The 144179-nt window shown below is 45.4% G+C and overlaps 1 protein-coding gene across 1 annotated transcript; it reads left to right on the top strand.

Annotated features, from left to right (window-relative positions):
- Positions 1–77765: 77765 nt before the first annotated feature.
- pdia4 (protein disulfide isomerase family A, member 4) lies at positions 77766–134032 on the top strand. The gene is made up of 10 exons (XM_085988081.1): positions 77766–78034; positions 92706–92874; positions 103911–104116; positions 115126–115264; positions 115582–115787; positions 117881–118039; positions 121850–122001; positions 122531–122687; positions 128114–128347; positions 133324–134032. Exons 1-10 carry the CDS (start codon positions 77953–77955, stop codon positions 133737–133739), a joined length of 1920 nt encoding a protein of 639 aa, XP_085844207.1. The 5' UTR covers positions 77766–77952; the 3' UTR covers positions 133740–134032.
- Positions 134033–144179: the final 10147 nt, after the last annotated feature.

The raw sequence follows: 144179 nt of genomic DNA, 5'->3' as shown, positions 1-144179 counted from the left end.
AGCCCCCGACCTGCACTTACCTAGCGCGCCTGCCATTGTGCTGTGGGCCCGCGTGGGATTACGATCCTGGACCTCCTCCAGCTGCCGGCGCTCAGTGCTTGCGTATCCCAGGGGCGCAGTTAGTTCGAAGCATCCCCTGGGATCACGTGGGCTATGGAGAGCCAATCGTAGCAGGGATCGGCCCCAAAACCTAACTAAAACTTCAAATAAATTTTTTTTAAAACATCACATTTTTAATATAACTATAAATTACATAAAATAACTATTTTAAACAATCATTTAAATTTTTGAAAAAATTTATTACCGTTTTTAACAGGGCTAAAAATAAACTTACCTTTCTTTAAAGTATTTAAAAATAATAAACCTGTGGAAAAAAGTTTTAATTTTAATTAATTCACCACTTACCTTGTTAAAAGCAGGCCTTGCGACTGCTTTTTAAAAGCGTAGCTGCTGGAGACTTACCCTCCCAGAGAAAGCTGCAAAAAAAACGGAAGTTCCAGGTGTACACGCTGCCTCTCCGGCGCACGCGTTCGACCTGTGAACCCCTTCCTTCAAGGGAATGGAAGTTCCGGTTTCCAGCGCATGCGCAGTGCATGCACGAAACCGGCACTTTCGATGGCCCTATGCGTGAGTACCCAGCGCGTACTCACCCGTGGAGACCCGAATTTCTGGCCCATTAATAAACTTGCAGAATGGGCATATAATTGGCAAATTAAATTCAACACAGATAAATGTGAGGTATTACATTTTGGTAAGAAAAATAGGGAGGTCACATGTTACTTGGAAAATAAGAATCTAAATGGGGTAGAGAAGCAAAGGGATCTCGGAGTACAACTACACAAATCACTAAAAGTATTGACACAGGTTAACAAGGCTATAAAAAAAAGCAAACCAAGCACTAGGGTTTATTTCTAGAGGGATAGAATTGAAAAGTAGTGAACTTATGCTAAACTTGTATCGAACCTTGGTTAGACCACACTTGGAGTACTGCATACAATTCTGGTCGCCATATTATAAAAAGGTACTGGAGAGGGTGCAGAAAAGATTTACAAGGATGGTACCAGAAATGCGAGTGTATAACTATCAAGAAAGGATGAACAGGCTGGGTCTCTTTTCTCTGAGGCTGAGGGGTGACCTAATAGAGGTCTTTAAAATCATGAAAGATTTTGAGTAGACACAGAGAGAGTGTTTCCACTTGTGGGGAAGAACAAAACTAGAGGCCATCAATATAAGATAGTCACCAAGAAATTAAATAGGGAATTCAGAAGAAACTTCTTTACCCAGAGAGTGGTGAGAATGTGGAACTCGCTACCACAGGGAGTGGTTGAAGCGAATAGTATAGATGCATTTAAGGGGCAGTTAGATAAGCATTTTTTTTAAATTTGTTTATGGGATGTGGGCGTCGCTGGCAAGGCCAGCATTGATTGCCCATCCCTAATTGCCCTTGAGAAGGTGATGGTGAGCCGCTTTCTTGAACCGCTGCAGTCTGCGTGGTGAAGGTACTCCCACAGTGCTGTTAGGAAGGGAGTTCCAGGTTTTTGGCCCAGCGACGATGAAGGATCGGCGATATATTTCTAAGTCAGGATGGTGTGTGACTTGGAGGGGAACTTGGAGGTGGTGGTGTTCCCATGCGCCTGCTGCCCTTGTCCTTCTAGGTGGAAAAGGTCACGGGTTTGGGAGGTGTTGCCAAAGAAGCCTTGGCGAGTTGCTGCAGTGCATCTTGTAGATGGTACACATGGCAGCCACGGTACACCGGTGGTGGAGGGAATGAATGTTTAAGGTGGTGGATGGGGTGCCAATCAAGCGGGCTGCTTTGTCCTGGATTGTGTCGAGCTTCTTGAGTGTTGTTGGAGCTGCACTCATCCAGGCAAGTGGAGAGTATTCCATCACACTCCTTACTTGTGCCATGTAGATGATGGAAAGGCTTTGGGGAGTCAGGAGGTGAGACACTCACCGCCGAATACCTAGGCTCTGACCGGTTCTTGTTGCCATAGAATTTATATGGCTGGTCCAGCTAAGTTTCTGGTCAATGGTGACCCCCAGGATGTTGATGGTGGGGGATTCGGTGATGGTAATACCATTGAATGTCAAGGGGAGGTGGTTAGACTCTCGCTTGTTGGAGATAGTTATTGCCTGGCACTTCTGTGGCACGAATGTTACCTGCCACTTATCAGCCCAAGCCTAAACGTTGTCCAGGTCTTGTTGCATGCGGGCATGGACTGCTTCATTATTTGAGGAGTTGTGAATGGTGCTGAACACTGTGCAGTCATCAGCGAACATCCCCATTTCTGACCTTATGTTGGAGTGAAGGTCATTGATGAAGCAGCTGAAGATGGCTGGGCCTAGGACACTGTCCTGAGGAACTCCTGCAGCGATGTCCTGGGGCTGTGATGATTGACCTTCAATCACCAGAACCATCTTCCTTTGTGCTAGGTAGGAATCCAGCCAGTGGAGCGTTTTCCCCCCAATTCCCATTGACTTCAGTTTTACTAGGGCTCCTTGATGCCATACTCTGTCCAATGCTGCCTTGATGTCAAGGGCAGTCACTCTCACCTCACCTCTGGAATTCAGCTCCTTTGTCCATGTTTGGACCAAGGCTGTAATGAAGTTGGGAGCCGAGTGGTCTTGGCGGATCCCAAACTGGGCATCTGTGAGCAGGTTATTGGTGATTAAGTGCCGCTTGATAGCACTGTCGATGACACATTCCATTGCTTTGCTGATAATTGAGAGTAGACTGATATGGTTGGATTTGTCCTGCTTTTTTGGACAGGGCATACCTGGGCAGTTTTCCACATTGTCGGATAGATGCCAGTGTTGTAGCTGTACTGGAACAGCTTGGCTAGAGGCGTGGCTAGTTCTGAGTGAGAAGGGAATAGAGGGTAATGCTGATAGAGTTAGATGAGGAAAGACGGGAGGAGGCTCGAGTGGAGCATAAATGCCGGCATGGACTGGTTGGGCCGAACGGCCTGTTTCTGTGCTGTATATTCTTGTAATTTAGAACTCGTTTACAGTCATTTAAAACGTAGTATAGTCGTAACATTGGTTTCCTAATCAGTTAATATCTGGTTTATGAATAGTACGAAAGAGGACAGGGAGAGGCGAGGAGGGGAAATTGGAGAGGGGGGAGAAGAAGAAAAAGAGGGGAGGTTGATGGAGAGAATAAAGGAGGGGGAGAGGGGAGGGGGAGAGGAGAACGGAGGTGAGAGGAGCAGTGAGAAGGGGAGAGGGGATAAGAACATAAGAAATGGGAGCAGGAGTAGACCACTTGGCCCTTCAATAAGATCATGGCTGATCTTCTACCTCAACTCCACCTTCCTGCATTATCCCCATATCCCTTGATTCCCTTAATATCCAAAAATCTATCGATCTCTGTCTTGAATATACTCAACGACTGAGCATCCACAGCCCTCTGGGGTAGAGAATTCTAAAGATTCACAACCCTTTGGTGAAGAAATTTCTCCTCATCTCAGTCCTAAATGGCCGATCCTTTATTCTCAGACTGTGACCCCTAATTCTAGACTCCCCAGCCAAGGGAAACATCCTCTCAGTATCTACCCTGTCAAGCCCTGTAAGAATTTTATATGTTTCAATGAGATCACCTCTCATTCTTCTAAACTCTAGGAAATATCGGCCTAGTCTCCTCAATCTCTCCTCATAGGACAATCCCCCCATCCCAGGAATCAGTCTGGTGAACCTTTGTTGCACTCCCTCTAAGGCAAGTATCTACTTCCTTAGGTAAGGAGACCAAGACTGAACACAGTACTTCAGGTGTGGTCTCACCAAGACCCTATATAATTGCAGTAAGACTTCTTTACTCTTACACTCCAATCCGTCAGCTGTGGCTCAGTTGGTAGCACTCTCTCCTCTGAGTCAGAAGGTTGTGGGTTCAAGTCCTACTCCAGGGACTTGAGCACAAAAATCTAGGCTGACACTGCAGTGCTGAGGGAGTGCTGCACTCTCAGAGGTGCTGCCTTTCAGATGAGACATTAAACCGAGGCCCCGTCTGCTCTCTCAGGTGGATGTAAAAGATCCCATGGCACTATTTTGAAGGAGAGCAGGGGAGTTATCCTTGGTGTCCCGGCTAATATTTATCCCTCAATCAACATAACAAAAACAGATTATCTGGTCATTATCACATTGCTGTTTGTAGGAGCTTGCTGTGCGCAAATTGGCTGCCGCGCTTCCTACATTACGACAGTGATTACACTCCAAAGGTACTTCATTGGCTGTAAAGCACTTTGAGACGTCCGGTGGTCATGAAAGGCGCTATATAAATGCAAGTCTTTCTTTTCTTTCTTTTACAATAAAGACTAACTTACCATTTGCTTTCCTATTTGCTTGTTGTACCTGCATGTTAACTTTCAGTGATGCATGTACAAGGACACCCAGGTCCCTCTGCCTACCAACATTTCCAAACTCTCACCATTTAAAAAATATTCTGCATTTCGATTTTTCCTACCAAAGTGGATAGCTTCACATTTCTCCACATTATATTCCATCTGCCATGTTCTTGCCCGCTCACTTAACCTGTCTATATCCCTTTGCAGCCTCTTTGAGTCTTCCTCACAACTTACTTTCCTACCTAGCTTTATATCGTCAGCAAACTTGGATACATTACACTTGGTCCCCTCATCTAAGTCATTGATATAGATTGTAAATATATCACGGTTGAGCAAAGTGAGAAAAGGGGAGCAGAGGGTAGGGGAAAGGGGATAAAAGGAGGAAAGGATATGCAAATGGGGATTGGGAGGGTTAAGGCAGACAAGATGAGGGAGGAGGGAAAGTGGGGGAACAGTGGGAGGAGGAAGTGGGGTGGAGGAGAGTAGTGGGAAACATCTGCCAAAGGAGGTAGCTGGCCAAAAAACACTGTTAGCTGATGGGTAAGGTGAAGCAAACCCAAGAAGGTCAGTGGAGGGAGTGGGTGTGAGTTGCCAGTCTTGAAATATGCCATAGCAGATTACTGGCCAGAAAATAACTTTAGTGGAGGGGTCAAGAGATGTCCTTCAGTGCACTGGAGATACATCATAAGGCCACCGGTCCATTCAGACAAGGTGGTCAAGAGAGAGAAATGGCAGGGAAAATGAGCTGGGGCAGTCAGTTCAAATTGCAATGGGGAATTCGGCACATGTTGCACATTTATACGGTACCCCATATTATGAATCTTGAGCTTTTATTGGGACAATACAAAAATGCAAACTCAAGATAAAAAACAATAGAAATGGAGATGTATTTATAAAATCATTCCTTTTCAGTACACCTAATTCTTTTTCTTGGAAAGTGGGATCATATATTGCTGCTCTATTTCTTCTTTTGTCAATTTAAACTGCAGCTAAATTATTAATACCTGTAATTCTTTTGAAAAACAGAGAACCTGACAACTATGCTATTTACTTTTTCAGAGAGTGTTTAAGATCAGTCAACTACCTTGAGCTAGGGAGGGGAAAATGTAGCCAAATTTTACTAATCATTTTTCAGTTACCTCTATTTGAAAGTTTGTGTCTGTTGACAACATGAGAATAACAACCCTCAGTTTTAACTCCACAGTGTGCGTGTAACATCATGGACAGGTTCCCCGCCCGGAAGCCAGCCTGATTGACAGGTTGGATTCCAGTCAGGATGGGAACGCTGGACAAGAGGCCACAACCCCACGTAGGTACAAGCCTCGATCCGGGGGTCCACTCCTGGGGGGTCCGATTCCTCGGATTTGGGGGGGGGGGGTCCAATCCCCGACCCCAAGGGTCGAAGGGCCGTATGGCCTACTCCTGCTCCTGTTCCTAATTCTTAGAATTCTAATTCTTAAAGGGGGGTCAGATCCCTGACATCGGGGTGGGGAGTGGGGGGGATTTGTATGGGGGTAGGGTGAGGGTGGGGGAGCTTGACAGGCCAGGGGGAAGCACTCGTGCTCCTCCCAGCCCACAAAGATTGCTCCCCAAGGCTGTCCTCAATCTTGCTGCAGCTTTTTTTTAGCACTTTAACCTCCCACCCGACCCCAACCCACCCATTTTTGGGGGTTAAGGTTCCCCCACTGTGCACAACCTGGAGATTTTCCTGGTCTGTGCAGCTGCATGCCACATATGTTTACTCACTGAGCTATTATAAGAGTACTAACTGATCAATTTTTATTAATTTTATTTAGAAAGGAAATCCATTATGTTCCAAAATAAACAATTAAACACTGAAGCATGAGTTCTGAACTGTGGGTTGCTGAGCAATTTGTAAGCAACATATTTCCATAAAGTGCCAGTAGAATTTTTAATAATTATAGCATCATTTCCCACAACAATGTTTAATTTAGAACAATGAGCACATTTTATCCAAGAGAAATGCATTTATATTAATAATGGATTGATTTTTTTTGTTAGTGTAGCAACTCTTCAAGCAACAGGAAGCTCTATTGTGTTACTCAGAATTACTTGTTATATTTAAATTGCAGGTCACCCCAGAGAGAATATTCAATTGTTATTGATACCATTCCTGTTCCTTTGATTCATTCAATGAAAAACTATTCATGCAGTTTCTGGTATTTGGATATTTTTCCCTCAAAGAATATTTAAAATACAATAAATAGCTGTGAATCCTTCTGTGTGTTAGACTTTACAGCATGTATGCCACAGTTAACAGAGCTACCTCAGCCTCACTGAGGAGGCTGTGCTTCACTAAGGAAGCAATAGATGAAATGTGTATTAGACCTAATGCACACGCAAGTGTTTGTGTAATGTTTAGTAATTTAATGCATTAGTTGCAGGTCACCCCAGAGAGAATATTCAATTGTTATTGATACCATTCCTGTTCCTTTGATTCATTCAATGAAAAACTATTCATGCAGTTTCTGGTATTTGGATATTTTTCCCTCAAAGAATATTTAAAATACAATAAATAGCTGTGAATCCTTCTGTGTGTTAGACTTTACAGCATGTATGCCACAGTCAACAGAGCTACCTCAGCCTCACTGAGGAGGCTGTGCTTCATGGCACTTGAAGTGTAATGATGCACTTGAAATAAAGAAAGACTTGCATTTCTATAGCGCCTTTCACGACCTCAGAACGACCAAAAGTGCTTTACAGCCAAGGAAGTACTTTGGAATTGTAGTCACTGTTATAATGTAGGAAATGTGCACAGCAAGCTCCCACTAACAGCGATGTGATAATGACCAGATAATCTGGTTCGTGATGTTTGTTGAGGGATAAATATTGCCATGCTCTTCTTCGACATAGTGCCATGGGATCTTTTACATCCACCTGAGAGGGCAGACGGGGCCTCGGTTTAATGTCTCACCTGAAAGCCGGCACCTCTGACAGTGCAGCATCCTTCAGTACTGCACAGGAGTGTCAGGATCGATTTTTGTGGTCAAGTCTCTGGATTGGGACTTGAATCCACAATTTCTGATTCAGAGGTGAGAGTGCTACAAACTGAACCATGGTTGACACTTGTGCATTTTTGCCATGCTCCTAAAATTCCTCTATAGGGTAATCCAGATTAATGATCAGCATTATTTTTTATTGGCTTGTTAAAGACAATGAGCAAATTTGTCCATACTTGCCTTCCAACCTGCATTTTGTTAATGATATTCACTATTAAGGTGATGATAAGAATTAGCAGAGGTCCAGGACAGAACTGAGCAAAAGACATTTATGGTGAACTGAAGTGTTTTGGTTCAGACAGCAGGATGAATGCATCAGTAAGTCCATTTTGCTGGACATGTTGGAGTAGGAGAAGAGGGACAATCATTACAGGGGGTCCATGGTCACCCAGCGGCGGCGGTCCTGGGTGAAGCGGCGGAGCGCCTACAAAAGCGGCGGCAAACCAGGTAGGCCCCCCAGCGGCGGCAGACCAGGTAGGCCCCACAGTGGCGGCAGACCAGGTAGGCCCCACAGCGGCGGCAGACCAGGTAGGCCCCACAGTGGCGGCAGACAAGGTAGGCTTACCAATCTCAGAGCAGGAGAGAGAGAAGTAAAAAGTAATCGAAGTGTGACAACACCAGAAAGCAGGTAAGTGATTGGTTGGTGAGTATTTCTCTCTTTCTCCTTTTTTCCAAACTTAAACTCTGTGGTTTATAGTTTCTAAGCTCTCTGTGGTGTAGCGGGGACTGTTGGTAAACAAGGGCCCTTGAGAATATCATTTAATTATAGTGTAATTGGTGGTATTGATTTGATTTAATTTAATTTAAATTAATTAAAGGGTAAGTCTTGGCAGGAGAGCTCGGCCCACTGGTATGCTCCTCCTGTGCTATGTGGTGAATCAGGGACACTTCCTGTGTCCCTGACGACCATGTGTGCAGGAAGTGTATCCAGCTGCGAATGGATACATACTGGAGCATTCGCAATGCTGAGGACATCGTGGATATCACGTTTAATCAGTTGGTCACACCGCAGGTAAAGGTTCCACAGGCAGAAAGGGAATGGGTGATCACCAGGCAGAGTAGTAGGCACAGGCAGGTAGTGCAGGAGTCCCCTGTGGTCATCCCCTCTCAAACAGATATACCACTTTGGATACTGTTGAGGGGGATGGTTTATCAGGGGAAGTCAGCAGCAGCCAACTTTCTGGCACCAGGGGTGGTTCTGCTGCACAGGACAGGAGGAAAAAGAGGGGTAGAGCTATAGTAATAGGGGATTCTATTGTAAGGGGAATAGATAGGCGTTTCTGCGGCCGCAAACGAGACTCCAGGATGGTGTGTTGCCTCCCTGGTGCAAGGGTCAAGGGTGTCTCAGAGCGGCTGCAGAACATTTTGGAAGGGGAGGGTGAACAGCCAGTTGTCGTGGTGCATATAGGTTCCAACGATATAGGTAAAAAATGGGATGAGGTCCTAAAAGCTGAATATAGGGAGTTAGGAGGTAAATTAAAAAATAGGACCTCAAAGGTAGTAATCTCAGGATTGCTACCAGTGCCATGTGCTAGTCAGAGTAGAAATAGAAGGATATTTCAGATGAATACGTGACTAGAGGAATGGTGCCATGGAAGGAGTTCAGCGAAGATTCACCAGGCTGATACCTGGGATGGCAGGAATGACGTATGAGGAGAGATTGGGACGATTGACTTGTACTCGCTGGAGTTTAGAAGAATGAGAGGTGATCTCATTGAAACTTATAAAATTCTGACAGGACTGGACAGACTAGATGCAGTAAGGATGTTCCCGATGATCAGGAAGTCCAGAACCAGGGGTCACAGTCTAAGGATAAGGGGTAGGCCATTTAGGACAGAAATGAGGAGGAATTTCTTCACCCAGAGAGTGGTGAACCTGTGGAATTCTCTACCACAGAAGGCAGCAGAAGCCAAATCATTAAATATATTCAAGAAGTAGTTGGATATATTTCTTAAGGCTAAAGGGATCCAGGAGTATGGGGAGAAAGCAGGGACCGGGTACTGAAATTGGATGATCAGCCATGATCGCATTGAATGGCGGAGCAGGCTCGAGGGGCCGAATGGCCTACTCCTGCTCCTATCTTCTATGTTTCTATGTTTCTATGTGCAAGGGGGAGGGATTCAATTTACTGGGACATTGGAACCGGTTCTAGGGGAGGTGGGACGAGTACAAACGAGAAGGTTTGCACCTGGGCACGACCGGGACCGATATCCTAGGGGGAGTGTTTGCTAGTGCTCTGGGGGAGGGTTTAAACTAAAATGGCAGGGGGTTGGGAACCTGAGCAGGGAGACAGAGGAAAGGGAAACAAGAATAGAAGCAAAAGACAGGAAGGAGAGAAACAAAGGTGGCAGTCAGAGAAATTAAGGGTTTAAATCAACCATGGCCACAGTAAATAATAATTCTAAAAGGTCTGAGCGTTAAATAAACAAGCCTGAAGGCTTTGTGTCTTAATGCGAGGAGCATTCGTAATAAGGTGGATGAATTAGCTGCGCAAATAGAGGTAAACGAATATGATATGATTGGGATTATGGAAACATGGCTCCAGGGTGGCCAAGGCTGGGAACTCAACATCCAGGGGTATTCAATATTTAGGAAAGATAGGCAAAAAGGAAAAGGAGGCGGGGTAGCATTGCTGGTTAAAGAGGGGATTAACACAATTGTAAGGAAGGATATTAGCTCTGATGATGTGGAATCTGCATAGGTAGAACTGAGAAATACCAAGGGGCAGAAAACGTTAGTGGGAGTGGTATATAGACCTCCAAACAGTAATGCGGAGGTTGGGGATGGCATTATAAGGAAAATTAGAGAAGCGTGCAATAAGGGCACAGCAGTTATCATGGGTGATTTTAATCTACATATAGATTGGGCTAACCAAATTAGTAACAATACTGTGGGGGAGGAATTCCTGGAGTGTATACGGGATGGTTTCCTGGACCAATATGTCAAGGAACCAACTAGAGATCAGGCCATCTTAGACTGGGTATTATGTAATGAGAAAGGATTAATTAGCAATCTTGTTGTGCGAGGCCCCTTGGGTCGGAGTGATCATAATATGATAGAATTCTTCATTAAGATGGAGAGTGAAGTAGTTGACTCAGAGACTAGGGTCCTAAATTTAAATAAAGGAGACTACGATGGTATGAGGCGCGAGTTGGGTAGGATTGATTGGGGAATGTCACTCAAAGGGTTGACGGTGGATAGGCAATGGCAAACATTCAAAGATCGCATGGATGAACTACAGAATTTGTTCATCCCAATTTGGCATAAAAATAAAACAAAAAAGGTTACTCAACCGTGGCTAACAAAGGAAATTAGGGATAGCATAAGATCCAAGGAGAGGACATATAAATTGGCCAGAAAAAGCAGTAAACCTGAGGATTGGGAGCAGTTTAGATTTCAACAAAGGAGGACAAAGGGATTAATTAAGAGGGGGGAAATAGAGTTTGAGAGTAAGCTTGCAGGGAACATAAAAACTGACTGTAAAAGCTTTTATAGATATGTGAAGAGAAAAGGATTGGTGAAGTCAAGCGTAGGTCCCTTGCAGTCAGAATCAGGTGAATTTATAATGGGGAACAAAGAAATGGCAGACAAATTAAATACATACTTTGGTTCTGTCTTCAAAAAGGAGGACACAAATAAACTCCCAGAGAGGCCCGACCAGTTTGGGGGAGAGCAGCAGCGGAAGAGGAGCCCGGCTTAAAAACCGTCCCGAAGGCAGAGGCCCGACCAGTTCGGGGGAGAGCAGCAGCGGAGAAGGAGCCCGGCTTAAAAGCCGGCGCGAAGGCAGAGGCCCGACCAGTTCGGGGGAGAGCAGCAGCGGAGGAGGAGCCCGGCTTAAAAACCGGCGCGAAGGCAGAGGCCCGACCAGTTCGGGGGAGAGCAGCAGCGGAGGAGGAGCCCGGCTTAAAAACCGGCGCGAAGGCAGAGGCCCGACCAGTTCGGGGGAGAGCAGCAGCGGAGGAGGAGCCCAGCTTAAAAACCGGCGCGAAGGCAGAGGCCCAACCAGTTCGGGGGGGAGCAGCAGCGGAGGAGGAGCCCGGCTTAAAATCTGGCGCGAAGGCAGAGGCCCAACCAGTTCGGGGGGGAGCAGCAGCGGAGGAGGAGCCCGGCTTAAAAACCGGCGCGAAGGCAGAGGCCCGACCAAATCAACAGCAGAGGAGAGAGGTAAAAAGTAATCAGTGTGTGACGTCACCAGGGAGCAGGTAAGTGATTGGTTGGTGAGTATTTCTCTCTTTTCAATACAAGCTTGACTTCTGTGGTGTTAAATTTCTAGGGTCTCTGGTGTAGTGGGGACAGTTGGTAAATAAAGCGCCCTAGAGTATACCTGTAACTGGGGTATTGAATAAATTTTTTAATTAATTAAAGGAGTAAGTCATGGCAGGAGAGCTCAGACCCATGTTCTGCTCCTCTTGCTCCATGTGGGAAATCAGGGACGCTGCCAGTGTCCCTGACGACCGTGTGTGCGGGAAATGCATCCAGCTGCAGCTACTTGCAGACCGCATTGCGGCGCTCGAGCTGCGGGTGGATGAATTTTGGAGCATGCGCGATGCTGAGAGGCTCGTGGATAGAACGTTTAGCGAGTTGTTCACGCCTCAGGGTAGGGCAGCACAGGGGGTGACCATCAGGCGGAGCAACAAAGGCAGGCAGGTAGTGCAGGGAACCCCTGCGGACATCCCCCTTTCAAACAAGTATACCGCTTTGGATACTGTTGAGGGGGATGACTCACCAGGGGAAGGCAGCAGCAGCCAACTTCCTGGCACTGGGGGTGCTCCTGCTGCCCAGGAAGGGGGGAAAAAGAGTGGGAGAGCAATAGTGGTAGGGGATTCTATAGTAAGGGGAACAGATAGGCGTTTCTGTGGCCGTAGACGTGAATCCAGGATGGTTTGTTGCCTCCCTGGTGCCAGGGTCAAGGATGTCACTGAGCGGCTGCAGGGCATTCTGGAGGGGGAGGGTGAACAGCCAGTGGTCATGGTCCACATTGGTACCAACGACATAGGTAAAAAGAGGGATGAGGTCCTGCATCAAGAATTTAGGGAGCTAGGTAACAGATTAAAGAGCAGGACCTCAAAGGTTGTAATCTCTGGATTACTCCCAGTGCCACGTGCTAGTAAGTATAGGAATGGGAGGATAGAGCAGATGAATGCGTGGCTAAAGAGTTGGTGTAGGGGGGAGGGTTTTACTTTCCTGGATCACTGGGCCTGCTTCTGGGAAAGGTGGGACTTGTACAAGTCGGACGGGTTGCACCTGAACCAGAGCGGGACAAATATCCTTGCGGGGAGGTTTGCTAGCACTGTTGGGGGGGGTTTAAACTAACTTGGCAGGGGGATGGGATACAGAGGGGAGCTGAAATAGGGGGGGGTGTGCTGCCAATTATAGAGAAAAAAACAAGTCAGCTTGGTAGACAGGGCAAATATATAAGGGCAAGGCTGGATGGCATCTTTTTTAATGCAAGGAGTCTTGCAAATAAGGTGGATGAACTGAAGGTGTTGATAAACACATGGGAGTATGATATTGTTGCTATCGCGGAGATATGGTTGAGGGAAGGGCAAGACTGGCAGCTCAATATTCCGGGGTACAGAATCTTCAGGCGAGACAGAGGGGGAGGTATAAGAGGAGGGGGTGTCGCAATATTAATTAAGGAGTCAATTACTGCAGTAAGGAGGGATGATATATTAGCAGGGTCCTCTAATGAGGCCATATGGGTGGAGCTTAAAAACAAAAAGGGGGCAAGCACTTTGCTGGGAGTGTACTATAGGCCTCCAAACAGTCAGGGGGAGATAGAGGAACAGATATGTAGGCAAATCTCAGAGAAATGTGCAAATAATAGGGTAATAATAATGGGGGATTTCAACTTCCCCAATATTAACTGGGATAGTCAGAGTGTGAAAGGCTCAGAGGGTGTAGAATTCTTAAAGTGCATCCAGGAGAGCTTTTTGAGCCAGCATGTAGAAAGTCCTACAAGAGAGGGGGCGGTACTGGACCTAATTCTAGGGAATGTGGCCGGCCAAGTGGAAAAAGTGCTAGTAGGTGAGCACTTTGGTGATAGTGACCATAATATGGTAAGATTTAAGGTGGTCATGGAAAAGGACAGGGATGGGCCGGAAATAAAGGTTCTAAATTGGGGGAAGGCCGATTTTAATAGGATAAGGCAGGATCTGGCCAAAATGGACTGGGATCAGCTACTTGTAGGAAAATCCGCATCGGAGCAATGGGAGGCTTTCAGAAGGGAGATTGAGATCATACAATGGCAACATGTTCCCGTAAAGGTCAAGGGTGGTTCCAAAAACCACAGGGAACCTTGGATGTCAGGGGATATACGAGAATGGATTAGGAAAAAAAGGAGGGCTTTTGGTAGATACAAAAGGCTAAAGACGGAGGAAGCCCTAGAGGAGTACAAAAAGTGCAGGGGGATACTTAAAAAAGAAATTAAGAGATCAAGGAGGGGCCATGAAATAACACTGGCGAGCAAAATAAAGGAAAATCCGAAGATGTTTTATAAGTATATTAAGGGTAAGAGGATAACTAGGGAAAAAATAGGGCCCATTAGGGACAAAAGTGGCAATCTGTGTGTGGAGCCGGAAGATGTAGGAGGGGTTCTAAATGAATTTTTTGCATCTGTTTTCACTATGGAGAAGGATGATGTAGACATAGAAATAGGGCGGGGGGACTGTGATATGCTCGAACATATTAACATCGAGAGGGAGGAGGTATTGGCGGTTTTAGCTGGCCTAAAAATGGATAAATCCCCAGGCCCGGATGAAATGTATCCCAGGCTGCTGTGTGAGGCAAAGGAGGAGATTGCGGGGGCTCTAACACATATATTCAGGACCTCTCTGGCCACAGGGGATGTGCCAGAGGACTGGAGAACCGCTAATGTAGTACCATTATTCAAGAAGGGTAGTAGGGAAAAACCGGGGAACTACAGGCCAGTGAGCCTAACATCAGTGGTAGGAAAATTATTGGAAAAAATCCTGAGGGACAAAATTTGTCTCCACTTGGAGAGGCAAGGATTAATCAGGGATAGTCAACATGGCTTTGTCAAGGGAAGATCATGTCTGACTAATTTGATTGAATTTTTTGAGGGGGTGACTAGGTGTGTGGATGAGGGTAACGCAGTGGGTGTGGTATACATGGATTTCAGTAAGGCCTTCGATAAAGTCCCGCACAGGAGACTGGTCAAGAAGGTAAGAGCCCATGGAATCCAGGGTGCCTTGGCACATTGGATACAAAACTGGCTTAGTGGCAGAAGGCAGAGGGTGATGGTCGAAGGTTGTTTTTATGACTGGAAGCCTGTGGCCAGTGGGGTACCACAGGGATCGGTGCTGGGTCCCTTGCTGTTTGTGGTCTACATTAATGACTTGGATAAGAATGTAAAGGGTATGATCAGTAAGTTCGCGGATGATACAAAAATTGGTAGGGTGGTAAATAGCGAGGAGGGTAGCCTCAGTCTGCAGGACGATATAGATGGGTTGGTCAGATGGGCGGAACAGTGGCAAATGGAATTTAACCCGGAAAAGTGCGAGGTGATGCACTTTGGGGGGACTAACAAGGCAAAGGAATACACAATGAATGGAAAGACCCTAGGCAAGACGGAGGGTCAGAGGGATCTGGGTGTGCAAGTACACAGATCCCTGAAGGCGGCGGAACAGGTGGATAAGGTGGTAAAAAAGGCATATGGGATACTTGCCTTCATTAGCTGAGGCATTGAATATAAGAGCAAGGAGGTTATGATGGAGCTGTATAAAACACTGGTTAGGCCACAGCTGGAATACTGTGTGCAGTTCTGGTCGCCACACTACAGGAAGGATGTGATCGCGTTAGAGAGGGTGCAGAGGAGGTTCACCAGGATGTTACCAGGGCTGGAGCGCTTCAGCTATGAAGAGAGACTGGGCAAATTGGGTTTGTTTTCCTTGGAGCAGAGGAGGCTGAGGGGGGACATGATTGAGGTGTACAAAATTATGAGGGGCATAGATAGGATGGATGCTGAGGAGCTTTTTCCCTTAGTAGAGGGGTCAATAACTAGGGGGCATAGATTCAAGGTAAAGGGCGGGAGGTTTAGAGGGGATTTGAGAAAGAACTTTTTCACCCAGAGGGTGGTTGGAGTCTGGAATTCACTGCCTGAAAGGGTTGTGGAGGCAGAAACCCTCACAACATTTAAGAAGCATTTGGATGTGCACTTGAAATGCCATAGCATACAAGGCTACGGGCCAAATGCTGGAATATGGGATTAGATTAGACAGGGCTTGATGGCTGGCGCGGACACGATGGGCCGAAGGGCCTCTATCCGTGCTGTATTACTCTATGACTCTATGACCCTATGAGATGCCAGGGAACATAGGGTCTAATGAGAGGGAGGAACTGAAAGAAATCAGTATTTGTTGGGAAATAGTGTTAGGGAAATTGACGGGATTGAAGGCCGATAAATCCCCAGGGCCTGATAATCTACATCCTAGGGTACTTAAAGAAGTGGCCCTAGAAATAGTAGATGCATTGCTGGTCATCTTCCAAAATTCAATAGACTCTGGAACAGTACCCATGGATTGGAGGGTAGCTAATGTTACCCCACTATTCAAAAAAAGGTGGTAGAGAGAAAACGGGGAATTATAGACTGGTAAGCCTGACATCGGTAGTGGGGAAAATGCTAGTGTCCATTATAAAAGATGTAATAGCAGAGCACTTGGAAAACAGTGACAGGATCGGACAAAGTCAACATGGATTTACAAAAGGTAAATCGTGCTTGACTAATCTACTGGAATTTTTTGAGGATGTAACTGGTAAAATAGATAAGGGAGAACCAGTGGATGTGGTGTATTTGGACTTTCAGAAGGCTTTCGATAAGGTCCCGCATAAGAGATTAGCGTGTAAAGTTAAGGCACATGGAATTGGGGGCAAGGTATTGACTTGGATAGAGAACTGGTTGGCAGACAGAAAGCAAAGAGTTGGAATAAACGGGTCTTTTTCCGAGTGGCAGGCAGTGACTAGTGGGGTACCGCAGGGATCGGTCCTTGGACCCCAGCTATTCACAATATATATTAATGATCTAGATGGGGGAACTAGATGTAATGGCTCAGAAATTCGGGTCTCTACGGGTGAGTACGCATGGGGTACTCACCCGTAAGCCCAATGGAAGTGCCGGTTTCTGCATGCACTGCGCATGCGCGGGAAACCGGCACTTCCGTTCCTCTGAATGAAGAGGTTCAGAGGTCAAACGCGTGCGTGGGAGAGGCTGCGCGTGCGTATCGAACTTCGTTTTTTTTTGCAGGTTTTCCCGCGAGGGTAAGCCTGCAGAAGTTAGAAATGTAAAAAGCAGGCGTAAGGCCTGCTTTTTACAAGGTAAGTGGTGAATTAATTAAAATTAAAACATTTTTTCCACAGGTTTATTATTTTTAAATACTTTAAAGCAAGGTAAGTTTATTTTTAGCCCCGTTAGAAAATAAAATTATTTTTTTCAAAAATGTAAATTATTGTTTAAAATAGTTATTTCATGTAATTTATATTTTATTTAAAAAAGTGATGTTTTTTTAAAATTTATTTGAAGGTTTAGTGCTTTTTTGGGGCCGTAGTATTTATAAGTCTTGACAGCACTTCCTGTCAGACTTATGAATGGAGCATTCCCTGCTCCGATTGGCTCCCCATGGCCCACGTGATCCCAGGGGACGCAAAGAACTAACTGCGCCCCTGGGATGCGCAAGCACTGCGCGCCGGCAGCTGGACCAGGCCCCGGATCGGAATTCCACGGGGGCCCAGAGCTCAACGGCCGGTGCGCAAGGTAAGTGCAGATTGGGGGCTTACCCGCGGGAAGCCCCTGACCCGAATTTCGGGGCCAGTATCTCCAAGTTTGCAGACGACACAAAGCTGGGTGGGCGTGTGTGCTGTGAGGAGGGTGCCAAGAAACTCCAGTATGATTTCGGCAGGTTGGGTGATTGGGCAGAAGCATGGCAGATGCAATATAACGTGGATAAATGCGAGGTTATCCACTTTGGTGTCAAAAACAGGAAGGCAGATTATTATCTGAATGGCAATAGATTGGGAGAAGGGGAAGTGCAACGAGACCTGGGTGTTCTTGTGCACCAGTCGCTGAAGGTAAGCATGCAGGTGCAGCAGGCGGTTAAGAAGGCAAATGGTATGTTGGCCTTCGTATCGAGAGGGTTCGAGTACAGGAACAAGGATGTCTTGCTGCAGTTGTACAGGGCCTTGGTGAGACCACGTCTTGAGTATTGTGTGCAGTTTTGTTCGCCTTATCTGAGGAAGGATGTTCTTGCCATGGAAGGAGTGTAGCGAAGATTCACCAGGCTGATACCTGGAATGGCAGGAATGACGTATGAGGAGAGATTGGGTCGATTGGGCTTATACTCGCTGGAGTTTAGAAGAATGAGAGGGGATCTCATTGAAACTTATAAAATTCTAACAGGACTAGACAGACTAGTTACAGGAAGGATGTTCCCGATGGTCGGGGAGTCCAGAACCAGGGGTCACAGTCTAAGGATAAGGGGTAAGCCATTTAGGACAGAGATGAGGAGGAATTTTTTCACCCAGAGAGTGGTGAACCTGTGGAATTCTCTACCACAGAAGGCAGTAGAGACCAATTTATTAAATATATTCAAGAAGGAGTTGGATATATTTCTTAAGGCTAAAGGGATCAAGGGATATGGAGAGAAGGCAGGGATTGGGTACTGAATTTGGATGATCAGCCATGATCTCATTGAATGGCGGGGCAGGCTCAAGGGGCCGAATGGCCTACTCCTGCTCCTATCTTCTATGTTTCTATATGTTTCTATAGGAGAAGCACTACCAGTACCTGCTGCCACTGCAGGCAAGATGTCTACTGCAGGCAGCAGATACCTCAGCAGGGAATTGTGCCATCTCCTGAAAAATGGCCTACTATCAAGAAGCAACAGCAGCATTGTACTGCCAGAAGCAGTAAAACTCACAACAGCAACTATTTTAGTCTTCTTAGTGTCAGCTTGGCTCAGCTGGTTGTAGTCTCGCCTCCAAATCAGTAGTTGTAGGTTCAAGCCCCACCTAGAGCTCGAACACATAATCTGACACTTCAGTGCAATATATTGTCAGAGGTGCTGTCCTTCGGTTGAGACTTTAAACCCGGGATCCATCTGCTGGTTCATCCCAGGATACTTTTCAAAGAAGAACAGAGGATTCTTCTAGTGTCCTGGCCAACATTCCTTGCTCAACCAACCAATGGTACCAAAAACAGATTAACTGGTCATTACTGTTTGTGAGACCTTGTGCACAAAATGGATACTTGTTCACCTATATAATAATGGCTACACTTCAATGAAGCACTTTGGACAGCTGAGATGCTATGTAAATGCATTCCGTTCTAACTAATGGCAGAAGATTTGGCAAAGATCATCCAGTTTGAGATTCAGTACTGCAATACCTAAGTCAAAGGTTAGGTGGTACTTTAATGGTATTGGGTTTTGTTGCTCCATTTAAAGCTATATGCATGACCTATTGTAAAGAACTTTACCTGCAGAATGTTTGAGTCCCTTTGTGTTTGTCAGTTAAATGTGTGGTTAATTATAGTCAGTCTTTCTCATTGTATCGTTCTAGGTTTTTCAACTTTTAGTACTAGTTCTCAATTCTGTGTTTCAACTGCAGCAGGCCACTGGTTTAATTTGGTTAAGTATACCAAGAAGCAAGTTTTTCAGACATCAATAGCTATCTACATATATAACAGCCTCCAAATATGCAGGCTATGTTTTCTAATAATCATCCTCATTGCTAACCTTGGTGTAAGTCAAAAATCTTCTTCCCAATCGCCCTGAAGCTTCTGTGGATACACGATCCTGTTTGCAGAGAGATTCTCCACACCTGCTTGATCCTCTGGTTATCAGTGAGTTGCTCCACTACTCAATACAGAGCAATTCTCCTTCCCCTCACAATATTGAGTATGGCCAGCAAATCTTCATCAATAAATGGTGGTTTCCACTGACTGTTTTGTCCCTGTATTACTCCCAGATACACTGGCCACATGCACACTATTTGAATTGGTTATACTGGTTGATTTCCTGTTTGGTTAGTTAAGCCGTATTCTTAATGGTGCTTTAGGATCAGTGACTCAGTTGTGTATTGCCTATAGTACATCTTTTAACTTTCAAAAAGCACACTGAGTAAAGTTATGAATTCCTGTGAGTGCACTTAGAAAATGTGAAAAAATAGCTTCTTGTTAAAGCACTAAGTGTAATATCAGTATCCTGCACAGCAGTTAAAGGGACTCTTATTCATGCTCAAGATGCTCCATACACTTCAAACATAAGAGATCTCAGCATTCCCAAATTCAGGCACTACTCAGTAGATCAGCTCCATGGGAATAATGGCTGAAACTTGGCCTCCCAACATCTAGTTAAACATGGAACAATAAATATTCCCTGCCAAGTCCTCTCTAAAGGCTGCACCCATAGACGCCATAAAGTAGGGTGACCATATTTCCTAAACCAAATCCGGGGACACACAGGGTGGGAGCACAGCAAAGTAGCCAGGACAGAAAATGTAGGTTGTGCATCGTAGCGAGGCAAAACTTTTTGTTATTTTGATGCAAAGTGAATCTGCAATAACGTGGCTGCTGTTCGCAGCATCTGCCCGGCACTCAACCATACCATCCAAGGACGCCTCTGGTCCAGCTCTCGGGACATCCACACAGCCCAGTTCCAGCCATCGCTCATTAGTCGGATTACCAGCGGCCCCTATTACTCGGACATTTTGGCTCCGGGGCCGATTTCTCTTCAACCGAATTTCACAGGGCTATCCGGGGATTTGGTGGGGCGGCTATCCGGGATTTGGTGGGGCGGGCAGTGGGTGGAGGAGCAGAGCATGCATACTGCATATAGAGTGCAATCTCTGTCTCACTGAATCCATCCCTTCTACTGGTTGAAAACAGAAGACTGACATCCCTCCCACCAATTGGAACCCGCCCCGTTGCACAGTCCCGCCCACTTTATTGACCGACTGCAGAGCAGCTCGTGGTCACGTGGCTCCTGATTTGAACATGTGCGTATTCACGGACAAGTTTCCTGAACCGGGGACTCTTCCAGGGACGTTGTTTCCCCGGGGACACAGTCCCTCTTCCGGGGACTGTCCCCAGAAAATGGGGACGTATGGTCACCCTACCTTAAAGTCATGAAGGGTCTGGAAATATCAAATAATGCAATGACCCAATCAGGATGGAGAGATGCACTAATTTCACTATTATTATGGATATATTAGCCCTACCCTCACTTTCGTACAATGGGGATCCCCCCCCCCCCCGCCCCCTATGAGAAATGAGAGTGGATTCAACATGGCACACATGCTTTTAGATTAGCACCTCCCTGAGGATCAGATCAACAACTATTCAATAAATGTAATCTTGCAGTGTGACATATCCCACTACTTCCAAATCAGGCATTACCTCTGTTGTGTATTTTGAATGTGTATTAGAATTGTCCCACATGGGATACCGTAGTGGTGATTTGCAATGCACTATGGGAAATGTAGTGCATTGAGTGAAGAAGCACATTGTAAATAAAATGGCCGTTAACTAAACTCTCCACCCCGGAGTCCTTCTTAATTGTTATATAGGTAAGGGTATAAAACCCCTTGAGACACAACAAAACTGGCGACGAGGACGACAGACTTGCGCATCACTTTGCACTGGAATCGGCGATGTTTAAAGTAAGAAGTTCCTGTCTTTTCTTAATGGCGCGCCCGCAGTTTAGTGCTGATGTAATCACCTCGTAAAGGTGGCGGTTCCTGTGTTACACAAATAAGAAGGGGGAGAGTAACAATACAGTGAAATGAAGTGGAGGAAAAGGACTGTAAAAATAAAATAAAAAAGTGGAGGAAAAGGACTGTAAAGAAAAAAAAAATAACAAAATGGTTATGCTAACCGGAGCGTTTGGACCATTTGATGAAACGGCGGAGCAATGGAGTGCGTATACAGAGCGTTTCGGATTTTTCGTGGCTGCAAATGTCATTAAAGATGACATGAAAGTGGCGACGTTCCTCAATGTGATCGGAGCAAAAACATTTGGCTTGTTACGGAGTTTGATGCACCTGGATAAGCCCGGCGCTAAGACATATGATCAGATTGTGGAAGTTTTGGAAACACATTTCGCACCCAAGCCGCTGCTGATTGCCGAGAGGTTCAGGTTTCACAAACGAAACCAAGGGGAGGGTGAGTCCATAGCCGAATATGTTGCAGTGCTAAAGAAGCTAACTGAGCATTGTGAGTTTGGTGAAACTCTAAATGACACTGTCCGTGATAGGTTTGTGTGTGGATTAAGATGTGAAGCAACACAGAAGCGCTTGCTCATGACTGACAAACTGACGCTTAAATCAGCAGTGGAGCTCGCTGTGTCTATGGAGTTAGCAGCTAAAGATGCACAGCTGTTGGGGGCTGCAACAAGAGTGCACAGGGTAGCAGCTACACCGGATAAGCATGCAAGGGGCACCAGAGAGTGTTACAGATGTGGAAGGTCAGGTCATCAGCCATCTGACTGCTGGTGTAAAGACCTGACCTGTCGGAAATGTGAAAAGAAAGGACACATTGAACGTGGGTGTAAAGGGCAAAGCAAACAATCCTACACAGAGACACACAAAAACAAACAAGGAAGCACATTCAACTGGCGTTCTAAAAAGAAAAACCTACACATGGTGAAACAAGAACAGGAAGACAGTGACACAGACTCTGATGGGGAGCTGAATCTCCATGTGTTAACGGTGAATGGAGGCTCATCAGGCTATGGAGTCACTCCACTACTAAAGGGAATACCGGTCAAAATGGAGCTGGATACGGGGGCCGCTGTCTCCTTGATTTCAGAGAAGCTATTCAAAGAAAAACTGAACCACCTATCACTGACGCCGGCTAAGCTCATCTTAAAGACCTACACTGGGGAAACAGTCCCAATGCTGGGTAAGACGGAGGTCAAGGTGGAGCTTAATGGACAAACCGTGATGCTGCCAGTTTACGTGGTCAAGGGTGACTAGCCATCCCTGATGGGCAGGCCATGGTTGGAGAAAATTCATCTGGATTGGAAAAAAGTGAATGCGGTGTCAGTCGAAGAGGCGGGGCTAGCGGCAGTGTTGACAAAGCATGCGGCTGTCTTTGACGGAGAATTGGGGAGCATGAAGGGGATTACGGTCAAACTCAAGGTGAAGCCTGACAGCCAGCCACGATTCCTGAAGGCCAGGAACGTTCCCTATGCCCTCAGACCAAAGGTGGAAGCTGACCTGGAGCGTCTGGTCAAGATAGGGGTCCTGGTGCCAGTTTCGCACAGTGAGTGGGCCACGCCCGTGGTACCAGTGATGAAGAGTGACGGCGCGGTTCGCTTAAGTGGAGATTTCAAAGTAACAGTGAATCCTGTGCTCTCAGCTGAACAGTACCCCCTCCCCATCATTGAAGATCTTTTCGCGGGTCTAGCAGGCGGTCAAAAGTTTAGCAAGATTGATCTATGCCAAGCCTACTTGCAGATGCATGTAGAAGAGGACTCACAGAAGTACCTCACCATCATCACCCACAAGGGCCTCTACAGGTACTGCCGCCTACCCTTTGGTATAACGTCAGCACCAGCATTGTTTCAGCGGGCTATGGACCAGATCTTAAGCGGCATTCCAGGGGTACAGTGTTATCTCGACGATATCCTTGTCACAGGAAAGGATGACAACGAGCATCTGCAGAACCTGATGAAGACACTGGGAAAACTTGAAGAATATGGCTTACGCGTTCGCAAGGACAAATGCGAATTTTTCAAGCCATCAGTGGAGTACCTAGGCCATGTCATCGACGCGGACGGCCTACACACAGCACCGTCGAAAGTGAAAGCCATTGCCAACGCTCCTGCACCTACAAATGTCGGCCAGCTGCGGTCATTCTTAGGTCTCCTGAACTATTACGGAAAGTTTATTCCACAGCTAGCATCACTGTTGAAGCCATTACATGAGTTGCTGTGTCAGGGCAAGGCCTGGGCGTGGAAGAAGGAGTGCGAAGCTGCATTCAAGAAAGCCAAAGCAGCTTTGACTGACCCCAGAGTGTTGACGCACTTTGACCCGTCGTTGCAGATTCAGCTGGCCTGTGACGCGTCGCCTTATGGCATCGGCGCGGTCGTGTCCCACATCTTTCCCTCAAGCGAAGAGAAGCCGATTGCATTCGCGTCAAGGTCCCTGAGCAAGGCGGAGGTGAAATACCCGCAGATCGAAAAAGAGGCTTTGGGCATCATCTTTGGAATCAAAAAGTTCCATCACTACTTGTTCGGAAGGAAATTCACCTTGCTGACGGATCATCGTCCTCTGACATCGATCTTTGGTCCACACACAGGAATACCCTCCCTGGCAGCGTGCAGGATGCAGCGCTGGGCGCTGATGTTAAGCGCTCACAATTACAACATCAAATACCGGAGGTCAGCAGCACATGGCAATGCGGACGGATTGTCAAGACTTCCGCTGCCTGTGCCCTCTGAAGGCTGTGAGCAGAAGATTTTCTACTTTGACTTGGTGAGCAATGCCCCTGTCATGGCCCGGCAGGTCAAGAAAGAGACCAGAGTGGACCCTACGCTATCCAAGGTGCTGGATCGGGTGATGCGAGGAGACGGATCACGAGTGTCAGACGCACCACCTGAGCTCCTACCTTACCTGTCAAGAGGGAAGGAGTTGTCGGTCACGTCAGGATGCCTCCTTTGGGACATGCGAGTGATCATACCACCAAAGCTGTGGAAACATGTCCTCAACGAGCTGCACTCAGGACATTGTGGTATTGTCCGGATGATGGAGCTGGCACGAAGCTACGGTCCGGTCTGGATCATGAAATTGAAGTTGAAGCGAAATCATGCCCATCATGCGAGACAACCAGGGATACGCCAAGAGCAGCGCCACTGCATCCATGGGAATGGCCGGCGACACCGTGGCAACGGATCCATCTGGACTTCGCGGGACCAGTGGAAGGAGCGATGTTCCTGGTCACGGTGGACTCCCATTCCAAATGGCCGGAGGTTGCAGTAATGTCCACTACCACTACGGAGAAAACCATCGAGACTCTGAGAGAGATGTTAGGGCGATTTGGTCTGCCGGAGCAGATCGTAACCGACAATGGAACACAGTTCACATCCCAGGAGATGGAGGAGTTCCTCAAGAGCAATGGAATCCAGCACATGTTCTCTGCGCCTTATCATCCATCCACGAATGGATTGGCGGAGAGATTTGTCAGAGCGCTGAAACGCGCGTTGAAAGCGGCAAGAAGTGATGCTCCTCTAAAGCAGCGCCTGAATGCTTTCTTGCTGAAATACCGAAACACGCCTCATGCTACGACTGGAGCATCTCCTGCTTACCTACTTATGGGAAGGCAGCTACGGACACGCCTTGACCTGCTGAGGCCAACGTCCACAGAAGCAGTGGTGCACACCAATCAGCAGGATCAAGTCAGCAGACGAGCTCAGAGATCCAAAGAACGACACTTTGTGGTGGGGGGCAAAGTCCTCGCGCGTAACTACACCACCCCGGAGCGGTGGGTCCCGGCTACGGTCATTCAAAAGACGGGCCCCGTTTCATACCGAGTCCGCACCGGAGATGACCGAACATGGAGACGGCATGTAGACCAGTTACTGCCAAGACAGTCGCCACAGGTAACCCAAGAAACAGAGGATCAAGGACCTGCTAGGGGCTCCAGCAGGGACTGGTCGTCCGACCCTGAGACGGTGGCACCATCCACTCTTGTACCATCGAGGGAGGAAGCCACGCCTGCAGGGTCACGGGAGAGCCAGCCAGAGCCTGCTCCTGAGACTAGGCGTTACCCCCAAAGAGAAAGGCAGCCTCCAGAGCGCCTTAGTTACAGTTAGTGCTAACCTGTGTGCATGGGGCAGAATAATCCCCAGGGTTAGTGGAATGTAGAGGCAGTCTACCCTCTCTTCCAAAGTTATAGTCATTTTCAGTTATTCTGTTTTGTGGACATTCTATTTTAAGGGGGAGGAAATATGTTGTGTATTTTGAATGTGTATTAGAATTGTCCCACATGGGATACCGTAGTGGTGATTTGCAATGCACTATGGGAAATGTAGTGCATTGAGTGAAGAAGCACATTGTAAATAAAATGGCTGTTAACTAAACTCTCCACCCCGGAGTCCTTCTTAATTGTTATACAGGTAGACTATCCTTTATCCGAAAACCTCGGGACCAGCCGAGTTTCGGATAAAGGAGAATTTCGGATTTCGGAAGGTGGGTCGGCGGGGGTCCGCGGGGGGTCGGCGGGGGTCCGCGGGGGGGTCGTGCGCACGACTTACGCTGACGCTCAGCGTAAGTCAGTCGGGGTCGGCGGGGGTCGGGGTCGGCGGTTGTCAGGGCTGGCGGGGTCCGCGGTTGTCGGGGCTGGCGGGGTCGGCGGTTGTCGGAGCCGGCGGGGTCCGCGGGGGGGGTCGGCGGGGTCCGCGGGGGGGTCGGCGGTTGTCGGGGCTGGCGGGGTCGGCGGTTGTCGGGGCCGGCGGGGGGTCGTGCGCACGACTTACCCTTTAACCGAACTTCCGAAACCGGAACCCTCTAAAAACCGAAGGTTTTTTCGTTCGTACGCATGACTTACGCTGAACGAAAAAACCTTCGGTTTTTAGAGGGTTTCGGTTTTCGGAAGTCCGGATAAAGGGTAGTCTACCTGTATAGGTAAGGGTATAAAACCCCTTGAGACACAACAACCTCCAAGGCCCAACAATAGTCCACAAGCTCCATTCAAACTACCATGCTAGAGTTATGCTTCCACAATTTGGACCCCCTGCCCCACAAGCACCTCTTCATATTATTCACATTTACACCAGCAGACAAAATAGAAAATCTAAAGGAAGTCCAAGAACAAAATCTAGGTTGAAAGATAATCGAGGAGTGAAAAGAAATTTGGTGGTAACACCTCACAATATCTAGATGCATCAGAATACAGCTCAGAATCATACACCAAATGTACCACACCCCACACAATCTTTAAAAATTCTACTCTCCCTGATGGGAATGCTGGAAGGGCTTTGGGATTGGTGCTGGAAAACAGTACATTGCTACCCAAATGATAGTTATTTCCCCAAATCCAAATATTCTGGATAACAACCCAGGAGCTCACAATGACTATGGTCTGGATTTTGCCAGTGAAGGCGGGTTCGCAGTGGGAGAAGTGGTTGGCAGGTTCTGGTCCCGCTCCCGGCTGCAGCCGCTCTGTGAAAAGGATTTTCCATTAATAGGGCTTGTTAAGCCTGCCCTGCGGAGTTCCCAGCCAATTAAAAGGAAGCGGGTCTGATGATGTCATTTGATGACGCGGCATCAGCCAGTTTCCATAAAGGGACCATGGCCACATTCATTTTGACATTTGTGCTGTCAGTGTTCTGCAGCACTGAGGTGCTGCAAACACTGACAAGCACTGCACAAAGGTGCACGGCTGCACCCAGGCTCTCGCATGACTCCCTCCATATGCTCATGGAGGGAGTCAGAGTACACAGGGAGGCCCTCTTCCCTTCCGATGGGCGGAAGACACCTCCCCAGGAGACCACGCAGCCTGGTTGTGCATTGCACAGGAGGGCACAAGCAGGGATGTCATCAGGAGGACCTGGCTGCAGTAGTGCAAACCTTTCAATATCTCAGTAGATCACAAAATGTTAGTACAAAGCCACACTCAACCTCATCCTGCTGTGCCACTCATCACGTCCTCATCACTCTGCCTTCCCTACCCTACTCCTGCACATCCTTACTCACACCAACTTACCTTGCCCCTCCACCCATCCCTCTCTATCTACATTATCACTTCCCCATCTCACTAGCCATCCCTCACACTCACTCTCATCCTCGTGCAATCATACCAACTAACAACACACAAGGGTAGCCACTTGAGTGTTTTATCCAATATTTATGTAAAGTTTCTATTAATGTGATGTCAAACATTGAAATCTTTATTTTCAACACTTTGTCTTCTTGGACAGATTTGTATGCACCTTTGGAAGTGGCTTAGTGAGTTGCAGTGAATGGTGAGACATAACGGTACCCCCCACAATGGTGGTGAGTGTGAAAGGAATGGTTTGGATATTGTAGGGATGCTTTTTGGTGCTGGTGTGGGGTGGTGCCAACCTGGCACATCATGTGGCAGCCAGGGTGTACAGCATCAAGTGAAGCAAATCTGGCTATGGTGATGCCATCGCTGGCCTCCTGAGCAGCAATGTTGTCGGGTGCTGTTGCCCTGTTTCCTGTGCAACATCAGATGATTGCGGAGAAGGTTGCTTTTGTTGTTGGTGATGTTGTTGTGCCTGGTGATGTTGGTGTTGGGGCTGATCGTGGAGGGATTCAGAGGACCAAGGTGATATTTTTTCAAGGGCACCGATGTTGCTGCAATAGATGGCAGCTGAAGTTGAGATGACAGAAGCGATCTGTCAGTGGTGAGAGAGCTTACTCCAAGGAAGTGACAGTGGATAGAGAGTTTACTCCAAACATTTCCAAACAGCATACAGCTCAAAAGTGTCTTCCAAGTCCTGAAGGTTCAAGCTTCTGACATTGGAAAGTGAACAGCTGTGAAATGGTAGCTTTCATACCACTTTTGCAGCTGTCAGCTATTCACAGCAATGGGGAGACATAGAGAACCCGACCTACTTGCCTGACATGACCTCCGAACAACGTGAACCTTGTTAAAAATGTGGTAAAATAGAAAAAGGCTGGCAAAATAGTAGGTAACAAGCACTTAACAAGTAGTTAAATATCTTAAATGCCTCCCCTGCCGCTTGGTGTCAGGTCTGTTCTGAAATCGCAGACCCGGCACTTTGGAAACTTACACTTACACTTTGAAGAATATTCAACGGAGCTTAGGAAGACATGGCTGAATTAAACTAGTCAAAGTAAAATGATGGTAACAATGCCAATAAGGTTTACTTTTCTAGATGTTTTCTTAAGAATGTAAAATTTTGAAAATACCATTTCATTTTTGTCCAAAGAAAAGGATTTGAACATATTAGGCTTAAGGTTTTGGGCATTCGTCACATTAGCAAAACAACTTCTCAAACTTGAAGCCTAAGATTGTACTCTTCATAAAAATACAAGCAGCTCCCTCAATAGCTTCGCTGGTTAATGCAGTATGTAGCTGTGCCTTACAACTTGTGCTGCTTTGTAGAAAAAGATCCCAAAAGGGAAATAATTCAGATATGGAGCAGAAATTGGAACTGGTCTGTGGTAAACCACTGTCATTCACTGTGTTCACTATTGTTGTTGTTGTTGTTGTCGTTCACTCTTGTTTCACTGTTATACCTGACTATGCCTCAGCTGACTCCGCCCTTGGCTACCTGGTATAAGGACGGCTGCACGGCAGTTCTCTGCCATTCGGTCGTCCACTAGAGGCATAGTCCTGATCTGTTTGTAGTTGCATTCAGTAGTTAATAAAAGCCTGTTGTTCTGAACTCTACTCAGCCTTTTATTAGAATCGATAGCGCATCATGGTCTATCCACCCCTCTTTATCTAACCCTATCAGCATAATCTTCTATTCCTTTCTCCCTCATGTGTTTATCTAGCTTCCCCTTAAAAGCATCAATGCTATTCACCTGAACTACTCTTTGTAGTTTTGTGGAAGGTTCTGGTGGTAGGAAGTGATGAAGTAAACCAGAGGGGTTTTGGAAGACAGCACAACCACAATGGTTGAAGGCTCTTCCACCAATGGTGGAGCAGAGAAATGGGGGGTAATCATAGTCATCTAGACTTAGAAAAGAAGATAGCTGGGATGTAGAGCTGGAAGAGGCAGTGTGGGGTGGGGTAGTGAAGAGATTTGTAAACAAGGATGAAGATTTTGAAATCAGTGCGTTCAGGACTTAGTGTAGAATGGAGCTTGGAAGTCCAATGAGGAGAGCAATGGAGAAGTCGGTCAAGGAGATGATGAAGGTCTGGATGAGAGTTTCAGCGGTGGTCGGAGTGAAGTAGGGATGGAGGTGGATAATATTGCAGAGGAGGAATTTGGCAGTCTTGGTGAGGTATTGGATGTACAGAATGAAACTCAGCTCAGAATCAAAAGTTGCTTTTATATTGGGTATTGAGAGGTATTGTGTTACAATGTGCTAGAAATTCAATTTCCTGATAATACATTGCAGATTATTTCTACATCAAACTGCAATAATTACTTCACAAACTATTAATATCCTTTTATGAATGTTCTGAAAAGGGAACACTTGGAGTTTAGCAGCTACTCCCGATTCCCAATGCATGGGTCTCACACAGCTAGCCGTAACTTCAGAGTAAACTTGCTGGATTCACTAAGACCAGTTCCTGGGAAGACCCAGTAAAAAATGGAAATCGGCCTCAGAAAATCTAGGAAGTTTACCGCACAAGTCCCTTGAATCAGACTAAGGCACAAAACACCCCGCTAAACCCCAAATAAAAGCAGCTAAAAAAGATACCAGGGTTACATGATGTTGGGTTTAGTCTAAGTGAGCAGTCAGGGAGAGTTCAGACCAGGAAGTTTAATTCTCAATATCTGCTGAGTTAGTTGATCTCAAATGAGGCAACAGTGTCTGTGCCACAATTGGCCAAGCACTCCTAGGTTAAGGAGGACAAAATTGGTCAGCATTCCTGCTCCTGGATGCGATCCAGCAACTGCTGCTAGAACTGCATCTGTAAAGATCAGTCAAATAGCCTGCCAATACTCACATGGAGAATGACCACATAGGTGGGGTACTAGAGGGTGACCGGCATCCACAGAAGCATACTCCAGTAAGAAGTCAACATCCTTGCGAAAGAAGAACAAAATTGTCACAAGTAGAAAAATTGAGGATTTTAAGGCTTTCAAGCTCATACTAATACGGTATCTACATTCAATATTTTCTGTACTGAAAGAATGGTTTTGCAACCTTTTTGCTTTTATTATTATACTTAGCATAAATTGTGAGTTACTATGCCCCCCAGTGGTGTTTTATTGTACTGCACAATTATTTCCACGACAGTATTTAAAAAAGTCTTGATCACTCAGTAGCTTGAGTAGTACTCAGGATCATAGAACTAATTGCAGCATGGCTGTCCCACTAGTCATTACTGAGATACAACGTGTGCTGCAAATTCAATTTCCTGATAATACATTGTAGATTATTTCTATAACAAACTGCGATAATTACATCACAAATCATTAGTACCTTTTTATGAAAATTCTGAGAAGGGAGCATATTGACAATAATTGTGAGGCTTAATAGCTGCTGCAGGCAGTTTAACTAAAAATAGACCTTTTTAAAAAGAACCAATTACTATTCATACAATATAGATATATCAGTGTTCTTAAATAACAGATACAAGGCAGCAATTTCAAAGCAGTAATTAATCTGGGGGTTCGCTTTTGTGCTTTATCATTACATCATCTGAATAACTTGATTAGATTGCAGACTTATAAACAATATTAAATATCCACTGTTCTATGCATAAAGTACAGTGGAAATATCCAGTAGAGTTCCCTCACATCACTGGAGGACTTTTGATGGAGTCTACCAATACAGCAGAGGTGGAAACACAGACCATAAGAAAAATCAAGGGTTAGAGAGGGGCATTTGGCCCATCTCTCTAAAAAGACAGTTCTCTGTAGAAAAAGTCACTTTTTCTGTGGTCATTTCTTGTTCATACTAGCTCACTCTTAAAGCAGCAACAGAACAATGCAACAAAGCTGCCCGCTGAAGAGGTGATTTGTAAATCTGAAGAATGGGACAGAAAGCAAGAAAATAAGCTTCTCTGAAGGCTCAACAGTTTAATTCGGTGAGCAGCTGAGATTTACAGACCAGGAAGGACTCAGATTTGATCCCTAGTCTGTGCTGAGTTAACTATTTCAGCCCAAGCAACAATAGGATTAACCTCTGTCCCTGGGTTAAGAAGCGGAAAATTAGCCACAGATGTAGACATCAAGCAAGGGCAGAATCAAGCTAATCTGTGATCCCCCACAGTCAAATAGACTACTCAGAATAATTGCCAATGTTCACACATGAATAATGGCAACTTGGGTAAGGTATCAGAAAGCAAACAGCATGCATGGAACTGCATCCCAACAAGGGTGGTGGGCCTGCTCCTTGAGCTGTTGTAGTCCTTGTGGTGATGATGCTCCCACAACAGTGTTAGGTAGGAATTCCAGGATATTGACCCAGCAGCAATGAAGGAATGGTGATATAGGTCCAAGACAAGATGGTATGTGACTTGGAGGGGAACCTGCAGATCACAATGTTTCCACAACATGGCTACTCTTGTCCTTCTCCATGGTAGAGGTCACAGAGGAAGGAGGTGCTGTTGAAATGACTTGCTGTAGTGCATCCTGTAGATGGTACATAGTACAGCCACCTTGCAGCAGTGATGGAGGGAGTGGATATTGAGTCCAGTGGTAGAGGTTCCAAAGAAGCAAACTGCTCTGTCCTGGATGATGTTGTGAAATTTGAGTGTTGTTGCAGCTGCATCCATCCAGGAAAATGGTGAGTATTTCATCACACTCTTGACTTGAGCCTTGTAGAATGGCAGGCTGACTGTAGCCTGGTGGAGTGGCTTTGATGAGGATGGAGTTGAGCCACTCATTGTAGTGTATGTACTTTGCAGAAGGAACTATATTCTGCAGCCCCTGTATACTGCAGTACCAGTAGTGACCACCCCTGTATATAAGCCTGTGTAGTAACATTTGCATAGTAGTTCCAGGTTGCCTCCATTCAGTAAAGACCTGTTATAACCAACTCCTGCAGTCCGTGTCTCAATTATACACGGACATAATACTGCCGACGAGCAGATACGAACTTACCTAGTCTGCACCACCTCATGGGGATCCATCCCTGAAGCGAAGTTATCAGAGGTCGAGGCCAGAAGGAAGAAAGAAACAGAAGAAACGGGCGTCGACCGTGGGCATCCGCCTCTGAGACAGCAGAGTTGAAGATTTGCAGGAGAGGCTGTCGAGAGCGGGTGGCTTTGCAACGGGGCCGAGCAGCGTTGTCGGGAAGAGGAGAGAGAGAGAGAGGGTGGAGCACACAGGGCGCGGCCGGTGCTACGAAGCCGGGCAGCGTACAGACCCGAGAAGAGGGAGGCAAGAGTCCCGCAGAGTTGTTCCGACGACGGGGAAATAATAAAAATTAAATGCACAGAAAGCTGCGAGGAGCTGCAGTTTGCCACGGGAACCGCGGAGAGCGGCGTTAGCAGCAGCGCGGGGGGGGAAGTGCGCGAAGACCATAGGGCGTCGCCATCAAGGCATAAAGCGCTAGCAACAGCGGAGAAGACAGAAAGCGCGGGAGGCGCCATCTTAATCCAGCGGGGAAGAAGGCAAAGTGCGGGAGGCGCCATTTTATTAAATCGGGGAAGAAGGCAAAGCGCGGGAGGCGCCATCTTAGATTTCCAAGATGCCGAAGACTGGCAATATCACTGCCTTCGATAATGCAATCGAAGACTGGACCACGTATGTGGAAAGAGTCGAGGTATATTGCGAGGCAAACGAAGTAGCCGATGAGAAAAAGGCATCGGTACTGCTAAACTTAATGGGCGCAAGAACGTACGGCCTATTGCGGGACCTGATTACTCCAGCCAAACCGAAGGCGAAGAGTTTTAACGAAATTGTTGCTATCCTACAGGAACACCTAAATCCTACACCGCTGCTGATAGCAGAAAGATTTAAATTCCACAGGAGAAATCAGCATAAAGATGAGAGCAATGCTGATTACCTTACGGAACTACGCAAGCTATCAAAGCACTGCCAGTTCGGAGCAGGACTGGCAGATACCTTACGGGACAAATTTGTCTGTGGACTCCTGAGTGAAGGAACCCAGAAGAGGTTACTCTCAGAGAAAGAGCTGATGCTAGATAAGGCTTTCAGCGTGGCAGTATTGTACGAAGCAGCAGCAAGGGGAGCTGCGGAAATACAGCAAAAGCCACAGGAATGCGGCACCCACGAAATGACACGGGGATTTACAAAATGTTATCGCTGCAGCAGAACAACCCATGACCAGAAGGACTGCTGGTCCAAGGACAAAATATGCAGGCAATGCGGAAAGATGGGACACATTGCACGAGTTTGCAGGTCTGGGAAGAAGACCAACGACAACAAAAAGGCTACTAAGGAACCGTACAGGAAAGTACAAAAGATGACGGACAGTAGTTCCGAAGACCAGATGAGCGATAGTGAATCCGGGAACAAGAGACTAAGCTGTCTCAAACTTCACAACGTAATCGCAAAAGAAGATCACCGAACCATTTGGGTCACCCTCACGATAGCAGGGTCCCAAGTCAAAATGGAATTGGATACAGGATCAGCTCTAACCGTCATGAATCGACGAGACTACGAGCGGCTATTCTCACACATACCCTTGAAAGAGACATCCATTGTCTTGAAGACGTATACGGGGCAAAAAGTATACCCCAGAGGAAAAATAAGGGTGCCTGTCAAATACAACGGCAAGGAAAGACAGAAATTGTATCTGTACATACTGCAAGATGGTGGACCACCATTATTGGGACGTGAATGGATCAGAAAGATAAGTTTAGACTGGCACTCCATTCAGGCACTGACGGTGGCTGGTAAAAAGGATGACGACGTCACTCCTGGACGATTGTCAACAATCTTAGCTAACGCCAAAGAGGTATTTCAACAAGAACTGGGAACTCTTAAAGGCGTAACCGCCTCGATAAAAATAGAAGAGAATGCAATTCCCAAGTTTTTCAAAGCAAGACCGGTACCAATTGCATCTACCTCAGAATCGGTGATATTGGAAGCAGACGAACCAAACAACGACATTGATCCCGACTCAACGTTGCCAGAAGAACCTGATACCCCAAAGAGGCGTTATCCAGACAGAATCAGGAAGCCTCCTCAAAGACTGAACTTATAATTGCTTAACTTCAACTAATGTATCTAGCAACTGTAATTGTAAATATGTTATTTCATTGTTAATCGAATGTTATGTACTGTTTAGCTAAAGGGGAGGAATTGTAGTGTATGTACTTTGCAGAAGGAACTATATTCTGCAGCCCCTGTATACTGCAGTACCAGTAGTGACCACCCCTGTATGAGCCTGTGTAGTAACATTTGCATAGTAGTTCCAGGTTGCCTCCATTCAGTAAAGACCTGTTATAACCAACTCCTGCAGTCCGTGTCTCAATTATACACGGACATAATACTCATCATAGTGTACTCTGTCCTGTTCTTGTAGCTACAGTGATGATGTGTCTGCTTCAGGTAAGCTTCTAATCAATGCTGATCCCCAAGATGTTGATTGTGGGAGACTCAGCAATGGTGGTGCTGCTGAAGGTCAGGGAAAGGTGACTTGACTTTTTCTTGTTGGAAATTATAATTATCTGGCACAAGTGTTACCTGTCACCTGTCAGCCCAAACCTGGATGTTGTCCAAATTCTACTGTAGGCTGTCAAAGTCTGCTTCATTATTGGAGGAGTTGTGAATGGCGCTGTATAGCAGTCCACAAACAGCCCCACTCCTGACCTTACGACAAAGGGTAGGTCATTAAAATAACAACTGAAGATAGTTGGGCTGCAGACGCTACCCTGAGGAACTGCTGCAGCAATATCCAGGTACCATGATTACTGGCCTCTGACAACTACAACCATCTTCCTTTGTGTATGACTCTAGCCACTGAAGGATTTTCCCTTTGACCCCAATTGATCTCAGTTTTGCTGGGATTCCTTGGCATGCATGTGACTAGTAGACTCCTTTATGTGAGCCACTATCTCTAGCACACTGCTTGCCATGGTCCCCGGTAACTGCACCAATGCATGATGCTTGGAAACCATTCTTCTTTCGAAAGCAGGTCCTGTCAGGATCAAAAATCCTAAAGCTAGTTAGTGATTCTCCTAGAAGTGCTCAGACTACTGCCACAGAGGTCTTGCATTCCAGGGTGGAATAGGCTATCTCTTTTGCCTTCAACAGACTCAGAGATCAGCTAAAGAAAACCATTGGTGCCATTAATTTTACTGTCATGTCTATCAGTGGCCATGGTGAGGCAGTGCCTAACAGCAGGGGCATGGATAGAATGGGCATGAATAATGATACTGGGCTGGATTTTCATTGGGCCGTGGAGGGCAAATTAGTATGGTTCTTCAGGAAATCAAAAGACCTTCCTGTTTTTATTTTGTTGTTGTTGTTATGCTGTGTTTTTTTTAAAACTAACTCCAAAAGAATAAAAGAAGTTATGCTAACCCTATATCGAACCTTGGTTAGACCACACTTGGAGTATTGCGTACAGTTCTGGTCGCCATATTATAAAAAGGATATAGAGGCACTGGAGAGGATATACCTATCAGGAAAGGATGAACAGGCTGGGTCTCTTTTTTCTTGAAAAAAGAAGACTGAGGGGTGACCTAATAGAGGTCTTTAAAATTATGAAAGTTTTTGATAGAGTAGATAGAGAGTGTTTCCACTTGTGGGGAAGAGCATAACTAGAGGCCATCAATATAAGAGAGTCACCAAGAAATCAAATAGGGAATTCAGAAGAAATTTCTTTACCCAGAGAGTGGTGAGAATGTGGAACTCGCTACCACAGGGAGTGGTTGAAGCGAATAGTATAGATGCATTTAAGGGGAGGTTAGACAAGCATGAACTGGTTGGGCCGAATGGCTTGTTTCTGTGCCGTATATCCTATGTAATCCTATGTAAAATTCTTACTTCTTTAAATGGCAATCTCCTTATTATAAATATAAAGGATTAAAGCTTCTGCTTGTTTACGCCAGTATTATCAGCGCAATCCAGGTGGAATTAGCCGAACCAGCGCAACACCACCACCACCTCCAAGTTCCTCTCCAAATCACACACCATCCTGACTTGAACATATATCGCCGTTCCTTCATCGTTACTGGGTCATAAAACCAGGAACTCCTTTTTTAAAAGCACTGTGGGAGCACCTTCATCACACAGACTGCAGCAGTACAAGAAGGCAGCTCACCACCACCCAAGGGCAAATAAGGATGGGCAATAAACGCTGATCTTGCCAGTGACGCCCACATCTTGTGAATAAATAAAAAGATTGGTGAATTTTAAACGAAGGGGAGTTACTCCCAAAACCACTTAAGTTTGTGTTTTTCGCGATCTTTCACACTAGTTCAAGATTCAATTCGCCCGGATCAGGCCCCACGCACAAACCTGGCCACGCCCCCAGTTTGAAATTGTGAGGTTCTGGCGACTGCGCTGGTTAGGGAAGATTCTTCAAATTGTGTTCATTTTCTTAGGCACCCAGGCACTAGTTTTAAAAGCTTTTTAAAAGCGCTTTAAAAGCTTTTTCATAGCTTTTTAAAAGCTTTTTCATAGCAAAAAATATTTAATTTACTAAGAAACTAACTAGTGTACACCAATGAAACTATTAAATGGTTCAGTATAATTTTTTGAAATCATTTTCAGTGATTTTAAATCAGCTTATTCACAGGTGGAAGATTGGACACCCTTGTTAAAAATGCTTATTTTTTGTGATAAACCTATTTTCAGTTGTATTACCTGTAATAAAACTGCACCAGCTAAACACTCTTAAATACATCACAGAATACTTTTCAATGGGATGGGCAAAAAGAAACAATTACATTCTATTAAGCTACCCGATTCCACTGGTTCATTGAAGATTTTATGTTTGTGATTATGCACATTAATTTTAGCAAAAACGTGACCTGTAACCTAACCAGCGCAATTTTGTGCGATTTTGGGTGCAATTTCCTGATTGCACCCAAAGTGGAAACTCTACCCCAAAATGTATATGCTGCAGTATGAACTTTTTGAAATAGCCAAAATACTCAGTGGTTTTGGGTAAATGGTCTACGTCCAAAACATTAACTTGTGGCGGAGCCACTAAGGGACTCCAGTCAATTGTATATAATTCCCTTTACTAATATGTTGGCTACAACCTGAGTCTGTATCTTTGTTTTCACTGTTTACATGTACAGAGCGCGATCACTTTAATAGCGCGGGTAAACGCGATGACGTCACGCCGTTCATCACGTGATCCCCCACCGGCGGGAAAAACGTGATGACGTCATGACGTCAGCCACGGGACCGCCCTAGCAGTCCTCGTGGAGCCTCCGAACTGACTAGACCTATATTCAATGTTCTCCTGTAGTTATCTGTTAAACTCTGTTACTTTTCATTAAACCTCATTTATTTGATCGCCTGAGTGGACCTCAGTCTTTTGGATAGGAACTAGACATTCCTACATTGATGACCCCGACTTTTGCGAATGGTTTTCGCAGAAGTTACTGAACATGGAATCGAACGCCGTTGCTTTGAAGCTACCACAGTTCTGGGAGCAACAGCCAGCCGCGTGGTTCATCCAGGCTGAAGACCAGTTTGCAATCAGGAACATCGTTGCGGATCAGACCCGTTACTATCACGTGGTCTCCGCCCTCGACAGCGCCACAGCCTCGCGGATCATCAGCCTGCTTGGTAATCCACCAGAAGATCGCAAGTATGATACAATAAAGGCGCGGTTGTTACAGGTCTCCGGGCTCACGAAGTCGGAGCGCGCCCGCCGGCTGCTCAATATGCCCGGCCTCAGGGACTCCAAACCGTCCGAGCTCATGAGCCAAATGCTCACACTCCTGGGCTCCAAACCGGAATGCTTCCTCTTCAGGGAGCTATTCCTCAGCCAGCTACCGGAGCAAGTTCAGGCTGCCCTAGCCAGGTCGGAAGTCACCGACTGCGCAGAGCTGGCTGCCGATGCGGACAAGATCTTCGCGGTGACATAGCAGTACTGCGCTGCCACGAGGCACCCATCCCCCACGGACGCCGCTCCAGCCCCTCAACCTGCGGGGTTGTGCTTCTACCATGCCCGTTTTGGCGCGAAAGCAAGATGCTGCCGCCCTCCCTGCAGTTTTTCGCTCAAAAAAGAACAGCAGCCACCCTGTCGAAAGAGGATCGGTTATAACAAGCGCCCCGCGGCTGCGATGGCAATCAGTAATTCGGGAAAACTCCTCTTCATCAACGACTCCCTGTCTGGTCGACGTTTCCTTTGCGACACCAGGGCGCAGTGTATCATCCTACCCGCATCAGATCTTGATCTACAAGTTGGGGGGCATGGCCCCTCCCTCCAGGCGGCTAATGGCGGGGCCATTCGGACCTTCGGAAGCCGGCGGGTCCAGGTGTGCTTCGGCGGCCAGCGGTTTTACTGGGATTTCATCACGGCCAAAGTCTCTCAAGCCATCCTCGGGGCGGATTTTTTGTGCGCCAACGGCCTCCTGGTGGATGTACGGCACCGCCGGTTGATCAATGCGGACACTTTTCACTCCATCCCGTGCTACCGCAGTAACACCGTGGCGCGCACTGTCTCCTGCGCGTCCCCACCTCCGGATGACTTCACTCGCCTCCTCGGAGATTTCCCAGACCTGACCAGACCCACTTTCTCTTCCACGGCCATGAAACATGGTGTCGAACACCACATCACCACTACTGGCTCCCCGGTCTACGCACGGGCCGGCGCCTCGAACCTGGCAAGCTCGCGGCTGCGAAAGCGGAGTTCGACACGATGGAGCGGCTAGGGATTATTCGCCGGTCGAATAGTCCCTGGCCTTCGCCTCTCCACATTGTGCCGAAACCTGGCGGCGGATGGCGACCTTGCGGCGACTACCGACGCCTGAACGACGCTACTACTCCTGATCGGTACCCGATCCCTCATATTCAGGATTTCTCTGCACATTTGGTGGGAAACACAATTTTTTCAAAAGTCGACCTCGTCCGTGGCTACCACCAGGACCCCGTACACCCGCAAGACGTCCCGAAAACTGCAGTCATCACCCCATTCAGCCTGTTTGAATTTCTGCGGATGCCGTTTGGATTGAAGAACGCTGCACAGGCTTTCCAGCGCTTGATGGACTCCGTGCTTCGGGACCTCAAGTTTCTCTTCGTCTACCTCGACGACATCCTCATCGCCAGCCCTAATAAAGAGAAGCACATCTGCCATTTGCGCACCCTCTTTAGACGCCTCAGTCAACACGGCTTGATCATCAACCCGGCCAAGTGCCAGTTTGGCCTGCAGCAGATTGATTTTTTAGGCCATCGCATCACATCAGACGGCGCAATTCCCCTGCAAATGAAGGTGGAGGCAGTTACTTCGTTCCCGCGCCCGCAGACCGTCAAGGCGCTGCAGGTGATCCTCGGGATGGTAAATTTTTATCACCGGTTCGTCCCTAATGCAGCTCTGCTCATGCAGCCCCTGTACGAGTCCGGCAAGGATCCGATCAGCTGGACGGTCGATATGGACCGGGCGTTCGTCAACACAAAAGGCGCTTTAGCCAACGCAACCATGCTGGCACACCCGCTGCCAGGTGCCACCATCGCCCTTACCACCGATGCATCAGACTACGCCATCGGCGCAGTGCAGGAACAGTGGGTGCATGGGACGTGGCAACCGCTGGCGTTTTTCAGCCGTCAACTACGGCGAAATGAACGAAAGTACAGCACGTTCGACCAGGAGTTGCTGGCCCTTTTTCTGGCCATCCGCCATTTCCGGTTCTTGCCAGAGGGACGCCCGTTCACGGCTTTTGTGGACCATAAGCCACTAACGTTCGCTATGGCCAAGACTGCCGAACCGTGGTCAGCTCGGCAACAACGTCAGTTGACGTTTATCTCAGAATTCACCACTGACATTCAGCATGTGTCCGGTAAGGACAACCTGGTGGCGGATTGCCTCTCCCGCGCGATCGCTCATGCAGTCCAGCTCAGCATCGACTATGCTCTCATGGCTGCGGATCAAGCCTCGGATCCGGAGGTCCAATCTTACAGAACCAACCCCTCTAGCCTCCAAGCGGCCGACGTCAAATTCCATGCCACGGGCACTACGCTACTCTGCGACGTCTCCGTAGGAGATCCTCGCCCTATCATCCCGGTCGCCTGGCGCTGAAAAGTTTTTGACGCCATCCACGGGTTGTCGCACCCTGGCATGAAGGCCTCGCAACGGTTGATGTCGTCCAAATTCATGTGGCGGGGCATGCACATGGATTTTCGCGACTGGGCCAACACCTGCGTGGTCTGCCAAAAGGCCAAGGTGCAGCGTCACGTCAAGGCTCCATTGGCCACTTTCGCAGTTCCGGAACGTAGGTTTGATCACGTGCATGTGGACCTGGTGGGGCCACTTCCGCCTTCGCACGGGTTTACTCATCTGCTTACAATGGTGGACCGCACCACTCGATGGCCGGAGGCGGTTCCTCTGTCTTCCACCACTTCCGCAGACGTCGCCAGGGCATTCATCTCCTCTTGGGTTGCCTGCTTCGGGGTACCGGCAGACATCTCGTCCGATCGTGGGCTGCAGTTTTCTTCAGAGCTCTGGAACGCTGTGGCTCAGGGGCTCGGCGTCAAGCTACATCGCACCACTGCCTACCATCCACAGGCGAACAGCTTGTGCAAACGATTCCACTGGTCGCTCAAAGCCACACTGCAAGCCAGCCTTCAAGGCGCAGGCTGGGTGGACAGGCTTCCATGGGTCCTTTTGGGTCTTTGTACGGCGCCTAAGGAAGATCTTCAATCGTCCTCAGCGGAGCTCGTATATGGCCAGCCGCTATGCGTACCAGGGGATTTCCTTCCGTCTCCAACAGAGCCATGGTCCGCGTCCCAACAGCTCATCAGCCACCAGGAGGCAGCCAGAAGTTTCGCTCCAGTGCCTACGTCGCATCACGGCTTGCAGAGCTCCCACGTCCCAGCTGAGCTGAAGAACGCCGACTATGTGTTTATCCGCCACGACGCTCATCGGAACACATTCAAACACCCTTACACTGGTCCTTTCCGTGTGATAGAGCCAGGAGACAAATCTTTTTCGGTCGATGTTGGTGGTAAACCGGACCACATTTCGGTTGGCTGGTTGAAGCCGGCTCACTTGGACCTTGACCGCCCAGTCGAGATCGCACAACCGCCGAAATGTGGCCGACCGCCCACAGTCGCCGTGCCAGATCAAACGCAACCACCCGCCAGCTCGCCCGCCGTCCATCAGCTTCCACTTCAAGGCTACAGAAGTCGTTCTGACAGGCTTGTCAGGCCTCCTCACCGTTTTACTTTTGCTATTAAAGGCAATTCTGGGGGGGGCACATGTGGCGGAGCCACTAAGGGACTCCAGTCAATTGTATATAATTCCCTTTAATAATATGTTGGCTACAGCCTGAGTCTGTATCTTTGTTTTCACTGTTTACATGTACAGAGCGCGATCACTTTAATAGCGCGGGTAAACGCGATGATGTCACGTGATCCCCACCGGCGGGAAAAACGTCATGACGTCATGACATCAGCCACGGGACCGCCCTCGCAGTCCTCGTGGAACCTCCGAACTGACTAGACCTATATTCAATGTTCTCCTGTGGTTATCTGTTAAACTCTGTTACTTTTCATTAAACCTCGTTTATTTGATCGCCTGAGTGGACCTCAGTCTTTTGGATAGGAACTAGACATTCCTACAAACTTGTATTTTCCATTTTCAGATGTTGATGGACCGGCTGTGTATTTCCAACATTTTCAGTTTTTATTTCAGGTATCCAGCATTTACGGATTTTTCTTTTTATCTCAACCAAACTGCTTTTGTTTTGATCCTGATTATTTTTCGTTATTTTAGGAACTAAAAAAACCTGAAAAACACTTTTACTTATATGGGATTATTTTCTGACTTTAAGCTCCCAGCAGGGAGCCTCACCCACCAAGAGCGCACATCAGAAATTCGAGTGGGCACTGCCCAAGATTTTCTGACCATTTAAAATATTTTTCCTCAGTTGGAAAATTTCCTCATAAAGCACCTTTTAAAGTAGCAGAAATATCCCAAGGTGCTTCACAAAGTGGAGGACTGAACTGAGAAGGAGTCGGGAGAAAAGGATCGGGAGGTGGCTGGAGACACAGACGAAGATGTAGGCTTTAAAGAGGCTTTTGAAGATGGGAAGAGATGTGTCATGGCAGAGGGCTTTGGGAAGACAATCCCAGTGTTCAGGGGCACGGTGGCTGAAGACTGCTATTGATGGCGGAGTGGAGGGAGACAATAACACTCTAATAACTTTCCCGAGCAGTTCAGTTTATTAAACTTTTTTTTTAATGTGTTTATGGGATGCGGGCATCGCTGACAAGGCCAGCATTTATTGCCCATCCCTAATTGCCCTTGAGAAGGTGGTGGTGAGCTGTCTTTTTGAACCGCTGCAGTCCGTGTGGTGAAGGTACTCCACAGTGCTGTTAGGTAGGAGTTCCAGGATTTTGACCCAGCGACAATGAAGGAACGGTGATATACTTCTAAGTCAGGATGGTGTGTGACTTGGAGGGGAACTTGAAGGTGGTGGTGTTCCCATGCACCTGCCGCCTTTGTCCTTCTAGGTGGAAAAGGTCGTGGGTTTAGTAGGTGCTGCCGAAGAAACCTTGGCGAGTTGCTGCATTGCATCTTGTAGATGGTACACACTACAGCCACGGTACGCCAGTGGTGGAGGGAGTGAATGTTTAAGGTGGTGGATGGGGTGCCAATCAAACGGGTTGCTTTGTCCTGGATGGTGTCGAGCTTCTTGAGTGTTGTTGGAGCTGCACTCATCCAGGCAAGTGGAGAGTATTCCGTCACACTCCTTACTTGTGCCTTGTAGATGGTGGAAAAGCTTTGGAGAGTTAGGAGGTGAGACACTCGCCGCAGAATACCTAGTCTCTGACCTGCTCTTGTTGCCACAGTATTTATGTGGCTGATCCAGCTAAGTTTCTGGTCAATGGTGACCCCCCCAGGATGTTGATGGTGGGGGATTCGGTGATGGTAATGCCGTTGAATGTCAAGGGGTGGTGGTTACACTCTCGCTTGTTGGAGATACTCATTGCCTGGCACTTCTATGGCACAAATGTTACCTGCCACTTATCAGCCCAAACCTGAACGTCGTCCAGATCTTGTTGCATGCAGGCTTGGACTGCTTCATTATCTGAGGAGTTGTGAATGACGCTGAACACTGTGCAGTCATCAGCGAACATCCCCATTTCTGACCTTATGATGGAGGGAAGGTCATTGATGAAGCAGCTTAAGATGGTTGGGCCTAGGATACTGTCCTGAGGAACTCCTGCAGCGATATCCTGGGGCTGTGATGATTTACCTTCAACCACCACAACCATCTTCCTTTGTGCTAGGTATGACTCCAGCCAGTGGAGAGTTTTCCCCCTGATTCCCATTGACTTCAGTTTTACTCGGGCTCCTTGATGCCACACTCGGTCAAATGCTGCCTTGATGTCAAGGGCAGTCACTCTCACCTCACCTCTGGAATTCAGCTCCTTTGTCCATGTTTGGACCAAGGCTGTAATGAGGTCGGGAGCCGAGTGGTCTTGGCTGAACCCACACTGGGCATCAGTGAGCAGGTTATTGGTGAGTAAGAGCCGCTTGATAGCACTGTTGATGACACCTTCCATTGCTTTGCTGATGATTGAGAGTAGACTGATGGGGCGGTAATTGGCCGAATTGGATTTGTCCTGCTTTTTGTGGAAAGGACATACCTGAGGAGTTTTCCACATTGTCAGATAGATGCCAGTGTTGTAGCTGTACTGGAACAACTTTGCTGTATCCAGTGCGCTCAGCCGTTTCTTGATATCACGTGGAGTGAATCGAATTGGCTGAAGACTGGCTTCGGTGATGGTGGGAACCTTAGGAGGAGGCCGATATGGATCATCCACTCGGCACTTCTGGCTGAAGATGGTTGCAAATGCTTCAGCCTTGTCTTTTGCACTCACGTGCTGGGCTCCACCATCAGTGAGGATGGGGATATTCATGGCGCCTCCTCCTTCCGTTAGTTGTTTAATGGTCCACCACCATTCACGACTGGATGTGGCAGGACTGCAGAGCTTTGATCTGATCCGTTGATTGTGGGACCGCTTAGCCCTGTCTATAGCATGCTCTTCTACACTCCTTATTGAATGAGGGTTGCTCCCCTGGCTTGGTGGTAATGGTAGAGTGAGGGATATGCTGGGCCATGAGGTTACAGATTGTGGTGGAATACAATTCTGCTGCTGATGGCCCACAGCACCTCATGGATGCCCAGTTTTGAGCTGCTAGATCTGTTCTGAATCTATTCCATTTAGCACGGTGGTAGTGCCACACAACACCATGCTAAACACCTTTGGGGGCAAGGTACTGACTTGGATAGAGAACTGGTTGGCAGACAGGAAGCAAAGAGTTGGAATAAACGGGTCTTTTTCCGAGTGGCAGGCAGTGACTAGTGGGGTACCGCAGGGATCGGTCCTAGGACCCCAGCTATTCACAATATATATTAATGATCTGGACGAGGGAACTAGATGTAATATCTCCAAGTTTGCAGATGACACAAAGCTGGGTGGGCGTGTGTGCTGTGAGAGCAGCTTGTTAAGTGTACGGTAGCCCAGTGGTTATTGTTAAGTATGTGTATTGTATTGAACAATTAACACAAAGACTTAAACGTATAACTCAAACAGGCCTTTACTGGTTGGAGGTAGGGACTGCACGTAGGTCTTTACTTCATGCCCACAGGCGGGAACTGAGGGGAGATCAGTACCCACAGTACTATTTATACCCCTATGGCCAGGAGTGGTACTGCGTATCACTACGCCCTACAAGTAGTGCAGTCCTGTCCATAGGTTCAAGTAGCACACATATTACATACACAACATTCCTCCCTTCTTAGCTTTACAGTCATCTCCCCATTTAACATAACGTAATAACATATATACATATATAACTTCAGGTTTACATAACAGAATAACATAGATACATAGATAACTTCATGTCAAAACAGATCACAGATTCAGTCTCTGCGGGAAACAGTTCACAGATTCAATCTCTGTGGTGTAGTCGGTTCACGTTGCTGGAGTGACTCATTCAATAGTCCTTCCATGGATTTAACAGTTTGAACTTCCGAACTGAATTGGCTCCGTTCGGAGGGACCACATGTGTGATCTGGTAGAGGTAATAATGGTTCAGATGGGTCATCTTCTGTTTCGACTTTTCCTTTTCTGCTTCTTGGAGACTCTCTGGGCTCCATTGTCAGCTGCCACAGCTGCCAGCTGCATGCGCAGTTCCTCCTTCTCTTCCTCCTGTTTCCGTCGTAGAGCCAGCTTCTCCCGATGTTCCGTAGACTTTTGGTGCTCCTCCATGATTTCTGCACTTTGGGAGTCGAAGTTACAAGCTGGGCAGGACAGGACATCGTAATATTCGGTGTCGTCCACCAGGTCATGGTAATATTCGGTGTCGTCCTGAGCTAGACCAGTGAGAGGGTCGTCTATTTCCTCCATACCCAGCTGGACGTTAGCCAGCTCTTGTTCCAAATCCAGACATCTTTCCTGAAGAGACTTCTTCATGTGTACCTCTGCATCCAGCTTTTTCTGGGCTTTCAGCAAGTCGTTTACTAATGACCTCATTTGAGATTTTACTACTTCAACTTCTTTTGGAGATTGATTGATCGGACTATTCAATCCCTCTACCGGAGCAGCTGTTTCAGCGGTCTGTTGTTCTACGTTGACGTGAGTCAGCGTACTTTTGGCATCCAAGGGCTGCTCTGTTGCAGTCATCTCAGTCTGTGTTGCCACCTCAGCTCTTCCAATAACCTTTGAGAGCTCCGAACCCCTTTCGTTTGAATATTGAAGTTCGTGTTCAAGTTTTTCCCATTTCAGAGTCCTGTCCTTCAGCATATGCAGGAGTTGGCTGACCGTTAACTCCTCTGACATCAGACGTTTTGTGTGCTCCTGCTCCATTTTCTCCATCAGCTGCTTCTGTTGTCTTTCCAGATTCTCCAACTCTATATCAAAGAACTCTTTCGTTGCATTCAACTCTTGCTCAAAACGGCGAAGCATTTGTTCTAATTGCTGTTGTAGTTTGAAATGGAGTTGAGTTCGAGCCCGGTGTCCCTCAGAAATGGGCACATCAGTAGACTTGCCAGACTCAGAATCCACAGTTAAACTATGTTGTTGTTGCTCAGTGGAATTCTGTGCTGAAACTTTGTCTTTTGCACCTGAGTTGGGCTTACCATCATCCGTTCCAGAGTCTGGGCCGACTATCTTCACCGAGTTCTCACTCGTTATTGTTTGTAGGAAATGCCAGTCCATATTCATTTTCCTAATCCACTCCCGTCCTAGTAGTGGAGGACCTCCTTCAGATATCACATATAAGTCCATTATTTGACTGTCTTCGCCCTTGTGGACCACTGCAACCTCTATTTTCCCGATGGGGTACACTCTTTGCCCCGTGTATGTTTTCAATATAATCCCCGTATCCTGTAGGGGAATATGTTGGAATAACTTTCCGTAATCTTTCTTATTTATGACCGTCAATGCCGATCCAGTGTCCAATTCCAGTTTTACTTGGACTCCTTCTATCTGAAGAGTGACCCAAATTGTCTGGAGGTCTGCACCCTTACCAGCGTTGAGTACTCTTAAGCTAGCCAGTTCATTACAGCTTAAGCTAGCCAGTTCATTACTGCTAGCGTCTGAATCGGACTCCTGTTCGGTCACCTTGTGTACCTTTGCGTATTTTCCTTGCGGTGACTTCTTGTTGCTGGTCTTCTTCCCTGACCTGCATACTCTAGCTATATGTCCAAGCCTACCACAAGTTCTACATTCTTGGTTTTTAAACCAACACTGGTTCTGATCATGCGTTGTCTTTCCACAACGATAACATTTGCCAGAACTCACACCCAATTTGTGTGCACTGAGCTCCGGTGACCGTAGCTGCATTACTGCCGTGCCTCTCGCTGCGGCTTCGTGTGCTGCTGCCATAGTGACCGCCTTCTCAAGCATCAGCTCATTCTCCTCGAGCAGTCGCTTTTGTGTATCCTGTTTAAATAAACCACACACAAATTTGTCTCGTAGTGCATCTGTCAGTCCCGTTCCAAACTGGCAATATTTCGCTAATTTACGCAATTCCAGCAAATATTCAGCATTGCTTTCATGCTGTAGCTGCCTTCTGTCGTAAAATTTAAATCGTTCCGCTAGCATCAGCGGCGTGGGGTTTAGATGATCTTTCAGGACAGTAACAATCTCATCGAACGTCTTATCCGCCGGTTCATCTGGTGATAACAGGTGTTTCAATTGCCCGTATGTCTTCGCACCCATTAAATTTAATAATGTTAGAGCTTTATCTTGGTCACGAATTTTATTGGCCTTACAATAATTTTTTACTCTTTCAACATATATGGCCCAATCTTCGAGATCACTATCAAAGGTGCTAATATTCCCGTGTTTAGGCATTGTAGATTTGCAATTTCTCAGATTTTCTTTTCTTTACTTGTTATCAAAGATGGCGGCTTCCCGCTCTTGCCGTCGTCCTCCGCCCACAAAATGGCGGTTTTCCCGCGCTTGGCGGTCTTCACCCGTCCCCCGACGCCGTCTCCCTTCAGCCCCCGAGTGCGGCCCTTATCTTCTGTGCGATCGATAGCCCGCGCTGTGCACCGCGGCTCTCGCACCTTGAGCTTCTGCAGCCGCCGCGCCTTTCAGTCCGAGTGCGGCCCTTATCTTTGGTCCCGATCGCTGGCCCGCGCTGCGCCTCGCACTTGAAGCGGCTCCCGGCCTCTGGCTCACCCGTTCGCGCGGCTCTTGCTCGCTCCCTCCCGGGCTCTGGCTTACCCACGAGGTTATGGAGGCTTCAGGGTCCTAATGCCTGTCGCTTCCAGTCGCTGGAAGCTGTCAGGATTTCTGCTGCCCTTCAGTTTTGAGTGGGGTGTTGAGGATTGAAACCTCTCTTCAACATCCTGTCTTTGGACGAAGCCGCCGTGGAATAACTGCCGCAGGGTTCGAACCGACTCGTCGCCAGTGTTAAGTATGTGTATTGTATTGAACAATTAACACAAAGACTTAAACGTATAACTCAAACAGGCCTTTACTGGTTGGAGGTAGGGACTGCACGTAGGTCTTTACTTCATGCCCACAGGCGGGAACTGAGGGGAGATCAGTACCCACAGTACTATTTATACCCCTATGGCCAGGAGTGGTACTGCGTATCACTACGCCCTACAAGTAGTGCAGTCCTGTCCATAGGTTCAAGTAGCACACATATTACATACACAACAGTTATGATACTGCAGTAACTCCCCAGAAGCCATGGGTTCCCATCCCACCAGGGCAAATTGTGAAATTGAATTCAATAAAACTAGTCATTTGTGAGCTACCATCTGAAAAGTAAGCATGAAAGCTTCCAGATTGATGTAAAAACCCAAGTGTTTCATTGATATCCTTCAAAGAAGGAAGCCAGTCACCCCTATCCAGTCCAGCCAACATGTGATTCCAGCCCCACTCTACACAGTTGATTCTTTATGCCTGCCGAAGTGACAGAGCAAGCCAGCCGTTTATAGACAATCACTGTGAAGTGACCAGGGCACACATTGTAGGAACAGTGAACCGGAGGTAGGGAAGTGGAGGATCTTCCATTGGGTGAGAAGGAGACCCCAGGTATAAGCAGAGCAGGAGAATCCTGGGGATCTGAAGGTAAATACAAGGTTGTAAGAATAAATAACCTTAAAATGGTAGTTCAAGAGTGGCCTTAAATTGTGTTTTAATCATGCTAAATTCAGGAAAAACCTAGAGTGGTGCTAAGCATTCTGGGAAGTTCAAACAGCGCTCTTGGGACAAAGGACTCTTGTAACGGGGCAGCTGGCCTCCAATTCATGGCGGGAACTAGTAAACCTAGATTGTCCAGGCTAGACATAACATACAGGTTCCACTGCCTGGGAAAGATAAGCACGACCAGAAAGTACTCAAAGGAGTGCCTTTTATCTGGAGTGGTCTGGCATTGTTATTTAAAGCCAAGAAAGCAAAGGAGTTACCATCAAACAAGAAGGCCTGTTTCTTATCTAAAATTTACTTACTATAAGCCTTTGATATGTGTCCATTTAAGATGATTGACATTTAAAGGTGATTACTTGCAATAAAATCAGTCATTTTAGCTGTGTCAGATATCAAAAAATTGGGAAAAGAGATCTTGGTTTGTGAAATAAACTGTATAAAAGAGATTTTTAGATTTCCAGCAACCGCAGTATTTTGCTTTTGTGTAAAAGTGTTCTTTTTGACACCCAAATCAGATTGTTGAAGGGGGGGGGAGTTTGGAGCAATTTGGAGAAATATGTGAAGAATTCAGAATGGATTATGAAGTAAGCCTTCTCATCTGAGAAGGTGTTAAGAGTGGAAGTTCAAAAAGCCTAGTCAAACAAAAGTAATCGTTTTAACTGCAATACGTGTAACAGTCCCCGAGAACAAGGTGCTCTAACATACATACACGAAAGCGCAAGCTTAGGTCTACCTGGGGGATAAAAGCAGACGACAGAAGCAAAAAAGGAATATCAGGTCATAGAATGGAGATCAACCCCACAAGCGTCCCCAAAGGTGAACACAAGTGACCAGGAGGAGCCTTGTCTGCCCAATTCCAGAAATAATATTGTCAAAGATATTAGCTTGTCAGCGCTAAGCTGAAATAGACTTTAAAGTACTGGGATAGGTTTGTTATCCAAAGCTGTTAACTTGTGAGGCAAGAAATCTAGCCATAAAATAGTCTTGGTAACTTATGTGATTTTGGACAATGCTTGCAACCATATTCTGTATTAAATAGGGCCTATTGTGTTTCCTTTGAGCTATGTTCATAGAATTTACAGCACAGAAACAGGCTATTCGTCCCAACAGGTCCATGCTGTTGTTTATGCTCCACACTAGCCTCCTCCCACCCTTCTTCACCTAACCCCATCAACATATCCTTCTAATCCTTTCTACTTCATATGATTATCTAGCTTCCCCTTAAATGCATCTATGTTATTTGCCTCAACTACTCCTTGTGATAGTGAGTTCCACATTCTTACCACTCTCTGAGTAAAGAAGTTGCTCCTTTGCCGCTATATCCCTTTTGTAATATGAAAACCAGAACTGTATACAGTACTCCAAGTGTGTTCTATACAAGTTTATCATGACCTCTGCTTTTGAATTCTGTTCCTCTAGAAATGAACCCCAATGCTTTGTTTGCATTTTTATGGCCTTGTTAACCTGCATTGTTACTTTTAATGATTTGTGAATCTGTACCCCTAAATCTCTTCCTCCTCTACCCCATTTAGACTCTTATTTTCCAAGGTGTATGTGGCCTCCTTATTTCTATTACCAAAATGCACCACCTCACATTTATCTATATTGAAATTCATTTGCCACTTACACACCCATTCTGCAAGTTTATTAACATCTTGGGCCAAAAATTCGGGTCGGGGGCTTCCCGCGGGTGCAAGCCCCCGATCTGCACTCACCCTGCGCGCTGACATCTGAAGCCCGGGCCTGCTTGCATTTCCTGTCACAGGCCCGGTTCAGATGTCAGCGCGCAGTGCTTACCTGATCCAGCGGCGTAGTTAGTGCGATGTGCCGGCTGGGATCAGGTGAGCACTGTACAACCAATCAGGGGAGGGGAAGGTTCATTCATGAGTTTGAGAGTAAGAACTGTCAAACTCATGAAAACTACAGGGGCCCAAAACACTATTTAAACTTTAAATAAAAATTTAAAAAACATCCCAATCATTAAATTAAGTATAAATAAGTTTTAAAAAATAATTTAAACAATAATTTTTTTTTTTGAAAAAAATAAATTTTTAATAAAAAGGGTCTAAAACTAAACTTACCTTATTGTAGATTCTTTAAAATAATAAACCTGTGGGGAAAAAAAATTCTAAATTACACTAAAACACCACTTACCTGTAAAAATAAATACTTACGTGTGCTTTTTACAAGCGTAAAGACCGGAGGCCTTTACACATGCGCAAATCCCCCAAAACGGAGGAAATCCAAGACGCACGCGCTGCCCCCTACAGCACACGCGCTAGCCTCTTCAACTCTTGGGTTGGAGGAGAGGAAATGCCGGTTTTCAGCGCATGCGCTGTGCATGCTGAAAACCGGCATTTCCTCCGGCCAGACGCGTGAGTACCCCTTCCGTACTCACGCGTTTGGGGAGGAATTTCTGCCCCCTTATTTTTTTAATTTATTTCTCCATGGGATGTGTGCGTCACTGGCAAGGCCAGCATTTATTGCCCATCCCTAATTGCCCTTGAAAAGATGATGGTGAGTTGCCTTCTTGAATAGTTGCAGTCCATGTGGTGAAGGCACTCCCACACTGCTATTCGGTAAGGAGTTCCAGGATAGGAACGGCGATATATTTCCAAGTCCGAATGGTGTGGGAACTTGGAGGTGATGGTGTTCCCATGTGCCTGCTGCCCTTGTGCCACCTTCTAGGTGGTAGAGGTCACGGGGGAGAAATTCGGTATCGCCCCGTTTGGGGCGCTAGTATTGGCGGTGCGCAAAGTTTAGCGCCAGGCGCAAATTATTGCCACCTCCAGCGATATTGGGTACCTGCGCCCCTGAAGGTGATTGCGGCGCTAAATCAGGCGCTGCACGACAGTCTTAAGGTGCTAACCCGGCAGCGCGACACAATATCTCCGCGGGCGGAGCGCAGGTGCTGTCAATTATCGAGTGCAGCCAGACATGCTGGCGCCGGACAGCTCTTAAAAGGGCGGATCGATCATCATCCCCAGCCACACCTGTTGTGTATGTACCTTTAAGAGAATAACTGGTCTCAGACTGCAGTACCGGCAGTGACCACCCCTGTATAAAAGGCGCTAGAGAGCCTCTGTTGTTTAGTTTCGTTATTGCCTTTCACCAGTAAAGATCTGTTTGTTTTCACTCCTGCTAGTCCGTGTCTAAATCATTCACGGACTTAACACTGGCGACGAGTAAGAAACGAACTTACCTGCAACTCAGCAGCAGCTCCGACGACGTTGTTGAAGGTCGGAGCCAGAAGAAAAAAAAAAGAGGCCATTGAAACTCGAGAAACGGGCGTCGACCGTCAATCATCGATTTAAAAACTTGCAGGAGCGACTTTCCAGAGCCAGGTTGGGTTCCTCGGTCCGTGGTTTCCCAGCTAATCGGGCTGGTGGCAGGTAGTGCTCTGATCCTTCCTGGGCTGCGGCGGGCTGAAGCTCGATCGGGTGGCCTTTCAACGGGGCCGGGCAGCGAGTCGGGAAGCAAAGAGAGAGAGAGAGGGTGGAGCACACAGGGCGCGGCCGGTGTTTCGAAGCCGGGCAGCGTTCGGACCTAAGAAGAGGGAGGGAAGTGTCCCAGAGGGTCCGCTCCACGACGGGAAAATAATAAAAGAAAAAGAATATGCGCAAGAAACCGTGGAAAGCTGCGCTAACAACAGCGGGGAAGGCGGCAAAGCGCGGGAGGCGCCATTTTGTTAAATCGGGGAAGAAGGCAAAGCGCGGGAGGCGCCATTTTAGATTTGCAAGATGCCGAAGACTGGCTGTATCACTGCTTTTGATAATACATTAGAGGACTGGACCACGTATGTGGAAAGAGTCGAGGTATATTTCGAGGCAAATTAAATAGCGGAGGGGAAAAAGGCATCAATATTGCTAAACTTAATGGGTGCTAGAACGTACGGCCTATTGCGGGATCTGATTACTCCAGCCAAACCGAAGGCGAAGAGTTTTAACGAAATTGTTGCTGTTCTACAGGAGCACTTAAACCCTGCACCGCTGTTGATAGCAGAAAGATTTAAATTCCACAGGAGAACTCAGCACAAAGATGAGAGCAATGCTGAGTATCTTACGGAACTACGCAAGCTATCAAAGCACTGCCAGTTCGGAGCAGGACTGGCAGATACCCTACGGGACAAATTTGTCTGTGGACTCCTGAGTGAAGGAACACAGAAGAAGTTACTCGCAGAAAAAGAGCTGACGCTAGATAAGGCTTTCAGCGTGGCAGTATCGTATGAAGCAGCAGCCAGGGGAGCTGCAGAAATTCAACAAAAACCACAGGAATACGGCACCCACGAAATGACATGGGGATTGGCAAAATGTTATCGCTGCGGCAGAACTAACCATGACCAGAAGGACTGCTGGTCCAAAGACAAAATATGCAGACAATGCGGGAAGATTGGACACATTGCATGAGTTTGTAGGTCTGGGAAGAAGACCAGCGACAACAAAAAGGCTACTAAGGAACCGTACAAGAAAGTACAAAAGATGACGGACAGTAGTTCCGAAGACCAGATGAGCGATAGTGAATCCGAGAACAGGAGATTAAGCTGTCTCAAACTTCACAATGTAACCGCAAAAGAGGATCACCGAACCATTTGGGTCACCCTCACGATAGCAGGGTCCCAAGTTAAAATGGAATTGGATACAGGATCAGCGCTAACCGTCATGAATCGACGAGACTACGAGCGGCTATTTTCACACATACCCTTGAGAGAGACATCCATCGTCTTGACGACGTATACGGGGCAAAAAGTATACCCCAGAGGAAAAATAAGGGTGCCTGTCGAATACAATGGCAAGAAAATACGGAAATTGTATCTCTACATACTGCCAAATCGTGGACCACCGTTATTGGGACGGGAATGGATCAGGAAGATAAACTTAGATTGGCATTCCATTCATGCAATGACAGTGGATGGTAAAAAAGATGAAGACGTCACTCCTGGACGATTGTCAACAATCTTAGCTAACGCCAAAGAGGTATTTCAACAAGAACTGGGCACGCTTAAAGGCGTAACCGCCTCGTTAAAAATAGAAGAGAATGCAGTTCCCAAGTTTTTCAAAGCGAGACCGGTACCATATGCAATTCGCCCAGCCGTCGAGGCAGAGCTGGAGAATCTGGAGAAGGCGGGCGTGTTGTCTAAGGTCGACTGGAGCGAGTGGGCGACACCCATCGTTCCTGTCATGAAGAAAACGTTAAGCAATAAGTCCGGAGAGCCAAGGAAGATTCGCATCTGTGGGGATTTCAAGGTGACGGCGAACCCTGTCCTTCACACAGTACAATATCCTCTTCCAAGGATAGAAGACATCTTCGCCTCGCTGTCTGGAGGAAAGCGTTTTACAAAAATTGACCTAGCACAAGCATATTTGCAGATGGAGGTTGAAGAGTCCTCTAGGAAGTATCTCACGATAAACACTCACAAAGGTCTTTACCAGTATCATCGATTGGTATTCGGGGTAGCATCGGCTCCGGCGATATGGCAAAGAGCGATGGAACAAGTCCTGCAAGGGATTCCGGGGACTCAGTGTTACTTGGACGACATCTTTGTAACAGGTGAAGATGACAGTGAACACCTTAACAACCTAGAACAGGTGCTCACTAGACTACGGGAACATGGGCTGCGAGCCAACCGCCCCAAGTGCGAATTTTTTAAGAAACAGATATCGTATTGTGGCCACGTGATTGATGAAGAGGGGTTACATAAGTCCCCTGACAAAATTGAAGCGGTTGTTAAGGCCCCAGCGCCTGAAAATGTGTCGCAACTGAGGTCATTCCTCGGGTTGGTGAATTACTATCATAAGTTTTTGCCGAATTTGTCGACAATTCTGCACCCGCTGAACGCCCTGCTACGAACGGGAGTAGCATGGAAATGGAGCGATGATTGTAAGCGTGCTTTTCAGAAGAGTAAGGACTTAATCACTTCAAAGGAAGTATTGGCTCACTACAACCCAGCACTATCACTCAGGCTGGCGTGTGATGTGTCTCCCTACGGCATTGGGGCGGTACTGTCACATAAATTCCTTGATGGTTTGGAGAGGCCGATAGCTTTTGCGTCACGCTCGTTAACTTCTGCCGAGCGTAACTACGCCCAGATTGACAGAGAGGCCCTCAGCCTAGTGTGGGGGGTGAAGAAGTTCAATCACTATCTGCACGGTCAAAGATTTACTCTACTAACCGATCATCAACCTCTTGTCTCCATTTTCAACCCTCAGAAGGGCGTACCGATAATGACAGCACAACGGCTGCAGAGATGGTCCCTTTTCCTAGGGGCACACCAATATGACATCGAGTACAAAGGAACTAAACAGCATGGAAATACTGATGGATTGTCACGTCTACCGTAGCCGACGGTGGAAGAAGAAGACCTTGCAGTGGATCCAATGGAGTTATTCCACTCGACCATAGTCGAATGTCTCCCTGTGACGAATGCAAACATAGAAAAGGAAACACGGAATGACCCGACACTATCACGGGTCTATGATTTAACGGTGAAGGGATGGCCAGCAGATGGCGAACCACTGCTGCCAGCATTCTCACCGAGAAGAGAACAGCTGTCAGTGTGCAGAGGAACCTTGATGTGTGGATCCAGAGTAGTAATTCCACCTAAGTTGACGGATAGAGTGCTCAATGAGCTTCATGAGGGTCATCTGGGTGGGGTAAAAATGAAGAGCTTAGCCAGAGCGTTTGTGTGGTGGCCGGGAATCGATAGAGAAATCGAAGAGATGACCAAGAGCTGTGCAGGATGCCAGAAGGTCCAAAACGCCCCACCACAAGCTCCTCTGCATCCATGGGAGTGGCCCTCATCTCCATGGCAAAGGGTGCACATTGATTTTGCTGGTCCCTTCATGGACTCGATGTTTTTAATTGCGGTGGATGCACATTCAAAGTGGCCAGAGGTAATAAAAATGTCCTCAACCACCACGGAAAAAACTATCACAGTTTTACGAACCATATTCGCCAGGAATGGGCTGCCTGAACAGATTTGCTCTGACAATGGACCACAGTTTGTGTCTGAAGAGTTCCAGAGGTTCTTAAAGAACAATGGTGTTAAGCATTACACATCTGCCCCATACCATCCAGCCACTAATGGATTGGCCGAGAGGTTTGTCCAAACATTCAAGAAGGCTATCAAGGCAATGTGTAATGAAGATATACCCCTACAACACAAGGTGGACAACTTCTTGTTTGCCTACCGGAATGCGACACATGCAGTTACCAACCAAACTCCAGCCATGATGTTCTTCAATCGAAGACTACGATGCCGCTTGGATTTGGTTAAGCCAAACGTCCGAAGAGATGTGGAGAACAGGCAGTTTCAGAATATGAATGAAAGGCCGACCAGGAGTTTTAAGATAGGTCAACCAGTTTTGGCCCAGGACTACCGCACTGAGAAATGGCAGCCAGGAACGATTTGTACACGACAAGGACCTCTCATGTATACCGTGGACGTTGGGGAGAGCATTGTAAGACGCCATGCTGACCAGATTCTAGAGTCACTGGAAAACGTCAACTCCACACCACGATCTGATACACCTGGTAATGAAATCGACGTTCCAATTGCAGCTACCGCAGAATCGGTGAGATTGGAAGCAGATGAACCAAACAACGACATTGATTCCGACTCAACATTGCCAGAAGAACCTGTTACCCCAAAGAGGCGTTTTCCAGACAGAATCAGGAAGCCTCCTCAAAGACTGAACTTATAATTGCTTAAACTTAACCACTGTATCTAGTAACAGTAATTGTGATTGTAATTCGTTATCATTTAGTTGTTAAATGAATGTTATGTACTGTTTATCTAAAAGGGGAGGAATTGTTGTGTATGTACCTTTAAGAGAATAACTGGTCTCAGACTGCAGTACCAGCAGTGACCACCCCTGTATAAAAGGCACTAGAGAGCCTCTGTTGTTTAGTTTCGTTATTGCCTTTCACCAGTAAAGATCTGTTTGTTTTCACTCCTGCTAGTCCGTGTCTAAATCATTCACGGACTTAACAACACCGTGCGCATCGTAGGCCTCAAACTCGGTGGTAACCTACCTGTGGCGTCGACAACTGCCTGAACATGGAGAGGGCCAGGGAGAGAGCGCAGCGCTTCAGCGAGGGGGCATTGGATGCTCTGGTTGGCGCGGTGGAGCGCAGGCAATCTGTACTCTACCCAGAGAATGGCAGGAGGCCTCAGCACAGTGACTATCGCAGAGCTTGGAGGGAGGTTTCCAACAGAGTCACCTCTAGCAGCATGGTTCCCAGGACTCCTGTGCAATGCAGGAAGAAGTTCAACGACCTCACTCGGGTCATCAGGGTGTGTGCCTTTTTCAGAATCATCTTCATCCCTCCATCTGGACCTCACTTTATGGCCAGAGGGTGTGCAAAGCCCCAATGGCCAGCTGTCATCCAGCACCCATGGCCCTTTCTGGAAACACACACGCACATTCAGTTCTGTGCATAATGTAAGGGCTCCTGGACGATGGGAGGCATGTCATCCCAAATCAGGGCAGCATATGTAAGGGCTAATCGACCATGGGAGGCATGTCATCCCAGATCAGGGCTGCAGGTTTCCTCACACCCCGTCCTTTCGCTTGCAGGCCAAGCTGGCCCATAATAGAAGGCAACAGCATCGGACCGGAGGAGGCCAGCCTCACCTGTAGACCCTCACAGACCTGGAGGAGCGAGTCCATCGGATTGTGGCAAGCCGGATGATTGGCCCCGTCGCCTCTGGAGATGCCGACCCCATTGTGGACAGCAATGGTAAGGTCATCACCTTTTTGACCTCTCTCCTTCCACTTGTTCCCCACACCAGCATGCTTTTTCACTCTCGAGCCAACTCAGAGCATTGCAGCACTCATGCATCCCTTGCTGCCACCCTGTCCTTTCGCTAAAGCCACTCTTGAACCTCCCTGATTTCAGATGCTGCATCACCAGCTCGGGAGGCGGGCCCTCAAGCTGCCAGTGCGAGTGACTCTGGAGGCGACGAGGAGGAGGAAGCCGGACCATCTGTGCCACCCTCAGGCGAGCCAGCCCATTTCCAGACTGGGGAGACGCCTTCCCTGGAGGGGAGCGGGGGGGAATGATCTGAGGAGGATGCAGCTCCAGGACCCAGCAGCCTGCAGCAACGCGAGGGGGGTAGGGAAGCTCGGGGGCCATCTCCCCAGAGGGCGAGTCGGGCCACGAGTGCTGCTGCACAGAACGCAGAAGAGGTGCGTGCCCTCGCAGAAATGAGCGCCCAGGCTGGGCTGAGGCACACTGAGCTCATGGCTGCAGTGGCAAGGATGCCCGATTCCATCGAGATGCTGGCAAGGAGTGTCCAGGACTTCGGCGCAGCACAGGCAAGGATTGTCCAGGACTTCGGCGAAGCACTGGCACCTGCCACACAAGTGCTGAGTGCTGCCACGCAGTCAGTGGCTGGTCTCATGCAGACGCAGATTGAGGCCATGCGAGCACTGACTGCTGCCACCCTCGCTGGATCAGGCAGGATTCCCCGGGGCCCTCGCCGCGCCACAGCAGGCCAGCAATCTGTGCACCAGCCAATTGCTGCGCATGCTGCGGTGCTGCCCCGTCAGAGTGCCAGTGTGTCGGCCGACCAGGGAGCTGCTGTCTGCTCTCAGGATGATAGCATTCCTGATGCCACCACTGGCACTTCTCCACTGCAGCTGCCACCACCCGTAGGACAGACTGCTGCCGCCCATGCAGAGTTGGAGCAGCCAGCAGCCGGGCCCTCCAGGCCCAGAGCTGGTCCAGGCCGTACCTCAAGGGCATCTGCAGTCTCAGTTTCGGACAGTCAGCAGGCCTCCCCCAGCCTTGCTGCAGCCACTGAGGTCCCATTACGGAGGAGCTGCAGGGCGGGAAGGGGGCAATTCCACAAGGGAAGCAGATCACCATCGAGGGGCAAAAAGTAGGAGGTGTTGCTAAATTATGTTATTTCTTTCATTCAAGGCCGAGGATGCTGGTCTGAATGTTGGTTATGTTTTGGACATTGTCTCTAGGGTGTGGGAGTCAGTTATGTGGCAGTCTGTTTGTTTTGGTGTTTGTTTCCATTGCTTTGTCATGCGGGAAGGATACACAGTTTGTTAAATAAAGGAGTTTATTTATTCACAATGTCCATGTCTGTTCTTTGCACAAATTGGTCCCTTGACTGGCTTAGGGGTAGTAGAACGGTTCCATTCATATTCTTGGAATGGCAGAAAGCATTCCCTCAGAGGGGCCTAGAAGCTGTGGTGTATGTGCCTTTAAGAGCAATTGTGGTGTATGTGCCTTTAAGAGCCCCAGGTGTGCGTAATGCCGGTAATTGCCACTTGGGCTATATAAGCCTGTGTATTGTGTATATCCTTTAGAACCCCCCCCAGACTTGCTTAGTAAATACCTATGAACCAACGCCTGTCTTCAGTGTCTTTATCTACACACGGACACTACAGTGGCGACGAAGTGGAAACGGACTTACCTGCAATTCGGCAGCACCTCAAGGACATCGATTCCTCCAGCGTCCAGAAGACTCAAGGAAGTTATAGAAACTGTGGTTTCACCAGCTGGCCAAGCTGGTGGCAGGTACTGCGCTAATCCTTCCTGGGCGTCAGGCTGGGACTCCAGCGGCGGGCTCTACAGCTGAGACAGGCAGCGAAATCGGAGGCAAGCAATAACGGACTGGGAGGGTGCACTCGGGAGACGGCCGGCGCGGCAAGCAGGTCAGCGGTTAGACCTCCGTTGGGAACGAATCTCCAACAGTGAATAAACGGAAACCACAGTAAAACAGCATTGTTATCGGTAGCAGCGGCGGGAAAGCGCGGGAAGCGCCATATCGTTGCTACAGAGAAAAAAAAAGTGTGGGAAGCGCCGTATCTTTTTTTTGAAATGCCTAAGTCTGGCAATATTGATGCTTTTGATAACAAAACAGAACCTAACTTTGGCAATGTTGATGTTTTTGATAACAAGATAGAGGATTGGACCACATATGTAGAAAGAGTGGAGGTGTTTTGCACTGCAAATGGAATAGAAGATGAAAAAAAAGCTTCAGTGCTTCTGGATCTAATGGGCGCAGAAACATACAAGCTGTTACGCAACTTAATCACTCCAGCCGAACCGATGGACAAGAATTTTGAGGAGATTGTTGATGCCCTACACTGCCAATTCGAGGCAGATTCTCTGCAAGACAAATTCATCTGCGATCCCCTAAGTGTAGAAACACAAAAAAAGGTATCTTCTGGAAAAGATTTAACACTGGACAAGGCTTTCAGTGCAATAGGAGCGGCAAAGATACAGCAAAGGCCACAGGACTTCGGCACCCATGAAATGACACGGGGTTTCAAGAGATGTTATCGCTGCGGCAGATCCAACCATGACCAGAGGGATTGCTGGTTCAAAGAAAAAGCATGCAGGCGATGTGGAAAGATGGGACACATTCCACATGTATGCCGATCTGAAAATAAAAAATCCACTAACAGGAAAAGAATCAATAAGGAAAAGCACAGAAAGGTACAAATGATGACGGACAGTAGCTCCAAAGACCAGAAGAGCGATAGCAACTCCGGGAACAAGAGACTAAGCTCTCTCAAATTACATAATGTAATGGCCAATGAAGATTACCAGACCATTTGGGTTACCCTCATAATAGCAGGGTCCCCAGTTAAAATGGAGCTAGATACAGGATCAGCTCTAACCGTAATAAATCGACGAGATTACGAGAGGCTATTTTCGCATATACCTCTAAAAGACACATCCATTATCTTAAAAACATATACGGGGCAGAAAGTATACCCCAAAGGAAAAATAAAGGTGCCTGTGGTATACAACGGCAAAGAAATACAAAAGTTGTATTTATACATTCTACAAGATGGTGGTCCACCGTTGTTGGGACGTGAATGGATAAGGAAGATACGTTTAGACTGGCACTCCATTCAGGCACTGACGGTGACCAGTAAGGAAAAACACAATGATGACATCATACCTGAACAATTAAAAGACATCTTGGCCAACGCCAAAGAAGTGTTTCAAGAGAAACTAGGAACCTTGAAAGGCATCACCGCCTCAATAAAAGTGAAAGATGCAGCAATTCCAAAATTTTTTAAGGCAAGACCGGTGCCATACGCAATACGTCCGGCAGTCGAGGCAGAGCTGGAGAATTTGGAAAAGGCAGGCGTATTATCCAAAATAGATTGGAGCGAATGGGCAACACCCATCGTTCCAGTCATGAAAAAAGCATTGAAAAATAACTCTGAGGAACAGGGAAAAATTCGCATCTGTGGGGACTTTAAGGTGACTGTAAACCCGGTCCTTCACACGGTACAGTATCCTCTTCCAAGGATAGAAGATATTTTCGCCTCACTATCCGGAGGAAAACGTTTCACAAAAATTGACTTGGCACAGGCATATCTACAGATGGAGGTTGAGGAGACCTCTAAAAAGTATCTCACAATAAACACACACAAAGGCCTGTACCAGTACAATCGACTGGTTTTTGGAGTAGCATCAGCTCCAGCTATCTGGCAAAGAGCTATGGAGCAAGTCCTGCAAGGGATTCCGGGGACTCAGTGCTACATAGACGACATCCTTATAGCAGGAGAAAACGACAACGAGCACCTTGCCAATTTGGAGCAGATGCTCACTAGGCTGAAAGAACGGGGCCTACGAGCAAATCGCCCCAAGTGCGAATTTTTCCAAAATCAGATATCATATTGTGGCCACATAATTAATAAGGAAGGGTTGCATAAGTCACCTGAAAAAATTGAAGCAGTTATAAAAGCCCCAGCACCTGAAAATGTTTCACAATTGAGGTCATTCCTGGGATTAATAAATTACTATCATAAATTTTTACCGAACTTATCAACTATTCTACACCCTCTTAATGATCTTCTACACACAGGAGTGATTTGGAAATGGAACGAAGACTGTAAACGTGCCTTCCATAAATGTAAAGACTTAATCACATCTGAGAAAGTTTTGGCTCATTACAACCCATCACTACCAATCAGACTAGCATGCGATGCATCCCCTTACGGCATAGGAGCGGTATTGTCCCATAGATTCCCTGATGGCTCGGAATGGCCGATAGCTTTTGCGTCACGCTCATTGAACTCAGCTGAGCGTAACTATTCCCAGATAGACAGGGAAGCACTCAGCCTGGTATGGGGAGTGAAGAAATTCAACCATTACCTACACGGACAAAAATTTACTTTGCTGACTGACCATCAACCCCTCATCTCCATATTCAACCCTAAGAAAGGTGTCCCCATTATGACGGCCCAAAGACTACAGAGGTGGTCCCTTTTTCTAGGGGCACACCAATACAACATTGAATACAAAGGGTCAAAACAGCATGGCAATGCTGACGGCTTATCGCGCCTGCCGTTGCCAACGATAGAAGAGGCACCTACAGTAGACCCAGTAGAGATATTCCACTCTACCATAGTGGAATGTCTACCGGTGACAAATTCTGCCATTGAAAGGGAGACAAGAAATGACCCTACTCTCTCACGGGTCTACGATTTAACAATGAAGGGATGGCCAGCACATGGCGAACCACTGTTGCCAGCATTCTCGCAAAGAAGAGAACAGCTGTCAGTGTGCCGAGGAACCTTGATGTGTGGATCCAGAGTGGTGATTCCACCCAAACTCCAGGATAAAGTGCTAAAGGAGCTTCACGAGGGGCATCTGGGTGGAGTGAAAATGAAGAACCTAGCTAGGGCGTTTGTATGGTGGCCAGGTATCGATGGAGACATCGAAGACATGACCAAGAGCTACCTAGGATGCCAGAAGGTCCAAAATGCTCCGCCACAGGCCCCTCTACATCCATGGGAGTGGCCCTCATCTCCCTGGCAAAGGGTGCACATCGACTTACCTGGTCCATTTATGGACTCAATGTTCTTAATCGCAGTTGATGCACACTCCAAGTGGCCGGAGGTAATAAAGATGTCCTCCACCACCACAGAAAAAACCATCACAGTATTAAGGACCATATTTGCCAGGAATGGGCTACCAGAACAGATATGTTCTGATAATGGACCGCAATTTGTGTCCGAAGAATTCAGAAAGTTCTTAAAGAACAATGGGGTAAAGCACTACACGTCTGCCCCATACCATCCCACCACCAATGGATTGGCTGAAAGGTTTGTCCAGACCTTCAAGAAAGCCATCAAGGCCATGGGTAATGAAGACATAAAACTTCAGCACAAGGTGGATAACTTCTTATTTGCATATAGGAATGCAACACATATGGTTACAAACCAAACTCCCGCCATGATGTTCTACAATAGAAACCTAAGATGCCGGCTGGATTTGGTCAAGCCCAACATCCGAAGGGACGTGGAGAACCGGCAGTTTCAGGGCATGAATGAAAGGCCAACTAGGGCCTTCCAGATAGGCCAACTGGTTTTGGCCCGGGACTACCGTACCGAGAAATGGCAGCCTGGAACTATCTGCACACGACTAGGACCACTGATGTATACCGTGGACATCGGAGAAAGCATAATAAGGCGCCATGCTGACCAAATCATCAAGTCATCCGAAAAGGGACAACCTACACCACCACGCTATACATCTAACGATGAAGTAGAGATACCCATATCTACCTCCGATCCGGTGATACTGGAACCCGATGAACCCGACACTGGCCTTCAAGCTGAATCAGCCTTGCCAGAAGAACCTACTACACCACCAGAAACTACTACACCCCCGAGGCGTTATCCGGACCGAGTCAGGAAGCCTCCTGAGAGACTAACTTATAATTAATTAATACAGCAATGTATATTATTTTGCATATAACATGTAAATTAATAATTACTTAAAATATGATGTACTAGTTAGCTAGAAGGGGAGGAATTGTGGTGTATGTGCCTTTAAGAGCAATTGTGGTGTATGTGCCTTTAAGAGCCCCAGGTGTGTGTAATGCCGGTAATTGCCACTTGGGCTATATAAGCCTGTGTATTGTGTATATCCTTTAGAACCCCCCCCCCAGACTTGCTTAGTAAATACCTATGAACCAACTCCTGTCTTCAGTGTCTTTATCTACACACGGACACTACAGAAGCGACTTGCTATAAGCCTCTGACGGACGGCCCTTGCAGTTTGTGCCTCCCTCCCGTCTTGGTGCTGCTCCTCCTCCTCCTCTGCTGGTGCTTCAATGTCTGGTGGCATTGGCTGGGTCCTGAGGATTGCCAGGTGTTATGCAGCATGCAACACACAACCACGAAGTGGGAGACTCACTCAGGTGAGTACTGAAGGGCTCCTCCGGAATGGTCCAGACAGCGGAACCGTTGCTTCAGCACGCCGATTGTGTGCTCCACGATGTTCCTAGTCGCTTGATGGCTCTCGTTGTATTGTTCTTCAGCAGGGGTGCTGGGCAAACGGAGCGGGGTCAGCAGCCAGGGGCACAGAGGATAGCCCTTGTCCCCGAGAAGCCAGCCTCCTGGGTGAGCCGGGGCTTCGAAAAGGTCTGCTACAGAAGTCTGGCGCAGGATGAAGGCGTCGTGGCTGCTGCCTGGAAAGTGGGCATTGACAGCGAGTATCAGCTGTCGGTGGTCACAGACCAGCTGCACATTCAAAGAATGGAGCCCCTTTTGGTTGCGGAAATCCTCCGCATTCTCTAGAGGCGCCCGCAAAGGCACATGCGTGCAGTCAATGGCGCCCTGCACCATGGGGAAGCCCGCTATCCTTGCGAAGCCCTCTGCGCGCTCTCGCTGCTTGTCCGGGGTCATTGGGAAGGAGATGTACTGCCGTCGCCTTTTAAAGAGGGCATTAGTCACTTGACGGATGCAGCAATGCACCGCGAACTGTGAGATGTTGGCAATGTCCCCAGCAGCGGCCTAAAAAGAGCCGCTGGCATAGAAGTTTAGAGCCACAGTGATCTTCACAGCCACCGACAGAGATGTCCTGCACCTTAGTTGAGGCTGCAGATCTGGCTGAAGCAGGTGGCAGAGCTCAGTGACCACCTCCTTACTGAAGCGCAGCCTTCGGAAACACTCCTCCTCCGACATGTTGATATACGAAAACTGTTGGCGGAAAACCCTGGCAGCGTACGGTCTCGTGTGCTGACGTCTGTTGGCCCTCCTCCGTCTGGCCATGCCTGCCACTCTATCCCTGCGTCTCTGTGCCCTGTCAATATGGTTGAGAAGGACGACGTTCCCATCCAATGCAGCCCCCATAGTAAGTGCGCATTGAAAGTTATGCCGGTTGAGAAGCTTACCAACTGCAAAGTTATGTTCAGAAGGCTAAAGTTCCTCAGCCAGCGCTGGCTCACTGCAGAAATGGCTCTCTGTTTGTCTCTGAGCAACTCTCTCTCTCTCACAGAAGGTGTGGTCCAAAAATGGCTACCACTAATAATCCAGGAAGAGTCCCCTTTAAATAGCGCCCCCCCAGCCCGACAGCGACTGGGAAACATTCCAGGTAACCTGTCATTGGTAGCGACAGGCGGAATGGAGGGGGGCGCCACTGAATTTCCGGTCCGGGGCGCCCCAAGGGCGTTGCACACTGAAATGACGTCATGATTTGCATGTGCCGGTGAGCGGGCGCTAAATGTCCGCTCAATTTGGGAAGAGGCGCAGGGTTCGCTGTGCCCGGGCGCTAGTTGGTTAGCGCCCCACTTCTCGACCTCTTTAGGCGCTAATGGGTGGCACAACCAACCGAATTTTTACCCCCACGGGTTTGGGAGATTCTGTCGAAGAAGCCTTGGTGAGTTGCTGCACTGCAGCTTGTAGATGGTACACACTGCAGCCACAGTGAATCTGCGACAGGCAGATTGGTGAGGACGAGGTCCAGTAGGTTTTTCCCTCGTGTTGGCTCTCGCCTTCTGCAGCAGGCCTAGTCTAGCAACTATGTCCTTCAGGACTCAGTCAGCTCGGTCAGTAGTGGTGCTACTGAGCCACTCTTGGTAAGAGACATTGAAGTCCCCCACCCAGAGCACATTCTGTGCCCTTGCTGCTCTCAGTGCTTCTTCCAAGTGATGTTCAACATGGAGGAGTACTGATCCATCAGCTGAGGGAGGGCGACAGGTGGTAATCAGCAGGAGGTTTCCTTGCCCATCTTATGCGGCAAAGGGGGGAGAAAAGCAAAAAAAACGTACGTGTCTTGAAAGGGAAAGTAGGTATATAGGTAATAAGGAGGTCGAAAAATTGAGAGATCAACCCGTGAAAAAGAAGAAATCGAGATCAGAGAAGGCAAGAAAAGGAAAAATTTCCAAAGAAAGGGAATCCAAAATGTACGTGTATGTATACCAATATACTGAAGGTATAATCTTGATACCATAACCAACACCATGGAGACAGATGCAACTACCATATCTGGGAAAGAGATGGCAATAGCTCTTTGATTAAAGTTGAATCCATTTTTGCAATCTTGTGGCTACTTCTGGAGTAGACTATGCCTATTTACTAGTACAACAAACTTAAATAAAACATATACATTTTAGTGCCTGTTGTGCTACTATACAAACTGAAAAAGCTACCCATAGGTAGTTGTAAAAAGCAAATGCTGAACTGAGACGTGTCAAAGTGAACTCAGCCAAGGCTGTATTACTGTAATGCAGCAATTTGCAGGAGAACATAAGAACATAAGAAATAAGAGCAGAAGTTGGCCATTTGGCCCCTCGAGCCTGCTCCGCCATTCAGTAAGATCATGGCTGATCTGGTCTTGGCCTCAACTCCACTTCCCTGCCCGCTCCCCATAACCCTCGACTCCCTTATCGTTCAAAATTCTGTCTATCTCCACCTTAAATATATTCAATGACTCAGCCTCCACAGCTGTCCGGGGTAGAGAATTCCACAGATTCACGGCCCTCTGAGAGAAGAAATTCCTCCTCATCTCCGTTCTAAATGGGCGACCCCTTATTCTGAAACTATGCCCCCTAGTTCTAGATTGCCCCACGAGGGGAAACATCCTCTCTGCATCTACCCTGTCAAGCCCCCTCAGAATCTTATATGTTTCAATAAGATCACCTCTCATTCTTCTAAACTCCAATGAGTATAGGCCCAACCTGCTCAACTTTTCTTCATAAGACAGCCCCTTCATCTCAGGAATCAAACTAGTGAACCTTCTCTGAACTGCCTCCAATGCAAGTATATCGCTCCTTTAAATAAGGAGACCAAAACTGTACACAGTACTCCAGGTGTGGTCTCACCAACACCCTATACAGTTATAGCAAGATTTCCCTACTTTTATACTCCATCCTCCTTGCAATAAAGGTCAACATTCCATTTGCCTTCCTAATTACTTGCTGTACCTGCATGCTAACTTTTTGGGGGAGAAATTCGGTATCGCCCCGTTTGGGGCTTAATTATTGGCCAGGTGCAAAGTTTATCGCCTCCGACTGCAAACTTGGCTTCTATTGCCCCTGGAGGTGATTGCAGTACTAAATCAGACACTACACACCTGTCTTGAGGGGCAAGGCGCTAACTCAGAGCCCTGGCGAAGCTCAGGTGATGTCTGTTAGCTATGGAACACAGACACACTGGCGCCAGCCACATCTTAAAGGGGAGGGCCGATGTTCCTCTCCAGCCACACCATTGCAGCCTTGAATCTCGGCCTGGACAGACCTCAACCTCAAAGCTGCTGCAAAGAACTATGGAGGGGGCCAGGGAATGAGCTCAGCACTTCACGACCGGGCTTTGGTGGCTCTGGAGATCAATACTGTACCCAGAGAGTGGCAGGAGGCCATTGCCCAGCAACTAACTTGGCAACAGGATGGGATATGGAGTGGAGCTATAGTAGGGGGTGATGCACAGCCAAATATAGAGGAAAAAACAAGTCAGCCTGGAAGGCAGAGCAAACATGTAACGGCACAAGGGAGTATGGCAAGGCTGGATGGCATTTATTTTAATGCAAGGAGTCTTGCGAGTAAGGCAGATGAATTGAGGGTGTTGATGAACACATGGGAGTGTGATATTGTTGCTATCACAGAGACATGGTTGAGGGAGGGGCAGGACTGGCAGCTCAATATTCCGGGGTATAGAATCTTCCGGCGAGACAGAGGGCGGTGTAAAAGAGGAGGGGGTGTCGCAATATTAATCAAGGAGTCAATTACTGCAGTAAGGAGGGATGATATCTTAGCAGGTTCCTCTAATGAGGTCATATGGGTAGAACTTAAAAACAAAAAGGGGGCAAGCACTTTGCTGGGAGTGTACTATAGGCCCCCAAACAGTCTGGGGAGATAGAGGAACAGATATGTAGGCAAATCTCAGAGAAGTGTAGAAATAATAGTGTAATAATAGTAGGGGATTTCAACTTCCCCAATATTAACTGGGATAGTCAGAGTGTGAAAGGCTTAGAGGGTGCGGAATTTTTAAAGTGCATCCAGGAGAGCTTTTTGAGCCAGCATGTAGAAAGTCCTACAAGAGTGGGGGTGGTACTAGACCTAATTCTAGGGAATGTAGCTGGGCAAGTGGTAGAAGTGTCAGCAGGAGAGCATTTTGGTGACAGTGACCATAATTCGGTGAGATTTAAGGTAGTCATGGAAAAGGACAAAGATGGACCGGAAATAAAGGGCTGGATTTTTATTCAGAAGTCGGGAAGGAGGCGCGACTACAACTTTTGGGTTGTAGTCCCGCCTCCATCGAGATGCGGCCAATCCACGCGATTTTCACTTGATTGACCTTGTTGAGCCCGCCCAGCGGGCTCAGCAGGCCAATTAAGGGCCACCCGGCAACAGGTGATGTCACAGACTGAAATTTCATCTGTTTGAAGCTGTCAAACACTGACAGTCTTACTTCTAACCTGAGTCCTTCTACACAGACTCAGTTACAAATCTCGCCAGCACTGAAAGCTGCAGGCTGTCACTTTTGACAGCTCGCGGCCATTCTGCTTTCTGTGCCGGCTGAATGATGGACTCCCGAAACATAGAGGAAGGAAGGCTGTAAAGGTAAGTACAGGTAATTTAAACTTCTTTACACACTTTAGACACACCAAACACACTTACCTTTGCACTCATGCACCCATCACTCACCTAAACACCGATATCTCGACCCCTCCAAGTCCTTCAACCCGACGGCCCGGCTCCTCTAACTTGGCGTGGTTTGGAGCCATCGGGAATCCCACAGGACAACCTTCAAAATAGGGATTAGGCTAAAAACTGCCTGTTAACTACCTGTTAACAGGCAGTTAATTGGCACTAATCCCTTCCCGCCTCGGGTCGGCAGGTCCCAGTGCAGGGCGGGTACCCGCCTCCTTTGAAACTTACATGGAGGCGGGTTTTGGGCGGGATGGTGTTGGGACCCCCGAATTCGGGATTTTAGCCCCCCCGCACGCCTAAAAGCCCGTCTCACGGCACACTGAAAATCGACCCCAAAGATTCTAAATTGGGGGAAGTCCGATTTTAATATAAGGCAGCATCTGGCCAAAGTGGAATCCACATCAGAGCAGTGGGAGTCATTCAGAAAGGAAACAGAGAGAATACAGCGCCAACATGTTCCTGTAACGGTCAAGGGTGAGACCAACAAGTCCAGGGAACCCTGGATGTCAAGGGATATACAAGAATGGATTCGGGGAAAAAAAGGGAGGCTTTTGGCAGATACAATGAACTAAAAACAGTGGAAGCCCTAGAGGAGTATAGAAACTGCAGGGGGGTACTTAAAAAAGAAATTAGGAGAGCGAAGAGGGGGCATGAAAAAACACTGGCAGGCAATATAAAGGAAAATCACAAGGTGTTTTATAAGTATATTAAGGGCAAGAGGATAACCAGGGAAAGAGTAGGGCCCATTAGGGACCAAAGTGGCAATCTGTGTGTAGAGCCGGAAGATGTAGGTGAGGTGTTAAATGAATATTTTGCATCTGTGTTCACTATGGAGAAGGACGATGTAGGCATAGAAATCAGGCAGGGGGATTGTGATATACTTGAACAAATTAGTATTCAGAGGGAGGAGGTTTTAGCGGGCTTAAAAGTGGATAAATTCCCAGGCCCTGACGAGATGTTTCCCAGGCTGCTGTGTGAGGCAAGGGAGGAGATTGCAGGGGCTCTGACACAAATTTTCAGAACCTCTCTGACCACAGGGGAGATGCCAGAGGATTGGAGGACAGCTAACATAGTACCATTATTCAAGAAGGGTAGTAAGGATAAACCAGGGAATTACAGGCCAGTGAGCCTAACAACAGTGGTAGGGAAATTATTGGAAAAAATTCTAAGGGACAGAATTAATCTCCACTTGGAGATGCAAGGATTAATCAAGGATAGTCAGCATGGCTTTGTCAGGGGGAGATCATGTCTAACCAATTTGATTGAATTTTTTGAGGGGGTGACTAGGTGTGTGGATGAGGGTAGTGCAGTTGATGTAGTCTACATGGACTTCAATAAGGCTTTTGACAAAGTCCAACATGGGAGACTGGTCAAGAAGGTAAGAGCCCATGTGATCCAGGGCAATTTGGCACATTGGATCCAAAATTGGCTTAGTGGCAGGAGGCAGAGGGTGGTGATCGAAGGTTGTTTTTGTGACTGGAAGCCTGTGTCCAGTGGTGTACCGCAGGGATCAGTGCTGGGTCCCTTGCTGTTTGTAGCATACATTAATGATTTAGATATGAATGTAGGAGGTATGATCAGTAAGTTCGCAGATGACACAAAAATTGGTGGAGTGGTAAGTAGCGAGGCGGGAAGCCTCAGGCTACAGGACAATATAGACGGGTTGGTCAGATGGGCAGAACAGTGGCAAATGGAATTTAACCCTGTAAAGTATGAGGTGATGCATTTTGGGAGGACTAACAAGGCAAGGGAATACACAATGAATGGTAGGACCCTAGGAAGGACAGAGGATCAGAGGGACCTTGGTGTGCATGTACATAGATCCCTGAAGGCAGCAGGACAGGTAGATAAGGTGGTTAAAAAGGCATATGGGATACTTGCCTTCATTAGCCGAGGCATAGAATATAAGGGCAGGGAGGTTATGATGGAGCTGTACAAAACGCTAGTTAGGCCACAGCTGGAATACTGTGTGCAGTTCTGGTCGCCACACTATAGGAAGGATGTGATTGCATTGGAGAGGGTGCAGAGGAGATTCATCAGGATGTTAGCTGGGCTGGAGCGCTTCAGAAATGAAGAGAGACTGGACAGGCTGGGGTTGTTTTCCTTAGAGCAGAGAAAGCTGAGGGGGGACCTGATTGAGGTGTACAAAATTGAGGGGCATAGGTAGGATAGATAGAAAGGAACTTTTCCCCTTAGTAGAGGGGTCAATAACCAGGGGGCATAGTTTCAAGGTAAGGGGCAGGAAGTTTAGAGGGGATTTGAGGAAAAACATTTCCACCCAGAGGGTGGTTGGAATCTGGAACTCACTGCCTGAAAGGGTGGTAGAGGCAGGAACCCTCACAACATTCAAGAAGCATTTGAAACGCCATAGCATACAAGGCTACGGACCAAGTGCTGGAAAATGGGATTAGAATAGACAGGGCTTGATGGCCGGTGCGGACACAATGGGCCGAAGGGCTTCTTTCTATGCTGTATAACTCTATGACTCTAGTGTGGAGGGAGGTGGCTCAGCACGTCTCCTCCAGGAGCATGGTGCCCAGGACCCTGACACAATGTCGGAAAAAGTTCAATGACCTCACTCAGGTGATCAGGGTGAGTGGCTGCTTTTCAATATCTCTCCATCTCAACCTCACTCTATATGGCCAGAGGGTGTAAAAACCCCAATGCCCAACACTCATCCAAGACCTATGGCCATCTCATAAAACACACACGCACATTCCACACGTTGCATACATTAAGGGCTGTTCAACTATGGGAGGCACACCAGCCAAGCACATGGCTGCATATTTACTCAGACGCCGACCTTTGTCTTGCAAGCCAAGCTATCTCATAATAGGTGGCAGCAGCAACGGACGAGTGGAGGACCGCCTCCGCTGCAAACCCTCAGCGATCTGGAGGCGCGCGTCCACAGGATCGTCGCAAGCCAGGTGATAGGTCCCGTGGCCGCTGGAGAGGTCGACCCCCTTCGAGACAGCAATGGTAAGTTCATCAGCTTTCTCTCCTCTCTCATTCCACTTGTCCCTCACAACACCAGCCTTTTACACTTTCAATCCAACTTACTAAATTGCTCCAGTCCTTGCTCCCTTACTGCCCCTCTGTCCTGACGCTAAAGCCACTCTTGTACCTCCCTGCTTTCAGATGGTGAACCACCAGCTGAGGAGACGGACCCTGAACCAGACAGTGGGAGTGACGCACCAGAGGAGGAGGAAGCCGGAGCCTCAGCACCAGCGTCTCCCGAGGCAGCCCATGCCACACTGGGACCACATCTTCCCTGGAGGGGAGCAGGGGGGAAGGGTCTGATGAGGGTGAAGCTCCGGGACCCAGGGGCCGCAGCAACACCATGTGGGTAGGGAAGCTCGGGGGCCATCTACATAAGAACATAAGAAATAGGAGCAGGAGTAGGCCAATCGGCCCCTCGAGCCTGCTCCGCCATTCAATAAGATCATGGCTGATCTGATCCTAACCGCCAATCCACTATCACAGAACCATCTCCTGAATCTAACAGAATTAGACACACGAAATAGGAGCAGGATCAGGCTACACGGCCCCTGGGCCCGCTCCGCTACCCACAGGGCCATGACCGATCCGAACCTAGACTCATGTCCAAATTCCTGCCCGCTCCTCGTAACCCTTAATTCCCTTTACTTCTAGGAAACTGTCTATTTCTGTTTTAAATTTATGTAATGATGTAGCTTCTACAGCTTTTTGGGGCAGCATATTCCATGGACCTACCACCCTCTGAGTGAAGTAGTTCCTCCTCATCTCAGTTTTGAAAGAGCAGCCCCTTATTCTAAGACTATGCCCCCTAGTTCTAGTTTCACCCATCATCGGGAACATCTTCCCCGCATCCACCCGATCCAACCCCTTCACAATCTTATATGTTTCAATAAGATCGCCTCTCATTCTTCTGAACTCCAATGATTAGAGTCCCAATCTACTCAACCTCTCCTCATATGTCCATCCCCTCATCCCCGGGATTAACCGAGTGAACCTTCTTTGTACTGACTCGAGAGTAAGTATGTCCTTTCTTAAGTATGGACACCAAAACTGTACGCCGTATTCCAGGTGCGGTCTTACCAATACCTTGTACAACTGAAGCAATACCTCCCTATTTTTATATTCTATCCCCCTAGCAATGAAAGCCAACATTCCATTGGCCTTCTTAATCACTTGCTGCACCTGCATACTAACCTTTTGAGTTTCGTGCACCAGGACCCCCAGATCCCTTTGTACTTCAGTACTTTCCAGTTTCTTGCCATTAAGATAATAACTTGCTCTACGATTTTTCCTGCCAAAGTGCATAACCTCACACTTTCCAGTATTGTAGTCCATCTGCCAAATCACTGCCCACTTACTTAGCCTGTCGATGTCCCCTTGCAGGTTTTTTATGTCCTCCTCACTCACTACTTTCCCTCCCATCTTAGTATCATCTGCAAACTTTGATATGTTACACTCGGTCCCCTCCTCCAAATCATTAATATAGATTGTTAAGAGTTGGGACCCAGCACTGACCCCTGCGGAACACCACTAGTTACTGATTGCCAGTCTGAGAATGAACCATTTATCCCAACTCTCTGCCTTCTGTTAGATAGCCAATCCTCTATCCATGCCAGAATATTACCCCCAATCCCGTGATTTTTTATCTTAAGCAATAATCTTTTGTGTGGCACCTTGTCAAATGCCTTTTGGAAGTCTAAATACACTACGTCCACTGGTTCCCCTTTATCCACCCTATACGTTACTTCCTCAAAGAACTCCAGCAAATTTGTCAAACATGACTTCCCCTTCATAAAACCATGCTGACTTTGGCCTATTAAATTATGATTATCCAAATGTCCTGTTACTGTCTCCTTAATAATGGACTCCAAAATTTTACCTACCACAGATGTTAGGCTAACCGGTCTATAGTTTCCAGCCTTCTGTCTACTGCCCTTTTTAAATAAGGGTGTTACATTAGCAGTTTTCCAGTCTGCCGGGACCTTTGCCGAGTCCAGGGAGTTTTGGAAAATTATTACCAATGCATCCACAATCCCTACCGCCACTTCCCTCAAGACCCTAGGATGTAAGCCATCAGGTCCAGGTGATTTATCCGCCTTGAGTCCCATTATTTTACCGAGTACCACTTCCTTAGTGATTTTGATCGTGTTTAGCTCCTCTCCCCCTTTAGCCCCCTGTTTGTCCAGTGTTGGGATATTCTTAGTGTCTTCTACTGTAAAGACTGATGTAAAATATTCATTCAGTGTTTTTGCCATCTCCATATTTCCCACCATTAATTTCCTGGTCTCATCCTCTAAGGGACCAACATTTACTTTAGCCACCCTTTTTCTTTTTATATAACTATAAAAACTCTTACTATCTGTTTTTATATTTTTTGCTAATTTACTTTCATAATCTATCTTCCTTTTCTTAATCAATCTTTTTGTTATTTTTTGCTGTCTTTTAAAGTTTTCCCAATCCTCTATCCTCCCACTAGATCAGAGGGAGAACTGGACACAGAGGAGGAGCGGTTCATCGCGGAAATGAACACCCAGGCGGTGAACATGCACACTCAGCTCATGGGTGCAATGGGAAGGGTGTCCGAAAGCATTGATGGACTGGCAAGGAGTGTGGAGCACTCCGCTGCAGCACAGGCCGACGCAACGCAACTGCTTAGTGCTGCAATTCAGTCACTGGCTGCTGCGATCCAATCTCAGACTGCTCTCATGCGTCTCAGATTGAGGCAACGCAAGCACTGACTGCTGCCTTCATCGCTGGTTCGGTCACATTGCCCCAGGGCTCTCTCAGTGCCGCAGCAGGCCAGCAATCTGTGCTTGAGCAGATTGCTCCGGATGCTGAGGTGCTGTCCCGTGGGAGTGCCAGTGTGTCAGTCGAGCAGGGAGGTGCTGTCCTCTCTCAGGATGACAGCATTCCTGCTCCCATCACTGTCACTTCCCCATTGCACTTGCCACCACCTGCAACCCAGCCAGCCCAGACTGCTGCCACCCATGCAGAGTTGGTGCAGTCTGCAGCCAGGGCCTCCAGGCCCAGAGCTGGTCGACGGCATCCTTCAAGGCCATCTGTCGTCTCAGGATATGACATTCAGCAGCCTTCCACCAGCCTTGCTGCAACCACTGGGGCCCCATTACGGCGGAGCAGTAGGGTGGGAAGGGGGGAAGTGCGCAAGGGATGGAGATCACCCTCGAAGGGCAAAAAGTAGGAGGTCTCAAGAAATGTTGGGAATGTTTTTATTAAAGGCCAAGGTTCGTCTGATAACTTTTGTTTAGTGTTTTAGCCATTATCTCCAGCTTGTGAGAACCAGTTATGTTAATAATGATTTGTTGTGTTTGTTTCTATTAGTTTGTCATGAATAAATGACACACACAGAGTTTGTAAAATAAAAAAGTTGTTATATTCAAAATGTACATGTTTGGCCTTTGGAATCATTGCTGTCTTGGCCGGCTATAGGGGTTGCGGGTTGCTTTCCATCATGTTGTTCTCCATGCCAGAAGCCATCTTCTGAGTAGGAGCCTAGAAGCGGCTTATCAGCCATTGACGGACAGCCCTTGCAGTTTCAACATTGTGGGCCTCCCTCCCGCCTTGGTGCTGTTGCTGATCTTCCTCCTCCTCTTCCGGTGGTGCACCAATCCCTGGTGGCATTGGCTGGGTCCTGAGGATTGCCAGGTTATGAAGCATGCAGCACACATCTATGAAGAGGGAGACTCACTCAGGATATTACTGCAGGGTTCCTCCCGAGTGGTCCAGACAGTGGAACCGTTGCTTGAGCACGCCGATCGTCTACTCAATTATGTTCCTGGTAGCGATATGGCTCTCATTATACTGCAGTTTGGCAGGGGTGTTGGGGTTACGGAGTGGTGTCATCAACCAGGTGTAAAGTGGATAACCCTTGTCCCCGAGGAGCCAACCACTTGGCTGATGCAGTACCTGGAAAAGGTCTGGCACACCAGTCTGGCACAGGATGGCTGCTGCCTGGATAGCTGGCATTGACAGCGAGTATCAGCTGTCTGTGGTCACAGACCAACTGGACATTTAAGGAGTGGTAGCCCTTGCGGTTTCGGAAAACCTCTGCAATTTCATGCGGTGCACGCATTGCCACATGTGTGCAGTCAATGGTGCCCTGCACCATGGGGAAGCCCGCTATCCTCGCAAAGCCAAATGCGTGTTCATCCTGTTTGGCCCGGGTCATGGGGAAAGAGATGTACTGGCGTCTCCTTTTATAGAGGGCATTTGTCACCTCCCGGTTACAGCAATGGACCGCGAACTGGGAGATATTGGCGATGTCCCCGGTAGCTGCTTGAAAGGAGCCAGTGGCATAAAAATTCAGAGCCACTGTCACCTTCACTACTACCGACAGAGACGTCCTGGTCCTCAGTTGAAGCAGCAGATCTGGTTGCAGCAGGTGGCAGAGCTCAGTGACCACCTCCTTGCTGAAGCACAGCCTGCGCAAACACTGCTCCTCAGACAAATTAATGTAGGAGAATTGTTCCCGGAATACCCTGGGAGGGTAAGGTCTCCTGTGCAGAGACCCGTTGGCCTTCCTCCCTCTGGCCATGTTTGCCATTCTCTCTCTGCGTCTCTCATGCCTCCGATTCTGCAGGTGCAGAACGACGCCCCGAATCAGTGCAGCCCCAATAGTCTCTTGACTATCGAAGCATTGAAGGTCAAATCCAAAAGAACCTGCAAAGTGCTGCTCAGCAGCCAAAACTCCTTCACACAGTGTTGAATCTCTCCAGCAGTCTCTCTCTCTCTCTCTCTCTCTCAGAATGCGTGGTGCAAAAATGTCTCCGACAAAAAAAGGCAGGAAGAGGCCGCCTTTAAACAATGCTCCCCCAGCCCCTTCCCGACTGGAAAACGTTCCACTCTCCCTGTCATTGCTAGCGACAGGCGGAAAGGAGGGGGGCACCACTCAATATCCAGTCCAGGGCACCACCGGGGCGTTGCACGCTCAACTGACGTCACAATCTGCAGGTGCAGGAGATCGTGGCGGTAGTTTAACGCCGCCACAAACACTCTGGTCAACTTCGCGAGCGGGCAAACATCACTGCGCCCAGGTGCTAGTTGCTTTGCGCCCCATTAGCGCCCTCTTGGGGCGCAAACAGGAGGCGCTAATCAACCGAATTTTTCCCTCTTTGTGTTTCATGTACGAGGACACCCAAATCCCTCTGTAGCGCAGCATTTTGTAGTCTCTCTCCATTTAAATAATAATTTGCTTTTTTATTTTTCCTACCGAAGTGGATAACCTCACATTTTCCCACATTATACTCCATCTGCCAGATTTTTGCCCACTCGCTTAACCTATCTATATCCCTTTGCAGATTCTTTGTGTCCTCTTCACAACTTGTTTTCCCACCTATCTTTGTATCATCAGCAAATGTGGCTACAGTACACTTGGTCCCTTCATCCAAGTCATTAATATAGATTGTAAACAGCTAAGGCCTCAGCAATGATCCCTGTGGCACCCCACTAGTTACAGTTTGCCAACCTGAAAATGACCCATTTATCCCAACTCTCTGTTTCCTGTTAGTTAGCCAGTCCTCTATCCATGCTAATATATTACCCCCAACACCATGAGCTCTTATCTTGCGCAGTAACCTTTTATGTGGCACCTTATCGAATGCCTTCTGGAAATCCAAATACACTACATCAACTGGTTCCCCTTTGTCCAACCTGCTCGTTACAAGGAGTGCCAGCCTCACTGTTGAGTAAATACTGTTACAAATACAACTTTGCACCTGTAGTTATTTCTTGATCAGGCAAGTCAAGAATTAAATGGTTCACCCAAATGTTACACTTTACTTCGGCTGTTGGCTGAATATGTTTTCATAAATTCATGTTACTCTGGTTGATTTAATGTAGGGCTCAAGCAAACTCACAGAATCAGACATGGACACACATTAATCATGCCTACACGCCCATGCCCCAATCCTTGTAAATCCGTGCAGCCCCAGCCCGCCCAGCTCCCGCTCCTCCGCCACTCATCAACACCCACGTGCGGCACGGCCTCCCTGACGCATCGAGTGGCATCCTCCCATTGGACGGCGTGGTCGACCAATAGGAAACGGGCAACTCAGAGACGCAATCGAATGAAAGAAAAGGAACCGAGAAATAAAGACGTGTCCCGTCGGGCGCGCCCACGGATATACTGCGAGACACAGAGTTAGAGGGTGGGGGGACGGTTAGAGAGAGCGAGACACAGTGGGACACAGTTAGAGAGAGCGAGACGCAGAACCCGGGGACGGAGCCTGCCGCGCGCTCTGGGACCGCCGTCAGGTAGCATGGATCTGAAGAAAGTGTCGTTGCTGCTGCTCCTCCTCCTCGCACAGCTCGCCCTGACCGCGCTGGCCCAGGAGAAGGCGGGTAAGCACCGCTCGCTATCTATGGTCCCATCACCTCCCCACAAGTAGCCGCTGCCTGGCGTGGCCCAATCCTATTACTGATCGTCCAAAACTGCCCGGCTCCCAACCGAGAGGGCGGCGGCCGGCTTGAGGTTCAGTTTGGACTCTTTGTTTCTACAGCGGGTCCTGAGCTGCTTCTAGGTATTCAAGCTGTGCTGCGCCTACAGGCACCAGGGCTCGACTTTGAAGTCACCTCACACACCACCTGCGAACAAGTCACCTCACACACCCTCTTCTGCGAACAAGAAACCAATGTGACCCTCTCGAGCTAACACCGGAAGGAATCGAGAATTTTTCTGTCTTTATGAAAGAAAACTCAATTTGTTGTAGACTGAGTGCAATATACTGTTAACATACTCCGAAAGGATTAGATGCTTGTGTGTATACAAAGGGATCGCTTTCTGCTAAATTTAACTTCCTGTAGTTGCACGTCTACTAACTTTACCATTGTTTCCTACTGAAGCATAAGCTAACTTGTGCTAACAATACTACCGAGCACAGCGGTAGTAATCTGTCCACTCTACTTTTGAAATTGGTTATGACAATAATACGCGTGGAACATAGAGTGGCACTTAAGTAACCATAAGATTAAATACCAGGAAGAGACAAAATTTAGTTTTGGCATTCATATCAGATTATGTTGAATTACTTTTGAGCATCTGTCTAATGTTGTAGTTTTTATTTGCAAAGCTTTAATTTTGATTGAGCCACTCTTCAAAATAAAAGCTAGGTACTAGGATTTAATAAGAAATAATGACAATTGAGATACTGTAGAGGGGACTCGTTGGTGCAGTGGTTGAAGACATTGTTTTTTCACATTTGGAACCTAGATTTGAATTTGGACAAAGTTGGACCAGGTGAAATTCATCTCTACTGCCTGCTTTATGAAATTACTTTGGCAGCCCTTAGAAATTTGCTCGGGGCTGCCAAAATAATTGTAGTCTATTGTCTATGACGGGCCTGACAACAGTCAGTCTTAAATTTGGGAGCCTTGAAGTGGCCCTAAGGAATAGAAGGGACTCTACTCTGCATTTGAGTTGGTGTCAGTGCTTGTTGCTTAATTAACTAACTTTGACCACCAATCATTTGAATATAAATATTCCTGATGTAAGAAATGGGAATATAATATATTTTATAAATTCATTTGCTTTAAAGGTAATTTTTTTGAGCCTTTTAACAAGCTTTTGCTAATGTTCCAAGTTTGCATAAGAGTGCACAGCGCAAGATGTACAGTTATTGGAGGTCTGTAATTAAATCTGTAATCTAAAAGTTGGTTAAACTTCTTGAGTTGGAGGATGACTGCAGCAAGGTCTGGTCATGTGTAGCATGTAGTTTTATCTTGTGCTCTGTCCTACCAGCCTGCAATGCATTGATGTCAGAATTTGTTGCTGATTGTTCTCTGGTCAAGGCAAAAAGAGGAAGGGGAAGAAAGAAAGGGCATCCCCGTCTGCTCACTTCCTGGATGTAGTCATTAGTTTATACTTTGGTAATGGGGTGTGAATTGAAGGTTCTCATCTAATTGCTGAACCTTTGCCCTGGTGCTTTAAATCACCACTTAGTCATTTGAGTGTGTCCCGGGGCATCCAACCTTTGCTCTGCTCCCTCGATCCCTTAGTTTGCTCATTAATCTAGTTATTTCCTTTGAACTACCTCCAATAATTTAATATTTTTAAATTGGGGAAACCAAAACTCTGGTATCACAAGACCAGACATAATTTCAGAATTATCCCTCAAGTTGCACATCTAGCTGTAAATTACAAATTGTTTTCTTTCCCAACAACCTTTTGAGCACTGTACAGATGTATTTGGTGACCTGTTAACCAAAACACCAACATCTTTTTCCTGTTGCAACATCACGAGCACATTTCCATTTAGTACATTATACACATCCTCTGCCAAATCTCAGCACCTTATAATACTCTGGTTTTTGAAACTTCTTGGCTGTAATCAAATCCAGTTTTTCTACATCCTTTTACATTAATGATCATTTCCCACTGCTTCCAATTTGGTGTAATCTGCAAATTTATACACCTTGGACACCATTCCATACTCCATAGTGGGCCCAGCATCAACCCCTGTAGCACAATATAGACAACCGCTGCTGCTCAGATACTTTCACATGTTTAATGTTTACCGGCAGCCTATTTCTAATCCAGTCCATGCTGTAGTTTATTATGAGATCGTGTCAAATACTTTTCTGAAATCCAGTTCTAAAACATCCACTGTCTTGCCTCCATCTACTGGGGCCACAACCACCTCCAAAGAAATCTAATGTGTTGGTTTAAGCACAGCCTGCTTACTCCTAAACTATGTGGGCTATCTCTAACCCATGTCCCTGAAGATAATCTCTTATCCTTCATCAGTTACAAATAATTTCTCAAGGGGGCTTGAGGTCTAATTTGACAGTTTATCCTTATACTTTTTTTTTTTTTAAATTTTAAAAAGTCATTTGTTACTTTCTGATCCTCCAGATTTTAGTCAAGCCCAATAAATACTGCTGAGTGGGCACTCAATTTTCTGAGCCAACCCTTTCTGAGCTCTGTGATGAAGTTGTCACAGGGTCTCATCTACATTTGTCTCTAAATTTCCCTAACCTGTCCCCTCTTCTAACTTTACAGGTTTCTGGTTGACATTTACTGTTAACTCTTTCCTCAAGTTTGGCATTTCTCCCCTTATTTCATTTGTAAACACTTGCAAAATAGTGGTTTACTATTTCAGCAACTTCACTGTTCTCGCTTACCACCATTGTCATATTTTAGTGGCCCAACACATCTGTGTGCCTGTTTGCTTTTAACATATTTGAAAGTGGCTTTGAGCTGTTCGTAGTTGCATTTAGCTCATGTTCTCTGAACAACTCATCAATTCTTTTAGCCTGTCTTTATAAAGCTTTTTCCTGAGAATTGTGTGCACTTTCCTTCCTCCCTCATGCTGTCCATTATCCATGCAGGATTTACTCTTATTTCACCCATGATGTATTTCAAGGATAAACTGCTTAACTTTTTGTCGTAAAATCCTTATTAAAAGTGTTCCCAGTTCCTTTCATCTAATTATTTCCTCCCATTTTAATGTTTTCATGCATCTTGCTTACCCCTTTAACTCATCTAAAACTAAGCTTTCTAATAGGCTTCCTTTTATGTTATGTTGTCATCTCTACCCTGAAAATTACATTATGGTTACTAGATCCCAGACATTTCCTCCTCCTGTTAATGTCAGATGCATTATTGCACTCTTCCTTGTAGGTATCCTTGTATGCATTTTTAGAAATGAGTCCTTCAAGATTTTAATGGCCCAGAATTTGCAGTCTGGATGATGGTGAACTGGCAACGTTCGCCGTCATTCCGCCTTTGAAACTGACCGCAACTTTGGGATTTGCCGCATGTGGTCTGTTAGTCACAGCTCCGACACAGGCTGCGCTGTGCTCCACCCCACCCCCCAACAGAGCCGGCAATCAGTGTATTCACTCAAATCCGGGAAACTGACAAAAACTTTGGTTCGGCTCTTCTGTAATACCGCTGTTAAATTCCCCACTGGTGTGCAACAGCCACCCCACATTAAAATAATTCATGCACAGGCATCTTCCACCCTTTAAAATGAAGTTTGGGACCAGGAACATCAGGACCCTCATGGCACCCCACCCACCTGTCATCTGCCCCACCTGTGACCGAGACTGTAGGTCTCGCGTTGGACTAATTGGTCACCTGAGAACTAATTTTTTAGTGTGGAAGCAAGTCATCCTCGGTTCCGAGGGACTGCCGAAGAAGAAGAATTGCCCACTAAAAGTTAGACCCAAAGGCATTAGGTGTAACTGGGGTTTTGACTGCTAAACAAAGGATATGGGCCTGCTAAACAAAGGATATGGGCCTGAAAAACTAACTTTTATTTTGTGCAGTGTGAAATTTGACCATTTTAATAAAAATAAAAATGTAAGACTTTTTTAAAAATGATTTTTTAAAGTTTGTCCATCTTTATTTCAAATTTCCCTTTTCCCTGTGAGAGCCCCAATCTTTCTTTTGCTCTAACTTTACTAAAAAGTTAGAATTTTAAGAGTTCACTGTCTGTGAATTCTACATTTTGATTGGTTGCTTAGACATCATGGTGACATCATAGCAGCTCACACAAGGGGATCCCCACTATACTATGCTGGTTTGAATTGAGTATTGGAAAACTCAAAGTTCTCAACACAGGGATCGCAAGATCCTTGTGCGAAAGTACTTTGGGGCCAGCAGCAAACGCCTTTGCTTTGCTGCTGACCACAAATTCCGGGCCAATAAATTCCTACTTGCATGCAGATTGTTCCCTGTTGTACATATTAATCAAATTTGGAAAGTTTCAAACCTATAAGCAAAACTGAGGACATGCATTCATATATTTAATGGCCTCTCACGTCAGTACATCTACCTTGGATTGTTAAGAATACACTGTAGGCCAATCAGCAAGCTTTCCCATTTTCTGTCCTAAATTCACTGTTTCCAGCATCATTTCAAGCACACTTCTGTACAGCAAGAATAATCTGGCTAGTGCAGTGAACTGATATTACTACATCAGCCAGGTTAGGTCAATAGCTGCCCACATTGTCATGCTAATTTCAGCAGATACTTATACAAATTTCAGTGGATACTTGTTTAAGAACTTGTATTTATACAGCCCCCTAACAGGTCCTCTAGGCAAGCCAAAGCACTTGACAACAATGACTTACTTTTGAAGTGTCCCCATATAGGCAAACACAGACCAAAAAATGAGTGCACGTTGGCCAAGGCACCAGGGGAGCTCCCTGCTCTTTGAATAGTGTCATGGGATCTTTTATCTCCACCTGAGCAGGTAAATGAGGCCTTGGCTCATCTCATCCAAAGAAAATACAGCATTCCCTCGGAGGCCTAGATTATGTGCACAAATACATAGTGCAGTTTAAGCCCATAATGTTGTGATTCAAAAGAGAAACTGCTTCCAACAGAACACAAAAGGATGCTTAATTTTAGATGAACTAAAAGGACAAGTGGGAATGCATAAAAATATTTAAATGGCAAATACTGATTAAACCATTGTACATTTTCAGGTGGGAGTTTCAAATCAATTGTGTGAGCGCTGAATTAACATCACGACAGATCATTCAAAGAGTGATCCAGCTGCACCCATCTATGTTGCATCAACATGCCACAGTTGGGTGCCATAACTCAATTACATTTAAAAATCTAAGTTTTTTCAAATTGATTTGTGATCATTCTAAGCAATTGATCTTTAAAAGTATTACTGGACATTTTTTCCCCTGGAGAAAAAAATGCAGGTTAATGTTTTATAACTACAGATACACTTTCTAAAATACAAGCTGGCCACTACAAATGTGCATCACCTCCCAGAATACTGCTCATCAGCCAATGTTTACAGTAATTAACAACATTCACTAATACTTTATGATGGCATCAAGGATACAGAACAGTGGCTACTAGCAAAAAAAAAAACCTAAATAGTTGAAATGGTGATTTTATAAATGTATTCAACCTCTGTTGCCTCCAGATCCAAGGTCGTCCCATCCTCTGTCATCGAATTACAGTATGCAGACGACTCTTGCATCTGCACACACTCGGAGGTCGAACTCCAAACTGTTGTCAACACCTTCACCAAAGCGTACGAGAGCATAGGCCTTACACTAAACATCTCTGGGGATAGGTTATTGACCAACATTCACTACAAGCCCACAGCTACCTGGACTACACTTCCTCCCACCCCGCCTCCTGTAAGGACTCTATTCCATTCTCCCAGTTTCTCCATCTCCGCCGCATCTGCTCCGACGATGCCACCTTCCACACCAGTGCTTCCGACATGTCTTCCTTTTTCCTCAACCGAGGATTCCCCTCTACCGTGGTTGACACAGCCCTCGACCGTGTCCGTTCTATCTCCCACACTTCTGCCCTCACCCCTGCCCCTCCCTCCCAGAACCACGATAGGGTTCCCCTTGTCCTCACCTTTCACCCCACCAGCCTCCACATTCAACGGATCATTTCCGCCATCTCCAAAGTGATCCCACCACCAAACGCATCTTCCCCTCCCCTCGCCTTTCAGCATTCCGTAGGGACCGCTCCCTCAGACACCCTAGTCCACTCCTCTATCACCCCCAGTTCCCCTTTGCCCAGCACCTTCCCGTGCAAGTGCAGGAGATGCAACACCTGCCCTTATACCTCCCCCCTTCCCACTGTCCAGGGCCCCAAACACCCATTCCAGATGAAACAGCGATTTACTTGTACTTCTTGCAATTTAGTATACTGTATTCGCTGCTCACAATGTGGTCTCCTCTACATTGGGGAGACCAAACGCAGATTGGGTGACTGCTTTGTGGAACACCGCCGTTCAGTTTATAAGGATGACCCTGAGCTTCCGGTCGCCTGTCATTTTAATTCACTGCCCCATTCCCACTCAGACCTCACTGTACTCGGGCTCTTGCATTGTTCCACGGAAGCTCACCGTAAGCTCGAGGAACAGCACCTCATCTTCCGATTAGGCACTTTATAGCCTTCTGGACTCGATATCGAGTTCAACAATTTCAGATCATAACCTCGGCCCCCATTACATTTTTACTTTTTTTTATCCACACCTTTGTTTTGACCCTTTACCACCCCCGCCCCCCCCCCCCCCCGGCTTTTTTTTCTCTCCCACATGGCAGCTGTCTTCCATTCTGCCAGCGCATTTCACACCTAATCTAGAGCCGTCTTTTGTCTCCACTAGTCCTATCACCGTCTCGTTTTGAATACCTCTTAATGTCTCCTCACTTCTCTTTTGTTCTCTCCCAGCCTGGCCTTTTGATCTATTTCATTTCCTGTGCTTTTTCAGTCTTGACAAAGGGTTTTGACCCGAAACGTTGACTTTTTTTCTCCATGGATGTTGCCTGGCCTGCTTTCCAGCATTTTCTGTTGTATTCCGTAAGACAAAGGTCCTTTACCAACCTGCCCCCGCTACACAGTACTGCCCTCCGATTTTCAAAATCCATGACAAGGCCTTGGACAACGTGGACCACTTACCATACCTCAGGAGCCTACATAAGAACATAAGAAATAGGAGCAGGAGTAGGCCAATTGGCCCCTCGAGCCTGCTCCGCCATTCAATAAGATCATGGCTGATCTGATCCTAACCGCCAATCCACTATGACAGGACTATCTCCTGAATCTAACAGCATTAGACACACGAAAACAGGAGCAGGATCAGGCTACACGGCCCCTGGGCCCGCTCCGCTACCCACAGGGCCATGACCTATCCGAACCTAGACTCGTCCAAATTCCTGCCCGCTCCCCGTAACCCTTAATTCCCTTTTCTACTAGGAAACTGTCTATTTCTGTTTTAAATTTATGTAATGATGTAGCTTCGACAGCTTTTTGGGGCAGCATATTCCATGGACCTACCACCCTCTGAGTGAAGTAGTTCCTCCTCATCTCAGTTTTGAAAGAGCAGCCCCTTATTCTAAGACTATGCCCCCTAGTTCTAGTTTCACCCATCATCTGGAACATCCTCCCTGCATCCACCCGATCCAACCCCTTCATAATCTTATATGTTTCAATAAGATCGCCTCTCATTCTTCTGAACTCTAATGAGTAGAGTCCCAATCTACTCAACCTCTCCTCATATGTCCATCCCCTCATCCCCGGGATTGATCGAGTGAACCTTCTTTGTACTGACTCGAGAGCAAGTATGTCCTTTCTTAAGTATGGACACCAAAACTGTATGCAGTATTCCAGGTGCGGTCTCACCAATACCTTGTACAACTGAAGCAATACCTCCCTATTTTTATATTCTATCCCCCTAGCAATGAAAGCCAACATTCCATTGGCCTTCTTAATCACTTGCTGCACCTGCATACTAACCTTTTGAGTTTCGTGCACCAGGACCCCCAGATCCCTTTGTACTTCAGTACTTTCCAGTTTCTTGCCATTAAGATAATAACTTGCTCTACGATTTTTCCTGCCAAAGTGCATAACCTCACACTTTCCAGTATTGTATTCCATCTGCCAAATCTCTGCCCACTTACTTAGCCTGTCTATGTCCCCTTGCAGGTTTTTTATGTCCTCCTCACTCACTACTTTCCCTCCCATCTTAGTATCATCTGCAAACTTTGACGTGTTACACTCGGTCCCCTCCTCCAAATCGTTAATATAGATTGTAAAGAGTTGGGGACCCAGCACTGACCCCTGCGGAACACCACTGGTTACTGATTGCCAGTCTGAATATGAACCATTTATCCCAACTCTCTGCCTTCTGTTAGATAGCCAATCCTCTATCCATGCCAGAATATTACCCCCAATCCTGTGATTTTTTATCTTAAGCAATAATCTTTTGTGTGGCACCTTGTCAAATGCCTTTTGGAAGTCTAAATACACTACATCCACTGGTTCACCTTTATCCACCCTATATGTTACTTCCTCAAAGAACTCCAGCAAATTTGTCAAACATGACTTCCCCTTCATAAAACCATGCTGACTTTGTCTTATTAAATTATGATTATCCAAATGTCCTGTTACTGTCTCCTTAATAATGGACTCCAAAATTTTACCTACCACAGATGTTAGGCTAACCGGTCTATAGTTTCCAGCCTTCTGTCTACTGCCCTTTTTAAATAAGGGTGTTACATTAGCAGTTTTCCAGTCTGCCGGGACCTTTGCTGAGTCCAGGGAGTTTTGGAAGATTATTACCAATGCATCCACAATCCCTACCGCCACTTCCCTCAAAACCCTGGGATGTAAGCCATCAGGTCCAGGTGATTTATCCGCCTTGAGTCCCATTATTTTACCAAGTACTACTTCCTTAGTGATTTTAATCGTATTTAGCTCCTCCCCCCCTATAGCCCCCTGCTTGTCAAGTGTCGGGATATTCTTGGTGTCCTCTACTGTAAAGACTGTCAACAAGGGCAGATGTCAATGATGAAGTCCAATACTGCCCTCAGTGTGCCAGTGCAGCCTTCAGTCGCCTGAGGAAGAGAGTGTTTGAAGACCAGGACCTCAGCAGCGCTGATACCTGCCCTCCTGTATGCCTCAGAGACATGGACCATGTACAGCAGGCACCTCAAAGCACTGGAGAGGTACCACCAACGCTGCCGCCGAGATCCTGTAAATCCATTGGCAGGATAGGCGCACCAACGTCAGTGTTCTTGCTCAGGCCAATATCGAAGCTCTGACCACGCTCGATCAGCTCCGATGGACGGGCCACATCGTCCGCATGCCTGATACGAGAAGCCCAAAACAAGTGCTCTACTCTGAGCTCCAACATGGCAAGAGAGCCCCAGGTGGGCAGAGGAAATGCTTCAAGGACACCCTCAAAGCCTCCTTGAAAAAGTGCAACATCCCCACCGACACCTGGGAATCCCTGGTCCAAAACCGCACAAAGTGGAGGAGTCTCTTCGCCGGGAGCAAGTGGAAGCCAAGCGCAAACAGTGGAAAGAGCGTATGTCAACCCAAGCACCCCACCCACCGTCTGCCCCACCTGTGACAGAGACTGTAGGTCCCGCATTGGACTCATCGGTCACCTGCAAACTCATTTTTAGTGTGGAAGCAAGCCATCCTCGGTTCCGAGGGACTGCCGAAGAAGAATTTAATTAATTTTTATAATTTCTAAACACCTTGACAATGTTGATACTTTGAACAAAAGATTATATAGCACTACAGAACTCCACTTTCGTGACAAAGGACCTATATATAAAAGAGGATGTCGAGGCTGAGGCATGTTGGGTAGGGTAAAGGGAGTTTTAATTACCACATTGGTATACCTCATCTGAGAGTGCTTGCTAATTTTTTTATTCATTCACGGGATGTGGGTGTCGTGGCAAGGCCAACACTTAGTGCCCATCCCTAATTGCGCTTGAAAAGGTGATGGTGAGTTGCCTTCTTGAATCGTTGCAGTCCATGTGGTGATGGCACTCGCATGCTAGAGTTAGGTAAGGAGTTCCAGGATTTTGACTCAATGACATTGAAGGAATGGCGATATATTTCCATGTCAGGATGATGTGTGACTTGGAGGGGAACCTGGAGGAGGTGGTGTTTCCATGCACCTGCTGCCCTTGTCCTTCTAGGTGGTAGAAGTTGCGGGTTTGGGAGGCGCTATCGAAGAATCCTTGGCAAATTGCTGCACTGCATCTTGTAGATGGTACATACTGCAGCCACATTGTGCCAGTGGTGGAGAGAGTGAATATTTTAAGGTGGTGGATGGGTGCCAATCAAGCTGGCTGCTTTGTCCTGGATGATGTCGAGCTTCTTGAGTGTTGTTGCAGCTGCACTCATCCAGGCAAGTGGAGAGTATTCTATCACACTCTGACTTGTGCCTTGTAGATGGTGGAAAGGCTTTGGGGAGTCAGGAGGTGAGACACTCGCCGCAGAATACCCAGCCTCTGACCTGCTCTTGCAGCCAGAAACTTAATTGGACCAGCCACACACATACTGTGGTCAGTGGTGACCTCCAGGAGGTTGATGTTGGGGGGTTGACCATGTCAATGCCATTGAATGTCGAGGGGAGGTGGTTAGACTTTCTCTTGTTGGAGATGGTCATTGCCTGGCACTTGTGACGTGAATGTTACTTGCCACTTATCAGCCCAAGCCTGAATGTTGTCCAGGTCTTGCTGCATGTGGGCATGGACTGCTTTCATGACCTGAGGAGTTGTGAATGGAACTGATCACTGCAATCATCCTCACTTCTGACATGATGGGAAGATCATTGATGAAGCAGCTGAAGCTGGTTGGGCCTAGAGCACTGCCCTGAGGAACTCCTACAGCAATATCCTGGGGCTGAGATGATTGGCCTCCCACAACCATCTTTGTGCTAGGTATGACTCCAATTTTACTAGGGCTCCTTGATGCCACACTTGGTCAAATGCTGCCTCGATGTCGAGGGCATTCACTCTCCCCTCACCTCTGGAATTCAGCTCTTCTGTCCATGTTTGGACTAAGGCTGTGATGAGGTCTGGAGCCGAGTGTTCCTGGCAGAACCCAAACTGAGCATCGGTGAGCAGGTTATTGGTGAGGAACTGAAGCTTGATAGCCCTGTCGACGACACCTTGCTGATGATTGAGAGTAGACTGATGGGATGGTAATTGCCGGATTGAATTTCACAATCATAGAAACTTGCAGCACAGAAGGAGGCCATTCAGCCAGTCATGCTTTGCTGGCTCTTTGAAAGAGCAGTTGTGTTTAATCCCACATCCTGCTTTTTGTCCGTAACCCTAAGTTCCTCATCAAGTACCAGGCCAACTCTCTTTTAAAATGTATTTATGGTATTCGCTTCCACCATCTTTTCAGATAGTGTTCCAGATCCCGACAACTTTTGCCAATGATTTTAAATCTAGCCTCTGGATATTGACCCACTCGCCAGAGCGAATAGTTTTCTATATCTACTCAATCAAAACCTCTCATCATCTTAAACTCTGTTCGGTCACCTCTTAACCTTCTCTGTTCCATGAAGAAAAGTCCTAACTTTTCCCACTTCCTTTTAACTGAAGTCCCTCATCCCATGTAAACTTCCTCTGTACCCTTTCTAAGGCCTTTCCTGAATTGTGGTGCCCAGACTTGTCCACAATACTCCAGCTGAGGCCAAACCAGTGATTTGAGAGAGTTCTAGCATGATCTCGTTGCTTTAATATTCTATTCCTCTATTTATAAACCCAAGTAACCATGTGCTTTTTTAACCACCTTCTCAATTTGCCGTGTCGCCTTTAAGGATTTGTGTATACGAACACCAAGATCTCTGTTCATCTACCCCTTTCAAAATCGTGCCATTTATATTATACCAATACCAGGCGGTCTGTCTTTAGTTTTATATACTCGTAGCGGTTTGATGCAACGGAGTGGCTTGCTCGGCCATTTCAGAGGGCAGTTACAAGTCAACCACATTGCTGTCTCTCTAGAGTCACATATAGGCCAGACTGGGTAAGGACGGCAGATTTCCTTCCCTAAAGGACATTAATGAACCAGTTGGATTTTTACCGATAACTTCATGGTCACCATTAACTGATACTAGCTATTTTATTTTTATTTGAGTGAATTCACTGAAGTCAAATTCACAAACTGCCACTGTCCGTTTCTGGGTTATTTCCAGGCTTCTGGATTACTAGTCCAGTAACATGACCACTATGCTATCATACCTATCGGTGGGTGTCTGAAATGGAGAAGAATTCCATTCCTTACCATTGACTGCCTTCAGTTTTCATGAGCACAAAAAGGAAAATAATCTACAAATATGTACATCATGCCTCACTGTCACCTCCGATAAATATGTGGTGACTATCATAGAAGGAGGACATTCGGCTCACTGTGCATGTGCTGGCTCTTTGAAAGAGCTATCCGATTAGTCGTGCTCCCCTCCCCTGCTCTTTCATCATAACTCTACAAATTTTTCCTATTCCCTATTGAAAGTTATTGAATCTGCTGAAGCCCAGGATCCTGTATACTTTAACAGCCTTATCAACTTGTCCTGCCCCATAGGTTATAAAATTCCCTTAAGTCTGGAAAACTTATACTGTCGATCACTCATTAAAGAGGTTGGGGGATTAACTGTAGTGGCTTTAACATATACTAGCATTCTATTATCTCTGGGGTAGAGAATTCCAAAGATCCACCCTCACAGTGAAGACATTTCTCCTCATCTCAGTCCTAAATGGCCGACCCCTTATTCTGAGACTGTGACCCCTGGTTCTTGACTCCCCAGTCAGGTGAAACATCCTCCCTGCATCTACCCTGTAAGAATTGTGTATGTTTCAATGCGATCACCTCTCATTCTTCTAAACTCTAGAGAATATAGGCCTAGTTTACTCAATCTCTCCTCATAGGACAATCCCCCCATCCCAGGAACCAGTCTGGTGAACCTTTGTTGCATTCCCTCTATGGCAAGTATATCCTTCCTTAGGTAAGGAGACCACAACTGTACACAATACGCCAGGTGTGGTCTCACCAGGGCCCTATAGAATTGCAGCAAGACGTCTTTACTCTTATACTCAAATCCTCTTGTAATAAAGGCCAACATACCATTTGCTTTCCTAATTCCTTGCTGTACCTGCATGTTAATTTTCAGTGATTCTTGTACAAGAACACCCAGGTCTCTGAACACCAACATTTCCCAATCTATAACCATTTAAAAAATACTCTGCTTTTCTGTATTTCCTACCAAAGTGGCCACATTATATTCCATTTGCCATGTTTTTGCTCACTCACTTAGCCTGTCTATATCCCCTTGAAGCCTCCTTGCAACCTCCTCACAACTTACATTCCCACCCAGCTTTGTATCATCAGCAAACTTGGATATATAACATTTTGGTCTACTCATCCAAATCATTGATGTAGATACGATTGATTTCAGATGTGATAGCAGAAAGATGCAAGTGTCCTTGGACCTGTATCCCTTCCTTCGGGAGGAGAAAATTAGAGGAGGGGCTACTTGAGTTTTATTGGGCTGCTTGTTTTGTTATTTACAAAACACTGACAAATTTCTGTGAAATTTAAAGGTTGAGGACCTGTAGAAAGCTACTGATCTGGAATTTGCGGTCAGTAGCGAAGCGAAGGCATTCACTGTTGGCCCCGGAAGTACGCTTCTCACAAGGATCTCGATCCCTGTTTCGAGAACTTCGGGTTTTCCGACCTTCAATTCAAATCAACGGAAGTTAATGGGGATTCCCTTGTGCAAACTGCTGTGACGTCAACAGGCTATCTAAGCAGCCAATTAAAACACAGAATAGTCAGACAGCCAACAAGGAAGTGAATAAGCTCTTAAAATTCTATTTAAAATAGTTAGACAGCAAAAGAAAGATTGGGGCTCTCACATGGGGAAAAGACAAACCTGAAATAAAGATGGACAAACTAAAAAATTAAAAAAAATGTTGAAACTTTTCTTAAAAAATTAATGTTTATTAAAATGGATAAATTTCACTGCACAAAATTTAAATTTGTTTTCCAGGCCCTTAACATTTGTTTAGCAGTAATAACGCTGTCTCAACCACAGTTACACCTAATCCCTTTGGGTCTAACTTTTGGCGGGGAATTTAATCGCGTATTTACTGTGGAAGAGCTGACTTATTTGTCAGTTGCCCCAATTTGACTGATTACACGGATTGCCGGCTCTGTTTTGGGGGTGGGGGGAGCACAGCGCAGCCTGTGTCAGAGCTGTCAATGACAGACCGCAACTTCGGGATTTACACATGCGCCAAATCCCAAGTTGAGATCAGTTTCAAAGGCAGAATGACAGCGAACGCTGCCTGTCATCCCGACCGCAAATTCCGGGCTGTTACTCCTTGTATTCTTCAAAACTAAAAGCAGTGAATAGTAAACTGATGTATACAGTGATCACTGGGTTGTGGATATTGAGTAAGTGGTTTGCCATAGTCTTAATTTTTTGTTATGGTGAACCCTTGGATTTATTCTCGACCAGATTTTCCCCTTACGGTGACCCCATTGTTCAGTATGCTTATGGTTCTACTATTTTCTCATAGTCACAAGGATTGTTAAGTACTGTAACATACTGTGTGGCCATTTGAATTTAATAATGTAGTTTAATGACTGACAACTAATTTGTATAAATGTTGGAATTGAAAGTCAAATTTTAGGCTTAAATGGGACAAATACCATTGAAAATGTATATTTAGCATCCCTACACAAGTTAAAAGTGTTTACTATTTCTAGAATCTGATGAAGAGGAAGAAGGGGGTGATGAGGAAGAGGATGATGATGATGAAGAGGACAATGATTTGTCAGTCAAGGAAGAAAATGGTGTTTTGGTTTTGACCGATGCAAACTACGATTCCTTCATTGCAGACAAAGACATTGTGCTGATTGAATTTTATGCCCCTTGGTAGGTATATATTTTAATGAAATCCATGTTTATTTATCCAAAGTAAGTGAGATATAGGTGTGCATTTTCTTTTTTTAATGTAAAGAAAATGTTGCTAACAATTTGACCTTAAAGCTATATCATAGAATAATACAGCACAGAAGGAGGCCATTCAGCTCATCATGTGTGTGTGGGCTTTCTTACAGAGCTGTCCAATTAGTCCCACTCCCCTGCCCTTTCCCCATAGCCCTGCAGATGTTTCCTTTTTAAGTATATATTCAATTTCCTTTTGAAAGTTGCTATTGAATCTGCTTCCACCACCTTTTCAGGCAGTGCATTCCAGATCATAACTGAGTTTTTTAAAAAATTCTCCATCTCCCCTTGGCTTTTTTGCTAATTATCTTAAATCTGTGTCCTCTGGTTACTGACCCTCTTGCCAGTGGAAACTGTTTATCCTTATCTACTTTATCAAAACCCCTCATAATTTTGAACACTTATTAAATCTCCCCATAACTTTCTTTGCTCTAAGGAGAACAATCCCAACGTGTCTCCACATAACTGAATTCCCTCATTCCTGATACCATTCTGATAAATGCAGATTCTGATACCATTCTGATAAGTGTCAGCTCAGTGGGTAGCGCACACTCCTGAGTCAGAAGGTTGTCGGTTCAAGTCCCACTCCAGGGACTTGAGCACATAAATCTAGGTTGACACTCCGGTGCAGTGCTGAGGGAGTGCTGCACTGTCGGATGTGCCATCTTTCGGATGAGATGTTAAACCGAGGCCCTGTCTGTTCTCGGGTGGACGTCAACGATCCCATGGCACTTTCGAAGAGCAGGGGAGTTATCCCTGGTGTCCTGGGCAATATTTATCCCTCAATCAACATAACAAAAACAGTGACTACACTCCATTGGCTGTAAAGCGCTTTGAGACATCTGGTAGTCGTGAAAGTAAGTCTTTAAATCTCCCCTGCGCTCTAAGGCTTTGACATTCTTTCTAATGTGTGGTGCTCAGAATGGGACGCAATACTCTAGCTGAGGTCTAACCAGTGATTTATAAAGGTTTACCATAACTTCCTTGCTTTTGTACTCTGCTTCTATTTATAAAGCCAAGGATCCCATAGGCTTTTTAACAGCTTTATCAACTTGCCCTGCCACATTCATAGCATATGAAATAGGAGCAGGAGTAGGCCTTGTGGCCCCTCGAGCCTGCTCCGCCATTCAATAAGATCATGGCTGATCATCAACCTCAAATCCACTTTCCTGCCCGATCTTCGTATCCCTTGATTCCCCTAGAGTCCAAAAATCTATCTCTGAGCCTTAAATATACTCGGACTCAGCATTCACAGCCCCCTGGGGCAGAGAATTCCAAAGATTCACAACCCTCTGAGTGAAGAAATTCCTCCTCATCTCAATCTTAAATGGCCTACCCCTTATCCTGAGACTATGCCCTCTCGTTCTAAACATTCCAGCCAGGGGAAACAACCTCTCAGCATCTACCCTGTCAATTCCCTTCAGAATCTTGTATGTTTCAATGGGATCACATCTCATTCTTCTAAACTCCAGAGAGTACAGGCCCATTCTACACCGTCTCTCATCATAGGACAGCCCTTTCGTCCCAGGAATCAATCCAGTGAACCTTTGTTGCACCGCCTCCAAGGCAAGTATATCCTTCCTTAGATAAAGAGACCAAAACTGTGCACAGTACTCCAGGTGTGGTCTCACCAAGGCCCTGTACAATTTCAGCAAGACTTCCATCCTCTTGTACTCCAACCCCCTTGCAATAAAGGCCAACATGCCATTTGCCTTCCTTATTGCTTGCTGTACCTGCATGCTAACTTTCTGTATTTCTTGCACGAGGACACCCAAATCTCTCAACACCAACATTTGAACGTTTCTCACCATTTAAAAAATATTCTGTTTTTTCTATTCTTCCTACCAAAGTGAATAACCTCACATTTCCCTACATTATACTCCATCTGCCACCTTACTGCCCACTTAGTCTATCTATATCCCTTTGCAGACTCTTTGTTCTCCTCACAGCTTACTGTCCCACCTAGCTCTGTATCATCAGCAAACTTGGATACATTACACTCAGTCCCTTCATCTAGGTCATTAATATAGATTGTAAATAGCTGAGGCCCCAACAATGATCCTTGCGGCACCCCACTAGTTACAGCCTGCCAACCTGAAAAAGATCCATTTATCCCTACTCTGTTTTCTGTCCATTAACCAATCCTCTATCCATGATATATTACCCCCAACTTCGTGAGCCCTAATCTTGTGTAATAACCTTTTATGTGGCACCTTATCGAATGCCTTTTGGAAATCCAAATATACTACATCCACTGGTTCCCCTTTATCTACCCTGATAGTTACATCCTCAAAAAACTCTAATAAATCTGTGAAACATGATTTCCCTTTCATAAAACCATGTTGACTCTGCCTAATCATGTTATGATTTTCTAAGTGCCCTGATACCACTTCCTTAACAATGAATTCCAGCATCTTCCTGACGACTGATGTCAGGCTAACTGGCCTGTAGTTCCCTGTTTTTTTTTCTCTCCCTCCTTTCTTGAATAGCGGTGTTACATTTGTGACCTACCATTCCAGAATCTAGGGAATTTTGGAAGATCAAAACCAATGCATCCACTATCTCTTCAGCCACCTCTTTTCGAACCCTAGGATGTAGGCCGTCAGCTCATGGGGATTTGTCGGATTTTAGTCCCATTCGTTTCTCTAGTACTTTTTCTCTACTTATATTAATTACGTTAAGTTCCGCACCCTCATTAGACCCTTGGTTCCCCACCATTTTTGGTATGCTTTTTGTGTCTTCTACTGTGAAGACAGATACAAAATATTTTTAACGTTTCTGCCATTTCCTTATTCCCCATAATAATTTCTCCTGTCTCAGCCTCTAAGGGGCCAACGTTTACTTTTGCTACTCTTTTCCTTTTTACATACTTGTAGAAACATTTACAATCTGCTTTTATATTTCTTGCTAGTTTTCTCTCATTCATTCTATTTTTTCCCTTTTTATCAATTTTTTGGTCAACCTTCGCTGGTTTTGTTAGATTCGAATTTGGAGAAACTCTAGACTGAGACAGAATTGAGGAAAAAGTAAAAGTTTTATTAGTAAATAGCTAAAAAGCTTGTGCACAAGGGAGAGAGGCTGATCTCCCAGAATCGAACCTTTCCTCAATGAAATACAATCTACAAGCCTTGATATACCTTTCGATAGGTACCGCCCATTAAATTGCAAAAGTAGGCGTACACATACAAACAACCTTATTGGTTGGCGTGATTAGTCACTCAATATCGGGAGCCGCCCTGAAGTGTTCTGACATACAGCATAACAGTTTCTAGCTTCTGTGAGCAAGGTCGTTTAATTCTTGAGATGATAAACAATGTCCACTTTTGGTTGCGAGCAGACATTACAAAGGAAGATAAGGTGTTTGAGGCAGAGCTAGAAATGGCTGACTCCCTATGAAGTTCAGTTCCCCTTATCTCTCAAGGCCAGCTGCATTAAACACTGCTTCTGTAACACTGATAACAGAGACTAAGAGTCTAGTAAATATGTTATTCCTACAGTACTTGGTTAATATGATGGTCAAGTATCCCATCATGCTTCGCAGCTACCTAAATGCTACATGTTCATTTTATATATATTTCCTAATGTGTGAAGCTAAACATCCTTTGGTTTCTAGTACTACAGCCCTCCCTACAGCTTTGGTTAATATATTTAAAGACTAGAGGATTCAGGCTTTGATTCACAGGCCTATTTTTGCAATCCAACAGTTTCTTAAACTCTCCCAATCCTCAGGCTTACTATTATTCTTTGCAACATTATAAGCTTCTTTCAATCTAATGCTATCCTTAACTTCTTTAGTTAGCCACGGTTGGATCACTTTTCCCGTGGAGTTTTTGTTTCTCCATGGATGTATTTTTGAGAATTATGAAATATTTCTTTAAATGCTAGCCACTGCTTATCTACCGCCATACCTTTTAATCTATTTTTCCAATCTACCTTGGCCAACTCGCCCCTCATACCTATGTAATTGGCTTTATTTAAGTTTAAGACTCTAATTTCAGACTTAGGCAAGTCACTCTTAGAATTTCACGTTAATTTTGAGAATTTCACATTAATTTTATCATAGTGATCACTTTGCCCCAGAGGATCCTTTACTATGAGATTGCTAATTAACCCAGTCTCATTGCACCATACAGGATCTAAAATAGCCTGTTCCCTGATTGGTTACATGACACATTAAGAACATAAGAAATAGGAGCAGGAGTAGGCCAATCGGCCCCTCGAGCCTGCTCCACCATTCAATAAGATCATGGCTGATCTGATCCTAACCTCAAATCTACTATCACTCTCCATCCCACCCGAACCCATGTGATCTCCCGGGAGAGGCGAAAAACCAAATTTTAAAAACCCAATGGCCAATTTGGGAGAAAAAATCTGGGAAATTCCTCTCCGACCCATCTAGGCGATCGAAACTCGTCCAGGAGATCACTCTGTCCCTATATTTTCTACAGTACTTACCTTCTGTAAAGGCGATCTCCACCCCAGCCAGGAACAGCAATAAAACCATCTCCTGAAATCTAACAGAATTAGAACACAAGAAGTAGGAGCAGAACCAGGCTACACGGCCCCTGGGCCCGCTCCCCAACCCACAGGGCCATGACCATTCCGAGCCTAGACTCATGTCCAATTTCCTGCCCGCTCCCCGTAACCCTTCATTCCCTTTACTTCTAGGAAACTATCTATTTCCGTTTTAAATTTATTTAATGATGTAGCTTCCACAGCTTTCTGGGGCAGCAAATTCCACAAACCTACCACCCTCTGAGTGAAGAAGTTTCTCCTCATCTCAGTTTTGAAAGAGCAGCCCCTTATTCTAAGATTATGCCCCCTAGTTCTAGTTTCACCCATCATTGGGAACATCCTCACCGCATTCTCCTGATCAAGCCCCTTCACAATCTTATATGTTTCAATAAGATCGCCTCTCATTCTTCTGAACTCCACTGAGTAGAGTCCCAATCTACTCAACCTCATCATATGTCCACCCACTCATCCCCGGAATTAACCGAGTGAACCTTCTTTGTACTGACTCGAGCGCAAGTATGTCTTTTCTTAAGTATGGACACCAAAACTGTATGCAGTATTCCAGGTGCGGTCTCACCAATACCTTGTACAACTGCAGCAATACCTCCCTGTTTTTATATTCTATCCCCCTAGCAATAAAAGCCAACATTCCATTGGCCTTCTTGATCACTTGCTGCACCTGCATACTAACTTTGAGTTTCGTGCACCAGGACCCCCAGATCCCTTTGTACTACAGTACTTTCCAGTTTCTTGCCATTAAGATAATAACTTGCTCTATGATTTTTCCTGCCAAAGTGCATAACCTCACACTTTCCAGTATTGTATTCCATCTGCCAAATTTCTGCCCACTTACTTAGCCTGTCTATGTCCCTTTGCAGGTTTTTTTATGTCCTCCTCACCCACTACTTTCCCTCCCGTCTTTGTATCATCTGCAAACTTTGATATGTTACACTCGGTCCCCTCCTCCAAATCATTAATATAGATTGTAAAGAGTTGGGGACCCAGCACTTACCCCTGCGGAACACCACTAGTTACTGATTGCCAGTCTGAGAATGAACCATTTATCCCAACTCTCTGCTTTCTGTAGAGAGCCAATCCTCCACCCACGCCAGAATATTACCCCCAATCCTGTGATTTTTTTTTTATCTTGAGCAATAATCTTTTGTGTGGCACCTTGTCAAATGCCTTTTGGAAGTCTAAATACACTACGTCCATTGGTTCCCCTTTATCCACCCTGTATGTTACTTCCTCAAAGAACTCCAGCAAATTTGTCAAACATGACTTCCCCTTCATGAAACCATTGAGTTTGTCCTATTAAATTATGTTTATCCAAATGTCCCGTTACTGTCTCCTTAATAATGGACTCTAAAATTTTACCAACCACAGATGTTAGGCTAACAGGTCTATAGTTTCCAGCCTTCTGCCTACTACCATTTTTAAATAAGGGTGTTACATTAGCAGTTTTCCAATCTGCAGGGACCTTTGAGTCCAGGGAGTTTTGGAAAATTATTACCAATGCATCCACAATCCTTACTGCCACTTCCCTCAAGACCCTCGGATGTAAGCCATCAGGTCCAGGGAATTTATCCGCCTCGAGTCCCATTATTTTACCAAGTACCACTTCCTTAGTGATTTTAATTGTATTTAGCTCCTCCCCCCCCCCCCCCCCCCCCACCCCCTTCGAGCCCCCTGTTTGTCCAGTGTTGGGATATTCTTAGTATCCTCTACCGTAAAGACTGATACAAAATATTTGTTCAGCGTTTTTGCCATCTCCATGTTTCCCACCATTAATTTCCTAGTCTCATCCTCTAAGGGACCAACATTTACTTTAGCCACCCTTTTTCTTTTTATATAACTATAGAAACTTTTGCTATCTGTTTTTATATTTTTTGCTCATTTACTTTCATAATCTATCTTCCCTTTCTTAATCAATCTTTTAGTTATTTTTTGCTGTCTTTTAAAGACTTCCCAATCTTCTATCCTCCCACTAGATTTGGCTACCTTATATGCCCTTTTTTTTAAGTCGGATACTATCCTTAATTACTTTACTTAGCCACGGATGGCTATCTTTTCTTTTACACCCTTTTTTCCTCAGTGTAATTTTTTTTGGAAGTTGTAAAATAACTCCTTAAATGTACACCACTGATCATGTACCGTCTTACCCTTTAATCTATTTTCCCAGTCCACTCTAATCAATTCCGCTCTCATACCTTCATAGTCTCCTTTATTCAAGCTCAGCATGCTTGTTTGAGATCCAATCTTCTCACCCTCTAATTGAATATGGAATTCAACCATGTTATGGTCACTCATTCCAAGGGGATCCTTTACTAGGACATTTTTAATTAATCTTGTCTCATTACACAGGACCAAACCTAAGGTTGCTTGCCCCCTGGTCGGTTCAGTTACATACTGCTCAAGAAACCCATCCCTAATACACTCAATGGACTCATCCTCAAGGCTGCCCTGCCCAATTTGATTTGTCCAGTTAATATGATAGTTAAAATCCCCCATAATTGTAGCTGTTCCCTTATTACAAGCCTCAACTATTTCCTGATTAATACTCCATCCAACAGAGTTGCAACTGTTTGGAGGCCTATAGACTATGCCCACTAGTGTTTTTTCCCCCTTATTCTTCCTTATCTCCACCCAAACTGTTTCACTATCCTGCTCCTTTGACCCAATATCATTTCTCTGTATTACAGTGATTCCTTCCTTTATTAACATAGCCACCCCACCTCCCCTTCTTGCCTGTCCTTCCTGATTGTTAAATAACCTGGTATGTTTAATTCCCAGTCATGGTCACCCTGCAGCCATGTTTCTGTAATGGCCACAAGATCATACCCATATGTAGTTATTTGTGCCGTTAACTCATCCATTTTGTTATGAATGCTACGTGCATTCAGATAAAGAACTTTCATGTTTTGTGACACTTAGTTCCTGTTTTTTCCCCTTTTACTACTTTACCTTTTACTCCATACTTTCTGTCCCTTCCTGACATGTTCTGTTTTTTAATTCCCCCACTGCTACCTAAGTCTATGACCTTCTCCGTTGTCATTTTTATTATTTGCTCTCTAGAAACCTCCCCCCCACTAATTAGTTTAAAGCCCTCTCTACAGCACTAGTTATATGATTTGCCAGGACTCTAGTCCCAGCACTGGCCAGGTGAAGTCCGTCCCAACGGAACAGTTCCCTCCTGTCCCAGTATTGGTGCCAGTGTCCCAAGAAGCAAAACCCATTTCTCCCACACCAGTCTTTGAGCCACGCATTTAACTCTTTAATTTTATTTATCCTAGCCAAATTCACTCGTGGCTCAGGTAATAACCCAGAGATTATTACCCTTGAGGTTCTGTTTTTTAATTTGACCCCTAGCTGCTCATACTCCTTTAACAGAACCTTTGTCCTTGTCTTATCTACGTCGTTTGTACCAAAATGGACCATGACAACTGGATCCTCCCCCTCCCAGTTTCTTTACAGCCCAGAAGAGATGTCCTTAACCCTGGCACCGGGCAGGCAACACAGCCTTCGGGACTCCCGCTCTTGACTGCAGAGAACCCTATCTATCCCCCTAATGATACTATCCCTCACCACTACAATATTTATTTTTACTCCCTCCACTTGAATGGCCCCCTGTTCCACGGTGCTGTGGCCAGGTTGCTCATCCTCCCTGCAGTTCCCGCTCCCGCCCTCGGAGTAAGAACCTCGAACCTGCTTGACAAGAGCAAGGGCTGCGTCTCCGTCGACACTACCTCCTGGATCCCTGTACCTGCCTCACTCGTAGTCACACTGTCCTGTCCCTGACCTGTCTAGGAAACTCCCGAATGCATTCCATGAACTCGTTCTCCAGACTACCTTTGCCAATTTGATTTGTCCAGTCTATATGAAGATTAAAGTCCCCCAGGATTATTGCATTACCCTTTGTTTCAAGCTCCTACTATTTCTTGATTAATATTCTGTCCAACGGTATAGCTGCTGTTAGGGGGCCTATATACTACTACTACTACCAGTGTTTTCTGCCCCTTGTTATTCCTTATCTCCACCCATACTGATTCTATTTCCTGATCTTCCAAGCCGAGATCCTTTCTCGCTATTGTCCTTATGTCATCCTTTATTATCAGGGCAACTCTCCCTCCTTTTCCATTCTGCCTGTCTTTTCAAAACATCAAGTACCCTGGAACATTTAGTTCCCAACCTTGGCCACCTTGCAACCATGTCTCTGTAATGGTTATTAGATCAAACCCATTTATCTCTCTTTGTGCCACAAGTTCGTCTATCTTGTTACAAATGCTTTGTGCGTTCAGATAAGGAGCCTTTAATTTAATTTTTTTACCATTATTCCCTGCTTTGACCTTATTCTCTGCTGCCCTGCTACCATTAAACTCTGTCCCTTCCTGTCACATACTGCTTGTTTTTACTCAAATCGCTGCACTGCTCTATTGCCTTGACCTTTCTCTTTAGATTTCTAAATTTCCCTTCCCCCCCCCCCCCCCCCCCCCCCACCCTTTTTTTTTTTAGTTTAAAGCCCTATCTACAGCCCCAGTTATTCGATTTGCCAGGACGCTGATCCCAACCCGGTTTAAGTAGAGCCTGTCCCGACTGAACAGCTCCCTCTTTCCCCAGTACTGGTGCCAGTGCCCCATGAATTGAAACCCCTTTTTCCCACACCACTCTTTGAGCCACGCATCTAACACTCTGATCTGCTTGACCCTATGCCAATTTGTGTGTGGCTCAGGTAGTAATCCAGAGATTGTTACCCTTGTGGTTCTGCTTATTAATTTAGACCCTAGCTCCTCAAACTCCCTCAGCAGAACCTCGTTGTTAGTTCTACCTATGTCGTTGGTTCCTACATGGACCACGACAACTGGATCCCCCCCCTCCCACTCCAAGTTCTTCTCCAGCTGCGAGGAGCTATCCTTAACCCTGGCACCGGGCAGGCAACACAGCCTTCGGGACTCTCTTTCGTGGCTGCAGCGAACAGTATCTATTCCCCTGACTATACTATCCCCTACTACTACCACATTCCTTCCTTCTCTTTCCTCCCCCTACCCCTCCCCCCCCCAATTGGATGGCCCCCTGTACCACAGTGTCGTGGTCAGTTTGCCCATCCTCCCTGCAGTCCTTGGACAAGGTCCAGGGCTGAAACTCCTCCATCACTACATCCTAGGTCCCCATACCTTCCTGACTCGCAGTCACACCCTCCTGTCCCTGACTACTGACTAACTCCAAAGCACTACCTAACATAAAGGGTGTGACTGCCTCCTGGAACAGAGTGTCCAGGTAACTCTTCCCCCTCCCTGATGTATCGCAATGTCTGCAGCTCGTACTCCAGCTCAACAATCCTGAGCCGAAGTTCCTCGAGTTGCAGACACTTACTGCAGATGTGGTTGCTCGGGATCGCGATGCTCTCCAGACTCCCACATGCTGCAGTTACAATACACCACCTGCCCTGCCATCTCTAACCTTGTTTTATTTATTAATTAATTCATTAAAGATTTTATTCAATTGATATTTTAGGTTTATTGTTTGATTTTATTTAGCTTGAGTTATTTAGTTTAAGTTATGAATTTAATAAGTACTAGCAAGTTACAGTTTCTCAGCTCTTAACTTAACCCCCTTCCCTAACTTAGAGCAAAAAGAGCTGTAATACTCACCAACCAATCACCTACCTGCTCTCATGTGACGTCACTCTTTGGTTTTGAATCGGAGCCTCGCGCTGCCGCTGCTTTAATTCAGGTCCGCTCTCGGGCCGCTCTTTATCCGCTGCCGCTGCTTTAATTCAGAACCGCTCTCGGGCCGCTCTTTGTCCTCTTGCCGCTGCTTTAATTCAGGACCGCTCTTTGTCCCCTCGCCGCTGCTTTAATTCAGGGCCGTTCTTTGTCGTCCTTGCCGCTGCTGGTGCTTTAATTCAGGGCCACTTCGGGCCGCTCTTTGTCCCCTCACCGCTGCTTTACTTCAGGGCCGCTCTTTATCCTCTTGCCGCTGCTTTAATTCGGGGCTGCTCTTTATCCTCTCCGCTGCTTTAATTCAGGTCTGCTCCCGATCCGCTCTATATCCTCGCGCCGCTCCCACTGCTTTAATTCGGCTCCGCTCTCGGGCCGCTCTTTATCCTTTCGCCACTGCCGCTGCTTTCGACACTACACCCCCTTTAAAATTTTACCATTTAGTTTATATTGCCTCTCCTTTTTTCCTTCCAAAATGCATCACTTCACACTTCCCTGCATTAAATTTAATCTGCCATAATGAATGGAACATGAAATGGACATTGAAAAATGAAACTTTTCAGGTTAGGTTATTCTTAAACTGTATTTTGATGCGCGAATACATTTCGGAAGATTTGTTTAAATATTGCCAGCTCTTTTGGAATGTTAATTCCACATGTATATAAAATTTTGCAATTCTGCCTTTCTAGCAGGAGGTTAATCTTTTGGACTCATCAAATTTTTGTGCTGTAGGTGTGAACATTGTAAGCAGTTTGCACCAGAATATGAAAAGATTGCCAATGAACTGAAAGAAAATGATCCTCCCGTCCCTGTTGCAAAAGTTGATGGCCCATCCCAATCTGGCCTGGGCCTTCGGTTTGATATTGGTTTGTACCCCACATTCAAAATTATGAAAAATGGACAGCCAGTTCATTATAAAGGAGCATTGGAGAAGGATGGTAAGAGAATTTTCTAGTCACTTGGTTTTAAAAAAAAAAAACTTTCAATAACTATTCTTTAATAACAAGTACATAGTAAAGTTTTACAGCAGCAGCAAACTGAAGTTAACAGCAGCACCTACTTATGTTGGTTAATCATATTTACCAACCCTAGAATTTAATTGAGCCATTGCCTATGCCTTGGTATTTAATCAGAGCACAAGGCCTTTGTTACCTCATGCACTCATGACAAACGGGTGGTTATTTTGGTACGGTACACAGTAATGCCAACCCCACCATCTCAAATCAAGAGATAAACTCTTAAGAATCAAGAGATTTGGTATAAAAATCATGAGTCGCTTTTTATAAACCAATGTAGATTGGCAGTTGGTTTATAAATTTCATTAGTGGCTTATTTCACTTCAAATGAGTCACAACTCTTTACAAAAACGATTACTGCTCTGAAAATGCTTTACAAAAACATTTTTTTTTAAAAAAAAAAAAAAAAATCTGACCTATTATCACCATGTTGCTGTGCATCTCAGTTTAAGGTTACAATGACGGTGATTGGGATGACATCTGCTGGAGTGTTGCGCCTTTAGCTATTTCCAGTAGCTGTTGGGAAGGTTTCAGTTTAGAGCAAGAGCTTTTATTAAAATTTGAAGATATTGAACTGGCAGTGCCATGCTTTAAATGAGTATAGATTGTACAACAATATTAGCATAAACCCAGATTCAAGGACCAAAAAAGGAGGAAGTTCTGCCATCTCAATACAAGTAGACTATCCTTTATCCGAAAACCTCGGGACCAACCGTGTTTCGGTATTCGGAGAATTTCGGATTTCGGAAGGTGGGTCTGCGGGGGGGTCGTGCGCACGACCCCCCGCTGGCCCCGACCCCCCGCGGACCCCCGCCGGCCCCAACCCCCCCGCCGACCCCGACCCCCGCCGACTTACTTTTTAAAAAAAAAAAAAAAAAAAAAAAAAAATGCTTTATTCGAATTATTATAAAAAAAGGTAATATACGGCTTCAGTACAGTATATGTAAAACAGTTAAAAACCACTGGGTTCAAATGACCAGACAATGTCAGTCAGCAGCCTCCATTTTGTTTTTATTTGTCTTTTAACTCTGATTCTACCTGTAGAACAGGAATCGTTACGTGATCCCGAGTTAATGAAGCAAATTAGCCCGTCACTTGAAATTAAAAGCCCTTTGAATAACATGCTTTTTGCGTCAGGAATCATACAAATAAGTTGCAAACCAGCATTTTAACCTGTTTTACTCTATCAGAAGATATCCAGATGTGTTTCTAAAACATTTCCCAAACCTGAATGAACGCTGAATTACCCAGGCGTGAAAATTCCACCAACAAATCTGACCAGAGAGTGTGTCCGTGAGCTATGTGTAGGGGGAAGAGAGAGGGTGTGGAGTCACCAGGATAACAATAGTCCAATTTTCTCTCTCTCACTTTATGCACCTGGACCATTCATCTCTAAACCATTCTTTGCAACGTTGTCTCACATTATCTTTAAACGCCCTAATATTTATTGACTTCCCCCTCCTCGGTGCTCAGATGTGCCATTTGTAGCTCTAGATTTTGGGACTCTAGGGGAATCGGGCAGGAAAGTCGAGTTGACGTTGTAGATCAGCCATGATCTTATTGAATGGCGGAGCATGCTTGAAGGACCGCATGACTTACTCCTGCTCCCAATTCTTATGTTGTTAGAAACGCTACACAAGCCAGAGGAGGCAATTCAACAGTGCTAGATCAGTGCAGGTTCGCAGCTGCTGTATCTGCAGATTGATGCAGCTCCACAATAAATATAGGTAGTCTCCGTTCAAATTATGCCGAAGTCGCTTTCTTTCCTTCAAGCGCCTCCCCTCCTGCTCCAAGGGCACATGGCGGACACACTATCTCCATTGACGGCGCTCTTTTCAAGCGCGCGAACAGCTTCCAACCGACGGGGTGGCTCCACACAAGGGGAAAAGTGTTGAAAGGAAGGCTCGCACTACTTCGGCCCACGCAACAGACTAACTCGCAGATTTCCCCACCGCCGACACAGGTTACAATCCCCCCAGAAGAGAAGTTATAACTTCCGTTATTTTATTTCATTAAAAGCGGCAAGTCGTTTATGAACTGTAAAGCTATTAGCGCTGGATCAAAAAAAAAACCTACATAAATACTCATTCACACACAAAGGGACTTGTCTAAGCGGTCAAATGGTGTCCAATAGCAGGAACCTGAATTGATTCTGCATGTAGTCTTTGTATAGCGGAGACTATTCCACTCATCTCAATAAACACAAGGGAAACTACTGATGTTTATGCCATAAACATCAGTAGTCTCCCCTGTATATTGATGGGACAAACCAACTGGCGGACCCCCTGAAATCTTCTTGTGGACCCTCGGTTGAGAACCCTTGAGGATACTTTTAAATGGACAAGTTTACAATGCTCACCACAAAAAGGAATAATCTCAAAGGTGTAGGCTCAGCTGGGATGTTGCGCTTTAAAAATTAGATTTTCCAGTTGTTTCTCTAACACTTTCAGAAAATGTAATCAATGTACATTTCAGATTCTGTATTAAGACATTAAATGTCAAAAAGATGGCCCAAACCAAGTTTTTGCAGAGGAACAAGGACTTCCAGGTCATATATGCCACATTATATATGCTGGATAAATTTTGCTCTAATGCGTCTCAGTTTCAGACAAACATCCCCTACTGCAAATTGTAATATTTCTAACTTCCCATACCAACCATGCTGGCAGCCTTTGACAGTTTCATTCAATTTAGTGGCAAAATTATGGATCAGCTTGTGCTCTTACACTAAACAGGAATCAAATTGAAATTGCCCAAATTAATTTTACACAAGATCCTTATTTCCAGAAGACAAAAAATTACAATGCCACAAGTCAAACCAGAGACCCAAAAAAGAACGAACAGTGGGCAAGTACAGTCAGTCCTTTTGCTACCAATTTTTATTTATCTGGTGCAACTTCTGTTATCACCTTCTAATGTCTCTTGTGTCATGCCAGTAATTAGTTATAGTTCTACATAGAATCATTACAGACCAGCAACAGGGATTTGGTCCTGTGATCAGGTGTTTGTTAATGAACATTTCTGGGACAGGCAAGATAGACTGCAGTCTTTTTGAACCTGCACTTTCCTATGTCCATTACAAAGGCAACACTGCCTTATACAGATAGTTAATGGATTTATACTTTTGTCAATCCATTGCAGCAACATGGATCCAGTTTAGGGTTTCCAGACTTCCCGGAATGACAGTGTTTCCCGGAATTGGGGATACCTCTTCCGAGCTGTGCCTCCAGCAGCCTGGGAGATGAGCTATTTAAATTTCCCGTCACAGTGCGCGTTCCGTTTCTCCCCCCCCCCCCCCCCCCCCCCCCATGGTAACATGGGCTATGGTTTCAAGGTGAATATCAGCAGGTTGTATGATTACTACTAGTTACAGGTAGGTTATTGGGGCATTACAGCTATTACTACCAGTTACATATAGACTATCAGTGAGTTGTTATATTACTGTTAGTTATGACAGAGTCTTGAGCTTTTAGTTATCTGCACAATTTCAGTGAGTTACCATTAGTTATTGGTGGAATCGGAAATGTAGTAAACAATGAGGCAGATAGTAACGGACTTCAGGACGACAAACAGACTGGTGAAATGGGCAGACACATGGCAGATTAAATTAACGCAGAGAAGTGTGAAGTGATTGAGAGAGGCAACATGAACTAAATGGTACAATTTTAAAGGTGGTGCAGGAACAGAGACCTGGGGGTGTATGTACACAAATCTTCGAAGGTAGTTGGACAAAGTGAGAAGACTGTTTTAAATAAAAATATGGGCTCCTTGGTTTTATCAATAGAGGCATAGAGCACAAAAGCAAGGAAGTTATGCTAAACCTTTTATAAAACATTGGTTAGGTCTCAGCTGGAGTATGGTGTTGAATTTAGGAAGGATGTCAAGGCCTTGGAGACAGTGAAGAAGAGATTTACTAGAATGATACCAGGGATGAGGGACTTCAGTTATGCGGAGAGGTTGGAGAAGCTGGGTTGATCTCCTTACAGCAGAGAAAGTTAAGAGGAAATTTGATGAGAGGTGGTCATATTCATGAAGTGTTTTGATAGAATAAATAAGATAAATAAGGAAAAAACTGTTTCCAGTGGCAGAAGGATCGGTAACTAGAGGACACAGAGTTAAGGTGATTGGCAAAAGAACCAGAGGCGAACCATAGCCCATGTTACCATGCACTTCACAAGGTGGGGTCAGGCTCCCCAGTTGGCCACTTTTAACAGGCCCAATCTCTCTCCCTATATTCATGAACGTTGTTTTGGACTCCAGTTCTATTTGAAAGTGACCATCCTGAACTGGAAATCTCAATCAGAGCTGACCTGTACTTCGACTTCACAGGACTGACCTGAACCAAACCAATAGCCACATGTGAAGTATACTCGGAGGTCGAACTCCAAACCATCGTCAACACCTTCACCGAAGCGTATGAGAGCATGGGCCTTACACTAAACATCCGTAAGACAAAGGTCCTCTACCAACCTGCCCCTGCCACACTACTGCCCCCCAATTATCAAAATTCACGACAAGGCCTTGGACAACGTGGACCGCTTTCCATACCTCGAGAGCCTATTGTCAACAAGGGCAGACGTCGATGACGAAGTCCAACACCGCCCTCAGTGTGCCAGTGCAGCCTTCGGTCGCTTGAGGAGGAGAGTGTTTGAAGACCAGGACCTTAAACCCGGCACTAAGCTCATGGTCTACAGAGCAGCAGTGATACCTGCCCTGCTGTATGCCTCAGACATGGACCATGTACAGCAGGCACCTCAAAGCACTGGAGAGGTACCACCAATGCTGCCTCCGCAAGATCCTGCAAATCCATTGGCAGGATAGGCGCACCAACGTCCGTGTTCTCGCTCAGGCCAACATCCCCAGCATCGAAGCTTTGACCATGCTCAATCAGCTCCGATGGACGGGTCACATCGTCCTCATGCCCGATACGAGACTCCCAAAACAAGCGATCTACTCGGAGCTCCGCCACGGCAAGAGTGCCCCAAGTAGGCAGAGGAAACGCTTCAAGGACACCCTCAAAGCCTCCTTGGAAAAAGTGCAACATCCCCACTGACACCTGGGAATCCCTGGCCCAAGACCGCACAAAGTGGAGGAGAAACATCTGGGAAGGTGCCGAACACCTCGAGTCTCTTCGCCGGGAGCAAGCGCAAGGAGCGCATGTCAACCCAAGCATCCCACACACCCGCCCCTTCAACCACCGTCTGCCCCACCTGTGACAGACTGTAGGTCCTGCATTGGACTCATCAGTCACCTGAGAACTCATTTTTAATGTGGAAGCAAGTCATCCTCGGATCTGAGGGACTGCCTAAGAATACCACGGTCTAATAACCCTCTGTTCAAGAATTTCCTCCTCCTTTCCCTCTTGTTTCTTCGAGTGAGAAGTTTTTCTCTTCCCCATTTGCCCACCAATGGAAATCTTTCACTATTTACCCACAGTCAGGTCTCTGGGTTTCACTTACCCCTTTACTGTCTGCTCCTCTCTTGGTGCCGCTCCCACTCACCGCCATACTGCTCCCGGCTCTGTGGGAAATGTTGGTCCCTATGAGCACCCCCAACCCAATCCATTGACCACTAGTCCCCTTCTCTCCCACAACCTCCCATCCCCCAATTCCCCAGTCTCCCCTTGATTTCCCCAAATACTGACGCCGCAATTCCCGACTCTCCAGCCCTCTGCTGACTCATAACATAAGAAATAGGAACAGGAGAAGGCCATTCGGCTCTTCGCGCCTGCTCCGCCATTCAATAAGATCATGGCTGATCTTCTGCCTCAACTCCATTCACCAGCCCTATCGCCATATCCCTTGATGCCCTTACTAGTCAGAAATCTATCGACTTCTGTTTTGAATATACCCAATGACTGAGCCTCCACAGCCCTCTGGGGTAGAGAATTCCAAAGATTCACCACCCTCTGTGTGAAGAAATTTCTTCTCCTCTCAGTCCTGAATGGCCTACCCTTTATCCTGAGGCTGTGGCCCCTGGTTCTAGACTCCCCAGCCAAGGGAAACATTCTCCCAGCATCCACCCTATCAAGCCCTGTAATAATTCTGTATGCTTCAATGAGATCCCCTCTCATTCTTCTGAATTCAAGAGAATACAGGCCTAGTTTACTCAATCTCTTGTCATACGACAGTCCCGCCATCCCAGGAATCAATCTCGTGAACCTTCATTGCACTCCCTCTATGGCAAGTATATCCTTCCTTAGGTAAGGAGTCCAGAATTGTACACAGTACTCCAGGTGTGGTCTCACCAAGGCCCTATATAATTGGAGTAAGACTTCTTTACTCCTGTACCCAAATCCTCTTGTAATGAAGGCCAGCATACCATTTGCCTTCCTAATGGCTTGCTGCACCTACACATTCACTTTCAGTGACTCATGTACAAGGGCACCCAGGTCCCTTAGAGCATTTGTATTCTCCAATCTTTCACCATTTAGGAAATACTCTTGCCTTTCTGTTTTTTCTACCAAAGTGGATAACTTCACATTTATCCACATTATATTCCATCTGCCATGTTCTCGACCACTCACTGAGCCTGTCGCGATCCCCTTGAAGCCTCTTCACATCCTCTTCACAACTGACTGCCACCTAGCTTTGTATCATCAGCAAATTTGGAAATGTTACATTTCGTCCCCTCATCCAAATCATTGATATAGATTGTGAATAGCTGGGGCCCAAGCACCGATCCTTGCGGTACCCCACTAGTCACAGCCTGCCATCCTGAAAAAGACCCGTTTATCCCTACTTTGTTTTCTGTCTGTTAACCAATTCTCAATCCATGCTAGTATATTACCCCCAATTCCATGTGCCCTAACTTTGTTCACCAACCTCTTGTGTGGGACCTTATCGAAGGCCTTCTGAAAATCCAGATACACCACATCTACCGGTTCCCCTTTGTCTACTCCACTAGTTACATTCTCAAAGAACTCCAATAGATTTGTCAAACAGGATTTCCCTTTCATAAATCCATGTTGACTCTGCCCAATCTTACTATTAGTTTCTAAGTGCCCAGTTATTGCATCCTTTATAATAGATTCCAGCATTTTTCCAACTACTTATGTGAGGCTAACAGGTCTGTAGTTCCCCGCTTTCTCTCTCCCTCCTTTCTTAAATAGCGGGGTTACATTTGCTATCCTCGAATCTGCAGGAACCGTTCAAAAATTATAGAATTTTGGAAGATGAAAACCAATGCATTCACTATCCCAATGGCCACCTCTTTCAAAACCCTAGGATGTAGGTCATCTGGTCCTTGGGATTTATCAGCTTTTAGTCCCATTAATTTTGCTAGTACTGTTTTTTTTACTAATAATTTCTTTAAGTTCCTTATTCTCTCCACACCCTTGGTTTTCTCATTTCTGGGAGGTTTTTTGTGCCTTCCTCCGTGAAGACGAAAACAAAGTATTTATTTAATTTCTCTGCCATTTCCTCATTCCCCATTATAAATTCTCCCGTCTGACTCCGACGCTCCAGCCCTCTGCCGACTGTGCTCCCTGCAGCCGTGTCAGGTGACATCCCTGAGCCTGAGGCTTTAACGGCAGCAGCCAGTGACATCACTGGGGGGGGGGGGGGGGAGAAACGGAACGCGCACTGTGACGGGAAATTTAAATAGCTCATCTCCCAGGCTGCTGGAGGCACAGCTCGGAAGAGGTATCCCCAATTCCGGGAAACACTGTCATTCCAGGAAGTCTGGAAACCCTAAACTGGATCCATGTTGCTGCAATGGATTGACAAAAGTATAAATCCATTAACTATCTGTATAAGGCAGTGTTGCCTTTGTAATGGACATAGGAAAGTGCAGGTTCAAAAAGACTGCAGTCTATCTTGCCTGTCCCAGAAATGTTCATTAACAAACACCTGATCACAGGACCAAATCCCTGTTGCTGGTCTGTAATGATTCTATGTAGAACTATAACTAATTACTGGCATGACACAAGAGACATTAGAAGGTGATAACAGAAGTTGCACCAGATAAATAAAAATTGGTAGCAAAAGGACTGACTGTACTTGCCCACTGTTCGTTCTTTTTTGGGTCTCTGGTTTGACTTGTGGCATTGTAATTTTTTGTCTTCTGGAAATAAGGATCTTGTGTAAAATTAATTTGGGCAATTTCAATTTGATTCCTGTTTAGTGTAAGAGCACAAGCTGATCCATAATTTGCCACTAAATTGAATGAAACTGTCAAAGGCTGCCAGCATGGTTGGTATGGGAAGTTAGAAATATTACAATTTGCAGTAGGGGATGTTTGTCTGAAACTGAGACGCATTAGAGCAAAATTTATCCAGCATATATAATGTGGCATATATGACCTGGAAGTCCTTGTTCCTCTGCAAAAACTTGTTTGGGCCATCTTTTTGACATTTAATGTCTTAATACAGAATCTGAAATGTACATTGATTACATTTTCTGAAAGTGTTAGAGAAACAACTGGAAAATCTAATTTTTAAAGCGCAACATCCCAGCTGAGCCTACACCTTTGAGATTATTCCTTTTTGTGGTGAGCATTGTAAACTTGTCCATTTAAAAGTATCCTATAGAGCAAGGGTTCTCAACCGAGGGTCCACAAGAAGATTTCAGGGGGTCCGCCAGTTGGTTTGTCCCATCAATATACAGGGGAGACTACTGATGTTTATGGCATAAACATCAGTAGTTTCCCTTGTGTTTATTGAGATGAGTGGAATAGTCTCCGCTATACAAAGACTACATGCAGAATCAATTCAGGTTCCTGCTATTGGACACCATTTGACCGCTTAGACAAGTCCCTTTGTGTGTGAATGAGTATTTATGTAGGTTTTTTTTTTGATCCAGCGCTAATAGCTTTACAGTTCATAAACGACTTGCCGCTTTTAATGAAATAAAATAACGGAAGTTATAACTTCTCTTCTGGGGGGATTGTAACCTGTGTCGGCGGTGGGGAAATCTGCGAGTTAGTCTGTTGCGTGGGCCGAAGTAGTGCGAGCCTTCCTTTCAACACTTTTCCCCTTGTGTGGAGCCACCCCGTCGGTTGGAAGCTGTTCGCGCGCTTGAAAAGAGCGCCGTCAATGGAGATAGTGTGTCCGCCATGTGCCCTTGGAGCAGGAGGGGAGGCGCTTGAAGGAAAGAAAGCGACTTCGGCATAATTTGAACGGAGACTACCTATATTTATTGTGGAGCTGCATCAATCTGCAGATACAGCAGCTGCGAACCTGCACTGATCTAGCACTGTTGAATTGCCTCCTCTGGCTTGTGTAGCGTTTCTAACAACATAAGAATTGGGAGCAGGAGTAAGTCATGCGGTCCTTCAAGCATGCTCCGCCATTCAATAAGATCATGGCTGATCTACAACGTCAACTCGACTTTCCTGCCCGATTCCCCTAGAGTCCCAAAATCTAGAGCTACAAATGGCACATCTGAGCACCGAGGAGGGGGAAGTCAATAAATATTAGGGCGTTTAAAGATAATGTGAGACAACGTTGCAAAGAATGGTTTAGAGATGAATGGTCCAGGTGCATAAAGTGAGAGAGAGAAAATTGGACTATTGTTATCCTGGTGACTCCACACCCTCTCTCTTCCCCCTACACATAGCTCACGGACACACTCTCTGGTCAGATTTGTTGGTGGAATTTTCACGCCTGGGTAATTCAGCGTTCATTCAGGTTTGGGAAATGTTTTAGAAACACATCTGGATATCTTCTGATAGAGTAAAACAGGTTAAAATGCTGGTTTGCAACTTATTTGTATGATTCCTGACGCAAAAAGCATGTTATTCAAAGGGCTTTTAATTTCAAGTGACGGGCTAATTTGCTTCATTAACTCGGGATCACGTAACGATTCCTGTTCTACAGGTAGAATCAGAGTTAAAAGACAAATAAAAACAAAATGGAGGCTGCTGACTGACATTGTCTGGTCATTTGAACCCAGTGGTTTTTAACTGTTTTACATATACTGTACTGAAGCCGTATATTACCTTTTTTTATAATAATTCGAATAACGCATTTCTTTTTTTAAAGGGTTCAAATTTTTTAAGGGCAATAATTGGAATCCAATGTGACTCTTTCCATCAATATCTTCAGTCTGAGTTAATAAAATAGCTGAAGATGTTACCACGATTTTCCTCGTACCTCAGACTCTGAGCTTTATATTCATGGCCATTAGCTTGTCTGATGGGCGGATATGCCTAGTCTGGGCACTAGTGTCCTTTGAGATACCGCTGGCTATTTGTGAAAGGATTGGGAAGGAGGAAAGGGGTGGGGGGGCTGCCTTTGTCACTAAAGGATTTATGGTGACGAGGTCAGGTGGGTAAAGTTGCTCAGGGCCCTGTTTATTTCTCCATTTCTCTCATGTGCCATCTGCCTCTGCCATTCCTGTGCTATTAATTCAAATCGCTGGCTTTCACCACTGTGTTGGGGTTTGGTATCAAAATAATAAGAGGGATGTTCTGTTTCTGAAATGGAGGACGTGGACCTGGAATTTTAGTCCAGTCTGACCGAGCGTGCACAAAACGAACCTGTAGTGAGCACTGTGCTTGTTGCTCCTGCTTCATTTCCTGTTGAGCAAATGGGCACATAATGTAAATTTAGGATAAAAACAAAAAATGCTGTTTCTCACCAGGCATAAGGGTTTTGTGGGCATTTGCTGGGCAGTAATTGGGCAAACTGCACCAGCAAAAGTGATTTTTTTTTTGGGGGGGGAGGGTTGTGGTGTCGGCGAGCCTTGACATCGCAAGTTTTGGGTTTTCGCGCATGCGGAAACCTGGAACTTGTGGGGACTTTTACAAGGCTTACGACGCCATCATGGAGAACAGAAAGTCCAGTTCATTGTATTTCTCCACATTAACAACTTAGCCGAACCCCATTCCTGCTTGTTCCCCATATCCTTAAATATTCCTCTTTCAAATAACTATCTAATTCCATTTTAAAAGAATCAACTTCAGTTCTAATATTTTAAAACTTTCGATAGAAATTATAGCTAAAGTGAAAGAAGTTGCTGCCCCTGACTGGATTCCGCCACTTGAAGCAACCATCATCTTGACTGAAGATATCTTTGATGATGTAGTGAACGATGCTGATATCATCCTAGTGGAGTTCTACGCTCCTTGGTAAGTACATACAATGCGATTAAATTTTGAAAAAATAAAAGTTTGTATCTGAAAGCTGAGTGCCATTGATGGAAATTGGCGTGTGATATGAGGATGTGGAAAGAAGACGAAAATATAAATGCCTTCGCATTGTCTACTATGTAATCTGAAGTAATTACTGTTACGCATATATTGGGGAAACTGTTGCCTTTTTGTATTAGCTTGTAAACACTACCAGTAGCAAATGTTGGGAGTGCACATTCCAGTGAATATCTTGCATTTCTAGTGTAACTTTATAATAAAATCAGATGCTAATTGTATTGATTGTACTTTTACAGGTGTGGACACTGTAAAAAGCTTGCTCCACAATATGAGGAGGCGGCCCAGGAGCTCAGCAAGCGCTCTGTGCCGATTTTGCTTGCTAAAGTAGATGCCACTACTGAAACAAAGCTTGCTAACAAGTACCAGGTCACTGGCTATCCTACCCTGAAAATTTTCCGCAAGGGTAAACCTTTTGAATATAATGGCCCAAGGGATACACAAGGTAATATACTATTTGATACTCTATAAAGTATTAATGGACTATCACTTTCAAATAGTTGGCTATGTTTTCTGCAATCGATTTTTAAAAACTGGTACTGGAATGGAGCAGTGACTATAATGCTCATTGTTGAGAAGCAGGGTCAATCTCACGGGATGTCCCATGACTGGCCCTAAATAAATATTCACACCAGCTCCCAGTTTATATTGAATTCACCAAAGAGGGATTTGGAAATTGTGCAAGTCAGTAGCCCTTAAAAGAAAGATAAGTGACCACATACAGGGTGAAAAATTGTTTGCCTTTCTTTGTATTTCTATTTTCTGCATCATTCAGCCTTTATAAAGGCTGTGTGGGGCAAAAGATATGCCAGCAAAACCCAAAACTGGAATAAATGAGAATGCAGGAAACAATCTATGAGCAAGTGATACCTGATCCCTAAAGTAAGAGATGATGAATTGGAGGTGCTGTTGCATACGGTGGGTGTTTGGCTGCCTGGAAGTAGGAGATGATGATTTTGTCTGGAAGTAGATGACTTTGTCAACAGTTGAAATGCCATGCCGATGATGCAAGTTGGCTGCAGTTGTCCTTGGTATCAGCCTGGTGAATCTTCGCTGCACTCCCTCCATGGCAAGAACATCCTTCCTCATAAGGCGACCAAAACTGCACACAATACTCGAGATGTGGTCTCACCAAGGCCCTGTACAGCTGCAGCAAGACATCCTTGTTCCTGTACTTAAACCCTCTCGCTACGAAGGCCAACATACTATTTGCCTTCTTAACCGCCTGCTGCACCTGCATGCTTGCCTTCAGCGACTGGTGCACAAGGACACCCAGGTCTCGTTGCACTTCCCCTTCTCCCAATCTATTGCCATTCAGATAATAATCTGCCTTCCTGTTTTTGCCACCAAAGTAGATAACCTCACATTTATCCACATTATACAGCATCTGCCATGCTTCTGCCCAATCACCCAACCTGTCCAAATCATCCTGGAGTTTCTCGGCGTCCTCCTCACAGCACACATGCCCACCCAGCTTTGTGTCGTCTGCAAATTTGGAGATATTACATCTAGTTCCCTCCTCTAGATCATTAATATATGTTGTGAATAGCTGGAGTCCAAGGACCGATCCCTGCAGTATCCCACTAGTCACTGCCTGCCACTCGGAAAAAGAGCAGTTTATTCCAACTCTTTGCTTCCTGTCTGCCAACCAGTTCTCTATCCAAGTCAATACCTTGCCCCCAATCCCATGTGCCTTAACTTTACACGCTAATCTCTTATGCGGGACCTTATCGAACGCCTTTTGAAAGTCCAAATACACCACATCCACTGGTTCTCCCTTATCTATTTTACCAGTTACATCCTCAAAAATTCCAGTAGATTAGTCGAGCACGATTTACCCTTTGTAAATCCATGTAAACTGAGTCAGTAGAGCAGTTCTCCACTGTCATTGTAAAGTATAAATAAAATATAGTATAGTGCTTTAAAACTAACCCCCCATCATTAATTTTAACTAGATTTACTCACTGCCACAGGACTTCGCCCATGCAAGTTAATACTGCAAGCCTTTTTTTTTGTATTGAATATTATAATGCCAGATGGTGCATTTTAAAGTAACACTGGAGCTCCACTGATGGGTTAGTGGGCTGTTGTATTTTATGGCATGATACTGAATTATACAGACCAGAGGGCCTTGGTTTGATCCCCAGTCTGTGATGAGTTAGCTAATCTCAGCCTGGGCAGTGCTAAAAGTGGCCTTCATTCCCCCAGGATTGAGGAGAGAAAATCAGCTAAATTTACATCCTGATTGCTGTCCAGTGACCCCTGCTGTAAGGGTAGGATTGGGTTCCACTGTAATGCCCCTTAATTTATATTTTTTTTTAAAAGCCAGTGCTCATTTTTGTACGATCATACATGAAGAATTGTTTGTTTGGCAAGGTCCTAGAAGGTTTTTGCACCAGTGAATTGTACCACAGCAAGAGTCAGTATCTCTAGGAGGGGGAAAATTGTGGGAGATAATAGAGTATAACATTTGAGCACTGTATATTACCAAAATGTTACGGCCATGCTAAAGCTAATGCTCTTTTTTTTTAAATGTAGGTATTATTGAATATATGATTGAACAGGCTGGCCCACCTTCCAAACAAATTCAAGTTCTTAAACAAGTTCAAGAATTCCTTAAGGATGGTGATGATGTCATAATTGTGGGAATTTTTCATGGAGAAGATCATCCAGCTTATCACACCTATCAAGATGCCTGTGAGTAATTTGTAGTGCTGTAGAACTGGATATTTGTACATGCTGTGGGGAATAGCCTCTGGCTTAGTTCAGAGTGTATCTAGTTTGGAAGTTTTATTTTGACACTTCTAACTTGACAGCCCAATAAATGATCTTGTCTTTGCCCAACAAGACAGAAATGAGGAATTTCTTCACCCAGAGAGTGGTGAACCTGTGGAATTCTCTACCACAGAAGGCAGTAGAGGCCAATTCATTAAATATATTCAAGAAGGAGTTGGATATATTTCTTAAGGCTAAAGGGATATGGGGAGAAAGCAGGGACAGGGTACTGAATTTGGATAATCAGCCATGATCGCATTGAATGGCAGAGCAGGCTCAAGGGGCCTACTCCTGCTCCTATCTTCTATGTTTCTGTTTCTATGGCTCCATGTCTGTCATTGCTTTCTGTGGTTTTGAAAATGATCACACTGAAAATCCCAGATGTGTGTCTTGTACAAGTATCCAGAAACAACCAAGTATAACCCTGGGCTCTGCAAAATGTCAGCCTTCAATGCTTAACTGGGACACACATAAAATGACGTGCTTTGAAAGGTTTAGCATTGGCATGGTACAGTACTATTTCTGAACCCAAATGGCAGGGTTACAATTTTAAGTGCAACTATCCCGTTTCTTCGATGTTGAAATGCTGTATCTTTTTTTAAAAATCCTTTGTCGAATGTAGTATTTTGAGCGCTTAAAATATTTCATTAGAAGTTCATACTTCCTATAATTCATAAACTGCAAACTCCACTATATTTGGCCTCACATAAATGAATGCAGTTATAAAATGGGAGGTGAAGGTTTGCTTTATTTAAAAATACATTGATCATTTTTTCCAAAAATGGAAGAGAATATTCAGTTGTGCTGTAGAGCGGTATGCCTGAAATAATTTAAATAGTATTTCGTTTTTAGTGAAACCAGCCATGTGATGCATTTCAAAATGTAGTTATGGATGAGAGATGGGGAAAATGGGTTGGCAATGACTGTTCGGACAGATACAACTCTGGGGAAAATAATGCCTTCCTTTCAAATTCAATTTATTAGATTCTTGAGAAACACACCTTCAGTAATTTCTCAGTACATCCTAATGCCAAAAACAATTCGAAATGCTATAAGCTCCTCAATAATTGTAAAATATATTTCTCCTTTTGCGCTCTTCTTTCCCCCCCCAACCGTGCCCCTCAGAGCCTGAATGAATGTGGTATCCTAACTAAGCCAAGTTTTTAAACAGATTTATATTTACTAAATTTTACTTTATAGTCTTGCAAAGAATTGAGAAATTATTAAGTAAATACTAAACTTAGAAATACATAGCAGTTACAACACAGCCCAATCAATCCGTGTTGGTGTTTACCCTCCACGGGAGCAAATAGTCCTAATGAAGTTTACTAACACTGTACCCATATCCCTTCAACCCTTTTTCCTTTATCCAGCTATTCAATCTAATCTTGAATGTTGACAGTTACTGCCTCAACTGCTAACTCGAAGTGAATTCCACATCCTCAACTCGAGTTTTTTTTAAAATCCTATTGCTCTGTTTTGAATCTCTTGCTTGTAATCTGGTATCTATGGCCCTTTCTTGACCCCTCAACCAATGGAAATGGTTTGCTTCTATCTCCCCTGTGCCTTCCTTCTATAATTTTAAACACGCCCCATAATCCGCATTGTTCTAAGGAAAAAGTGAATGTTTTGTCGTCGCCTTATTTCCTTATACCAGGCAGCATTCTAGTGAAACTGTGGTATACCCTCCCTAAAACCTCCGTATCCTTCCAGTTGTATGGAACTCTAAAATGCATATACAGGAAACTTTGGTTTATCCGGAGGTTGTATGCCCGGAAACCTCGATCTAATGGCAGAAATCAGCAGCCGTTTTGGTTAGTTTTTTTTTTCTTCTAGCATTTTTTTAAGTCAGGCTCTGGAAAGCGTCTCTGTAGCTTAGCAACAGCTTCAGAGACACTTCCAAGGTACGGGGGCCGAGTGTTTACAAGCTGTTGCTAAGCAACAGTGTTGTCAGATACGGAGATGAAAACCTCCGTATCCTTCAACATTAGCGCTGGTCTATCCGGAAGTTTTGATCGATCGGCAGCAGCTCGGTCTCGTCGGTGCCGGATATCAGAACTTTTCCTGTAGTAGTCGAACAGGCCTTATTAAGGATTTATATAGGCTCATCATTATCACTTGACTTTTGTATTCTATTCTTTGTGATAAAATCTAGAATTCCATTTGTTTTTTTTAACCACCTTTATCGACCTGAGGTGCTGCCTTTAATGTCCTGTGAACTTTTATCCCCAAATCCCTCTGCTATTCCACAGCCCTGATCCTATTCAGAGCATAATTACTGCTGTTTTTCCCAAAATGCATCACATCCTCCTGTGTTTGAGCGGGAACTGTTACTTTTGTACAACCTCATCCAGCTCGTTAGTCTGCCTCTGGCCTAGCATTTTATCAGCTGAATGATTCACCAATTTGGATAACTGTCAAGTGTCGACTCTAACTTTATCTGCAGCTTCTGACGGATCTTTGTCAGCAATGTTGATTACAATTCTGTCTTGAATTTGTTCATTTAGTTTTTGCTTGAGCCAATTTCATGCCAGATCATAGACATTTTGGACAAATGATTATAGTTTCTCCTTTTTTACTGTGCTGGCAGAAGAGCATCGTTTCATTAAACTGGGCGACATTTTGAAACAAAATACTCATTTGAATTTTTGCATCACACTCCCTTATTTTTCTGAACCTCTAATTCTAAAGTGAAAGATTTATAAATGTGCTGTTTCTTGTCTCCATACCATAAACAAAAGTACTAACTTGTCTGTAGCTTTTTTCAGTCTTGAACTATGAAAATCTTTCTTTTCATACTAAGGTTTTTTCACAGCTGAAATATTTTTAAAATATACTTTCTGGTGGGTGAAAGTTAGGTATGATGAGGAAACTCTGTACTCTATGGATAGCCATATGGTTTACTTCACTTCTGACACCATTTTGTATGACTAGGTCAAGAAAGGTCTTGGATATTTACAAGAATCTAAACCGTTTTGCTTCCACAACAGATGGCCTCTGAAAGCATCCAGCAACTGTTTGAGTAAATACTAAACATTCCAGTGGTCTGTCACCTGATCTGCTTGGAAGAGTGCATTTATGGAAGCAAATGCAGTTACATCTTGTGCGCCTTGTGATGTATTTACTACTGATACCAAAAAAAATTTGACCAGCAAATCAGCATTTTTCCAAAGTACTACCTTTAATGCCACTTTTTAATAGAAGAAAATAATGCACTTAACAGTTGTTAGCTTTTTAAAAAATCAAGTTTCTTGCCACCATGAATACCACTTGAGCAATGTCTTCCTCGTCTTGGGCTTCTCCAGTGCCATCAATTCTAGGGACGGACGCAGAATGGATCCGTTGTAAATAGCAGAGGGTTGCAACTTCAAAGTGGCTTCCGAGCTGCCCAACTCCAGAAAACCCTATTATAGGCTTGCAGATTTGAAATTACGCTCTTGCCCCTCCACTGGCAGTTTGTAATAGCTACTGCCAGCTGCATAGGACAAGTTTGTACAATTGACTTGGAGCCACCTAGCAGGAAATCCCTACCAAAGAGGTCTCAATGGTGGCAAGAAAATGTACTTTTAAAAAACAAATTTACAATGATTATTTCCTTCTATTTTTTTTTTAAGTCCTTTTGAACAAGATGACTTTCCTTCCTCTAATGGCCATCGATAACTAGCCTAACAAGTGACTGATTACATATTTTGCATCATAGGATGTATGTTCTAATAACTGTTTCTCTTTTAGGTAACTCTATCCGAGAAGACTACAGATTTGATCACACCTTCAGCAGTGAAATACAAAACTTCTTAAAAGCATCTCCTGGGCAGCTAGTTATGATGCAGCCCGAAAAATTTAATTCTCAGTATGAGCCCAAAATGCGCACTTTCACTATCGAGGTAAGTGTTTCCCTCTGATACTCTGCCCCTCAAACAGCTCCTGGACTCGTGCCCTCCACACTTGTCTCTGATTCTGGACATTAATTTCTCGGTGCTCCAAGCTGCCTCCACCCTACCCTATCTACAAGTCAACTTCATCCCACCACAGGACTTTTGTCTCCTCTGTATCCTCGCTTTACAACCAGGACACATCTATCCTAATCTTTGTCATGCCTGTGTAACCGTGCTGAGTTAATGGCCACATGCAAACCCTAAACCACTAGACATACCATTTGTTCTTTTTCCCAATCAAGAAACTAATATGGAAGATCACCAAAGACTGTATTTTGACTAGAAAAATTTAGTTAGGAGATATTTTCTATTGTCTTTAAATGAAGTTCTCCAGACTAAATATTGCCTTCACTCTTTCTTCACATTTCTCCCACCCAAAACTGTGTTTCATTTTCCAAGACTCTTATTTGAAATATTAAACTTGTTTTGCTTTACAAATTGGCTTGTATTTATAAAATGTGATCCTTCATTATTCCAGGAAACCTCATCTCCGTCTGATGTGACGGATTTTATTACAGATAATGCTGTGCCTTTAGTTGGACATCGTAAGCAAAGCAACGATGCAAAAAGATACAGCAAGCGCCCATTAGTGGTGGTATACTATGGCATAGACTTCAGTTTTGATTATCGTGTGGGTGAGTATGGTGCACAGCATTTAAAAGCAGATCAGGGATTAATAGTTTTTTTTTGGTTCCTGTCAATATTGGGCATGTTTAAAATACATTGTTCCAAATAGAATCAAAATGCTTGGAACCACAATCAGTTCAGTAACTTTGTTTTCTTCCTTATAAACTTAGTACATATAGTTCCTTTCTAATAAGTATACTTGAGGACCCCCCCCCCCTCCCCAAGTCTCAGTGGGTAAATTGATTATGCTGTGTAATACTTAGACATACAGACCAGGAATGTCCCAAGTTTGTTCACTGGTCTGTGCTGAGATAACTGATCTCGGTGATGAGAATACTACAATTTGTCTTCGGCTCTCCTGGATGAGGAAGAGAAGCCACTGTTGTCACTCTGTCACCCCCTAATGAAAATGCATGTACGTCGATGTTGGATGAAGATGGGATTGAGCTTTGCTTTGTCCCACAAAGCTGAATAGTCTGGCATGTCTAGATGCTTGTATGAAGAATAACTGCTGGGGCTGTGGACATGTCATGCTAGGGCACTTTCACAGGCAGCCCCTTAGCAGAGAAGTGTACGGTTATTGTATGTCTTTACACTGAAACATAGCTGGGAGCAGGGACTTGTAGGTTTCACAAAGCTTCAGGATCTTGTTCATTTTTGAAGAATATTGAGCTTTTTCAAAAACTTTCCAAACCTTTCCGATATTTGTTTAAAATAGCAAAATCAAGCTGTGCATAATTGTGATCTCTTTGGGCAAAAAAAAATGCAAGATTTTATATTTTTCCACATTTGTAACAATGTGACAATCATTGTAACACAGTTCTTCTTGGTACAGCAGTCGCCACCTTAGAGTCTTGGAATAGTACGTGGGGCTTACGAGCAGACTGGTAGTCCACAACCAGATCTGGCTTCACCACCTGAGGCAGTACTGCCTCTCCCTTTTCATGGGTAAATCACCCTATTCTAGGGTCATTCTGGGGGGAAGAAAGACCAATTGTAAATTCCTCTTTAACCACCAACTGCTTCCTTCAACTTCACCCCATTCATGCTCACTTCTGGTGCTTGATGCTGGTATAGTGTAGTCCATAAACTTCTCGCATTGAGGCCATCTATTTTGTTTCCTCTGCCTCCACTTCCCCATCCTGCCTTCTCTTGAAATATTTTTTATCAGACTTATTCCACAAAGTCTACAATCTGCTCCCTGGACCCTCTTTCAAACCAGGTCCTAACTAACCAAATATCATTTTTGAACCCTTTTTTGCTGACTGCAACCTCCTCACATCATTGGGCACTGTTTCCTTGCCCTCCTCCCCACCCCCCCAAAAAAACATTCTGCATTCCTCTATATTTGTAGAGTACAATTTCTCTCCCGATACTCAAATGCATTGAAAAGCACTACATAATTTTTTGAGCTGGAGTCTGAGGTGCAGATATTGCAGGGCATCAGGGATGGGGAGAGTTACCTAGACACTTTGATCCCTGAGGCAGTCGCACTCCTTAGGTTAGGTAGTGGTACAGGTCTGGTTAGTGGTCAAGGACAGGAGGGTGTGACTACAACTCAGGCAGGTAAGGGGACACCAGGTGCAGTGCTGGAGGAGCCTCAGCCTTTGCCTTTGTCCAACAGGTATGAGGTTCTTGCTGCCTGTGTGGATGAGGGAAAAGCTTGCAGGATGGATGAGCAAGCTGACTATGGCACCATGGTGCAGGAGGCCATTCAAGTGGGGGGAGTGAAAAGGAATGTAGTTGTGGTAGGGGACAGTATAGTTAGCGGATAGATACTGTTTTCTGCAGCCACAACCGAGAGTTCTGAAGGGCGTGTTGCCTGCCTGGTGCCAGGATTAAAGACACCTTCTCGCGGCTGAAGAACTTGGAGGGGGAGGATCCAGTTGTCGTGGTCCACGTAGGAACCAACAACCTAGTTAGAACTAGGAATGAGGTTCTGCTGAGAGTTTGAGGAGCTAGGGTCGAAATTAAAACGCAGAACCTCAAAGGTAATAATCTCTGGATTGTTGCCTGAGCCACGTGCAAATTGGCATAGGGACAAACAGATTAGGGGTTTAAATGCATGGTTTAGAATGGTGTGGGAGAAAGGGGTTTCACTTCATGGGGCACTGGCACCAGTACTGGGGAAAGATGGAGCTGTTCCGTTGGGACGGGCTCCACTTAAACCTGGCTGGGACCAATATCCTGGCGAACCGAATAACTAAGGCAGTAGACAGGGCTTTAAACTAATGGGGTTGGGGGGGTGGAGGATTCAGGAAAGAGTGAATTTAAAAGCAGCAAGAGAAATGTCAAGGCTCTGCAGCAGAGTAGAGTTTTGGGTAAAAATAAGCAGTGGGTCACGAAGGACAGAGTAGCAAAGGTAATAAAGCATCAGTGACTAAGGTGACATCAGGGAAAACTAGAAATTGTCAAAGCTAAAGGCACTATATCTGCGCGAAGCATTCGCAACAAAATAGATTAATTAATGGCGCAGATCGAAATGATCAGGTTTGATCTAAGTGTTATAATGGAGACATGGTTACAAAGTGGTCAGGGTTGGGAACTAAATATTCCAGGATACTTAACTTTTAGAAGCAATAGGAAAATTGGAAAAGGTGGAGGGCTAGCCCTGATAATAAAGGATGGGATAAAGACAGTAGAGAGAAAGGATCTTAGCTTCGAAAATCAAGAAGTAGGATCAGTTTGGGTGGAGCTAAGAAACAGCAAGGGGCAGAAAACATTGGTGGGAGTTGTTTACAGACCCCCAAACAGTAGTTGTAGCGTAGGGCGGGAAATTAGAGGAGCATGTAACGAGGGTAATACAGTAATCATGGGGGACTTTAATCTAGATATAGGCTGGGCAAACCAAATTTGCAGTAATAGTGTGGAGGACGAATTCATGGAATGTATGCAAGATAGTTTTCTAGATCAGTATGTTGAGGAACCAACTAGGGAACAGGCTATTTTAGATCTAGTATTGTGCAATGAGAAAGGGTTAATAAATAACCTTGCAGTAAAGGGGCCTTTAGGGAAGAGTGACCATAATGTGATAGAATTTTATATTAAGTTTGAGAGTTAAATCCAAAACTAGGGTCTTAAATCTAAACAAAGCAAATTACATAGGTATGGGGGGCGAGTTGGCTAAGGTAGATTGGGAAACTACATTAAAAGGTATGATGCTAGACAAGCAATGGCTAGCATTTAAAGAATTAATACATAATTTACAACAAATATACATTCCTTTAAGGCACAAAAACCCCACAGGAAAAGTGGTCCAACCGTGGCTAACAGAAGTTAAAGATAGTATTAGATCAAAGGAAGAGACTTATAATGTGGCCAAAAAGCATAGTAAGCTTGAGGATTGGGAGGATTTTTAATTCGGCAAAGGAGCACCAAGAAATTGATAAAGAAAGGGAAAATAGAATGTGAGCGTAAACTAGCGAGAGACAAAAACCAGACTCGAAGCTTTTATAGGTATGTAAAAAGGAAAAGATTAGCAAAAGTAAATGTGGGTCCCTTACAGGCTGAGACGGGGGAAATTATAATGGGGAATAAGGAAATGGCTGAGAAATTAAACAAATACTTTGTCTTCACGGAAGAAGACGCAAAAAACTTCCCGGAAATAGTGGAGAACCAAGGCTCTAGCAAGAATGAGGAACTGAAAGAAATTAGTATTAGCAAAATAAAAAAAATAGGACTGGAGAAATTAATTGGACTGAAAGCCAATAAATCCCCTGGACCTGGGGCCTACATCCTAGGGTTTTGAAAGAGGTGGCTATAGAGATAGTGGATGCATTGGTTGTCATTTTCCAAAATTTCATAGATTCTAGAATGGTTCCTGTGGATTGGAAATGTAACCCCACTATTTAAGAAAGGAGGGAGAGAGAAAACTGGGAACTACAGACCAGATAGCCTGACATCAGTAGTAGGGAAAATGCTGGAATATATTATTAAGGGCATGGTAACAGGGCACTTAGAAAATAATAATAGGAATGGGCAGAGTCAGCACTGATTTATGAAAGGGAAATCATGTTTGACAAATCTTAGAATTTTTTGAAGTTGTAACTAGCAGATTGGATAAGGGATGTGGTGTATTTGGATTTTCAGAAGGCATTCGATAAGGTGCCACACAAGAGGTTATTAAACAAAATTAGGGCTCATGGGATTGGGGATAATATACTAGCATGGATTGAGGATTGGTTAACGGACAGAAAACAAAAAGTAGGAATAAATGGGTCATTTTCAGGTAGGCAGGCTGTAACTAGTGGGGTACCGCAAGGATTAGTGCTTTGGCCTCAACCATTTACAATCTATAGCAATGATTTGGATGAGTGGACCAAATGTAAATATCCAAATTTGCTGATCCAAAGCTAGGTGGGAATGTAAGTTGAGGAGGATGCACAGAGGCTTCAAGAGGATGTAGATAGGCTAAGTGAATGGGCAAGAACATGGCAAATGGAATATAATATGGAGAAATGTGAAGTTATCCACTTTGGTAGGAAAAATAAAAAAGCAGAGTATTTTAAATGGTGAGAGATTGGGAAATGTTGGTGTTCAGAGGGACCTGGGTGTCCTTGTACACGAATCACTGAACATTAACATGCAGGTACAGCAAGCAATTAGGAAAGCAAATGGTATGTTGGCCTTTATTAGAAGAGGATTTGCGTATAAGAGTAAAGACATCTTGCTGTTATATAGGGCCCTGGTGAGACCACACCTGGAGTATTGTGTACAGTTTTGGTCTCCTTACCTAAGGAAGGATATACTTGCCATAGAGGGAATGCAACAAAAGTTCACTAGACTGATTCCCAGGATGGGGGGATTGTCCTATGAGGAGATTTTGAATAGACTAGACCTATATTCTCGAGTTTAGAAGAATGAGAGGTGATCTCATTGAAACGTACAAAATTCTTACAGGGTAGCTGCAGGGAGGATGTTTCCCCTGGCTGGGGAGTCTAGAACCAGGGTCACAGTTTCCAAATAAGGGGTCGGCCATTTAGGACCAAGATGAGGTGAAATTTCTTCACTCAGAGGGTGGTGAATCTTTAGAATTCTCTACCCCAGAGGGCTGTGGCAGCTCAGTCATTGAGTATATTCAAGACAGAGATTGATAGATTTTTGGATATTAAAGGAATCAAGCGATCTGGGGATAGTGCAGAAAAATGGAGATGAGGTCAAAGATCAGCCATGATCTTATTGAATGGAGGAGCAGGCTCGAAGGGTCAAATGTCCTGCTCCTATTTCTTGTGTTATGTTATTATGTTTATAATTGTCATCACCAACAAAAATGTTACTGCAATTTTTTTTTGAGTGCCACACATGACAACTTTTCCACATTAAATGGAATTTTGTGTACTTTCCTAATTCTTAAGGATTTTTTTTATAGCATTTAACATTAAGCATTTTGTACTTAATGAAGTTAATTCTTGCAAATTGTCCATACTTCCATCAGCTACACAGTATTGGCGAAAGAAAGTATTGGAGGTAGCGAAGGATTTCCCTGAGTATACTTTTGCAATTGCTGATGAAGAGGATTATTCATCAGAACTAAATGACATGGGTCTGGGAGACAGTGGTGAAGAAGTGAATGTGGCAATACTGGATGTAGCTGGCAAGAAATATGCAATGGAACCAGAAGAATTTGATTCCGATACACTGAGAGAATTTGTAATGGCATTTAAGAAAGGTACAGTATCTTAAATGTAACTACTGTGAAGAAAAGTAAATGATCTGTTTTTGTATTATTTGGTTTTGGGATGCTTTTTGAATTCAGAACATTGCACATCACTCTATCCTATTCTTTAATCGCCATTTTTTTTAAAAACCTTAAAATAGACAGCATGGGAGGGGGTGCTGTGAAATGATTGTTTATCCAGATGTAGCGGAATGAATTTCTGTGGCTTTGTCGCTGATATTTAGAGTGGTGAAGTTCAAAAAGCCAATACTAATTTCATAGAATATCCAGGCTACATATATGGATATAGTTAATACTCAATCAGATATCCTATACTTCTACAAACATACTTTTTTATTTATTTATAAAGCACAGTATTGGACGACTCTGGTGGTCCAGTGGATAAGTAAGTGCACTGTGTGTCTCAATACTGATCCATACAAAACTAAATTTGATCTCTGCCTCCCTTGACGTGGGAGAAGAAATATCAGCTCGGGTAATTGCTGTTCAGTGGTCTGTTAGAATCTGCAGGTGTGTACATTGAGTAAGGGCAGTATGATACCTTATGAATTCATAAATGCTTGGTGACGTTTACATGGCCTTGTATTAAGAATTACATTTAGGTCAGGTACGAGAGCTGCTGGTATCTGTGGAACTGTACCTTCTGACTCGCTGCCTTTAGGAAAGGCAAGAAGGAAGTGGTGTGGGGTGAGCAAAATGTATAAAAATCAATACAGTCTGAAGATGAATGTGGCAAGTTATCTTTAAGAAATATCATGTCACTGTGTATGTTTGATGGTCTAATGGCCATTTCCTGCAAATCAGTGTGCCATATTGTGGGAAAGAGAAAGCCTGGATGATAAACCAGAACTGAAAAGTTGACGAGGTTTGCTACCCATAACCTGTCGGGTGCCCATCCTTGCTGACCATTGTGGGCTCTGGACCCCAGTGTCTCAAGTTTAAAATTCATATGTTTACTTTTAATTCTCTCATCTCTGCAATCACTTCCAGTGCTGACCCCTTGCACCGCACCCCTCCCCCCCCCCCCCCCCCCCCTCCCTTAGCTCTCCATACATCTGACTCTGGCCTCCTGTGCATCTTTCTTTCCCTTGTTTTGCAGTTCATAGAGTCATAGAGTTTTACAGCACAGAAAGAGGCCCTTCGGCCCATCGTGTCTGCGCCGCCCATCCATCCCTGTCCAGTCTAATCCCATTTTCCAGCATTTGGTCCATAGCCCTGTATGCAATGGCATTTCAAGTGCTCATCCAAATGCTTCTTGAATGTTGAGGGTTCCTGCCTCTACCACCCTTTCAGGCATTGAGTTCCACATTCCAACCACCCTCTGGGTGAAAAAGTTCCTCCTCAAATCCCCTCTAAATCTCCTGCCCCTTACCCTGAATCTATGCCCCCTTGTTATTGACCCCCCTACTAAGGGGAAAAGTTCCTCTTTGTCTACCCTATCTATGCCCCTCATCATTTTGTACACCTCAATCAGGTCCCCCCTCAGCCTTCTTTGCTCCAAGGAAAACAACCCCAGCCTGTTTAGTCTTTCTTCATAGCTGAGGCGCTCCATCCCAGGTAACATCCTGGTGAATCTTCTCTGCACCCTCTCCAAAGCAATCACATCCTTCCTATAGTGAGGTGACCAGAACTGCACACAGTACTCCAGCTGTGGCCTCACCAGCGTTTTGTACAGCTCCATCATAACCTCCCTGCTCTTATATTCTATGCCTCGGCTAATGAAGGCAAGTATCCCATATGCCTTTTTAACCACCTTATCTACCTGTTCTGCTGCCTTCAGAGATCTATGTACATGTACACCAAGGTCCCTCTGACCCTCTGTACTTCCTAGGGTCCTACCACTCATTGTGTATTCCCTTGCCTTATTTGTCCGTCCAAAATGCATCACCTCGCACTTTTCAGGGTTAAATTCCATTTGCCACTTTTGCGCCCAACTGACCAACCTGTCTATATCGTCCTGTAGCCTGAGGCTTTCCTCCTTGCAATTTACCACCCCACCAATTTTCGTGTCATCTGCAAACTTACTGATCATACCTTTTACATTCTCATCCAAATCATTTATGTAGATCACAAACAACAAGGGACCCAGCACCGATCCCTGAGGTACCCCACTGGACACAGGCTTCCAGTCACAAAAGCAACCTTCGACCATCACCCTCTGCCTCCTGCCACTCAGCCAGTTTAGGATCCAACGCGCCAAGGCACCCTAGATCCCATGGGCTCTTACCTTCTTGACCAGTCTCCTATGCGGGACTTTGTCAAAAGCTTTACTGAAGTCCATGTAAACCACATCCACAGCATTTCCCTCATCCACCCCCCTAGTCACCCCCTCGAAAAATTCAATCAGATTTGTCAGACATGATTTACCCTTGACAAAGCCATGCTGACTATCCCCGATTAATCCTTGCCTCTCCAAGTGGAGACTAATTTTGTCCCTCAGAATTTTTTCCAATAATTTCCCTACCACAGATGTTAGGCTCACTGGCCTGTAATTCCCTGGTTTATCCCTGCTACCCTTCTTGTATAATGGTACTACATTAGCTGTTCTCCAGTCCTCTGGTACATCCCCTGTGGCCAGAGAGGTTCTGAAAATTTGTGTCAGAGCCCCTGCAATCTCCTCCTTTGCCTCCCACAGCAGCCTGGGATACATCTCGTCCGGGCCTGGGGATTTATCCACTTTTTGGCCTGCTAAAACCGCTAGCACCTCCTCCCTCTCGATGCTAATATGTTCAAGTATGTCACAGTCCCCTTGCCCGATTTCTATGTCTGCATCGTCTTTCTCCATAGTGAACACAGATGCAAAAAATTCATTTAAAACCCCGCCTACATCATCTGGCTCTACACACAGATTGCCACTTTGGTCCCTAATGGGCCCTACCCTTTCCCTGGTTATCCTCTTGCCCTTAATATACTTATAAAACATCTTAGGATTTTCCTTTATTTTGCTCGCCAGTGTTATTTCATGGCCCCTCCTCGCCCTCCTAATTTCTTTTTTAAGTATGCCCCTGCACTTTTTATACTCCTCTAGGGCTTCTTCCGTCTTTAGTCTTTTGTAACTGCCAAAAGCCCCCCTTTTATTTCTAATGCATTTTTGTATCTCCCTTGTCATCCAAGGTTCCCTTTGCTTGTTGGTCCCACCCTTGACCTTTACAGGAACATGTTGGCGCTGTACTCTCTCTCTATTTCCCTTCTGAAAGTCTCCCACTGTTTTGATGTGGATTTTCCTATAAGTAGCTGCTCCCAGTCCACTTTGGCCAGATCCTGCCTTATCATATTAAAATCGGCCTTCCCCCAATTTAGAACCCTTATTTCCGGGCCGTCTTTGTCTTTTTCCATGACCACCTTAAATTTCACCGAATTATGGTCACTGTCGCCAAAATGCTCTCCTACTGATACTTCCACCACTTGCCCGGCTACATTCCCCAGAATTAGGTCCAGTACTGCCCCCTCTCTTGTAGGACTTTCTACATGTTGGCTCAAAAAGCTCTCCTGGATGCACTTTAAGAATTCTGCACCCTCTAAGCCTTTCACACTCTGACTATCCCAATTTATATTGGGGAAGTTGAAATCCCCCACTATTATTACCCTATTATTTTCACACTTCTCTGAGATTTGCCTACATATCTGTTCCTCTATCTCCCCCTGACTGTTTGGGGGCCTATAGTACACTCCCAGCAAAGTGCTTGCCCCCTTTTTGTTTTTAAGTTCTACCCATATGGCCTCATTTGAGGAACCCGCTAATATATCATCCCTCCTTACAGCAGTAATTGACTCCTTAATTAATATTGCAACACCCCCTCCCCTTTTACACCCCCCTCTGTCTCGCCTGAAGATTCTATACCCCGGAATATTGAGCTGCCAGTCCTGACCCTCCCTCAACCATGTCTCCGTGATGGCAACAATATCGTACTCCCATGTGTTCAACAACAACTTCAGTTCATCCACCTTATTTGCAAGACTCCTTGCATTAAAATAAATGCCTTCCAGCCCTGCCATATTCCCTTTTGCCTTCACATATTTGCTCTGCCTTCCCAGCTGACTTGTTTTTTCCTCTGTATTTGGCTGTAAATCACCCCCTACTATAGCTCCACTCTGTACCCCATCCCCCTGCCAAGTTAGTTTAAACCCCCCCCAGCAATGCTAGCAAACCTCCCCGCAAGGATATTAGTTCCCCTCTGGTTCAGGTGTAAACCGTCCGACTTGTACAAGTCCCACCTTTCCCAGAAGCAGACCCAGTGATCCAGGAAACTAAAGCCCTCCCTCCTGCACCATCCCTTTAGCCACGCATTCATCTGTTCTATCTTCCTATTTCTATACTCACTAGCACGTGGCACCGGGAGTAATCCAGAGATTACAACCTTTGAGGTCCTGCTCTTTAATCCTTCACCTAGCTCCCTAAATTCTTGCTGCAGGACCTCATCCCTCTTTTTACCTATGTCGTTGGTACCAATGTGGACCACGACCTCTGGCTGTTCACCCTCCCCCTCCAGAATGCCCTGCAGCCGCTCAGTGATATCCTTGACCCTGGCACCAGGGAGGCAACAAACCATCCTGGATTCACGTCTACGGCCACAGAAACGCCTGTCTGTTCCCCTTACTATAGAATCCCCTACCACTATTGCTCTCCCACTCTTTTTCCCCCCTTCCTGGGCAGCAGGAGCACCCCCAGTGCCAGGAAGTTGGTCTGTCTGGATCCTGCATTCTGGAATTCTCTCCTCAAACCCCTCTGCCTTTCAACCTCCTTTTTAAGAGCCTTAAAACCTACCTCTGATCAAGCTTTTTGTCACCATAATATCTCCTGTAGCTCAAGTATTTTCCTTGCACCTCTGTGAAGCACCTTGAGCTGTTTTTGTGTTAAAGGTGCTATATAAATGCTTGATAGCTGATGTTCTGAATTTCATCAGTTATTATATCCATAAAGGACTGTATGTATTCACAAATGCCCCTTTGTGCTTTTTTCTTTACAGGTAAATTGAAGCCTATTGTTAAGTCACAACCAATCCCAAAGAGTAACAAAGGACCAGTAAAAATGGTGGTGGGCAAGACATTTGCTGAAATAGTTATGGACAAAAAGAAAGATGTCCTAATAGAATTCTATGCACCTTGGTGTGGACACTGCAAACAATTGGAGCCTGTGTATTTGGAACTTGGTAAAAAGTACAAAAATGAGGAGAACCTGATCATTGCAAAGATGGATGCAACAGCAAATGATGTGCCAAATGAGAAATACAAAACTGAGGGATTCCCTACCATTTACTTTGCTCCAAGCAACAAGAAAGACAATCCTATTCAATATGACAAGAGTGAGCGAGACCTTGACTCTTTGAGCAAATTTGTGGAAGAACATGCAACCAAGCTATCAAGAAGCAAAGATGAGCTATAAGAATTCTGTACCATTTGATCCAGTTGTAGGGAACCTTGGAAGGGGAACAGAAACTTCCAACAATGCAGTTTGGACTTAAGGTGAAATGACCAGTTTCACAACTATAATTCCTAAAAAATCACTGGGAATAAGAAATTTAACCTTGTCTGCCAGAGAAATTTTTGTTACAACCAGTGTAATCAAGGTATTTGCCTGGAATGTATAAAATCACTATTTTGTGAAGTTTGTATGGTTTGTCATTCGATTTATATTTTGGTAAAAAATCTTCAAATAAAGACAACCCAAGGAATTAATACGTTTGCAGATTTATTTCTCTGTAACCCTTTTTCCACTCCCTCTTATTAGCTGGAACAGGGAATTTTTATCCTCCACCTACTGTGTTTCAAGTATAACCCGAGTTGGACAGTTAAATCCGCAAGTATGAGTTTCCCAGGCCAGCTGTCATTTGTTCAATTTCCAAATCTTATTAATTTAGTGCTGAAGGGCAGTTTTGTGTTGTGTACTTGCACCCATTAGGAACTGTAGTGATACTTTCAAACCTTCAATTCAAACTGTTGACCAGCAAGCTTGATTTTTAAACCCATGTTCCAGAAGCGAAAGCATGATGCACTCTGCCATTCAGCTGCATATATTGTGAACAATTCTCCTCACCCTCCCCATTTTCAGAAGGCTTTCGATAAGGTCCCGCATAAGAGATTAGCGTGTAAAGTTAAGGCACATGGGATTGTGGGCAAGGTACTGACTTGGATAGAGAACTGGTTGGCAGACAGGAAGCAAAGAGTTGGAATAAACAGGTCTTTTTCCAAATGGCAGGCAGTGACTAGTGGGGTAGCACAGGGATCGGTCCTAGGACCCCAGCTATTCACAATATATATTAATGATCTAGATGAGGGAACTAGATGTAATATCTCCAAGTTTGCAGACGACACAAAGCTGGGTGTGCTGTGAGGAGGATGCTGAGAAACTCCAGTATGACTTGGACAGATTGGGTTATTGGGCAGATGTATGGCAGATGCAGTATAATGTGGATAAATGCGAGGTTATCCACTTTGGTGGCAAAAACAGGAAGGCAGATTATTATCTGAACGGCAATAGATTGGGAGAAGGAAGTGCAACGAGACCTCTGGGTGTCCTTGTGGACCAGTCGCTGAAGGTAAGCATGCAGGTGCAGCAGGCGGTTAAGAAGGCAAATGGTATGTTGACCTTCGTAGCGAGAGGGTTCGAGTACAGGAACAAGGATGTCTTGCTGCAGTTGTACAGGGCCTTGGTGAGACCACATCTTGAGTATTGTGTGCAGTTTTGGTCGCCTTATCTGAGGAAGGATGTTCTTGCCATGGAGAGAGTGTAGTGAAGATTCACCAGACTGATACCTGGGATGGCAGGAATGACGTATGAGGAGAGATTGGGTCGATTGGGCTTATACTCGCTGGAGGTTAGAAGAATGAGGGGATCTCATTGAAACTTATAAAATTCTAACAGGACAAGACAGACTAGATGCAGGAAGGATGTTCCTGATGGCGGGGGAGTCCAGAACCAGGGGTCAGTCTAAGGATAAAGGGTAAGCCATTTAGGACAGAGAGGAGGAATTTCTTCACCCAGAGAGTGGTGAACCTGAGGAATTCTCTACCACAGAAGGCAGTTGAGGCCAATTCATTAAATATATTCAAGAAGGAGTTGGATATATTTCTTAAGGCTAAAGGGATATGGGGAGAAGGCAGGGACAGGGTACTGAGTTTGGATGATCAACCATGATCTCATTGAATGGCGGAGCAGGCTCGAGGGGCCGAATGGCCTACTCCTGCTCCTATCTTCTGTGTTTCTATATCCTGTGTTCCCCTTCAACCTGTTGCCAGTCCCCTCACCTTTTCTGGTCAGTGGAGGATTTTAGCACAAGCCCAATGCCATCTTCATTGAGTGACACTGCAAGTGAATGCACCATAGCTATAATTTCTCATTTTAGATTTGATATGTTTGGATTGTGCCTATTACAGGTCCAGGCCCTGTCCTGTGCCCTAGGGTAGCTACAGCAAACTCTGGGGCAAAGGTCAAGGAACCTCTGCCCCATAGCTCTCCATCTACAATGGTATGACTTAACAATATAACTGAAACCTACCCCTCATTTTTGGCAAATTTGCCAAGTGTTAGTTTGGCATCTTGGTTTTTTTCTAAATATGACTGCATAAAATGTATTAAGTCTTCCACATAATGTGTCCTTTAATCTTTTTCATCATGCCTCTTTCCCATTGCAATGACACCTTGTCTCCAAGTAGGTACTACTCTTCTGCAGTGCCACCTGCCTCTGCTACCAACATTGGACCCGAGCCTGCATGATGGAAAGCAAAGAAAGAAATGCATTTAAAAAGTGCCTTTCACAACCTCAGGATGTCCCACAGCACTTTACAGCCAGTGACGTTCTTTTGAAGTGTAGTCACTATTGCAATATAGGAAATGTGGTCACCAATTTACACACAGCAAGGTCCCACAAACAGCGATGATCTGTTTTGGTGGTATTCATTCCATTTTCCATCTGACTGCTTCAATATTTAAGACCCGTGTACCAATACCCATCACCGTACTCTCGAGACCCCTTCCTTTTGCTCTGTTATCCAAGGATCCCATCTAGCACCACCCTCTCAATATCTCAAACTTTCTTTTGGTCCTAATAAGGTAATTGATTTACAATTTCCACAAAAATATAGACTCATCACAATTTGAAGCTGAAAATACCGTTAACATTCCCATAACACTTTGAATAATGAAAAATATTTTTTATTGCAATTGCCATAAATCAGTGGCCCTAATAATATATTGAACATTATGTACTATAAAAACGCATATCCTGACTTCATGAACAACATGGGGAGATCCACGAGTAAATGCTATAAATTTACCATCTCTGACTGAATATTTTCTAAATTTTTCCTGTCTTTGGCAACATAAATTATGGACACATTGTTTGTCTATCATTTAAAACTGTGATCTTTAGTTTGACTAATGATCTTGAAAACAATATTAATTGCTATTCATAAATGCTAAATTTAATAACCCCAGAAGCTAACTGTACAGAGCAGTAGTATTACAAATCCACAATTAATGTGAATTATATCATATTTATTGAAGCAATGCTACTCGATCAATCAGTAGCAACATTTTTGCAGGAGGCGGCGGGGGAAGAGCCGGGCCGGGCTGCGGTGTGTCTCTTCCCCCTTCCTCCACCTCTCTCCTCGCTTCCCTAAGGTGACCGGAATGGAATCACTCGGGCAGCACGGTGGCATAGTGGTTAGCACTGTTGCCTCACAGCGCCAGGGACCCGGGTGACTGTCTGTGGAGTTTGCACATTCTCCCCGTGTTTGCGTGGGTTTCCTCCGGGTGCTCCGGTTTCCTCCCACAGTCCAAAGATGTGCAGGTTAGGTTGATTGGCCATGATAAAATTGGCCCTTAGTGTTAGGGGGGATTAAATATGTGGGGTTACGGGGATAGGGCTTGGGTGGGATGGCTGTCGGTGTAGGGACCGGGTGCTAGGGTTTGGATGATCAGCCATGATCTCGTTGAATGGCGGAGCAGGCTCGAAGGGCTGAATGGCCTACTCCTGCTCCTATCTTGTATGTTCCTATGATTGAGGGGGAGAGAAAGTCTCCCTTGTCCCCGGGGAGATCTGTGCTCCTGTCGTCAGGGCCACAACATCGAGAGTCAGCAGCCAGACATCCTATAAAACCCAGGCAGAGAGGAGCTGCGGGAAGGAGGGAGGAGGACAGTAGGAGGATGTGTGTGCTCGGCCGTTATAGCAGAGCCTGGTCTCCAATCATCTTGGATCCCCTTGCCATTGGACCAAGACCTTGCTCTGTCAAGCCCGTGTGGTAGCTGGTGTGCAATGGCCACCCCACGTTAAAAGAATTCACGCACAGGCATCTTCCACCCTTTAAAATGAAGTTCGGGACCTGGAATGTCAGGACCCTCATGGCTTGCATTGGACTCATCAGTCACCTGAGAACTCATTTTTAATGTGGAAGCAACTCATCCTCGGTTCCAAGGGACTGCCTAAGAAGAAGTAATGTGAATTAAAGGTTTTTGAACATTTAATTACAACATTCTTTAAATTATGCTTCATATTTTAGCAGCCTGTAAAATTATAACTATTTTCCTGAATTTAAAATTAGGACAGTTTTGATGATTTTGGTCATCATTGTTGATAACCGCCTATGATTCATCTCCAATTAATACAGGATTTGATTTACCATATTGCTGTAAAGTCTGATATTCACGACTAGGGTTGCAAAGGGGTGGAAAGTTTCCACGGGAAGTTTAGCTTGGGAATTTTGCCCAAAAAAGCACATGCTAGCAATTTTTTTTTTGGTTTTTTTGTATTTTTCATTTTTTTTCACAGGTCCTCTCTTAAAATTACTAACAGATGGAATCTTAATTATTAAGGAATTTCTTAATATAGTGTTTATCCTCTTGGCTTGTTTTAATAATTACAAGTTTTGTGTGTGACTGAACAAATGTGTCCTGATTGGTTGGATGAGCGATTAGCTCCCTCTATTGGTGATGTAGCGTCGTGCGTACACAGGTCATGCTTCCATCACATGGAGCATCAGGAAAAATTTACTCGCCCTGTTGCAATCGTGCTGATCGACCGCAGTTTGACACAGACGAATGCCCTTTATTTCTCTGCATAGATCAATGCCACATTTACCGTCGGATGTGTGGAAGCATTTTATCCCAGGCATTAAAGATGGAAAGACTGTACATGTGCAAACACTGTACAAAGCCATATGTAAAGAATGTCACAAAGATGCAGCAGCATTTATCCAAATGCAACAACTTCACTCAAAGCTCACAACAGTCAGCCCAGAGTTCCTCTGTTTCCATTCAAGAAGATGATTGTTCACATTCAGCATCAGGCTCCTTGTCATCAGCAACTCCTGGCCCACTTGGAAGGTTCTTTGATACAATGGATAACCATAGCCAGAAGAATGCAGATGAGTGCCTTGCTCGAGCTGTATATGCAACAGGCTCACCCCGCGTGCTCACAGCCAATGTGTACTGGAAGAGATTTTTCAATGCTTTCGCCCTGCATACTGTCCTCCCACCAGACATGCTTTGTCTACTTATTTGCTGGAGGCTGAGTATAAGAGTCCAAGGAAAGCTCAAAAAAACAATAGAGATGGCAGACTGTGTTGCAGTTATCTCAGATGGGTGGTCAAATGTACGAGGGGAGGGCATCATAAACTACATCGACTCCACTCCTCTCCCAGTGTTCTTCAAGAGCACAGACATGAAGGACAACAGGCACACACATTGCTGATGAGCTGAAAGCAGTCATCAACGATCTTGGATCACAAAAGGTCTTTGCAGTAGTTACTGACAATGCTGTGAATATGAAGGCTGCTTGGGCTCAAGTGGAGGAGGCCTACCCTCATATTACGTCTATTGGGTGCGCAGCTCATGGGCTTAACCTGCCCCTCAAGGACATCATGGGTTTGAGAACCATGGAAACACTGTACAAGAGAGCCAAGCAAGTTGTTAAGTATGACAGGGGAAAACAGGTGGTTGCAGCAACTTACAACGCCAAGCAAACGACAAAGAACAAGAACACCACAGTGAAGCTGCCCAGCAACACTAGATGGGGTGGCGTTGTCAAAATGTACAACAGCTTTCTGGAGGGTAAGGAGTCGCTGCAAGAAATGGCAATATCCCAGTCTGGGGATATGGAAACCACCATCAAGAAAATACTGCTGGATGATGTGTTTTGGAGAGAGTGGTTAGCAGCCTTAAACTACTCTCACCAGTAGCATCTGCAATTGCTCAGATTGAAGGAGATGATGCTGTCTTGTCAGATGTTCTCAGGCTTTTTGCTGATTTTAAAAGAACAAATCAGCATTGCCCTACCCACATCCCTGCTGCTCAAAGCAGAGGAGAAGGCAATTGTTCAATTCATACAGACGCGTCAAGAATTTTGTGTCACGCCGATTCATGCTGCAGCATACATGCTGGACCCAAAGCATGTTGGGAGACCAATACTTTCTGGAGAACAGATCAACAGCGCTTAGTGATTTCTACCCTCTCGCGCCACCTCAATCTGGACGTGGGCAAAGTTCTGGGAAGTCTGACAAGGTTCTCTACCAAGCAAGGTCTTTAGAATGGGGACGGGATATGGGAATCATGCAAGCATATCAGTGTACATACCTGGTGGAAGGGATTTTGTGCATCTGAGGCCTTGTCACCCATTGCATTGGTGATGCTCCAAATTCCACCTTCATCAGCGGCCTCTGAACGAAACTGGTCACTTTTTGGGAATATGCATACAAAACTGCGCAACTAACAAGAGAGTGGAGAAACTGGTGGCTATCCGGGCGAACCTACAACTTATTGAGCCAGATACAGAAGTGTCCACCACACAGCTAGACAGTGACACAGAGGAGGAAATGGACACATCAGAGCCAGAGTCAGAGAATCAGGAGGAGCAATGATGAGTAAGAACATAAGAAATAGGAGCAGGAGTAGGCCAATCGGCCCCTCGAGCCTGCTCCGCCATTTAATAAGATCATGGCTGATCTGATCCTAACTGCCAATCTACTATCACAGAACCAGCTCCTGAATCTAACAGAATTAGACACATGAAATAGGAGCAGGATCAGGCTACACGGCCCCTGGGCCCACTCCGCTACCCACAGGGCCATGTCCGATCCGAACCTAGACTCATGTCCAAATTCCTGCCCACTCCCCATAACCCTTAATTCCCTTTACTTCTAGGAAACTGTCTATTTCTGTTTTAAATTTATGTAATGATGTTGCTTCTACAGCTTTTTGGGGCAGCATATTTCATGGACCTACCACCCTCTGAGTGAAGTAGTTCCTCCTCATCTCAGTTTTGAAAGAGCAGCCCCTTATTCTAAGACTATGCCCATTAGTTCTAGTTTCACCCATCATCGGGAACATCTTCCCCGCATCCACCCGATCCAACCCCTTCACAATTCAATAAGATCGCCTCTCATTCTTCTGAACTCCAATGAGTACAGTCCCAATCTACTCAACCGCTCCTCATATGTCCATCCCCTCATCCCCGGGATTAACCGAGTGAACCTTCTTTGTACTGACTCGAGAGCAAGTATGTCTTTTCTTAAGTATGGACACCAAAACTGTATGCAGTATTCCAGGTGCGGTCTCACCAATACCTTGTACAACTGAAGCAATACATCCCTATTTTTATATTCTATCCCCCTAGCAATGAAAGCCAACATTCCATTGGCCTTCTTAATCACTTGCTGCACCTGCATACTAACCTTTTGAGTTTCGTGCACCAGGACCCCCAGATCCCTTTGTACTACAGTACTTTCCAGTTTCTTGCCATTAAGATAATAGCTTGCTCTACGATTTTTCCTGCCAAAGTGCATAACCTCACACTTTCCAGTATTGTATTCCATCTGCCAAATCTCTGCCCACATACTTAGCCTGTCTATGTCCCCTTGCAGGTTTTTTATGTCCTCCTCACTCACTACTTTCCCTCCCATCTTAGTATCATCTGCAAACTTTGATATGTTACGCTCGGTCCCCTCCTCCAAATCGTTAATATAGATTGTAAAGAGTTGGGGACCCAGCACCGACCCCTGCGGAACACCACTAGTTACTGATTGCCATTCTGAGAATGAACCATTTATCCCAACTCTCTGCCTTCTGTTAGATAGCCAATCCTCTATCCATGCCAGAATATTACCCCCAATCCCGTGATTTTTTATCTTAAGCAATAATCTTTTGTGTGGCACCTTGTCAAATGCCTTTTGGAAGTCTAAATACACTACGTCCACTGGTTCCCCTTTATCCACCCTATATGTTACTTCCTCAAAGAACTCCAGCAAATTTGTCAAACATGACTTCCCCTTCATAAAACCATGCTGACTTTGTCCTATTAAATGATGATTATCCAAATGTCCTGTTACTGTCTCCTTAATAATGGACTCCAAAGTTTTACCTACCACAGATGTTAGGCTAACCGGTCTATAGTTTCCAGCCTTCTGTCTACTGCCCTTTTTAAATAAGGGTGTTACATTAGCAGTTTTCCAGTCTGCCGGGACCTTTGCTGAGTCCAGGGAGTTTTGGAAAATTATTACCAATGCATCCACAATCCCTACCGCCACTTCCCTCAAGACCCTAGGATGTAAGCCATCAGGTCCAGGTGATTTATCCGCCTTGAGTCCAATTATTTTACCGAGTACCACTTCCTTAGTGATTTTGATCGTGTTTAGCTCCTCCCCCCCCCCTCTAACCCCCTGTTTGTCCAGTGTTGGGATATTCTTAGTGTCTTCTACTGTAAAGACTGATACAAAATATTCATTCAGTGTTTTTGCCATCTCCATATTTCCCACCATTAATTTCCCAGTCTTATCCTCTAAGGGACCAACATTTACTTTAGCCACCCTTTTTCTTTTTATATAACTATAAAAACTCTTACTATCTGTTTTTATATTTTTTGCTAATTTACTTTCATAATCTATCTTCCCTTTCTTAATCTTTTTGTTATTTTTTGCTGTCTTTTAAAGTTTTCCCAATCCTTGTTTTTAGTCGAATACTATCCTTAATTTCTTTACTTAGCCACGGATGGCTGTCTTTTCTTTTACACCCTTTTCTTCTCAGTGGAATATATATTTTTTGGAAGTTGTAAAATAACTCCTTAAATGTACACCACTGATCATGTATCGTCTTACCCTTTAATCTATTTTCCCAATCCACTCTACTCAATTCCGCTCTCATACCTTCATAGTCTCCTTTATTCAAGCTTAGCACGCTTGTTTGAGATCCAACCTTCTCACCCTCTAATTGAATATGGAATTCAACCATGTTATGGTCACTCATTCCAAGGGGATCCTTTACTAGGACATTTTTAATTAATCCTGTCTCGTTACACAGGACCAGATCTAAGGTTGCTTGCCCCCTGGTTGGTTCAGTTACATACTGCTCAAGAAACCCATCCCTAATACACTCAATGAACTCATCCTCAAGGCAGCCCTGCCAATTTGATTTGTCCAATTAATATGATAGTTAAAATCCCCCATAATTATAGATGTTCCCTTATTACAAGCCTCAACTATTTCCTGATTGATACTCCGTCCAACATAGTTGCAACTGTTCAGAGGCCCATAGACTACGCCCACTAGTGTTTTTTTCCCCTTATTATTCCTTACCTCCACCCAAACTGTTTCATTATCCTGATCTTTTGACCCAATATCATTTCTCTGTATTACAGTGATTCCTTCCTTTATTAACATAGCCACCCCACCTCCCCTTCCTTCCTGCCTGTCCTTCCTGATCGTTAAATAACCTGGTATGTTTAATTCCCAGGCATTGTCACCCTGCAGCCATGTTTCTGTAATGGCCACAAGATCATACCCATATGTAGTTATTTGTATGTAGTAGAGGACTCAGAATACTCATGAGGAGTAGAAGACTCAAAGGGACAAAATAAGGACAAATTACAGGCTAAATAAGCTGACGCTCTTATTTTATTTTAGATGGGTCTTTTTTGTGGGGGTTCAATAAAGTTCAAAATTATCACCTAAATAAAGTTTTGAAAGCCTGTTTTTATTTGTATGGAACAGTATGTCTATTTTGATGACAAAGATAATATAAGGGTCACAGACAAAAACCATCAGTGTGCAAAAAAACTCTAAATTCCCGAAAATTCCCATGGAAAGTTTATCTTTTAAAAATTCCTGGAATTTTGCAACCCTATTCACGACGAATGTTCTCCCATACACACAATGTTGGATTTCAGATTGACCTAAGGGCTGATCTTTCCTTTATTTATTTTGGGCTCTTCTTCAGCTAGCTAGATACAACTTGCTTCAAGCTTTGTCATGGCATCATGAATTATCTTTTGCCACTTTTTCCTGTTACAAGCATATGTCAGTTGAAATGCCACATTTTTTTTTAGATTCACACAAAGGTTTGACAATTAGCCAGTAAAGTGGCTAATATTTTGTTTGTGGCCTTTGATCATACCTTCAGTGGAATCAACTCTTGCAAAGTGTTTAAAATGAAGATATATTTTTAAAGGGTGCTTCAGTGTATTTTTTAAAGTAACTTGATGGGGAGGGTTGTAGGAGGGCAATATAAAAGAGAAGAGCAGCTTAGCTACGTTTTTTTGAAATAAGAAGACATTGATAGTGTTATTGTTTAGTCTTATTACACTACAGTTTCTTATGCAAATAGCCTGGGGCAGTTTCTCTAAGATCCTTTACGATCTGAAACCTGTGTCTTTCATTGCGCTGTCTAGCCTTTGGCCCTCCATTCACCATGACATTTCTGCAGCTACCGATCTGCTCAACCACACCTTCACCTCCACCTTTGATGTCCTAGTCCCCATTAAAACCATTACACTCTCTCACCCTGGCCATTCTCCCTGGTACGGCCCTCATCTCCGCTCCCTTAAGTCCAAGGGACACA

The sequence above is a fragment of the Somniosus microcephalus genome, chromosome 5 (genome assembly GCF_052327205.1).
Source record: "Somniosus microcephalus isolate GS21.2 chromosome 5, FLI_Smic_1.0, whole genome shotgun sequence".
Lineage (NCBI taxonomy): Eukaryota > Metazoa > Chordata > Chondrichthyes > Squaliformes > Somniosidae > Somniosus > Somniosus microcephalus.
The sequence above is the reverse complement of the archived record's forward strand: the minus strand, read 5'-3'. Positions and strand labels throughout refer to the sequence as shown.

Bases quoted from the DNA above. Each gene is read 5' to 3' on its own strand.
- pdia4 (XM_085988081.1), top strand. From the start codon at position 77,953: ATGGATCTGAAGAAAGTGTCGTTGCTGCTGCTCCTCCTCCTCGCACAG. The intron at 122,688-128,113 runs GTGAGTATGGTG...TACTTCCATCAG, and splicing joins CAGTTTTGATTATCGTGTGG to CTACACAGTATTGGCGAAAG. The intron at 128,348-133,323 runs GTACAGTATCTT...TTTTCTTTACAG, and splicing joins TGTAATGGCATTTAAGAAAG to GTAAATTGAAGCCTATTGTT.